Consider the following 144,179-nt stretch of genomic DNA (forward strand, 5'->3'; position numbering starts at 1 on the left):
AGCGGTTTGTCAATAAAAATATACTGATACGCAGATTAACCACAAGCATTATTCATGGTTGGCGCTGGACAGGTTGAGAGAGCAGTTAATAAAGCATACAGTATCCTGGGCTTTATTAAAAGGGGCAGAGAGTACAAGAGCATGGAAGTAAGTTGCACTTGGACAAGACACTAGTTCGACCTCAGCTGGAGCATTGTGTCCAGTTCTGGGAGCCGCACTTGAGGAAAGAAATGAAAGAATTGGACAGAGTGAGGGAAAGATTCAGGAGAATGGTTCCACGGGTGAAGGACCTCAGTTATGATGATAGATTGGAGAAGTTGGGATTGTTTTCCTTGGAGGAGAGAAGGCTGAGAGGTGATTTGATAGAGGGATTCAAAATCATGAGGTGTCGGGACAGAACAGATAGAGAGAAACTGCTCCCACTCGTGAAAGGATGGAGAATGAGAGGGCACAGATTTAAACTAATTGGAAAAAGAAGTAAAAGTGACATGAGGAAAAAATTGTTTCACACAGCGAGTGGTTAATGTCTGGAGTGCAGGCCCAGAGAGTATGATGAGGGCACGTTCAATCGGGGCATTCAAAAGGGACTTATGAAAAAGGAAGAATGTGCAGAGTTACGGGAAGAAGGCGGGGGAATGGGACTAAGTGAATTGCTCATTCGGAGGGCCAGTTCTGACACGATGGGCCGAATGGCCTCCTGTACTGTACCAATTCTCTGATTCTGTGATGAGGAATGTCGATGATAAGTGGCAGTAACTTGATTGCTAACCAGATGATCAAAATTGGGTAAAATTTGTGATAAACACAACAATGGTCAGTTTAAACGGTACAGGGTGATATTCTAAGACAATAAGATGTATCTATCCATCGGAACTTTGATAGTTCTGTCTTTCAGCAGAACCAAGCCATCTATTTATCACTTTAAGAGCTGCTTGCAAGCTGAAAGATAGAGATGCAGACTCACACAGACAATACCAGCACAGCTGAAGAGATTTTTCTTTTAACTTGTTGAGTTATTTTGATCAGGAATGCGATGCCTGAAAGGATGGAGGAAGCAGATTCAGCAGTAACTTGGAAAGGAGATTGGGAAATATATTTGAACAGGAAATATCTGCCTCCCATTGAGGAAAGAGCAGGAGAGTGGGATGAAATAAGTAGATCTTCCGAAGTGATGGCACAGGAACGATGGGCCGAATTGCCTCCTCTGTCCTGTATGATTGTCCAATTCTTTGCAGATTATTTCATCTGCTTTGGAAAGTACTGAAGTGTGGAACTGGATTTTGAGCTGTCTCTCTGGGAGCACTGAGAAACTATTGGATTATTTCAACACTCTGAAAGTTGATGGAAAACTCTGCAAAGTTTCATCAATGAACAGCTGTCTTTATGAGCTCTGCTTCCTTGAGTTTTCCTCTCTAACACTCACAGTATAAGAGGGTGGTATGTTTTTGACGCAGCCCTGCTCCTGTTTGAATCACTGTGATCACTAGCAGCACAGTAATACACCGCCCTGTCAGTCTGATCCACCCTCAGTATTTTCAGGCTGCAGGTTTTAAGATCAGGTCTGATGGCTTTAAATCTCTCCTTGAAACCCTCTTCAGGCGTTGAATCAGAGGTACCAACCGAGGTCACTATGAGCTGCAACCCTGCTCCGCTGTGCTGGCGATACCAGTACATGTAACTGTCGTCGGTGTCATTCTGGAAACAGTGCATTTCCGCCGTTTTCCCCTCTGCGACCGTCAGCCGGTTCCCCCACTGGGTAATGAGAGCGCTCCTGGACCGGGCTGTGGAGGAACAAGAGAAACAGATTGGGTCAAAGAGAACAGACACAATGAGGAGAGAGAGAGAGATTTAATGGTGAACCTCCCGATGCACACCACAGTCGATCAGCTCGCTGACGCCCCAGCACAGGGGTCATGTGCTGATTCCCAGAATCGCTGGGCACAACTGCAGTGGCGCTAAATAGCGACACTTGTCCTCAACAGTAAAACCAAACCAGTAAATCTCTAACTGATTGGAGCCCTTTGATATCAACAGGAATTGTGTCTCAAAGCTGATTAACTGGGGCCTGAATTTCCCTCCAAGTAGGAGCAGTAACCTGGGAGCAGCAGAAACAGTAGATGGAGGTAAACAGTACACAGCATGATGCAGGAATGTGAACCCTTCTTTCAACCTTCCAGCTTGGTCCAGCTCTCACACACACTGCAGTCCTATTGGTGCACAGCCTGCTTTTGTGATGCAGTGTGGAAGTGACTCCATTGCAATGTCAACCAATAGAACTTCCCTTGTGTATCCAACAAAGAAGGTGGTTCTTTCACCTGTGTGGGTGCAGGAATTAGAATTACACAGGATTGACTTGCAAAGTCCCATCTATTGCAGGGTTTGGGGATGTTCATAAAGATTGAAATGATTGACATATATACCAACTTGATTGTATTTTTCGAGGAGGTGACTTGATGTGTAGATGAGGGGGAAGTAGTTGATGTCGTCTACATGGAATTCAGTAAGGCTTTTGATAAAGCCCCACAAGAGAGATTGGTTAAGAAGCTAAGAGCACATGGGATCCAGGGCAATTTGGTAAATTGGATTCAAAATTGGCTTATTGGCAGGAGGCAGAGGGTAAAGGTCGAGGGTTGTTTTTGCGAGTGGGACCCTGGGTGGTTGATGGTCGGCGCAGACTCGGTGGGCCGAAGGGCCTGTTTCGGTGCTGTAACTCTAATCTAATCTAATCTAATCTAATAATCTGTGACCAATGGTGTACCACAGGGATCTGTGCTGGGCCCTTGCTGTTTCTGGTGCAAATTAATGATTTTGATGTGAATATAGCAGGTATTAAATATAAGTTCGCAGACAACATGAAAATTGTTGACGTTGTAAATAGTGAAGAGGGAAGCCTTAGATTTCAGGACGATATGGATGTACAGTTCTGGGCACCACACTATAGGAAAGATGTGATTGCACTGGAGAGGGTCTAGAGGAGATTCACCAGGATGTTGCATGGGATGGAACATTTCAGCTATGATGAGAGACTGAAAAGGCTAGGGTTGTTTTATACCCAGCAGAGGAGGCTGAGGGGGGACCTGATTGAGGTATACAAAATTGTGAGGTGCACTGATAGGTCAGATAGGAAGATTTTTTTCCCTTTATAGGAGGGGCAATAACCAGGGCATAGATTTAAGGTAAGAGGCAGGAGGTTTAGAGGGAATTTGAGGAAAAAAAATTTCAACCAGAGGGTGGTTGGAATCTGGAACGCTCTGCTAAAAGAGGTGGTAGAGGCAGGAAGCATCACAACATTTAAGAAATATTTAGATGAGCACTTGAAACGCCATAGCATACAAGACTACGGGCCAAATGCTGGAAAATGGGGCGAGAATATTTAGGTGCTTGATGGCCGGCACTATTCGGTGGATGGGTCAATTCACTGCTGCATTGCTTGCTCAGTCTTTTCAGAAGCAAGTGGGACTCAGGCTGCGGTGGAGCTCCATCCCCACCTCCTGGCTGTAACGTGTAACTACAGGCACCTGCGATTTGCACATTGCAATTGATAAAATAGGCATTATGAAGACATGCTTTGCAATTGCTCCATCTTCCTCATTTTTATCCATTGCTTCAGCTGGTGACGCTGGTGACATCGTATTAGATAGAATTTACAGCACATATTCAGGCTCGTCGGCCCGATGGGCCCATGTTTCAGACTAGTCTGGGGCAGATGGCGGTGTAGTTGTCATGTCACTGAGCTGGTAATCCAGAGGCCGGGGGGTGGTGGTGGGGGTGGGGGGAGGCGGATTCTCCAGGGGACATGCGTTCGAATCCCACCAGGTCAGATGGCAGCATTTAAATTCTGAATCTAAGGAATTCTGGAAAATCATAGCCAGCGCCTCCACTATCTATGCAGCTATCTCTTTTAGAAATCAAGTATGTAATCCATCTGTTCCAGGGGACTTGTCAGATTTTAAGCCCTGAAGTTTCTCCAAGACTTTTTCTCAATTGATATGAATATCCTTAATTTCCTCACTCTTCTTAGCCCCCACATTACTGTCTATTTCTGGTATGGAACTTGTGTCTTCTACTGTGAAGACAGGCACAAAATATTAGTTCAATGCCCCTGCCATTTCCCCATTCCCCATGATAATTATTCCTGTCTTTACCTCTAAGGGACCAACGTCAACTTTAGCTACTCTCTTGCTTTTTATGTAAAAGCTCCTACCATCTGTTTTTATATTGCTGGTTAGTTTATTCTCATATTTTATTCCAACATCCGATGAAAGAACAGAAACAATGTCTTCATCCAGCCCTATCAGTATGACGTGCTATTTCCTGCTGCCGAATGTTTTTATCCAGCATCCATTTACATAAATCTTGTTGTGGGGAGTTAGAACATGGGAGTTCTGCGATTCGAACGGTCACTGAACAGATGCAGATCCGCATCCGATCACCCAGGGCTGCTCTTCACCGAATGCTGGGTTAAATGCATCTGTTTGAAGGGAGACATGTGAGGGTTTTTGTCAAGGCAGCCAATGACTCTGAACCGCTGTGTCCCATCAGCAGCTGCACAGAAATACACCGCCTCGTCTTTGGCGTTCACACTCTCGATCGTCAGAGTGGATTTCTTATTTTCCAGAGTCCTCGTGATTGCAAATCCGCTCTTAAATCCATCTTCATATTGAGGTTCACCTGCTGCTAATGTAAACCCGATTAACAGGAATCCTCTGCCGGGGGACTGACGATACCAGTACATGTAGTTGCGAACTGCTCCTTCCTGCAGACAGTTCATTTCCACGGGTCCAGGTTGTTTAACAGCCAGTGACTGAGGCCATTGATGTATCACATCACCCCGGCAAACACCTAGAAAGAGAAATTAGAGGGAATGAACTGGTATCGATGGAGTTACAATTGCGACGATGGACGTCGGTGTTGCACCGAATTAACGATGGAAATTCGGTCTGTGTCCTAATTTCCTGCAAGCATCTGGATCTGTAACAACTGTAAAATAGAATTGTGGAATCCACAAGCTTGCAAGTGGGTGCAAACATTAAAGAGTTAACATCATATTAATGGCACTTGTCTTCCCGAACTGGGGGACAGATGAATGAGTTCACTTTCTGATATGAAATAATCGATTACTGATTTAACAAGTCACCGCCGCTCAGTTTTATTAAGATCATTAATCATCCCTTTCAATTATCAAATGTAGAAGAGTGATTGGGACAGAATGTTAACCTATTCAGCGCCAGAAGGGAAATAGCAAAGAGGATGAAACTGAAAGGCATGTTTGCGGTGGATCTGAGAGACTTTCTGCAGGTTACTCTGGGTTTTAAGGGAGGGAGAGAGATGAGGTGTTGGCAGAGCGGATCGTCATAAGAGGAAGTTATCTCAAGGCAATGATCCCCGCCCCTACCTTGAAGTTGTCCCCCATTCTTTTGCTTGCTTCTTTATGCCACCGTTTCCCTCTTTATTCTCTCCCCTTGCCTCCCCCCTCGTCACTTTCTGCTCCGCTGTAAATATCCTCATTCCTATCTCTTTGTGAGCTTGCTTTCACACCGAAGCCAGGTGATCTCTGAAGGTATCGAGGTGTTGGAGAAGGGGATTTGTCCCAATCCTTTCCCTCAGACAGCATAACGGCTCCCCACACTCCTCCTTCCACCATTTCAGCTCTGCCCTTTAAACCCCCTTTTCACCCCTCTTCTCATGTACTTGTTAATATATGGAGGCAGCAGTGAAGAGAGAGGCGAGACAATCATTGACATGGCATTATTGATAACTCAAAATGAGTTGAACTCTTCTACATTTGCAGAGAGTAGGTCGACTAATCGATGTGAATGGTATGTCATTTATTTAACGTCATGAAGTAAAGAATAGAGGCAGGTAGGTTAGTGGATGATAGATCGATAGACAGGTTGCAGACAGGTGGATGAGTGAAATGTATGTACAGATGCAGACAGACAGTTGTGTGTTTAGATAGACAGATTGATAAAGAGACATGCAAGGAGACAGACAGACTCACAGGCAGACAGAGAGACAGATCACTCTGCCACAGTTAATTCCTGTCTCCTTTGGGTTTTTTGTTGAACTGCTGTATTTCTCTGAGTCACTGTGTAAACTCCAGGCACAGTAATACACGGCTGAGTGATTCTCCCACAGGCCGGAGGACTCCAGGTAAAAGTGAGTGCTGTCAGGTCTCCTGGCGGTGAAACCGTCCACCTCACCGGAGGGGGTGACCATGTCGATGTAGTTAGAATAGAAAAGGTCCTGAGGCTCACTGTCAGGGTGCCATCGGTACCAGTAGAAATACGAGTCAGCTGCTGCTTCAGTGCAAATGCACTCGTTGCTGACTGGAGATCCTGGGGAATGGGATATAGAAGGGGGAATCTGTTGGATCAGCACGGCTCCAACATCTGTAAAACACAAAGTGAGCAGAGAGGTGTTAAGAATGATACCCCATGAAGGGGCAAAGGAATGGAGAGGTGGGAGTATGTGTGAGAGAGAGACAGAGAGAGAGAGATTCGTGTTATAAAGACAGAAAAATAGAGAGGGAGAAAGAGTGAGTGAGAGAAAATGAGACATGCAGAAAGAGAGAGAGAGAGCATGACAGAAAGTTAAAGGTAAAACCAAGGGTAATCGATAGGACAAAGAAAGGTAAAGAGTGAGAGAAAGAGAGAGAGAGAGAGAGAAGAAAGCAGACAAGGACAGAGAGAGTGAGAAACGGACAAAAGGAGAGTCAGACTAGAAAAAGAAAGAAAAAAGAGGATAGGGAGAGAGAAAGTGTGACAAAGAGAGGAAGAAAAAGAGAGAGATAGACCGAATGATATATAAACCGATGCAGAGAGAATCTACACAGCCAAACGGTGTTAATAAACCTCGGAGGGGGTTAAACCCCAAAGGGGACATTCGGGGAAGGATCAGTGAGGATCACTGACATCTCCCAGTTCAGTTCCACCTTACCCCTTAACACCAGCAACACAACCCAGAGGTGAGACACAGTCATCTCTGGAGGGAGACAGATCCATGTGTTCATTGTGTGAAATCACTGAGCTGTTTTATTGCGGAATCTCTCAATGTTCTGAGTGGGATTTACTGTCCCCTCCTCCCCACTGTTAAATGGTCGGATGGGAGGAGCAAATCTCTTTGTACTTGTTCATTGTCTCCCACAAGGGGACTGAACTTATCTGGGGCGGGGTTAAACCAGGACCTGAGTAATCGGCCGGGCTGTGTCCTCCCATTGATGGCGGGGTCTGGAGTTACTTTAACACTGCTGCAACTCAGAGGATCCCTCTGAGATAGCAGTGATGTGAGGGGAGGAAAGGGGAGTTACACTGTTTGTCTGTCATCCTGATCTAACCAGTGAATGGGAGATTTTACTCTGCACCTTATTGCTCGGTGATGGGTTTGCCTCTGTACCTAATCAATGCGTGATAGGCTTAATGCTGTATCGAATCGGTATGTGATGGGATTGACTTTGTGGAAACTTCCTCTGTAAATCTACCCTATCAATCAGTTCCACCATCTTATAGTATTCTCAGTGTGTCTCTCTGCTTCCCCCTGTCACATTAGCCCAGTCTGAGCCCAGCCTGTTGTGAGGGTTTTTGTTTTAGGAAATTTAGGAAATTGGGTCTTTGACCGAATTTCCTACGAGAACCTGGATCTATAAAACTGTAAAATAAACTAATGGAATCTACATGCTTGCAAGTGGGTGGAATAATTAAAGTGTTAACATCTTATTAGTAACACTTGGGCACCCAAACTAGGGAACAGGTTAAAGACTTCACTATCTGATATTAAATGATTGATTGCTGATTTCACAGTTTTATTGAGATCATTAATCAGTTGATCAAATGTAGAAGAGTGATTGGGACAGAATTTTAACCTACTCAGCGCCAGAAGGAAAATAGCAAAGGTGATGAAGTTGAAAGGGATGTTTGGTGCGGATCTGAGACACTTTCTGCTGGTTACTCTGGTTTAAGGGTAAGAGGCAGTTGTAGTACCCCTAGTGCAGAACGTCATTGAGATGGTCCCCGCCCCTACTTTTTAAGTTGTCCCCCATTCTTTTGTTTGCTTCCTTCCGCCCCTTTCCACTTGTTTCTTCTCTCCATTCCCCCCCCCCCCCTTGCACCCCACTTTCTACTCTGCTGCAAATATCTTCACAAGCCTTTGTGAGCTTGCTTTCATGCCGAGGCGAGGGGAATTCTGAAGGTAGCGAGGTGTTGGAGAGGGTAGGTGAAAAAAACAAGGGGCGGTGCAACGATAGCTGCTTTGGGTGACTCCAGAGGTTATGGTGCAGAACAGGCGATTATTCACATCCTTTTGCAAATTAAAATCAGTAGTGGAGGAAAAGAAGGTGGATAGTTCGATGGCCTCGGAGGCGGCTCATATAACATCACTGTAAAGTGGAAATCGAACTGCGTTTAGCCTTTAAAGTGAAAAGATTGCAGAAGCAGAGGAATTGACTCATTGATCAGCGGCGCCAAAGCCTGTGGTGGCGCGAAATATAGTGGAGCCACTGCGCCGACCAGTGGCAGCATGGCGCAACTGCAACAAGCTGTGTTTGTTACTTTCCCAGTGAAACCCATGCTGTGGGCTTCTTCAAGTCACTTCCCGAAATTCATCCTCCTTCTCAGTGTTTCATCCTCTCCTGCAGAGGATTATTACCCGCAGAATTAACGATACAAATTCAGTCTTTGTCCTAATTTCCTTCCAGTATCTGAACAGATGTAAAGCAGAATAGTGAAATCTACATGAGTAGAAGTGGGTGTAGATATTATATGGTTAACAGTATATTCTTCACAATTTTGTTGCCAAAAAAGGTTGAACAGATTAATGAGTTCACTATCTTATATTCAATAATTGATTGCTGATTTCACAAGTCACCGCCGCACAGTCTTGTTGAGCTCATTAAGCAGTTGATCAAATGTAAAACAGTAATTGTGCCAGAATTTAAACATACTCAGCGACAGAAGGAAAATAGTAAACGTCGATGAAATTGAATGGCATGTTTGCGGCGGATCTAAGACACTTTCTGCTGGTTGCTCTGGATTTAAGGGAGCGAAGCTGAGGGAGGAATCATTAATGGGATTAGCATCCATGAAAGTTGATAAATCACCAGGGCAGGATGAAATGAATCCTAGGCTGCAAAAAGAAGCAAGAGAAGATATAGCAGAGGATCTGACCATCTTTTTGCAGTCCTCACTGATTACAGGTGTGGTGCCGGAGGATTGGAGAATTGTTAACGTTGTGTCTCCGTCTAAAAAGGGAGAGAAGGATAGACTGACTAATTACAGGCCAGTCAGTCTGACCTCAGCAGTGAGCAAATTATTGCAATCTATTCTGGGAGACAGGATAAACTGTCACTTAGAAAGGCACAGATTAATCCAGGATAGTCAGCATAGATTTGTTAAGGGATGAACTTGTTTGATCAATTCGATCGAATTTTTTGAAGAAGTAACAAGGAAGATAGATGAGGGTAGTGCAGTTGACGTGGTCTACCTGGATTTTAGCAAGGCTTTTGAAAAGGCTGCACATGGCAGACTGGTTAAAAAAAACAAAATCCCATGGGATCCAGGGAAATGCAGCAAGGTGGATACAAAATTGGCTCAGTGGCAGGAAACAAAGGGTAATTGTTGATGGTTGTTTTAGCGACTGGAGGGCTGTTTGCAGTGGCGTTGCACAGGGCTCAGTATTGGGTTCCCTGCTTTTTGTGGTATTTATTAACGATTTGGATGTAAATGTAGGGGGGCATAATCCAAATGTATGTAGACAACACAAGGATTAGCCGTGTGGTAGATCGCATGGAGGATTGGTGTAGGCTGCAGGAAGATATTGATGGTCTTGTCAGATGGGCAGAAGAGTGGCAAATGGAATCCAACTTGGAGAGGTGTGAGGTGATGCATTTGGGGTGGTCAAACAAGGCAAAGGAATACACGATTAATGGGAAAATACTGAGAAGTGCAGAGGAAGTGAGGGACCTTGGAGTGAATGTCTACAGATCACTGAAGGTAGCAGGACAGGTCGATAAGGTGGTTAAGAAGGCATATGGAATCCGTTCCTTTATTAGCTGAGGTACAGAATACAAGAGCAGGGAGGTTATGCTGGAACTGTATCACTCATTGGTTGGGCCACAACTTGAGTACTGTGTGCAGTTCTGGTCACCTCATTGCAGAAAGAATGTAATTGCACTAGAGAGGGTACAGAGGGGATTTACGAGGATGTTGCCAGAACTGGAAAATGGAGCTATGCGGAAAGATTGGATAGGCTGGGGTTGTTCTCCTTGGAACAGAGAAAGCTGAGGGGAGGTCTGTTTGAAATGTGCAAAATATTGAAGGGGCCTGGATAGAGTGGAGGTGAAGGGTCTATTCATCTTGGCAGAGAGATCAGTGACGAGGGGGAAGAGATATAATGTGATTGGTAGAAGAATTAGAGGGGAGATAAGGAAAGCCTTAGAGGGTAGTGGGTGTCAGGTACTCACTGCCTGAAAGGGTAGTTGAGGCAGACACTCTCAACTCATTCAAAGGAGTCTGGATATGCACCTCAAGTGCTGTAATCTGCAGGGCTATGGACCAAATGCTGGAAGGTGTGATATGAATAGGTGGATTGTTTTTCGGCCGCCACCGACACGATGGGCCAAGTGGCCTCTTGCTGTTCCTTAAACTTTCTATGATTCTATTGGAGTGATAGAGTGTGTGTGAAAGTGCCAAGGAATGAGCGAGAGACATAGTGCGAGATAGAATCAGAGAGGATGATATGGTGAAAAACAGATAGAGTAAAAGAGAGGCAGTGATAGAGATAGATGGAGAAAGGGAGAAAAAGATCTCTGTCTGTTTATCTATATAGCTATCTATCTATCTCTGTAGCTATCTGTCTATCTTTATCTCTATCTATCCAGCTGCATGGCTGTGTGTCTGTCTGTCTATCTGTGTCAATTTGTCTTTCTATCTGTATGAATCCATCTGTCTGTCTTCATATCTACCTATCTTTTGTCTGTCTGTCTTCATATCGACCTATCTGCATATCTGTCTGTCTAACAATCTATTTGACTATTTGTCCATCTATCTGTCTACCTATCTGTCTGTCTATCTATCAATCTGTCTACACATCTGTATTTCTATCTATCTATCTGCCTGACTGTCTGTCTATCTATCTATCTATCTATCTATCTATCTATCTATCTATCTATCTATCTATCTATCTATCTATCTATCTAATGTCTGCCTGTCTGCCTTCCTAGCTATCTATCTGCCTGTCTATGCTGCCTATGGCATGGTACTGTACACCAGTTGGCTTCCGTGTTTTAAGTACACTGCTATCTGAAATTACCTAGCAAACCCTTCAGTTATCTACAAGGCAACACACACCTTCTCCAGGGCAATGAGTGATGTTGAATAACTACTGGCCTTCTCAGAGGGACCCAGCTCCCCAGAATGAATTTTAAAAAATCAAAGCAAGAGAAGAAGTTGCAGAGGATCTGACTATCATTTTCCAGTTCTTAATTGGCTGTTAACTGTTTTGGGGCGTCTTGAAGTCCTGGAAGACCTGATATAATTGTTTTTTCTTATTCGTTCATGGGACGTGAATTTCTTTCGCAAGACCAGCAATTGTTTGCCCTTGAGAAGGTGGTGATGAGCTGCTTTCTTGAAACACTGCAGTCCATGTAGGGTAGGTACACCCACAGTGCTGTTAGGAAGGGAGTTCCATGATTTTTACCCAGTGACAGTGAAGAAACGGCGATATAGTTCCAAGTCAGGATGGTGTGTTGCTTGGAGGGGAACTTGCAGGTGGTGGTGTTCCCATGAGTCTACTGCCCTTGTCCATCTGGTGGTAGAGTTGGTGGGCTTGGAAGGTGCTGTCTAAGGACACTCGATGCGTTGCTGTAGTGCATCTTGGAGATGGAACACACTGCTGCCACTGTGGTGAAGGGAGTGAGTGTTGAAGGTGGTAGATGGGGTACTGAACAACCGGGCTGCTTTGTCCTGGATGGTGTTGAGCTTCCTGAGTGTTGTTGGAGCTGCATCCATCCAGGTAGGTGGAGAGTATTCCATCACATTCCTGACTTGTGCCTTGTAGATGATTGATACTCTATCCATCACTTCACAATGGTGATGTAAACTATCTGTCTTATTTACATCATTAATTAACCTTTTAATTAATCAAGTATAGGACAGAGACTGTGACTCAGTTTTAACATACTCAGTGCCAGAAATTAAACAGTGTAGACGAGGACTTTGAAATTTTGCAGGGGATCTGAGACACATCTCTCTCTTTCCTTCTCTCTCTTCCTCATACCTTCTGTCATTCCCTGTCATTCAGCCCTTGATGAAGGTTCTGGAATCCGGGAATCACCAGCTTGGAAAACGGCCGGTGAGGCAGGGAGAGACATTAACCATTGTCACTGCTCCTGTATGTCAGTCAGTTGTTTTGTTCACCCTGTTGGTTTTTGTACTGGCACGAAGGCAGTCTGCAGTGCTGTGCTCCCTGGCTGCACAGTAATACACCGCCGCATCCGCAGCCTTAACCTTGAGGACCCTCAGGCTGCATCGTTTGTCCTCGGGCCTTAAAATCTTCACCTCCTCTTCAAATTTTCCTTCGTACGTGGGTGAGCTTCCAGTGTAAGAATAGCCCATTAGGGTGAGCTCCTGCCCGGCATACTGCCGATACCACAGCATAACGCTCTTACTACTGTCATTCTGGTAACAGTTTAATTCTGCTGGTTCGCCTCCCTTCACTGCCACCAGAGTTGGCCAATGGTGTATCACCTCTGCTAGAGTTCTGCCTTGAGAAATAAGGAGAATAGTTTAAAAAGTTTAGAACATATTGTGACATATGATAACCAACTATTACTATACAAATAGATAATTAGATAATACTAGATAACTATATAGGCAGACAATATATAGTTAAATGATATATTTGTAGATATATAGATAATAAACAGATAGATATAGAGATTGAAAAATAATGTAGCAAGTGATACGAGACAGACAAATTAACCCAGAATTTGGGCAAACTTATCGGTTAAAGATAGCTGTAGTAGCTTCACGATATATAAGTAAATTTTATTGTCAAAAAATTCATGAAGCCAATATTATTTACAGGTAAAGTAAAGTATGTAGTTTAAGAAATGACAGAAAATCGACTGCAATGATGTTTTATCAATCTAGTTTGATAGAAGTTAGCAGTGAATGAAAACACAGCATGTATTTTAGCACAGGTATCTTTATGAAGGATGAATACCTACATGGAAGAAGAGAGCAGACGATTAGGAAGAGTTTGACTAACTGCATCCTGCAGACTGGGGGCTGAATCTGTTCATTAACTAATATCAGGCGGCTGAAGATAAAGCAGAGAGTGGAAATGACAGCACTGGAAGCAGGGTTTCCTTCTGACCCCTCACTTCTGGGTATGACAGAATAATAACACCCCCTGGTCGGAAGGAGCTTGAATAAGGAACTGCTTCCCGCCTGTATCTGGCTCTCGTTGCTTGTGTCTGATTGGTGTTGTATAGGGTAGCTCTTTCGAACAGCTGGGCCAGGCTCGATGGGCTGAATGGCCTCGGCTCTGCTGTATGATTTTATAAATATATAAGACACATCAAGTTGCTTCTTTGTATTAGGCAGATAAAGATTTATTTCCCCTGGGCTAAACGACAATTCAAGGGTTATGTTTTACATTGGGGTGAAATGTTAGATACTTTGAAAAGCGACAATGTCATGAAGAAGTGGGTTAACTGTTTTAACCAGATGCTCAAACCGCCGTCAGGAGGCAGGTGTTCTAGTGAGAGACCTATCTGGGGAGGTGTCTCACTTTTGCATTGCATGAATCATTGGGGACATGTACAACAGGGAGCTATGTGTAACTCTTGTCACATACCACAGACAGCTCATTCAACAGGACCATGAACCCATTTACCCCACCTCGGAATCTGTTCTTTACAGGTAGAGGCTGCCTTAACGAGAAGGATCTGAGCACATTGCTGCAGCATTGTTAATAATTCATAATGTATTGATGTACTCTGTGTCGAAGGAGAGCAAGAAGATGAAACTGTGAGAGACAGAGATGACAAATATATATATATGATCGAGATAAATAGATAGATAAATGGTGCAAATAACCATAAATGGACAGCTAGATCGATAAATAGATAGATACAGATGGATAGATAGATAGATAGATAGATAGATAGATAGATAGATAGATACAGATGGATTGATAGATACAGATAGATAGATAGAGACAGAGAGACAGACAGACAGACAGGCAAACACAAAGATAGATAGACACAGATAGATTTATAGATAGATTGATAGACACATAGATAGATAGAAAGATAGATAGACATAGATAGATACAGATCGATAGACAGATAGACAGATAGATAGATGCAGAGACGCACAAAGAGACACAGAAACTCGCAGATAGTCCGAGAGACAGAAAGACACTGAGATAGACAGACAGGTTTATCTCCCACAAGTGCTTTCCTCCTCCTTTAGAGTTTTTGCTGAACTCCGGCGCCTTTCTGAGTCACTGTGCTGACTCCAGGCACAGTAATACACGGCTGATTGATTCGCCCACAGGCTGGAGGACTCCAGGTGAAAATGGGTGTTGTCGGGTCTCCTGGCGGTGAAACCGTCCACCTCACCGGAGGGAATGACCGTTCCGGCAGAGGTGGAATAGAAAAGGTTCTCGGGTTTATGGTCCAGATACCACCAGTACCGGTAGAATGCGGAGCCAGCTACTGCTTCTGTGTAAATACACTGGATATTGACTGGACAGCCTGGGGAATGGGATATGGAAGCGGGAGACTGTTGGTTCAGCACGGCCCCTACATCTGTAAAACAGAGAGAGAGAGAGAGAGAGAGAGAGAGAGAGAGAGAGAAAGATAGAGATACACCCAGGGACAAGATTTAAATTGGACATCGGCCACGATGAGGGGACAGGCACGATGGGCCGAACGATCTCCTGTGTGCCCGAAATGTCCCGTGTTTCATTATAAAAAGGGAGAGGTGGGAGAGGGAGAGATGCACAGAGAGAGAGAGAGAGACTCAGAGAAAGACATAGAATGATATAGAGTGAGAGAAAAGGAGAGAAGCAGAGACAGAGAGAGAGAGTAAGAGAGAGAGGGAAGCACACAGACAGAGGGAGAAAAACAGCAACAATCTATACATGGACAACAGACGTGAAGGAGCTCAGAGGACAGGGAGAGAGAGAAAGAGAGACAGAGAGAAAGGGAGAGTGGGAGGGACAGACATAGAGGTACATATATCGTTAGACAGAGAGAAAGAGATATGTAAATAAATATTGATAGATAGAGATTCTATATAGATAGGTAGTGAAATAGGCAGATATACAGATAATTGGATAACATAGATAGACAGATAGATACAGTGATGCATCGAGAGACAGATAAATGGACGGAGAGATAGATAGATATGAAGATAGATATGCAGATTCATAGATAGATAGATTCAGAGAAAGGGAGATACAGAGAGATAGATGGTGCAATAGACATTCTGATAAATCCAGAGGTGTAATGAACAACAATACTGTCATGTATGGGGTAAATATCACTCTAACACGTGCTTTTATAGTTTAGCTGCCAGTCTTAAAAATAAAGTACTGTTGTTCTGAAGGATTCACTATCAAACCATTTGTACAAAATGAATACATTTTATTTACCTTCCAAGCACTAATCTGCGCACAGGATACAGATGTCCACTCCCCTTTGTGTGAAGAAGTACTTCCTGACATCACTCCTGAATAGCCTGGCTCGAATTTTGGGTTTAGACCACCTTGTTCTACCCCCGTGCCCCGCCCCCAACTAGAGGAAGCAGTTTATCTCCATCTCGCCGATCAACCCATTCAATCATTTTAAACACCTCAGTCAAATCACCATTTAATCTTCTCTACCCGAGGGAATAAAGAACAAGCAATGTAAACATGTTGGGTGCTGCATTTCCTTCACACTTGATTAACTGATCAAAGATATTTTCAGAAACTCCGAACACAGGAAATCTTTCATAGAATCAGAGACTGGTTACAGTACAGAAGGAGTCCATTCCGCCCATCGAGTCCATGCCAGCTCTCTGCAAGATCAACCCAGCTAGTGCAACTCCTCCTATCTCTCCTGTCAATTCAATTTGTCGCCATAACCACCTGCAAATTCCTCTGCGCTGTTTCCTTCGCATGCTCTTGTGGAAGGACTTTGTCAGCACAACACAGCAACAGAATCGCATTGTACAGAGAGACACAGAGACAGGGAAGGCACCGTTAGTATGTGTGGTTATCAGAGTGCAGCTGTAAATGTTTCAACATGTTCACGGATGCAGCAAGAAAAAAAAACAGCCTGTTCTGTGGGTTTGCCCTGCACACATTTGTATTTTTCCACTCCTGGGCCTGAGGCAAAACAGTAGGTTAAAGGGTAAGGTAGCAAAGTGTTATGTTCCTGGGCTATTAATGTAAAGGCCTGGGCTAATAACCTGGAGATGTGAATTCAAATCCCAGCATGCTGGATTATTTCAATTCCCTTCATTAGATAAAGCTGGAATTGATGAAAAGCTGCTCTCAGTCATAACCTACAGTATTGGACAAAAAACTCATCGTCACTGAGATAAAGAAACCTGCCATCCTTATCCGGTCTGGCCTAAGAGGTGACTCCAGTCCCACAACAATATGGTTGATTCTTAAAAGGCCCTCTGCATTGGCCGGGCAAGACAGTCGGTCGTACAAAAGCTGTGACGGGAACAGACAGCAATGGGGGTGGGCTCATCGCCATCTTCTCAAGGACGGTGAGGTGGTGGGCACTGAATACTGCATAACAGTGCCACAACCACATCCTGTGAATGAAAGCAGATAGAGAGATTGAGAAATATAATTGAATAGAGACCTCAACACGGGTGTGTGTACACTGCATGGCCTGTCCTCACCCCCAGACACATCATCTGGTCTGTTTCAATCTTTCCCCTCACTGCTCTGTAGCTAACCCCAGCCTCCTCCATGCAAGCGATACATGCACAGTTACTTGGCTGAGCTCCCATCCAGCAACCCTCATTAACACTCCCCAGCAACCCTCCATCCTAAACTCCCACAAAATGCTCATGTGCCGGCTGTGTTATTTCCACCTACTTCACCAATCCCTTTCAAGACCCCTAAATGTTGGTGTTGTTCTCCTGCTGAAGATGTTGTTGAATTTGTTGGTGTCTTCTTCCGACTGAAGTTGTTGGTGAACTTCTTGGTGCCTTCTTCTGACTGAAGTTGTTGTTGAATTAGTTGGTGCCTTCTTCTGACTGAAGTTGTTGTTGAATTTGTTGGTGCTTTCTTCCGACTGAAGTTGTTGTTGGATTTTTGGTGTTTTTCTCTCCTGCTGAAGTTATTGTTGGATTTGTTGGGTTTTGTTTTACTGCAGCTGAAGTTGTTGTTGTATTTGTTGGTGTTTTTCTCCTGCTGAAGTTATTGTTGAATTTGTTGGTGTTTTTCTACTGCTGAAGTTGTTGTTGAATTGTGGGGCTTTTTAACTGTTGCTGAAGTTGTTGTTGTATTCGTTGATGTTTTTTCCTGCTGATGTTGTTGTTGAATCTGTTGGTGTTCTTTACTGCCTGCTGACTTTGTTGTTGAATTTTTTGGTGTTTTTCTCCTGCTGAAGTTGTTGTTGTATTCATTGATATTTTTTTCCCTGCTGTAGTTGTTGTTGAATTTGTTCGTGTTCTTTAATCCCTGCTGACTTTGTTGTTGAATTTGTGTGTTTTTCTCCTGCTGAAGTTGTTGTTGTAATCGTTGATTTTTTTTTTCCTGCTGAAGTTGTTGAATTTGTTGGTGCTTTTCACCTGTTGAAGTTGTTGTTGAATTTGTTTGTGTTTTTCTTGAATTTGTTGCTGTTTTACTCCTGCGATGCAGTGTTAGAGGGGGCCAATTTGCTACCAATAATATTGTCCTCCTCGGCACAGATGCCACCGGATGTAAGGAACTATGCATAATGATCCAACAACAAAGCATGTGCTTAGACTACACAGGTCAATGTGTTGAACAAATGAGAAACATTTCATTGGCTAGTATTGGGTTTTGTTTTGGTGACATCCTGGGACTGTGCAGAGAACAACCTCTGATGTCCAGAAGGGCAGAACTGCACAGTCAGAGGGGGCAATCCTCAGCAATGATTATCCTCCAATCAAAATTGCTCCGACAATAACCACAGATGATCTGGACATTATTGCCTGTTTGATGGATCTTGCTTTGTAGAAACTGGCTGCCACTGTTCCTATCTTGCAGCAGTGGCTGCACTTTGAAGAAGTACTAGCAACGAATATGGGATTAGTAAAGCACTCGGGTTCTTGGGCTTTATAAATGGAAGCATGGAGCACAAGCGCTGGGAAGCTATGATGAACATTTCCAAAGCTCTGGTTAGGCTGTAACTGGAAGTTTGCGTTCAGTTCTGGTCACCACACTTCAGGAAGGATGTGAGTGTCCATGACAGGGTGCAGAGGAGATTTTACCAGAATGGTTCCAGTGATGTTACATGGTTATTTTGGAGAATCTGGGGTTGTTTACCTTGGTGCAAAGGCAATTGAGGGGAGATCTGATAGAGGAAACAAGATTGTGACAGTGTTAGTTAAGGTAGACAGAGTAAACCTGTTCCCATTAGTGGATGGTGCAAGGACTATTGGTCACAGATTGATGATTCTGGACAATAGATACTGGGGTATTTGAGGAAGAACCTCTATACACAGTGAGTGGTAATAACCGGGAATTCACTGCCTACCAGGGTGATGGAAGTGGAGACAATGAATGATTTCAAAAGGAAATTGAATGGATACCTGAAGGAGATAATCTTGCTGGGCCGCAGGGATAGAGAGGGGGAATGGGACTGACTGGATTGCATGGACTCGATGGGAAGAATGGCCTCCTTCTGTACCATACAGGCTGTATGACTTTCTGGCTAACTGGCTGTAAAGTGTTTTCAGATGACATGGTGTTGCAAAGGTCACCAATAGGGATACACAGGGGCTCGATGGTTTGCTGAGCTTTCCAGACGATGCTGCTCACAGGTGGGTGTTTTAGGGGCAGGTTGGGAGAGTGAGGATGTTTTTGTCTCACTCTGCCGCAGGGTTGTATCGCTGTGCCCATACTCGCTGCACAGTAGTAGGTCGCAGTGTCTGTCGGCTGGGGGTCGAACAGCTGCAGGGAGAATCGGTTGCTTGCAGCGTCGTGTTGCACAGTGAACCGCTTCTCAAAGCCTGGCCCACAGCTGCCGTGCTCATTGCACATCCACTTTACTGCCTTCCCCTCCTGCCTGTACCAGTGCATGGTGTAGCTGCCCATGCTGGCTCCCTTCAAGCTGCAGCCAAGGGCGAGGGGCTTCCCCGGTCGAATAGAAGCCGCGGCTGGAGTCTGGATCACAGTGGGTGCAGACTGAACCCCTGGAACACATTCCATAAAAGAAAGTAATTCAGAATCATGGAAGGAAAATGGTAGCATAAATCATAAAATCTAACAGAATAGAAAGAGGCCGTTCTGCCCATCGTATCTGCTGTTTGAAAGAGCTGTCGAGTTAGTCTCACTTGCCCCCGCTCCTACCCCATTGCCCTCCCAATTTCCCCGCTCCAAGCCCTGATCCAATAGCCATTTGGGAGATTACTATTGAATCTACTTCCTCCTGCTGAAGGGATACCACTTACACCAAATCCAATGTCCAAGCAATAAGCTGACCAAGATTGAGATGTTTTTAGCTGAGACTGCCATCGCCCTTCTCAGAAGCAGAGAGGCAGCCCTTACTGAGCAACAAGCCAGCGCCTGGTAAATGGAAATGCCACCGGTTGTGATTCAGAGAGTGGAACGATTGGCCGCCCATCCTGTACCTCGACCACGCCTGTCAGCAGAGTGAACAAATGAGGAGCACTTCCCTCGGCAACATTGCTGTTATTTATGCAGATTGCTGCAAGCCCCTTAGCCCGACTTTCCCTCTTCCCTTCCCAACATTCCCACCTTTCCTTCGATGGAATATTGCCTTATTTTTTGATTGGCCAGGAACGTGCTGACCATGCGAAAGTTAGGTAGGAAAACAAATTGTGAGGAGGGCACAAAGAGTCTGCAGAGGGTTATAGATAGGTTAAGTGAGTTGGGCAAAAAATTGGCAGATGGAGTATACTGTGGGCAAATGTGAGATTGCCCAATTTGGCAGGAAGAATGGGAATTCAGAATATTATTTAAATAGAGAGAGACTGCAGGACTCCACAGTACAGAGGGATCTGGGTGTCCTGGTACGTGAATCACAAAAAGTCAGCATGTAGGTACAGCGCGTGATTAGGAAGGCAAATGAAATGTTGTTGTTTATTGCAAGGGGAATCGAATTCAAAAGTAGGGAAGTGTTGCTACAGCTGTACAGGGCCTTAGTTAGACCACATCTGGAGTAATGTGGACTGTTTTGGTCTGCATAATTGTCTTATGAGGAAATGTTGAGCAGTTTGAGCCGATGCCCACTGGAGTTCAGAAGAATGAGAGGTGATCTTATCGAAACATGTCATATTTTAAGGGGGATTGACAGCGTGGAAGCCGAGAGGATGTTTCCCCCTGGTGGGCGAATCTAGAACTAGGCAGCATAATTTCAAAATAAGTGATTGGCAGATGGAGTATAATGTGGGGAAGAATGAGGTTCTTCACTTTGGTTGAAAGAATATAGTTTTTTATAAGGCGTCAATCTTCTCAATGTTGATGTTCAGAGAGGCTTGGGTTTCTCAGTACATGAGACTCAGTAAGTTCACATGCAGGTGCAGCAAGAAATTCGCAAGGCAAATGGCCTGTTGGCCTTTATTGCAAGTGGGATTGGAGTACAGGAATAAGGAAGTCTTGTTACAATTGGCCAGCGCTTTGGTAAGATCACACCTGCTTTACTGTACACAGTTTTGGTCTCCACATCCGAGGAAGGCTACACTTGCCTTGGTGGCAGTACAGCGAAGGGTCACTCCATTGGTTCCTGGGATGAAAGGTTTGTCCTATGATGAGAGAGCCTGTAGTCTATGGAGTTTAGAAGAATGAAAGGTGATCTCAGTGAAACATGCAAGATTCTGAAGGGGCTTGACTGGGTAGACACTGAGAAGTTGTTTCCCCTGGCTGGGGAATCTATTTCAGCCTCAGGATAAGGGGCCAAGCATTTAGGACTGAGATAAGGAGAGGTTTCTTCACTCAAAGGGTGGTAAATCTTTGGAATTCCCTACCCCCGGGGGTGGTGGATGCTCCATCATTGAATATATTTAAGGCTGGGATAGACAGATATGTGGTCACTCAGGGACTGAAGGGATATGGGGAGCGGGTGGAAAAGTGGAGTTGAGTTAGAGGATCTGTCATGATGGTATTGAATGACAGAGCAGGATCGACGGGCCGAATGGTCTACTCCTGCTCCGATTTCTCATGTTATTCTGAAATCTAGTCATTTGATTCATGATGATTCCATTAACACAATCTAAAAACCCGTTAACTTTAACTGCAGGCTCTTTACATCAGTCTTCACCCTTCACTGATCAGACCAGAATAATTCTCTGCTGGCCTCTTTCAGTGTCTTCCCTGCAATTGGATTCATTTCTGGCCCCATCAACGTACATAACACAACATCTGCCTAAATTTAATGCCAGTTGCCATTGTGTGGCCTAATCCCCTGCCACAGGTAAATCACTTTGGATTCCACAGGACCCCTCTACTGTCTTAACTCGTGCAAAGATTTTAGTGACATCTGCAAACATTCTTTTATTATTTCATTGGATGTGGGAGTCACTGGCCAGGCCAGCAATTATTTCCCATCCCTAATCGCCCTTGAGAAGGTGGTGGTGAGCTGCCTTCTTGAACCACTGCAGTCCATGTGAGGTGGGTACACCCACTGTGCTGTTAGGAAGGGAGTTCCAGGATTTTGACCCAGCGACAGTGAAGGTGTGGCCGATACAGTTCCAAGTCAGGATGGTGTGTGACTTGGAGGGGAACTTGCAGGTGGTGGTGTTCCCATGCGTTTGCTGCACTTGTCCTTCTAGATTGAGGTCGCGGGTTTGGAAGGTGCTGTCGAAGGAGCCTTGGTGCGTTACTGCAGTGCATTGCGTAGCTGGTACACACTGCTGCCACTGTACGTTGGTGGTGGAGGGAGTGAATATTTAAGGTGGTGTTTGTTTAGTTAGATTCCCCCAGCTGCTGTGCTGGGATTTGAACTCTTGTGCTCTGGATCATTCGGCCGAAGCCTCAGGATTACTAGTCCCAGTAACATAACAGTAATGCTACCGTACCCCCAGAGACTGGGGTAAGGTGTATTACACAATTCCCAAGTTTTTGCCGTGTTTCCTTGCATTCTAGGTACACTGTGTGTATCCTTGTGAGCCCCGCAGTAGTAAGTGCTGTTGTCTTGGACTCGGGAGCTTTTCCAGGACAGAGTGAAAGTGTTGGCCTGAGTCTTGTGCTGGGTTTCAATCCTTTTCCTGTAGTTCGATGCAGAAAGTACACTCTATCTGATCAATTCCAGGCAGTCACCAAACTGCAATTACCAGTCCAAACAACACTCAGTCATGTTGCCCTGCCCAATGCGTCTGTGGAACGTGGGTTCCTCCACGGGAACCAGAGCATTGACCACTGGGGACTGGAGAACCATCTAACATCTAACAAGATTCTTCACACAGGATGGCAGATCAATGGGGAGAGAATGATACAGGGTTACAGGGAGGGACAGAGGCAAAAGAGGAAGAGAGGGAATAAGAAGGAGACAAATTATTCTTCTAGAGTCACGCTGCTACATTCATACTTATATTTGCTCCACAGGTTAAGCCCAATTATAAATCAGATTTATTACATTGATAAAACTATAAATGCACCAAACTCGGAAGGATGAATACAAACCAATTCAGTCTGCATCTGAGAAAAAAGAAAATTGGTAATGTTTAATGATGATACTCTGTCAGAATAATCCTAACTGCTGTTCACATCAAGGAACAGTAAATTATTTCAATTTGGTTGACGAGGAGATTATGTATAGCAATGCATAAAGTAACTATTACGAACATTAATTTCATCAACAATGGGACTAAATGGGGACAGTGGTGTTTCCTGTCTTAAAGCTGGAAAGCAGGAATATGGAAAGCAGATCTCAAACTACATTGAGATTCTTTTCAGAGGAGGAGGCTCGTTATAAGCAGTGTGATCAAACCGCCCCTGCTGCTGTGGAAACTGCAGATAGGTCAAATAACCAGTGTCACTGGCGTTGTATTCCTTGCAGAGCACCCTCTGACCACATCATACCAACAAAACCTTAGAGGGGAACAGAGCCGGACAGGCAGAGGCCATCCCGGGGAACCCCACATAGGGAGAAATAAAGAGAGAATGAGAGAGAGAGAACAACTGAGAGGGAGCAAGGGAGAGGTAGAGTGAGGCAAAGGCAGAGAGAGACAGACAGACTGATCAACACAGCCACTGAGAGATGGAATGATTCAGGGAAAATTAGTTGGAAAGAGAGAGAGAGATTGAGAGAACTAGTGACAGATGGAGAGATTGAGGCAATAGGAGGTGCAGAGACAGACAGGGAGAGACAGAGACAGAGCGACACAGAGACAGTAAATGAGAGGAGATAGGCAGAATTAATTAGAGACAGAGAGACAGAATGAGACTGAGTGCGTGTGAGAGAGGAATAGAGACAGACAGCAAGAGTAAGCGAGGAAATGAGAGGCGAGAAAGAGAGGGGAAGGAAAGAAGAGAGTGAGATAAAGAGAGAGAATGAGAATGGGTGTGTGTGTGAGAGACAGAAAAAGCATCAGAGCTGAGAGGAAATGAGAGAAGGAAAGAGAGACAGGGATAAAGAAAGAGAATGAGAGTGAGTGTGTGTGAGAGAGGAAAGATAACAAGACCAACAGAGACAGAGAAACAGACATGACGAGAGAGAGTAAGGAAACAATTTTACAGAACAATGTAAACGATGTTTTTTATAATCAATATTGGTGAAGTCTGATGTGTTTCCTGGTGCTTGCTCGCCCACTGCTGTCCCCCTGGAGGAGAAAACCCCCCAAAAATACAAAAACAACTGCAGCAGAAAAAAACACTAACAAATTCAACAATAACTTCAACAGTAAAAATAAAAGCACCAATGAAAAGGGCGGTACAGTGGCCCAGTTGTTACCACCGCAGCCTCACAGCTCCAGCGACCCAGGTTCAATTCTGGGTACTGCCTGTGTGGAGTTTGCAAGTTCTTCCTGTGTCTGCGTACTTTCCTCTGGGTGCTCCGGTTTCCTCCCACATGCCATTATAAATTGCCCGTGGTATAGGTAGGTGGGAGGGAAATACAGGGACAGGTGGGGATGTGGTAGGAATATGGAATGAGTGTAGGATTAGTATAAATGGGTGGTTGGTGGTCGGCACTGACTTGTCGACTCAAGCAAGTGATTCAGGTTTGCACAACGCCTCCCTCCCTGATGGGGAACCCACGCCCCTCTCTCTACCATTGGCTGCCAGTAGTTGCTGTTGCAAATGTTGGTATCATTCTGCTGCTGAGGTTGTTGTTGTATTTGCTGGTGTTTTCCTCCGGCTGAGGTTGTTGAATTTGTTGGTGTTTGAATCTCCTGCTGATCTGTTGTTGAATTTGTTGGCCTTGTTCTCCTGCTGAGGTAGTTGTTGTGTTGGTTGGTGTTTTCCCTGCTGAGGTTTTTGTTGTACTTGTTGTTTTCTTCCCTGCTTAAATTGTTGTTCAATTCGGTTTTTGCATGCTGAGGTTGTTGTTGTATTTTTGGTGTTTTTCTTTCCCTGCTGAGGTTATTTTCTCTTTTTTAATTCATTCATGGGATTTTGGGCGATGCTGGTTGAGGTCAGCATTTATTGTCCATCCCTAATTGCCCCTTCAGAAGGTGGTGGTGAGCTGCCTTCTTGAACCACTGCAGTCCATGTAGTGTAGGTACACCCACAGTGCTGTTAGGAAGGGAGTTTCAGGATTTTGACCCACAGTTAGTGAAGGAACAGCCGATATAGTTCCAAGTCACGATGGTGTGTGACTTGGAGGAGAACCTGCAAGTGGTGGTGTTCCCATGCATCTGCTGCCCTTGTCCTTCGAGGTGGTAGAGGTTGCGGGTTTGGAAGGTGTTGACGGAGGGAGCCTTGGAAATTGCTGCAGTGCATCTTGCAGATGGTACACACTGCTGACACTGAGCATCAGTGGTGGAGGGAGTGAATGTTTGTAGATGGGGTGCCAATCAAGCGGGCTGCTTTGTCCTGGACGGTGTCGAGCTTCTTGAGTGTTGTTGGAGCTGCACCCATCCAGGCAAATGGACAGTATTCCATCACACTCCTGACTTGTGCCTTGTAGATGGTTAACAGGCTTTGGGGAGTCAGGAGGTGAGTTACTGGCTGCAGGATTCCTAGCCTCTGACCTGCTCTTGTAGCCACAGTATTTATATGGCTACTCCAGTTCAGATTCTGTTCAATGGCAATCCCCAGGATGTTGATAGTGGGGGATTCAGCGATGGTAATGCCATTGAATGTCAAAGGGAGATGGTTATATTCTCTCTTGTTGTAGATGGTCAATGCGTGGCACTTGTGTGGCACGAATGTTACTTGCCACTTATCAGCCCAAGCCTGGATGTTGTCCAGGTCTTGCTACATCTGAACACAGGCTGCTTCAGAATCTGAGCTGTCACGAATGATGCTGAACATTGTGAAGTCATCAGTGAACATCCCCACTCTGACCTAATGATTGAAGGGAATTTCATTTATGAAGCCGTTGGAGATGGTGGAACAGGACGTACCCGGGGATGGCGATAGCGAGGTCTGTGACATTGTCTGTAAGGCATGATTCCCTGAGTATGACTATGTCAGGTTGTTGCTTGACAGCTCTCCCAACCTTGGCACAAGGCCCGAAATGTTGGTAAGGAGGACCGTGCAGATTCAACATGTTGTTGCATCTGCTGCTGTGTTTCACCTGCTGAAGTTGTCTTTGTTGCTTTTCTCCTCCTGACGCACTTCTTGAATTCTGTTGGTGTTTTTTTCTCCTCCTGACATTGGTTGGTGAGCTTTTTTTTGCCAACGTTGCTTCTGAATTTGTTGGTGTTTTCCCTCGCTGAGGCTGTTGTTGCATTTGTTGATGCTTTTCGTGCTGAGGTTTTTGTTGCATTTGTTGTATTGCCCAGAGGAGGTTACAGAGATAAGGAGGGTTGTTGGGCTGGAGGAGGTTACAGTGATAGGGAGTATTGTAGGGGCTGGAGGAGGTTACAGTGATAGGGAGTATTGTAGGGGCTGGAGGAAGTGACAGAGAGAGGGAGGGATGTAGGGCTCGAGGAAGTTTCAGAGATAGAGAGCATTGTCGGGGCTGGAGGAGGTTACAGAAATAGGGAAGCTTGTCGGGGGCTGGAGGGGGTTACAGAGACAGGGATAATTGTCACTGTTCATCGAGTGTACTCAGTGTTAACCCCAGTATCATTCTGGTGAATCTCAGCTGTATCTGGTCTAAGGCAAACAGCTGCTTGTTGAGGAAGGTGCCCAGACTGTGTGCAATATTCCAGATGTAGTCGAACCAGAGCCTCCTACAACTGTGGCATTACCTCCAAACCCTTTGTATTGTAGCTTCTTCCATTAATCACACGTTCCATAATGCATGACTGGATGCACGCATACACCAAACACACACTCCCAACTCTCTCTCCCCCACCCCCTCTCTCTCCTCAGTTTGTTTGACTATGTTGTTAGTTGTGCATCTTTGTCCTTCAGCTGATCGTATCTGTGCCTCTGATATGAAGAGTCTATTGTTCTCAGTCCTTGACAAACACAATAGCTTCCTGCTTTGTAAAAGTTGACATTATCCTAGTTGACACACGGCACAACATTCAAATCTGTTAGTCCCAGGGAATGCAAATATCAAAGCCGGCTCAGAAGTGTTAATGAGTCCATTGTGGGACTGAATGAATATCTGACAACCTGGCATGGACTCAGGGGCACTGACAGAATCAGCAATCCAGAGAGAATGGAAACTGTGGAAACTATCAAGGACTAGGCGTTGGACATGGGCTGGTTGGAACTGAGATGCACATTCAGACGCCCCTTTTCACAGGCAGTGTAACATTGAGTAACAATGTGCTGCAAGGTGATTGTGATTACTGAGGGGACAGTGACATTGTGATTCTGTCACAGGAATATTATCTGGAGCCCTGGACTGACTGCACTGCCCAATGTGCTAATGATCTAACAGAGAAATGTGGGGACAGACGAATCCCACCCCATCAGAAACAAATCCTCGAATAGTCCAACAGAGGGAGGCCATTCGGCCCATCGAGGGTTTGTCATCTCTTTCGAAAATCAACCCAGTTAATCCAACTCCCCACACTTTCACACATAATTCCCTCATTTAATTCCCCTTCAAGTATTGAGCCAATTCCCTTTTTGAATAATACCATTGAATTTCCACCACCCTATCAGACATTGCCCTCCAAATCCAAACCACTCATGATATTAAAAAACATTTATCCTCATGTCACCTCTGGTACCTTTGCCCATCACATTAAAGCTGTGCCCTCTGGTGATCTATCGAATCTCCCCTTAACCTTCTCTACTCTAAGGAGAACTCCCCTTTCTAGCCCAGTCTTTTTACTTGACTGAAATTCCTCACCAACTGAACCATCCGAGAAATTTTCTTCTGCATCCTCTCCAAAGCCTACAGGCTTTCCCAAAGTGTGGTGCCCAGAATTGGGCACAATGTTCCAACAGGGACCGAACTGGTGTTTTATACAGGTTTGGCATGACTCCCGGACTTTTGTACTCGACCTCTCTATTTCCAAAGCCCAGACTGGAATATGATTTATTAATCGCTTTCTCAACCTCCTCTGCCACCTTTAAATATTCCTGCACAAGCACCCCCAGGTCTCTCTGTTCTTGCACCACTTCACAAATTGTTTTGTTTCATCTCTCCTCATTCTTGCAGTCAAAATCAAACATATCAAAGACTAATCCCACCCATATCTGGGACAAATTACCTGCTTATTATTATTCGGTCAGTCATTGACAATGGTCTGCCAGTAACTCTATAAAGTTTACATACAACACTTTTCCTTCCAAAAAACAACATCCTCGGTGGTTCTTGTATTGGAGTTTATACCTGAAGCCCACTGCTATCTCAATGTTGGCAGTTGAGGAGCAGTCAGTGACTGAGACATTAACATCTGGTCAGGGACCCCTCACAATATCCCATGTCCTGAATCCTCAAACACTCTCTCACTGAGAAATTTATGTCCTCCTCATTCTGGTTTGTATGTGTTACTAACGCTGTATCTGTGCTATTTCGGAGATGGTATCACTGTCGCTGATGTGAGGATTTCATTGTTCTCATTCTGTGACTATATTCTGAAAAACAGAATCATTTACTTTAACCCCAACGACCTCAGGGATGAAAATGGATGTCTGATCATTTGTCTCTCTGGAACATCTTGTTTCTCTGCCCCCTCTCATCATCCCCCCAATACTGACCCACTACTGATAAGAGAGGCATGTCTCCTGTGAATATTCTCTCCCTAATACTTAGTGTCTATGAAATATCAAATATACACAGCCAACTGGCAAATACTAACTTTAATATTCAGAGTCCCAGCCCCAGGCTCCAATCTCCCTACACCCTCCCTGTTGGGTAACTGAAGACAAGTTATGTTGCAACAGCAAAGCTCCGTGGGTTAGCATGGGCCCAGGAGAAATATTAATGTTGTTTATTATGGCAGATAGTTTCACCAAAAGGCCTTCGTTTGCATAGATTATGTCATGTCATTCATCATTACTAAATGTTAATATTTCAGCCAACCAGCACTGCAGTCAATCCGCCGTGGTGTATATAGGGGTTGGAGCTGTCACTGAGACTGACACTGTTCACAGCAGAGTGGACCCAAGACTGAGGAGCAAGCAGCTGGAACTGAACCGACAACATCTCTCACCCAGCGACATCTACTTTGGAGACTTTGGTAAGCAGTCGGGTATGGGAGGACTGTTAGAAAAAGCAAAGGAGTTTGTCACTTGCTAGGTGTTGACCCAGGGGGTGTGTGTCCTGCTTCTCCTGAAACAACATCATCTTGAGTCATAACCTTAGTCAGAAATTCAAAGAGGTTTGTTTCAGGGATGCAGGAGACAGACCTGGAGGAGAGAGTCAGGAACACATGTGGTTTATTCATAAAAGCTTTGGAGAGTGGAAAGGGTGAAGGATTGGAGTCAAGTTCCTGATGTTTAACAAGAACATGTAGCTGAGCTCACCTCTGTCTGTCAGAGCCCCAGTGAGAGAGAGATAATTAGATGGAGCTCACCTATCTAAAACAGATATACTGACGAACTCCTCGGCAACTCCCTATTTAATATTCCCTCCAATTCCCTACTCGGTAATCTCTCTCAAATGTTTGTCTTGTGTTTCCCTTTCCAGAATCTCACCAGTAAGATGTGGACTCTGCTGATCATTCTGAGTTACCTGAGTGAGTAACTTTCATAAAGTTCACCCCCAGTACAACCAGAACAAGCTGTGTTTATTCAAACCGTTACACAGAATAATCTCCCAAGATGTTCCACAGTAATCTGATTGAAGAAATGTCTGACAGGGCAGGGAAGGAGATGATTGGAGGGCTGACTGTTAGTTTAAAAGAACAGACAGAGGTGGAGAGGCAGAAAGGTTTAGGAGGCTGGACATCTTGAAGCCACATCAGGCAATGTTGGAGGAAAGGGAGTGGAGGGAAGTTATACAGGAGGCTTGGGTCAGAGAAACAGAGAGTTGGTGAAGATTACAGAAATGAGCTGGTAGATGTCGGGAGAGGTCATGAAAGAATTTGAACAAGAAGATGAAAATTGTAGGCCAAAGGCATTTGCAGCTGTGAAACAATGTGGGTCAGAGAGCATAGGGGTGATATGTGACTTCAACTTTCAGCAAGATAACATACAGCAGCATAACATACATAACATACAGTGTTGGGGGAGTCCTGACCTCTGGAAAGTGGAAGCTGGGAGGCTGGCCAGGAGAGGATTAGAAGATTTGATTCTCTAGAAGGTTGAGGGTTTTAGGTAGAAGATTGGCTGAGGCAAAATCAGTGATGGTGGATATTAAGGAAGGTGAAATTGACAGCCTTTGTGGTGAAGAGGCTACAGGGAAGGAAGCTGGACTCAGTCAGCAGCAGGGCCGTGTGCTGATGAGAAATAAGAGGGGGACACGGATAGATCCTTGGGATACCCTCGTGTGGGTCGGGAAGACACTGCAGGAGATTCTCTGGCTGAGACGGGATTGCGTTGAGTGGAAGCAGGCGAGAGGAGTCCTACCCAGCTGGACAAGGAAGGAGAGGTGTTGGCGGAGGGTAATGTATTGGACTGTGTCAAAGACTGTTGACAGTTCGAGTAGGATGATCAGGAACAGACCACGGACACAGAGGATATCATTTGCCTCTTTTATAAGGATTTTATTCAGGAGCTGTGACAGGGGTGGAAACCAGCTTGAAAAGCTTCAAAATGGAATTTACATTTAAGTGCTTCAATTCCTATCGTTTATACTTTTGATCATTTCAAATGTCTGCATTTCTAATCAATCTTCAATATTTGCATTAGTAATTAATATTATTACTTTTCCTATTTTTGGAATCTATTTTCACCTCAAGAGAATTGAGGTAGATTGTAATCCTTGGGATGCCCTGAAATTATTGTTCTTTATTTACACAAATAAGCTGATAATACTGTATATATTCCAGTTATATTTATATATTTCTCTCCAATATTTAGCGAAATGTGTTTGCTCGATAAATTTAATATTTACTTTTATAGATTTATACATTTAGGTTTCATTCAATTTTTAGCTTCGATTTCTTGTTTTAATTTAATTATGATTCAATTAAGTTCTTTATTCCTTAATGTTTATATTTCTTGTACATACTCTCAGTATTCTTATCATCGTGTTTATAAAATGTGGTATTAAATGCTATTTTAATTCAGCCTCCAACTTGTTTATAGGCTCAATATTAAAATGTTCATTATTCATGAATATATCATTGAATGGTTTGTTCAATGAACACCATAAGCAGAACGTTATTCTTGATCTAATTCCACTTGGGAACTGAGATCGTAGAATCGTACAGGACATAAAGAGGCCATTCGGCCCTTCGTGCCTGTACTGGCTCTGACAAAGAGCTGCCCAATTGTTCCCAATAGCTCCAGCTGTTTTTCCATAGCCCCGCAGATGTTTCCTTTTCAAATATCTATCCAATTCCATTTTCAAAGTTACTGCGACATCTGCTTCAAACAGTATTTCTTTTATTCTTTCATGGGATGTGGGCATCACTGATCAGGCCATCATTTGCTGCCCATCCCCAATTGCCCTTGATGGCTGAATGTCTTGCTAGGCGATTTCAGAGGGCAGTTAAGGCGATCACATTGCTGTGGGTCTGGAGTCACATGTAGGCCAGACCGGGTAAGGATGGCAGATTTCCTTCCCTAAAGGGCATTAGGGAACCAGATGGGTTTTTACGGCAATCGATGATGGTTGCATGGCACCATTACCGAGACAAGCTTTCAATTCCCGATTTTTTTATGAAGCAATTGAATTTAAATTCCAGAAGCTGCCGTGGTAGCGTTTGAACTCGTTTCCCCAGGGCATTAGCCTGAGCCTCTGGATTACTAGTTCAGTGATATCACTGCAATGCCCCCATCTCCATTTTTTCCAGACCGTGTCAACTCTCTGCACAAAATAGTTTGTACTCGCTGGTTCGTTTGTCAATCCCCTTAAACCTTATGCATTGGAAACAATTTCTCCCCAACGACTCTATCAAAACTCCTCATAATATTGATCGCCTCCAACAGGCCCCCACTTCAACTTCCCTGTTCTGACCCCAACCTCTGTCGTCCATCCACATCCCTGAATTCCCACATCCCGAATTCCAAACCAGTCCATCTCCAACCCTCCCTCTCTAGATCATGGATATCTTTCTGAAAGTGTGGTGCACAGAATTGGACGCAATATTCCATTTTTTGAGAAGATGACTAGATGTGTAGATGAGGGTAAAACAGTTGATGTAGTCTACATGGACTTCAGTAAGGTTTTTTATAAGGTCCCGCAGGAGAGATTGGTCAAGAAGATAAGAGCCCATGGGATCCAGGGCAATTTGGCAAATTGGATCAAAAATTGGCTTAGTGGCAGGAGGCCTTTATTATCCAACGCACAGACTATAAGAGCAGGGAGGTTATGATGGAAGCTGTATAAAACGCTAGTTCAGCCACAGCTGGAGTACTGTGTACAGTTCTGGTCACCACACTACAGGAAGGATGTGATTGTACTGGAGAGGGTGCAGAGGAGATTCACCAGGATGTTGCCTGGGCTGGAGCATTTCAGCTATGAAGAGAGACTGAAAAGGCTAGGGTTGTTTCCCTTGGAGGAGAGAAGGCGAAGGGGGAACATGATTGAGATACATAAACTAATGAGGGCATTGATAGGTTAGATAGGAAGAAACTTTTTCCCTTCGTGGAGGGGTCAATAACCAGGGGGCACAGATTTATGGTGAGGGGCAGGAAGTTTCGAGGGGATGTGAGCAAAGACTTTTTCACCCTGAGGGTGGGTGGAATCTGGAACGCACTGCCTGAAGAGGTGGTAGAGCAGGAACCCTCAAAACATTTAAGAAGTATTTAGATGAGCCCTGGAAACGCCATAGCATACAAGACTACGGGCCAAGTGCTGGAGAATGCGATCAGAATAAATAGGTGATTGATGGCCGGCATGCACACGGTGGGCCGAAGGGCATGTTTTCGTGTGGTATAACTCTATGATTCCATGACTCCAGCTGAGGGCTAACCAGTGAATTATAAAGGTTCAGCATAACTTCCTTGCTTTTGTATTCCACTCCTCTGTTACTTAAAATCAAGGATCCTGTTTGCTTTTTAATAAGGTTCTCACTTTCTCCTGCCAATTCAGTGACCTGTGTCCATTCCACCCCAGGTCTCTTTCATCCTGAAATCTTTTTAAAATGATACAACTTCATTTCAATTAACTCTCCTCCTCATTCCTTCCAAAATGCATCACTTCACACTGATCTGCACGAAGCTCCATCTGTCCTTTGCTGAACCATTATAACGGCTGCTCAAGTCCTCGAGAAGTCTGTCACATTGGCAAAAAAACATGAAATCTCTCACTGAGCAACGAACATCTCCCACTGTCAGTATTCAGTATTCACCTGGGGAGTGAGATACCTCATGATATCTCGCACTGACCATTGAGTGTCTCTCACTGTCTTTAATCAGTGTTCACCTGGGGACTGAAATACCCCATGATATCTCACACTGACCACCGAGTGTCTCTCACTGTCTGTACTCAGTGTTCACCTGGCGACTGAGGTACCCCGTGATATCTCACACTGACGATCGAGCGCCTCTCACTGTCTGTACTCAGTGTACACCAGGGGACTGAGATACACCCGATATCTCACACTGACCATCGAGTGTCTCTCACTGTCTGCAGTCAGCGTTCACCTGGGGACTCAGATAGTCCTGATTTCTCACACTGACCATCGAGTGTCTCTCACTGTCTGTACTCAGTGTTCACCTGGAGATTGAGATACCCCATGACATATCACAATGCCCATCGAGTGTCTCTCACTGCCTGAACTCAGTTTTAACCAGGGGACAGAGACACCCCATGATATCTCACACTGACAATCGTGTGTCTCTCACTGTCTGTACTCAGTGTTCACCTGGAGATTGAGATACCCCATGACACCTCACACTGACCATCAAGTGTCTCTGACTGCGTTTAATCAGTGTCCACCTGGGGAGTGAGATATCCCATGATATCTCACACTGCCCATTGAGTGCCGCTCACTGTCTTTATTCAGTGTTCATCTGGGGACTGAGATACCCCGTGAACTCTCACACTGACCATCGAATGTCTCTCATTGTCTGTACTTAGTGTTCGCCTGGAGATTGAGTTACCCCATGATATCTCACACTGACCATCGAATGTCTCTCACTGTCTGTACTCAGTGTTCACCTGGGGACTGAGATACCATAGGATTTCTCACACTGACCATCGAACATCTCTCACTGTCTGTACTCAGTGCTAACCTGGAGATTGAGTTACCCCATGATATCCCACACTGACCATCGAGTGCCTCCCACTGTCTGTAACCAGTGTTCACCAGTGGACTGATATACCCCATGATATCTCACACTGACCATCGAGTGTCCCTCACTCTCTGTACTCAGTGTTCACCTGGGGACTGAGATATCCCTGATTTCACACACTGACAATTGAGTGTCTCTCACTATCTGTACTCAGTGTTCACCCGGGGACTGAGATACCCCATGATATATCGCACTGACCATCGAGTGTCTCTCACTGTCTTTGCTCACTGCTTATCTGGGGACTGAGATACCCCATGATATCTCACACTGACCATCGAATGTCTCTCACTGTCTGTTCTCAGTGTTCATCTGGGGACTGAAATATCCCGTGATCCACTGTCCACTGGAGGAGTACCGGATGATTGGAGGGTGGCAAATGTTGTTCCCTTGTTCAAGAAAGGGAATAGGGATAACCCTGGGAATTATTGACCAGTCAGTCTTCCATCGGTCATGGACAATCATTGGAGAGGATTCTGAGAGACAGGATTTATGATTATTTGGAAAAGCATGGTTTGATTAGAGACAGTCAGCATGGCTTTGTGAGGGGCAGGTCATGCCTCACCAGCCTTATTGAACTCTTTGAAGATGTGACAAAACACACTGATGAAGGAAGAGTAGTGGATGTGGTGTATATGGATTTTAGCAAGGCGTTTGTTAAGGTTTCCCATGGGAGGCTCATTCGGAAAGTAAGGAGGTATGGGATTCAGGGAATGTTGGCTCTCTGGATACAAAATTGGCTGGCCCATCGAAGTCAGAGTGTAGTAGTAGATGGAAAGTATTCAGCATGGAGCTCGCTGACCAGTGGTGTTCCACAAGGATCTGTTCTGGGACCTCTGCTCTTTGTGATTTTTATAAATGACTTGGATGAGGAAGTGGAAGGCTGGGTTAGCAAGTTTGCCGATGACACGAAGGTTGCTGGAGTTGTGGATAGTGTGGAAGGCTGTTGTAGGTTGCAACGGGACATTGACAGGATGCAGAGCTGGGCTGAGAAGTGGCAGATGGAGTTCAACATGGAAAAGTGTGAAGTGATTCATTTTGGAAGCTCGAATTTGAATGCAGAATACAGGCTTAAAGACAGGATGCTTGGTAGTGTGGAGGAACAGAGGGATCTTGGTGTCCATGTCCATAGATAGCTCAAAGTTGCCACCCAAGTTGATGTAGTTGTTAAGAAGGCGTATGGTGTGTTGGCTTTCATTAACAGGGGGATTGAGTTTAAGAGCCACGAGGTTATGCTGCAGCTATATAAGGCCCTGGTTCGACCACACTTGGAAAATTGTATTCCGTTCTGGTTGCCTCATTAGAGGAAGGATGTGGATGCTTTAGAGAGGGTGCAGAGGAGATTTACCAGGATGCTGCCTGGACTGGAGGGCATGTCCTACGAAGAAAGATTGAGGGATCTAGGGCTTTTCTCGTTGGAGCGAAGAAGGATGAGAGTTGACTTGATAGAGGGGTAGAAGATGATGCGAGGCATAGATAGACGGATAGTCAAAGACATTTTCCCAGGGTGGAAAGGGCTATCACCAGGGGGCATAATTTTAAGGTCATTGGAGGAGGTTTTGTAGATGTCAGAGGTGGGATCTTTACACAGATAGTGGTGGGTGCGTGGAATGCACTGCCAGCGGTGGTAGTAGAAGCAGATACATTAGGGGCATTTAAGCGACTCTTGGATAGGTACATCGATGATAGTAGAATGAAGAGTGGGCAGTTAGTTTGATCTTAGAGTAGGTTAAATGTTCGGCACAACAACGTGGGCCTAAGGGCCTGTACTGTGCTGTACTGTTCTATGTTCTATGTTCTTACGATATCTCACACAGACCATCGAACATCTCTCACTGTCTGGACTGAGAGTTCACCAGGAGACTGTGATAGCCCATGACCTCTCACACTGCCCGTCGAGTGTCTCTCATTATCTGTATTCAGTGTTCACCCGTGGACTGAGATACCCCATGATATCTCACATTGACCATCGAGTGTCTCTCACTGTCTGTGCTCAGTGTTCACCTGGGGACTGAGATACCCCATGATATCTCACACTGACCATCGACTGTCTCTCACTGTCTGTCATCAGTGTTCACCTGGGAACTGAAAGTCGCCATGATATCTCACGCTGTCCATCGAGTGTCACTCACTGTCTGCAATCAGTGTTAACCTGGGGTATAAGATACCCCTGATATCTCACATTGACCATCGAGTGTCTCTCACTGTCTGTCCTCAGTGTTCACCTGGGACTGAGATACCTCATGATATCTCACATTGACCATCGTGTGTCTCTCTCTCAGTCTGCACTGAGTGTTAAACAGGGGTCTGAGAAACACCTGATATCTCACACTGACCATCGAGTGTCTCTCACTGTCTGTAATCAGTGTTAACCTGGGGTCTGAGAGACACCATGACATCTCACACTGACAATCGACTGTCTCTTAATGTCTGTACTCAGTGTTCACCAGTGGACTGAGATACCCCATGATATCACACACTGACCATCGAGTGTCTCTCACTGTCTGTACTCATTGTTCACCAAGGGACTGAGATACCCCATGATATCTCACACTGACCATCGAGTGTCCCTCACTGTCTGTACTCAGTGTTCAACTGGAGACTGAGATACCCCATGATCTCTCACACTGACCATCGAGTGTCTCTCATTATCTGTTTTCAGTGTTCACCCGGGAATGAAATACCCCATGATCTCTTACACTGACCATCGAATGTCCCACACTGTCTGTACTCAGTGTTAACCTGGGGACTGAGACAGCCCATGATATCTCACACTGACCATCGAACATCTCTCACTGTCTGTACTCAGTGTTCACCTGAAGACTGAGATAGCCCATGATCTCTCAGACAGCCCATCGAGTGTCTCTCATTATCTGTATTCAATGTTCACCCGTGGACTGAGATACCCCTTAATAGCTCACACTGACCAACGAGTTTCTCTCACTATCTGTACTCAGTGTTCACTTGGGGACTTAGAGACCCCATGATATCTCATGCTGACCATCGACTGTCTCTCTCTGTCTGCACTGAGTGTTAAACTGGGATCTGAGATACCCCATGATATCTCACAGTGCCCATCGAGTGTCTCTTAATGTCTGCACTCAGTGTTCACCAGTGGACTGAGATACCCCATGATATCTCTCACTGACCATAGAGTGCTAATCACTGTCTGTACTCATTGTTCTCCTGGAGACTGAAATACCCCATGATATCTCACACTGGCCATCGACTGTCTCTCACTGTCTGTAATCAGTGTTCACCTGGGGACTGAGAGTGCCCATGATATCTCACGCTGTTCATCGAGTGTCTCTCACTGTCTTTAATCAGTGTTCACCTGGGAACTGAAATACCCCATGATATCTCACACTGACCACCGAGTGTCTCTCACTGTCTGTACTCAGTGTTCACCTGGCGACTGAGATACCCCGTGATATCTCACACTGACGATCGAGCGCCTCTCACTGTCTGTACTCAGTGTACACCAGGGGACTGAGATACACCCGATATCTCACACTGACCATCGAGTGTCTCTCACTGTCTGCAGTCAGCGTTCACCTGGGGACTCAGATAGTCCTGATTTCTCACACTGACCATCGAGTGTCTCTCACTGTCTGTACTCAGTGTTCACCTGGAGATTGAGATACCCCATGACATATCACAATGCCCATCGAGTGTCTCTCACTGCCTGAACTCAGTTTTAACCAGGGGACAGAGACACCCCATGATATCTCACACTGACAATCGTGTGTCTCTCACTGTCTGTACTCAGTGTTCACCTGGAGATTGAGATACCCCATGACACCTCACACTGACCATCAAGTGTCTCTGACTGCGTTTAATCAGTGTCCACCTGGGGAGTGAGATACCCCATGATATCTCACACTGCCCATTGAGTGCCGCTCACTGTCTTTATTCAGTGTTCATCTGGGGACTGAGATACCCCGTGAACTCTCACACTGACCATCGAATGTCTCTCATTGTCTGTACTTAGTGTTCGCCTGGAGATTGAGTTACCCCATGATATCTCACACTGACCATCGAATGTCTCTCACTGTCTGTACTCAGTGTTCACCTGGGGACTGAGATACCATAGGATTTCTCACACTGACCATCGAACATCTCTCACTGTCTGTACTCAGTGCTAACCTGGAGATTGAGTTACCCCATGATATCCCACACTGACCATCGAGTGCCTCCCACTGTCTGTAACCAGTGTTCACCAGTGGACTGATATACCCCATGATATCTCACACTGACCATCGAGTGTCCCTCACTCTCTGTACTCAGTGTTCACCTGGGGACTGAGATATCCCTGATTTCACACACTGACAATTGAGTGTCTCTCACTATCTGTACTCAGTGTTCACCCGGGGACTGAGATACCCCATGATATATCGCACTGACCATCGAGTGTCTCTCACTGTCTTTGCTCACTGCTTATCTGGGGACTGAGATACCCCATGATATCTCACACTGACCATCGAATGTCTCTCACTGTCTGTTCTCAGTGTTCATCTGGGGACTGAAATATCCCGTGATCCACTGTCCACTGGAGGAGTACCGGATGATTGGAGGGTGGCAAATGTTGTTCCCTTGTTCAAGAAAGGGAATAGGGATAACCCTGGGAATTATTGACCAGTCAGTCTTCCATCGGTCATGGACAATCATTGGAGAGGATTCTGAGAGACAGGATTTATGATTATTTGGAAAAGCATGGTTTGATTAGAGACAGTCAGCATGGCTTTGTGAGGGGCAGGTCATGCCTCACCAGCCTTATTGAACTCTTTGAAGATGTGACAAAACACACTGATGAAGGAAGAGTAGTGGATGTGGTGTATATGGATTTTAGCAAGGCGTTTGTTAAGGTTTCCCATGGGAGGCTCATTCGGAAAGTAAGGAGGTATGGGATTCAGGGAATGTTGGCTCTCTGGATACAAAATTGGCTGGCCCATCGAAGTCAGAGTGTAGTAGTAGATGGAAAGTATTCAGCATGGAGCTCGCTGACCAGTGGTGTTCCACAAGGATCTGTTCTGGGACCTCTGCTCTTTGTGATTTTTATAAATGACTTGGATGAGGAAGTGGAAGGCTGGGTTAGCAAGTTTGCCGATGACACGAAGGTTGCTGGAGTTGTGGATAGTGTGGAAGGCTGTTGTAGGTTGCAACGGGACATTGACAGGATGCAGAGCTGGGCTGAGAAGTGGCAGATGGAGTTCAACATGGAAAAGTGTGAAGTGATTCATTTTGGAAGCTCGAATTTGAATGCAGAATACAGGCTTAAAGACAGGATGCTTGGTAGTGTGGAGGAACAGAGGGATCTTGGTGTCCATGTCCATAGATAGCTCAAAGTTGCCACCCAAGTTGATGTAGTTGTTAAGAAGGCGTATGGTGTGTTGGCTTTCATTAACAGGGGGATTGAGTTTAAGAGCCACGAGGTTATGCTGCAGCTATATAAGGCCCTGGTTCGACCACACTTGGAAAATTGTATTCCGTTCTGGTTGCCTCATTAGAGGAAGGATGTGGATGCTTTAGAGAGGGTGCAGAGGAGATTTACCAGGATGCTGCCTGGACTGGAGGGCATGTCCTACGAAGAAAGATTGAGGGATCTAGGGCTTTTCTCGTTGGAGCGAAGAAGGATGAGAGTTGACTTGATAGAGGGGTAGAAGATGATGCGAGGCATAGATAGACGGATAGTCAAAGACATTTTCCCAGGGTGGAAAGGGCTACCACCAGGGGGCATAATTTTAAGGTCATTGGAGGAGGTTTTGTAGATGTCAGAGGTGGGATCTTTACACAGATAGTGGTGGGTGCGTGGAATGCACTGCCAGCGGTGGTAGTAGAAGCAGATACATTAGGGGCATTTAAGCGACTCTTGGATAGGTACATCGATGATAGTAGAATGAAGAGTGGGCAGTTAGTTTGATCTTAGAGTAGGTTAAATGTTCGGCACAACAACGTGGGCCTAAGGGCCTGTACTGTGCTGTACTGTTCTATGTTCTATGTTCTTACGATATCTCACACAGACCATCGAACATCTCTCACTGTCTGGACTGAGAGTTCACCAGGAGACTGTGATAGCCCATGACCTCTCACACTGCCCGTCGAGTGTCTCTCATTATCTGTATTCAGTGTTCACCCGTGGACTGAGATACCCCATGATATCTCACATTGACCATCGAGTGTCTCTCACTGTCTGTGCTCAGTGTTCACCTGGGGACTGAGATACCCCATGATATCTCACACTGACCATCGACTGTCTCTCACTGTCTGTCATCAGTGTTCACCTGGGAACTGAAAGTCGCCATGATATCTCACGCTGTCCATCGAGTGTCACTCACTGTCTGCAATCAGTGTTAACCTGGGGTATAAGATACCCCTGATATCTCACATTGACCATCGAGTGTCTCTCACTGTCTGTCCTCAGTGTTCACCTGGGACTGAGATACCTCATGATATCTCACATTGACCATCGTGTGTCTCTCTCTCAGTCTGCACTGAGTGTTAAACAGGGGTCTGAGAAACACCTGATATCTCACACTGACCATCGAGTGTCTCTCACTGTCTGTAATCAGTGTTAACCTGGGGTCTGAGAGACACCATGACATCTCACACTGACAATCGACTGTCTCTTAATGTCTGTACTCAGTGTTAACCTGGGGTCTGAGACACCCCATGATACCTCACACTGACCATCGACTGTCTCTTAATGTCTGTACTCAGTGTTCACCAGTGGACTGAGATACCCCATGATATCACACACTGACCATCGAGTGTCTCTCACTGTCTGTACTCATTGTTCACCAGGGGACTGAGATACCCCATGATATCTCACACTGACCATCGAGTGTCCCTCACTGTCTGTACTCAGTGTTCAACTGGAGACTGAGATACCCCATGATCTCTCACACTGACCATCGAGTGTCTCTCATTATCTGTTTTCAGTGTTCACCCGGGAATGAAATACCCCATGATCTCTCACACTGACCATCGAATGTCCCACACTGTCTGTACTCAGTGTTAACCTGGGGACTGAGACAGCCCATGATATCTCACACTGACCATCGAACATCTCTCACTGTCTGTACTCAGTGTTCACCTGAAGACTGAGATAGCCCATGATCTCTCAGACAGCCCATCGAGTGTCTCTCATTATCTGTATTCAATGTTCACCCGTGGACTGAGATACCCCTTAATAGCTCACACTGACCAACGAGTTTCTCTCACTATCTGTACTCAGTGTTCACTTGGGGACTTAGAGACCCCATGATATCTCATGCTGACCATCGACTGTCTCTCTCTGTCTGCACTGAGTGTTAAACTGGGATCTGAGATACCCCATGATATCTCTCACTGACCATAGAGTGCTAATCACTGTCTGTACTCATTGTTCTCCTGGAGACTGAAATACCCCATGATATCTCACACTGGCCATCGACTGTCTCTCACTGTCTGTAATCAGTGTTCACCTGGGGACTGAGAGTGCCCATGATATCTCACGCTGTTCATCGAGTGTCACTCACTGTCTGCAATCAGTGTTAACCTGGGACTGAGATACCTCATGATATCTCATATTGACCATCGTGTGTCTCTCACCGTCTGTGCTCAGTGTTCATCTGGGGACTGAGATACCCCTGATATATCAGTTTGAAAATCGAGTGTCTCTCACAGTCTGTACTCAGTGTTCACACGGTGACTGAGATACCCTGTGATATCTCACACTGACCATCCAACATCGTCTACTGTCCGTACTCAGTGTTCACCTTGGGACTGAGATAGCAAATGATATCTCACACTGACCATCGAGTGTCTCTCACTGTCTGTACTCAGTGTTCACCTGGGGAATGAGATGCCCCATTATATCTCACACTGACCATCGAGTGTCTCTCACTGTCTGTACTCAGTGTTCTCTTGTAGACTGAGATACCCTTTGATATCTCACTCAGACCATCGAACATATCTCGCTTTCTGTATACAGTGTTCACCTGGGGACTGAGATTCCCCATATTATCCCACACTGACCATCGACTGTGTCTCACTGTCTGTACTCAGTGTTCACCAGTGGACTGAGATACCGCATGATATCTCACACTGACCAGTGAACATCTCTCACTGTCTGTACTCAGTGTTTCCCTGGAGACTGAGATACCCCCTGATATCTCACACTGACCATCGAGTGCCTCTCATTGTCTGTACTCAGTGTTCACCTGGGGACTGAGATGCCCCATGATCTCTCAGACTGCCCATCGAGTGTCTCTCATTATCTGTATTCAGTGTTCACCCGTGGACTGAGATACCCCACGATACCTCACACTGACCATCGAGTTCCTCTCACTGTCTGTACTCAGTGTTCACCTGGGGACAGAGGTACCTCATGATATCTCATACTGACCATCGAGTTCCTCTCACTGTCTGTGCTCAGTGTTCACTTGGGGACTGATAGACCCCATGATATCTGGCGCTGACCATCAACTTTCTCTCACTGTCTGCACTCAGTGTTCACCTGGGGACTGAGATACCCCATGATATCTCAAACTGATCATCGAACATCTCTCACTGTCTGTATTCAGTGTTCTGCAGTGGACTGACATACCCCATGATATCTCACATTGACCATGGACTGTCTCTCTCTGTCTGTACTCAGTGTACACCTGGAGACTGAAATCGCCCATGATCTCTCTCACTGCCCATCCAGTGTCTCTCATTATCTGCATTCAAGGTTCACCCGTGGACTGAGATACCCCGTGATAACTCACACTGAGCATCGACTGTCTCTCACTGTCTGTACTCAGCGTTCACCTGGGAATGAGATACCACATGATATCTCACATTGACAATCGTGTGTCTCTCACTGACTGTCCTCAGTGATCACCTGGGGACTGAGATACCCCTAATATATCACATTGAAAATCGAGTGTTTCTCAATGTCTGTACTCAGTGTTCACCTCTAGACTGAGATTCCCCATGATATCTCATACTGACTATCGAGTGTCTCTCACTGTCTGTACTCAGTGTTCACCTGGGGACTGAGCGTCCTCATGATATCTCACGTCGTCCATCGAGTGTCCCTCACTGTCTGCAATCAGTGTTAACCTGGGGAATGAGATACCCCTGATATCCCACTTTGACCATCGTGTGTCTCTCACTGCCTGTGCTCAGTGTTCACCTGGTGACTGAGATACCCCTGATATCTCACACTGACCATCGAGTGTGTCTCACTGTCTGTACTCAGTGTCAACCTGGGACTGAGACACCCAGTGATATCTCACACCGACCTTCGAGTGTCTCTCACTGTCAGTACTCAGTGTTCACGCGGGGAATGAGATACCCCCTGATATCTCACACTGACCATCGAGTGTCTCTCACTTTCTGTACTCAGTGTTCCCTTGTAGACTGAGATACAGCTTGATATGCAACGCAGACCATCGAACATTTCTCACTGTCTGTGCACTGTGTGCACCTGGGGACTGAGATACCCCATGATATCTCATACTGACCATCGACTGTCTCTCACTGTTTGTGCACAGTGTTCACCAGTGGATTGAGATACCCCATGATATCTCACATTGACCATTGAACATTTCTCACTGTCTGTAATCAGTGTTCACCGGGGACTGAGATACCACATGATATCTCACATTGACAATCGTGTGTCTCTCACTGTCTGTGCTCAGTGTTCACCTGGTGACTGAGATACTCCGTGATATCTCACACTGACATTCGAACTTCTCTCACTCTCCGTACTCAGTGTTCCCTTGTAGACTGAGATACACCTTGATATGCAACGCAGACCATCGAACATTTCTCACTGTCTGTAATCAGTGTTCACCTGGGGACTGAGATACCCCTGATATCTCACACTGACCGTCGAGTGTCTCTCATTGTCTGTACTCAGTGTTCACCAGGGAATGAGATACCACATGATATCTCACATTGACAATCGTGTGTCTCTCACTGTCTGTGCTCAGTGTTCACCTGGTGACTGAGATACTCCGTGATATCTCACACTGTCCATCGAGTGTCTCTCACTGTCTGTAATCAGTGTTCACCTGGGGACTGAGATACCCCTGATATCTCACACTCACCGTCGAGTGTCTCTCACTGTCTGTACTCAGTGTTCACCTGGTGACTGAGATACTCCGTGATATCTCACACTGACCATCGAGTGTCTCTCACTCTCCGTACTCAGTGTTCCCCTCGGAACTGAGATAACCCATGATATCTCAAAATACCCAACGAGTGCCTCTCACTGCCTGTAATCAGTGTTCACCTGGGACTGAGATGCCCCATGATATCTCATACTGACCATCGAGTGACTCTCACTGTCTTTACTTCGTGTTCAGCCGTGGACTGAGATACCGCATGATATCTCACAATGACCATCGAATGTCTCTCACTGTCTGTACTCAGAGTTCACCTGCGGACTGAAATACCCCATGATATCTCTCACATACAATCGAGTGACTCTCACTGTCTTTACTTCGTGTTCAGCCGTGGACTGAGATACCCCATGATATCTCACACTGACCATCGAGTGTCTCTCACTGTCAGTACTCAGTTTTCACCCGGGGACTGAGATACCCCATGATATCGCACACAGATCATCGAACATATCGCACTGTCTGTAATCAGTGTTCACCTGCGGACTGAGATACTCCATGATATCTCACTCTGACCATAGAATGCCTCTCACTGTCTGTACTCAGTGTTAACCTAGAGACTGAGATACACCATGATATCTCACACTGACCATCGATTGTCTCTCACTGTCTGTACTCAGTGTTGCCTTGTGGACTGAGATCCCCGTGATATCTCACACAGACCATCGACTGTCTCTCACTGTCTGTAATCAGTGTTCACCTGGGGACTGAGAGTCCCCATGATATTTCACGTTGTCCATCGAGTGTCACTCACAGTCTGCAATCGGTGTTAACCTGGGGTCTGAGATACCCCTGCTATCTCACATTGACCATCGAGTGTCTCTCACTGTCTGTACTCAGTGTTCACCGGGGACTGAAATACCCATGATATCTCACGCTGACCATCGAGTGTCTCTCACTGTCTGAACTCAGTGTTCTCTTGTGGACTGCGATTCCCCTTGATATCTCGGACAGACCATCGAACATATCTCACTGTCTGTACACAGAGTTCCCCTGGGGACTGAGCTACCCCATGATATCTCAGACTGACCATCGATTGTCTCTCACTGTCTGTACTCAGTGTTTACCAGTGGACTGAGATACCCCATGATATCTCACACTGACCATTGAACATCTCCCACTGTCTGTACTCAGTGTTCACCCGGGGACTGTGATACCCCATGATATCTCAGACTGACCATCGAGTGTCTCTCAATGTCTGTACTCAGTGTTCTCTTGGGGACTGAGATACCCATGATGTCTCACACTGACCATCGAACATCTCTCACTGTCTGTACTCAGTGCTTACACGATAACTGAGATACACCATGATATCTCACACTGACCATCGAGTGTCTCTCACTGTCTGTACTCAGTGTTCTCTTGTCCACTGAGATACCCCGTGACATCTCACACAGACAATCGAACATATCTCACTGTCTTTACTCAGTGTTCACCTGCGGACTGAGATGCCCCATGATATCACACCCTAACCATAGAGTGCCTCTCACTGTCCGTACTCATTGTTCACTTGGGGACTGAGATACCCCGTGATATCTCACACTGACCATCGAGTGTCTCTCACTGTCTGTACTCAGTGTTAACACGGGAACTGAGATGCCCCATGATATCACACACTGACCATCGCGTGTCTCTCACTGTCTGTACTCAGTGTTCACCTCGAGACTGAGGTACCCCGGGATATCTCACACAGACCATCGAGTGTCTCTCACTGTCTGTATTCAGTGTTCACCTGGGGATTGAGGTACCCCATGATGTCTGACACTGCCCATCGAGTGTCTCTCACTGTCTGTAGTCAGTGTTCTCTTGTCCACTGAGATAACCCTTGATATCTCTCACTGACCATAGATTGCCTCTCAGTGTCTGTACTCAGTGTTAAACTGGGGAATGAGATACCCCATGATATCTCACACTGCCCATCGAATATATCTCAATGTCTGTACTCTGTGTTGTCTTGGGGACTGAGATACCGCGTGATATCTTACACTGACATTCGAACATCTCTCACTCACTGTACTCAGTGTTCACCTGGGGATTGAGGTACCCCATGATGTCTGACACTGCCCAATGAGTGCCGCTCACTGTCTGTAATCAGTGTTCACCTGGGACTGAGATACCCCATGATATCTCACACTGACCATCCAGTGTCTCTCGCTGTCTGTACTCAGTGTTCACCTGGGACTGAGATACCCCATGATATCTCACACTGACCATCGAGTGTCTCTCGCTGTCTGTACTCAGTGTTCACCCGGGGACTGAGATACCCCATGATATCTCACACTGACCATCGAGTGTCTCTCACTGTCTGTACTCAGTGTTCACTCAGAGACTCAGATAAACCATGATATCTCACACTGACCTTCGAGTGTCTCTCACTGTCTGTAATCAGAGTTCACCTGGGGACTGAGAGACTTCATGATATCTCACGCTGACAATCGATTATCTCTCACTGTCTGTGCTCAGTGTTCACCTTGGGACTGAGATACCCCTGATATCTCACAATGACCATCCAACATCGTCCACTGTCCATACTCAGTGTTCACCCGGACACTGAGATCGCAAATGATTTCTCACACTGCCCACAGTGTCTCTCACTGTCTGTACTCAGTGTTCACCCGTGGACTGGGATCCCCCGTGATATCTCACACAGACCATCGAGTGTCACTCAATGTCTGTACTCATTGTTCTCTTGGGGACTGACATACCCCATGATATCTCACACAGCCCAACGAGTGCCTCTCACTGTCTGTATTCAGTGTTCTCCTGCGACTGAGATACTCCATAATATCTCACACTGACCATCGAGTGTCCCTCACTGTCTATACTCAGTGTTCACTCGGAGTCGCTGATACCCATGATATCTTACACTGACCATTGAGTGTCTCTCACTGTCTGTAATCAGTGCTCACCTGGGGACTGAGAGACCCCATGATATCTCACGCTGACCATCGATTATCTCTCAATGTCTGTGCTCAGTGTTCACCTGGGGACTGAGATACTCCTGACATCTCACTCTGATCGTCAAGTGGTTCTCACTGTCTGTACTCAGTGTTCACCTGGGGACTGAGATACCCCAGATATTTCACACTGACCATCGAGTGCCTCTCACTCTCTGTACTCTGTGTTCACACGGGGACTGAGATACCCCGTGATATCTCACACTGACCTTCGAGTGTCTCTCACTGTCAGTACTCAGTGTTCACCCGGGGACTCAGATACCCCATGATATCTCACTCTGACCATAGACTGTCTCTCACTGCCAGTACTCATTCTTCACCTGGAGACTGAGATACCCCATGATATCTCACACTGACCATCGACTGTCTCTCACTGTCTGTACTCAGTGTTCACCCAGGCACTGAGATACCACAGGATATCTCACACTGACCATCGAGTGTCTCTCACTGTTTGTACTCAGTGTTCACCTGGGGACTGAGATACCCCTGATATCTCACACTGACCATCGAGTGTCTCTCACTGTCTGTACTCAGTGTTCACCTGGGGACTGAGATACCCCTGATATCTCACACTGACCATCGAGTGTCTCTCACTGTCTCTACTCAGTGTTCACCCGGGAATTGAGGTACCACATGTTATCTCACACTGAACATTTGCAGCTTTGCAACAAAAACAAGAAATGCTGGATTCACTCAGCAGGTCTGGCAGCATCTGTGGAAAGAGAAGCAGAGTTAACGTTTCGGGTCAGTGACCCTTCTTCGGGTCACTGACCCGAAACGTTAACTCTGCTTCTCTTTCCACAGATGCTGCCAGAGCTGCTGAGTGAATCCAGCATTTCTTGTTTTTGTTTCAGATTTCCAGCATCCGCAGTGTTTTGCTTTTCTATGCAGCTTTGCTGCTGGGATGAAGTTAAACTGAGATATTTGCTGCTTCCTGTTACCTGAGAGCTTATGGTTAAGCTAGAATAGAGAGGACTGTCTTTGAGCAGTGAGTGGAGGGGGGAGGTTGAGCTGGGAACCTGGTTTAGAGAAGTTGGAAATTTTCCAGCTTTAATCTGGGAGATTTTCTGTCAGGGTAGGAGTGTGAAACTGAGTTTATTGGTATTTTGGTTGGGTACAAGCCGCTGTGTAACATTACCTGTACTTTTTATTAACTTTCAACATCTTTCTGTCACTCAGTCACAGACTCCGCAAACACTGACCCGTGTGTAAATCACACAGTCCTGGACCAGCCCTGGAGGAGCATCGATTGTACTGAGACTGAGTGCTCCGGGCAGAAGAAGTGTGATACAAATCTTGTTCAAGGGTGGTACAGATTTAAAAGGTAACTCTGAGAAGGGTGGTAAACAACAAGAGTAGAGCGGGGCTTAAAAACAGAGCGGGGCGGGTGAGGATTCACTCAGAAAGAGTGGCAGTCAATAAGGTCCGATTACTGATGAGAGAAATGAGTGACGTGGGGAGTGCAGCCAGACCCAAGGCCATGGCTCCACGGGTGACCCAGCTGTTTCGGGATTACAGCGAAGACTGGAAGAGCAACAGTGATAGGAGATGCCATCGTTGGGGGAATTGGCAAGCATTTCGGCTGCAGGTGTGAATCCAGGATGTTGTTTTATCTTCCTGGTGCCAGGGTCAAAGATGTCACTGAGCGGTGACAGAGCCCCCTGAGAGGGAAGGGTGAACAGCTAGCAGTCGTGGTCTGCATTGGCACCAATGAAATAGCTAGGAAGTGGGATGTGGTCCTGCAGTCAATATTCAGGGAGCTGGGTACGATATGAGCGAGAAGGACCTCAAAATTAGTCATCTCTTGATTACTCCCAGTACCATACACAAGTGAGTTTAGAAATAGGAGGATAGTGCAGATGAATGTGTGGCTGGAAAGATGGTGCAGGATGGAGGGCTTTAGATCCCTAGACACTGGGACCTGCTCTGGGGGAGATGGGAAGTGTACAGCAGGTATGAATTGCACCTAAATAGAGCTGGGACTGATTTCCTTGCAGGCCGATTTGCTCGTGCTATCGGCGACGGTTTAAACTCGCTTGGCAGGGGTATGGGAACCAGGAGGAATTATCAGAGAGGAATACCACAGTGCACAGAATACTGAGAGAGATATATAGCCATAGAGTAGGGAATAGTTAGTTATTAGGTGGGGTCAGAGTGAGGGAGAAAGTAACAAAGTCTAAATCAGTGTTAATTTGACTGTATGTGAATGCACAGAATGTGGTTAATAAGATTGGCATGTTACAGGCGCAGTCTGACTTGTGGAAATATGATGCTGTAGCTGTAACAGAGTCCTGGCTCTAAGAGGACAGAACGAAATGTTAAATATTCCTGGGTACAAGGTGTTGAAGATAGATATGAGATGAAGAAAAGGGGCAGGAGTGGCAGTATTGATTAAGGAGAGTATTGCGGTGTTGGAGAGAGAGGATGTCTCAAGGGGTCAAGGACAGAATCTATTTGGCTAGAGGTACAGAACAAAAAAAGGTGCAATTACGTTGCTCAGTGTAGTGTATGGGCTACCAATTAGTGGAAAGGAACTAATTTTCAAGGAAATTGCAGAGAGGTTCAAGGATTATCGAATAGTTATCATGGGGGACTTTCATTATCTGGAATATTGGCTGGGACAATAGTCGCATAAAAGGCAGTGAGGGGCAAGAGTTCCTAGAGTGTGTTCTGGAAAATGTTCTTCAACACTATGTTTCCAGTCCAAGGACCGGCGAGGCACTGCTGGACCTGGTTCTTGGGAATGAGGTGGACCAAGTAGATCAAATATCAGTAGGACAACATTTAGGGGACAGAGATCATTGTTTCATCATGTTTAGTTTGGCTGTGGAAAAGGACAAAGAACAATCTAGACTGAAACTAATTACTAGGGGGAAGACAACTTAAATTCGATAAGCATGAAGCTGGGGCAAATAAACTGGAATCAAAGGTTGGCAGGAAAACCGGTTGCTGAACAATTAGCTACTTTCCAAGAAGAGATAGTTCGGGCACAGTCAAGGTATGTTCCCTCGAAGGGGATCGATACGGTAAAAAAATCGAGAGCTCTCTGGGTGACGAAAGTGATAGAGATGACGATGAAGAAGAAAAAGCGTGCTTCTGATGGATGTCAGGCAGATAACACAATGGAGAACCAGGCTGAATATGGAAGGCTCAGAGGGGAAGTGAAAAATAAAATGGAGAAGCAAGAATGGAGTATGAAAAGAGACTGGAAGCGAACACAAAAGGGAATTCCAAAGTCTTCCATATGCATATAAATAGTAAACGGTTGGTAAAAAGAGGAGTAGGGCCGTAGAAAGGGGTTTTAAACATGGAGGAAGGGAGAATAGCTGAGGTATTAAATAAATACTTTGCACCTGTTGCTACCAAGGAAGAAGATGTTACCCAGGCCATAGTGAAACAGGAGGTAATTTTTAAAAATAGAATCATTCAGACTTGATGAGCAGGAGATATTAGATAGGGTTTCTGCACTTAAAGCTGATAAAGCACCAGGACAGGATGGGATGGATCCAAGGATCCTGAGGGAAGTGAGGGTGGAAATTCCGAAGGCACTGGCCACAACCTTTCAGTCTTCCTAAGACTCAGGAGTGTTGCCAGAGGACTGGATAATTGCAAATATTGTATCCTTGTTCAAAAAAGGGTGTAAAGATAAGCCCAGCAACTACATGCCAGTCAGTTTAACTTCTATCAAAAATAATTCGGGACGCAATTAATAGTCACATGGACAAATGCAGGTTAATTCCGGAAAGCCAGCACAAACTTGTTCAGGAAACATTATGTTTAACTAATATTCTGGAGCTTTTTTGAAGATGTAACACAAAGGGTTGATGAGGGCAATGCTGTTGATGTAGTGCACATGGACTTTCAAAAGGCATTTGATACAGTGCCACGCAGCAGACTTGTGAGCCAACTTGTAGCTCATGGAATAAAAGGGACGGTAGCAACATGGATAAAGAGTTGGTTGCATGGCCAAAAACAGAGAGTAGTGGTTAATGGATAAAAACAATATACTGCAGATGCTGGAAATCTGAACTAAAAACAGAAAGTGCTGGAAATACTCAGCAGGTCTGGCAGCATCTGTGGAGAGACAAGCAAAGTTAACGTTTCAGGTCAGTGACCGTTCATCAGAACTGGCAAAGGTGACAAAAGAATTCGGTTTTAAGCAAGTGAAGGGCGGGGCGGGGGATGACGGGGATAAGAACAAAAAGGAAGGTGTGTGATAGGACAGAGGGCAGGAGAGGTTAAACAACAAAGCTGTCATGGGACATAGGCAAAGAGTGTGTTAATGTTTGTGGTGAAATACAAAGCATTAGTCCAGAGAGAGTGGCAGAATAATGAGCAGCTCTGTCTACATAAAAAACAGGCATATGATGGAAGGTCACTGACTATTACTGAGTCTTGGTTGAGGGAAGGGCATGATTGGCAACTAAATATCCCAGGATATCGATGCTTCAGGCGGGATAGAGAGGGAGATAAAAGGGGTGGAGGAGTTGCATTACTGGTCAAAGAGGATGTCAGCTGTGCTGAAGGAGGGCACCATGGAGGACTCGAGCAGTGAGGCAATATGGGCAGAACTCAGAAATAGGAAGGGTGCGGTAACAATGTTGGGGCTGTGCTCCAGGCCTTCCAACAGCGAGCGTGAGATAGAGGTACAAATATGTAAACAGATTATGGAAAGATGTCGGAGCAACAGGGTGGTTGTGATGGGAGATTTTAATTTTCCCTACATTGACTGGGATTCACTTAGTGTTAGAATTCTAGATGGAGCAGAATTTGTAAGAAGCATCCAGGAGGGTTGTCTAGAGCAGTATGTAAATAGTCCAACTCGGGAAGGGGCCATACTGGACCTGGTGTTGGGGAATGAGCCCGGCCAGGTGGTTGAAGTTTCAGTAGGGGACTACTTTGGGATTAGTGATCACAATTCCGTAAGTTTTAGAATACTCATGGACAAAGACGAGAGTGGTCCAAAAGGAAGAGTGCTAAATTGGGGGAAGGCCAACTATACCAAAATTCGGCAGGAGCTGGGGAATGTAGATTGGGAGCAGCTGTTTGAAGGTAAATCCACACTTGATATGTGGGAGTCTTTTAAAGGGAGGTTGATTAGCGTGCAGGAGAGACATGTTCCTGTGAAAATGAGGGATAGAAATGGCAAGATTAGGGAACCATGGATGACAGGTGAAATTGTGAGACTAGCTAAGAGGAAAAAGGAAGCATCCATAAGGTCTAGGAGGCTGAAGAAAGACGAAGCTTTGAAAGAATATCGGGAATGTAGGACCAATCTGAAACGAGGAATTAAGAGGGCTAAAAGGGGTCATGAAATATCTTTAGCAAGCAGGGTTAAGGAAAATCCCAAAGCCTTTTATTCATATATAAGGAGCAAGAGGGTAACTAGAGAAAGGATTGGTCCACTCAAGGACAAAGCAGGAAAGTTATGCGTGGAGTCAGAGAAAATGGGTGAGATTCTAAACGAGTACTTTGCATCGGTATTCACCGAGGAGAGGGACATGACAGATGTTGATGTTAGGGACAGATGTTTAATTACTCTAGGTCAAGTTGGTATAAGGAGGGTGGAAGTGTTGGGTATTCTAAAAGGCATTAAGGTGGACAAGTCCCCAGGTCCGTATAGGATCTATCCCAGGTTAGTGAGGGAAGCGAGAGAGGAAATAGCTGGGGCCTTAACAGATATCTTTGCAGCATCCTTAAACACAGGTGAGGTCCCAGAGGACAGGGGAACTGCTAATGTTGTCCCCTTGTTTAAGAAGGGTAGCAGGGATAATCCAGGTAATTATAGGCCGGTGAGCCTGAAGTCAGTGGTAGGGAAGCTGCTGGAGAAGATACTGAGGGATAGGATCTATTCCCATCTGGAAGAAAATGGGCTTATCAGTGATAGGCAACATGGTTTTGTGCAGGGAAGATCATGTCTTACCAACTTAATAGAATTCTTTGAGGAAGTGACAAAGTTGATTGATGAGGGAAGGGCTGTCGATGTCATATACATGGACTTCAGTAAGGCGTTTGATAAGGTTCCCCATGGTAGGCTGATGGAGAACGTGACGTCGCATGGGGTCCAGGGTGTACTAGCTAGATGGATAAAGAACTGGCTGGGCAACAGGAGACAGAGAGTAGCAGTGGAAGGGAGTTTCTCAAAATGGAGACGTGTGACCAGTGGTGTTCCACAGGGATCCGTGCTGGGACCACTGTTGTTTGTGATATACATAAATGATTTGGAGGAAAGTATAGGTGGTCTGATTAGCAAGTTTGCAGACGACACTAAGATTGGTGGAGTAGCAGATAGTGAAGGGGACTGTCAGAGAATACAGCAGAATATAGATAGATTGGAGAGTTGGGCAGAGAAATGGCAGATGGAGTTCAATCAGGGCAAATGCGAGGTGATGCATTTTGGAAGATCCATTTCAAGAGTGAACTATACAGTAAATGGAAAAGTCCTGGGGAAAATTGATGTACAGAGAGATTTGGGTGTTCAGGTCCATTGGTCCCTGAAGGTGGCAACGCAGGTCAATAGAGTGGTCAAGAAGGCATACGGCATGCTTTCCTTCATCGGACAGGGTATTGAGTACAAGGATTGGCAGGTCATGTTACAGTTGTATAAGACTTTGGTTCGGCCACATTTGGAATACTGCGTGCAGATCTGGTCGCCACATTACCAAAAGGATGTAGATGCTTTGGAGAGGGTGCAGAGGAGGTTCACCAGGATGTTGCCTGGTATAGAGGGCGCAAGCTATGAAGAGAGGTTGAGTAGATTAGGATTATTTTCATTTGAAAGACGGAGGTTGAGGGGGGACCTGATTGAGGTGTACAAAAGCATGAGAGGTATAGACAGGATGGATAGCAAGAAGCTTTTTCCCAGCGTGGGGGACTCAATTACTAGGGGTCACGAGTTCAAAGTGAGAGAGGAAAAGTTTAGGAAGGAAAATGCGTGGAACGTTCTTTACGCAGAGAGTGGTGGGTGCCTGGAATGCGTTGCCAGCGGAGGTGGTAGACGCGGGCACGATAGCATCTTTAAAGATGTATCTAGACAGATACATGAATGGGCAGGAAGCAAAGAGATACAGACCCTTAGAAAATAGGCGACATGTTTAGATGGAGGATCTGGATTGGCGCAGGCTTGGAGGGCCGATGGGCCTGTTCCTGTGCTGTACTTTTATTTGTTCTTTGTTCTTTGACCTGAAACATTAACTCTGCTTTCTCTCCACAGATGCTGCCAGATCTACTGAGTATTTCCTGCATTTTCTATTATGATTAGTGATTAATGATTGTTTTTCAGGCTGGAGGAAGGTTTGTCGTGAAGTTCCCCAGGGATCAGTATTGGACCCTTGCTTTCCTTGCTATATACTAAAGACTTAGACCTTGGTGTGCAGGGCACCATTTCAATATTTGTGGGTGATACGAAACTTGGAAGGATCGTGAAATATGAGGAGGATAGTGTAGAACTTCAAAAGGGCATAGATAGGTGGAATGGGGGACAAGTGGCACATGAAGTTCAATGCAGCGAAGATTCATTTTAGTAGGAGAAACATGGAGATACAATGAAAAATGAAGGGTACAATTCTAAAGGGGGTGCATAAGCAGAGGGACCTGGGTGTATATGTGCATAAATCAATGAAGTTGGCGAGACAGGTTGAGAGCGTGGTTAAATAAAGCCTGCAGAATCCTGGGCTTTATGAACAGGGGCTTAGAGTACAAGAGCAAGGAGGTTAAGTTGAACATGCATAAGACACTAGTTTGGTCTCAGCTGGAATATTGCGTCCAATTCTGGGCACCGCAATTTGGGAAAGACGCGGGGGCATTGGAGAGAGTATGGAAAAAATTCACAAGAATGGTTCCAGGGATGAGAAACTTCAGTTATGAAGATAGATTGGAGAAGTTAGGACTTTTGCCCTGAGGGAAAAGAAGGCTGAGGGGTGATTTGGTGGAGGCACTCAAAATCATGAGGGGTCTGGACAGAGTAGATACAGTGAAACTGTTCCCACTCGTGAAAGGATCGAGAACGAGAGGGCACAGATTTAAAGTATTTGGTAAGAGACAAAAAACCTTTTCACGTAGCGAGTGGTTAAGGTCTGGAATGGGCTACCTGGGAAGTGGTGGAGGCAGGTTCAATTGAAGTATTCAAAAGGGAATTAGACAGTTATATGGAAAGGAAGAATGTGCAGGGTTACGGGGAGAAGGCGGGATGGAACAGAACAAATTGTTCATTCAGAGAGCCTGTGCGGACACGATAGGCCGAATGGCCTCCTTCTGCATTGTAACGATTCTGTGATTCTGTGATTACAGGTGTAATTTCAGGTGAAATGATCAATAGGGAGGAGTAAGTGATTTGCCCCAGTTTCTGGTACTCTCTGCCGCTACCAGTCTCTCTAACAGTTAATAATTACCATCCGTTCAGGGACTGACTCTGTGATTGTTGTTGCAGTTCTGGTGGATGGAAGATTCCAGAGACTGTTGTTCCAGCGCGCCAGTGCTCCACATATGGCACAGGCTGGTTACAGGGTATTGTCAGATTTTATCATATCAGATTTACATTCACTGTCCAGCACTGCTCACATCGGTTACATTCTTCAATATTTATAAACTCTCATTTCAGGTTCCCATCCCAGTGTGGGACAAGGGGAAGTAATGGGGACCATTTGTTTTAACTGGAATGAAAATCGCTGCCATTGGACACAGGAGATAAGCATCAAAAACTGCAGCAGTTATTTCGTTTATGAGCTGAAGCCTCCACCCGGCTGTGACGCTGCTTATTGTACAGGTAGATTGCTGTTTCTATATGGCCCAGTTGGGTGATTCTAGTATGTCCCGTGTCACCCACAGAAATAAGACTGTTGACTTGCTCTCCTTATTGTAAGGGACACAGTGAATAAAGGATCTGTAGCACAATGTGAACTTTTCACTGAAGCTCTCGGGAACTGAATCAGATGATGCTGTCTGGAGAGAGGGCTGGAATGTCTCGGGATTTTTCCGTCAGGATTGTACTTTAGGTTCTCAGATGAGTGTCGGACATAGCAGCAGGGTCCTGATGGACTGGAGCTGGAGCAGGAACAGGGAGAGATCTTTGCACACCAAACTCCCATGGATCGTGAGGGTTCCAGGGTGCAGGGCTGTACCTGTATGCTCCCTTTCCCGTGCCCATTGATCGTGAGAAGAGTACGAAAACATGAATAGGGAAAGCAGGAGTGTGAGATATAATAGAGCATTTCAGAGAGAAAGTGAAAGAGAGGAAGGGAATTCAAATTAAGAGAGATGGAACGAGTACAAGAGGGTAGTCTTGACTCAAGGGAACATTATGGCCAGGAAGAATCTTAATCCAGCGCAGGACCCAGTGAAAAGCTGTTTAAATTTATACAAGCTCTCCCTAAGTTTGAGGAAAGGGAAGTAGAGGCATTTTTTTTTAAATAGCCAAACGAATGAAATGGCCAAAGGAAAGCTGGATACTGCTTGTGCAAAACAGGTTAATGGGCAGAGCTCATGAGCTTTATGCCATGTTTCCTGAAGAGGCTTCTGCAGGTTATGAGATGACAAAAAATGCTATTCTCGATGCGTCTGAGTTAGTCCCTGGAGCTTCCTGACAGAAGTTTTGTTACCTCCAGAGATTGGCTGGGCAGACTTATATAAAATTTTATAGGGCAAAGAAAATTAATTTGTATCATTGGATACGGGCAGTAAAGATAGAAGCCACGTATGAGAACCTAAGTGAACTAATTCTCCTGGAAGAATTTAATGTTCACTCACTCCAGTCGTGAGAACTCATGTAGATAACCTGAAAGTTTTAAAAGCCAGGCAAACAGTGGAAAGTGCTGATGATTTTCAGCTTGTGAATAAGCTAATACCCTTTGTCTGTCAGCACCACAGACCCGAGAAGCATAGAGGGTGCAAGAGTGAAAGGGAGGAAGTATTCGGGGACAAGAAGGAACAGCTGGTAACGCCCCAGGATCCCCTCTTCAGGCCAGAAAGGAAGGTGCTGAGGGTAGGAGTGAAGTCCACAAGCCGAAGTGTTATCATTGCCACAGGGTGGGACAGCTTCGCTTAGAATGCTGGAAGTTGCGATGTAAACCCAAAGGACTTGTTGGGGTAAACAAAGCTAATGCAGAGACAGGGGCTCGGACTGAGAGTACAGCAGAGCAGGCTGTAGCTTTAACGGCAGCTGTAAAAAGCAGATGCAAAAAAAAGTGAGTGTGGGGGTTGAGAATAGGTACCTGGAAGTTATTATAAATACTTGTCTGAAGGAAAAGCAACTCTATACCCCTCAAGTGAGGAAGGCAAACCTATCGTTATACTTCGGGTTACAGGAGCAACCCAAACTCTTTTGCTGGGGGATGGTATAACCTTTCCACCAGAGAGCGCACTGAATGCTAAAGCTTTAGTTAATGGTATTGGCGGGGAGCATATACCCTTCCGTTGTATCATGTGCACCTGGGGTGCAAGCTAATGTTGGGGAAGGTAACTGTCGTACTTGTCCATAGATTGCTGGGAGACGGAATTGACCTACCCCTGGGGAATGGTTTGGCCGGAGAAGGAATATCAGCTTCTTCCATAGTCAAAGGGAAACCATGTGAAGTTAGAGAAACATATCAATTACAGGAACAAGTTCTAGGAATATTTCCTGCGTGAGTAGTAACCCGAGCAAGTTCCATTGTCGGAGATAACATTGGCACCACAAACAGATAGCTGGGTATCTGAAACTTTCCTTGGGGATTTAGATAATTCAACTGAGATGTTTAACAAATCATCTATAAAGGCAGCACAGCAAGCTGATCCAGAGTTACATGGAATAACAGAGTCGGCTCTGACAGAATCAGAGACAAAATGAGTTCCAGAAGGCTATTATGCTGAAGACAGGGTTCTTAGGAGGAAATGGAGACCACCTCATGGACTTGTGGAAAACTGGAAGGTTGTTCAAAAGGTAGTGGTGCCACCTAAATATCGCCAGGAATTATTAGGGTTGGCAAAAGACATTTTACGAGCATGACACATGGCATCTGCAAGACCAAATCACAAAAAAGGCAACATTACTACTGGTCAGGCCTTGAAAAGGACGTAAGACAGTTTTTTAGGACATGCCAGACGTGACAAATGGTGGGAAAACTGTAACCTATCATAAAACCGACACTCCTAATTCCCCTATCAGTTATTGAGTAGGGTATTGGTAGATTTTGTAGGGCCATTGCCAAAAACAAAATCAGGACAGCAATATATACTTACTATCATGGATATGGCTACTCAATCCAAGAGGCCATTCCCTTGAGGACAATTACTCCTAAAGTAGTAGTAGGAAAGTTAACCCAATTCTTTACGAGATATGGATTACAACTTGAAGTTCAATCGAATCAAGGTTCTAATTTCATGTCGAAGATATTTCAAGAAGTCATGGTTAATTTGGACATCAAACAGTTAAAATCTTCAGCATATCACCCACAGACACAGGGAGCTCCAGAAAGGTACCATCAAACTCTCCAAACAATAATTCGAGCATACTGTCATGAATTCGCCATGATTTGGATTACTTTAATTTGCCAGGAGAGATTCACCAAATGGGTCTACAGATTTCAGCCTTTTCGAATTGGTTTATGGACATGAAATAAGAGATCCTCTAAAACACATCAAAGACAGGTTCTCAGAGTGAAGGGATGAATCTTCAATACTAGACCATGTATCTGTGTTCTGGGAAAAGCTCACAGATCTTGCAATGTGGCTCAGGAACACCTTAAAGCATCCCAAGCCAATACGACAAAACGTTTAGATCCGAAATTTTCAACCCAGGGCTGAAATATTAATATTATTACCATTGCAGGGCGAAGTATTAAAAGCTCGGTTCAGTGATCTGTATAAAGTGGTCAAAATAATAATTAAGGTAAATTACTTGATTGACATCCGTGACCACCAGAAAAAGGGCTTGTGTCATATCAATATATGAAAACAAAATTATCACAGGGAGGAGGATAAACCAGTTGTCATCCTAGGCCCCCACCTGCTATAAATGAGGCACATTAATGTTGTCATGAACATTGATTTTAAACTGTTACTGGAGTGAAGAAAGGACTTGTTCAGCAGATCGGCCGTGCCTGGAAAAGACATTTGCATATTAACAGGTGGTGATTGGAAGGACAAAGGGCCATTCCCTAACACATTCAACCCACAATGGACCTTGATCACCAGGTATTGTGTGTAAGAGGAGCATTCCAGAGACTGCTGCAATCCAAGACGTGGTCAGATCAATTAATCACATGACTAACCCGCTGGGCAACCGGGATTTTTCTGAATTATCCAGCCAGTTTGAACTCAGCGAGCATGTCCGTTTGCCACTGGTGTGAGAAGATCGCTCCTGGCTGGCTTGCCACAGCCTCTCCTGTCTGCCTGCTCCCATCTCTTTCTCACAGAACTCCAAATCCACTGAAGATGCATGAACGACAAGAGAGAAAAGTCTCCTACAGCGAACAAGGTTTAAGAAGAATACTTGGCCCCAACAAAAAGCAAGACCTGCCAACAATCAAGGACTCTACAGTGAGCTCGCAGAACCATAACACAAAAAACTTCTTCAGATTTTGCCTCAAACTTTTCCACTTTATTCACTCTCTTTCTGTCTCTCTCTGCATGTGGGTATTGCATGTGTGTGTTAGTATGGGCGCGTCCAGTATCCCATGGCATTAACCGAATTAGAGGTTAAGTTTCAGTTTAATACAATTTCACTTTTCTTCTTTAAAGCTGAGAAAACCTGTTGTGCTGGTTTATTTGCCTTATAATTGGAAAGCAGTGAAAAATTATTCACCAAGGGGGAGCTGGAAACATAGTGTTTTTTAAAAAGTAAACCTGTTACAGAAAGTCAAGGTGAAGGTTAATAGGGAACCCTAGACCTCTATCTCCTGTCAGAGTACAGATATGTCAGGTAATGGGGAATGTTGAGAAGGAAAAGAATAGAGACGATGAGGCAGAAGGAGGCCTCGAGAATTCTCAGATTGAACCTCCTACTATCCGGTTAGATAATACAGAATGTCTACGAAAATTGGACAACATGCTTTCGTACTTACATGCAGAACAACGAGGCTACTCACAACATTTAAAAGAGTCTGTAGGGATAAGCCAGGATATATAACCTTAGCCACAGATGATGTGGATGCTCATCAGTTCCTTTAAAACAGTATCCATACTGCGTAAGTCCAGGCAAACAGGCCCAAGTGAAAACAGCAATCCAATACATGTTGGAGAACAACTTACTTGAATCTAGTCAAAGCAGCTGGAGTTCACCAATGGTATTAGTGCCGAAACCTAATGGGTCGATCAGACTTTGCATAGACTACAGAAAAGTCAGTGCAGTAACAAAGGCAGACTTCTACCCAATCCTAACTTCGAAGACTGTATTGACAGAATGGGCAGTGCCATATTTCTTATAAAGATAGATCAGTTAAAGGGATACTACCAAGTTCCTTTGACACCTCGAGCAAAAGAAATGTCAGCTTTTGTCACACCAGATGGTGTTTATCAGTGCTGAGTAATGCCATTACAGTAACCATACAGTAACCCTAGGAAGGAACACTTAAAACGCTGTTTAAAAAATTAAAAGCCGCTGATTTGGTGGTAAGTCTGGCAAAAAGTGAATTCGCAAAGTATGAGTGACCGACCTTGGACATATAGTAGTTGTGCTGCCAAGAACTGCAAATGTGCAAGCATTAGTGGAGTTCCCTATCCCTAAAACTAAGCGTGAAATCATGAGGTTTTTGGGTATATATGACCCAGGAAAAGAGGAGTTGTTACTATCTGTGGAGGAAGACTATTTTGATGAAAGGAAGCCATTGCATTCAAAAGGTGGTAGATTCCTATTGCCTCTAGTCTCTGGAGATCCCAGCTATTCACAATATATATTAATTATATAGATGAGGGAATTAAATGCTCTATATCCAAGTTTGCAGATGACACAGAGCTGGGTGGGAGTACGAGCTGTGAGGATGATGCAAAGAAGCTCCAGTGTGATTTGGACAGGTTGAGTCAGTGGGCAAATAATGGCAGATGCAGTATAATGTGGATAAATGTGAGGTTATCCACTTTGGTGTCAAAAACAGAAATGCAGATTATTATCTGAACGGTGATAGACTGGGAAAGGGGGAGGTGCAGCGAGACCTGGGTGTCCTAGTGCACCAGTCGCTGAAAGTAAGCATGCAGGTGCAGCAGGCAGTTAAGAAGACAAATGGTATGTTGGCCTTCACAGCGAGAGGATTCGTGTACAGGAGCAAGGATGTATTGCTGCAGTTGTACAGTGCCATGGTGAGACCACATCCGGAGTATTTTATCCAGTTTTGGTCTCCTTATCTTGGGAAGGATGTTCTTGCTATAAGGGAGTGCAGCGAAGGTTCACCAGAATGATTCCTGGGATGGCAGGACTGACGTAGAAAGAGAGATTAGGTCGATTAGGCTTGTATTCACTAGAGTTTAGAAGAACGAGAGGGAGTATCAATAGAAGCCTACAAAATTCTAACAGGACTGTACAGACTAGATGCAGGAAGGATGTTCCCAATGGCGGGGGGAGTCCAGGACCAGGGGTCACAGTCTAAGGATAAAGGGCAAACCCATTTAGGAATGAGATGTGGAGGGTGGTGACCTGAGGAATTCTCTGCCACAGAAAGCAGTTGAGGCCAAATCATTAAATATATTCAAAAAAGAGCTAGATCTAGTACTTCGGGCTAAAGGAATCAAGGAATATGGGGAGAAAGCGGGAACAGACTACTGAGTTTGGATAATCAGCCATGATCGTATTAAATGGCGGTGCAGCCTCGAAGGGCTGAATGGACTACTCCTGCTCCAGCTTTCTATATTTCTATGATGAATCCCTGCCTCAAGAGCGATTCCTGATGCACCCTGTGTTTTGGGAGATCCTGAAATCGCAAGAAAGAATCCATTGCTGGACTGATACTTCAAAACCCAAGTGCACGTGTTGCTGCACCCTTTTCTGAAAGACCTGTGTGACGCCTGCTGCAGACAAATTGCTTTGAACGCCTATCCATCATAGACTGCTCAACAAACTCGCCTGGAGAGACTTCGAGTGGCATCTGGCTATTTGACTCTGGGACAGCTCACCATACTGGAAGCATCCTATCAGAATGGAATAAACTCAATCACTTTATTTTCTCCCTTTTATTCTGAAGAAACAGCTGTAAATCTCCCCAGTTAACTTTTTGAATGTATGTGTGTGTGCATGAATGTTAGGAAGAATGAGAAGTTGGTGGCAAAAACAGAAAGGCAGATTATTATCTGAACGGTGATAGGTTGGGAAAGGGGAGGTGCAGTGAGACACGGGTGTCCTTTCACATGCAATTATCTCATTATTGTTTAAGACTTGGTATATTAATAAATAGTTGATTTGTATTCATTCAAGAAACCTGGTTTGGTGTGTTTTATTCTGGGGGACAAATAGCGTGTTTAATTTGGCTACTTTCTGGCTGGTGGGAAGTTTTAACAATATGTTGTGACCTGTGGAGTAGCAGGACTAAATTAACAGTGCATTACCACCGCCTTGGTCAAAACAAGACTAAATTAAAGGAAGTCCAAAGTAATGGAAGGGATTTTTGTGGCCTGAACAATATGGAGAGAGAGGAGGTAAAAGTGCTGAATCTCCTCTGCTTGCATGGAATTCTGCATTCAGAAAGGGGAAGGCTGTTGACAGAGACTGAGATGTGAAGCAGGGAGTCTCGGAGGGAATGGGCCCTTTGGAATGCAGAAACGGGAGGGGGGATGTGTTTGGTGCCATCAAGTTGGAGGTTACTGAATTGGGGGAGGATGTTCCATTGATTAAGAAGGCTGGTGGGGTGAAAGGTGTGGATAAATGGGTCCCGATCGTGTTTGATCTTTTGACTGGACACTCGATATAGCCTTGCACCATCTGATATTTTGTAATTTATTCTCACCTGCACTCGATCCTATCACAGACCTTTCCTTTGGTTCTTCTTCACATCCTTCCCACTTTCACCTGCTCAAAACCTATTACATTTCAAACGTTTCCCAGTTCAGATGTAATATCACATATTAACATTAAACATCTTTCTGTCACTCAGTCACAGACTCCGCACTCACTGACCCGTGTGTACATCACACAGTCCTGGACCAGCCCTGGAGGAGCATCGATTCTACTGAAACTCAGTGGAAGTGTGATGATGGTCTTCACTTCGGATGGTACAGATTTAAAAGGTAATGTAAAGGAACAAGTTCAGGATAAACTAGTCAATAAGAGAGGAGTGAGGAATTGTCCCCAGTTTCTGGTATTCTCTACCGGTACCAGTCTCTCGAACAGTTAATAATTACCGTCAGGTCAGTGGCTGACTCTGTGATTGTTGTTTCAGTTCTGGTGGATGGAAGATTCCAGAAACTAGCGTACCAGTGTATCACTGCTCCACAGCAAGCCCAGGCTGGTTACAAGGTATTGTTAGGCTTTATAATATTAGATTTATATTCACTGTCCAGCACTGTTCACATCAGTTACATTCTTCAATATTTATAAACTCTCATTTCAGGTTCCCATCCCAGTGTGGGACAGGGGGTCGTAACGAGGACGGTTTGTTTTAACTGGGGTGGAAATCACTGCTACTGGACCCATGAGATTAGGATCAAAAACTGCAGCAGTTACTTCGTTTATGAGTTGAAGTCGTTATTTTACTGCATTGCTTATTGTACTGGTACGTTGCTGCTTCTATGTCATCCAGAGGGCGATTCTGGGATGTCCCGTGTCACCCACAGAAATGAGACAGTTTACTTTCCCCTTTACTCATTGTAAGGGACACAGTGAATAAAGGATCTGAAACACAAAGTGTACTTCACTGAAACTCTAGGGAACTGAACCAAACTCTGCTGTCCCTGTCTAGCATGCACTCTGATCCCTGCAGTGTTCATGGCTCACGTCAGGTCCCCACTGCAGTGCTGGGCACCTCACACTCCCTCTCCAGGAAGCAATGTTCACGAGGAGTAGGATTGGATCGTCGAGGGTTTGATAAAGATGAAAATTTGGCACTGTCTGGACTCGAGTACTAAACACATGAGCTCTTCGGGTTTTCTCCACTCTGCCCTCTTCCTTTATTACAGATCCAGAGACTGTCGCAACTGAGGAACCCGAGGAACAATCAACTCGAGAATCCGCTAGAGGATCATCGTCTACCCCAGCGGTGTCTGGAACATCAGGTATCCCCCTTGTGGGGTCCATTCGAAACAAAGTCTTCACACAATGTGACTCCATAACGGATCAGTCCTGGGAATCATCCATTCTCTTACTGAGGGAGTGGGATGCAGTGAATGAGGGGAGAGGGACGCCGTGACTGAGATGAGTGGGATGTCGTGACAGAGGCAATTAATACAGAGTGACTGAGGGAGGTGGGATGTATTGACGGAGGGGAGTGGGATGTTGAGACTGAGGGAGATGGAATGTAGAGACGGAGGGGAGAGTGGTGCAGTGACTGAGAGAAGTGGAATGTGGTGACTGAGGGGAGAGCGACATTGCGACTGAGGGATGTGGTATGTATTGACTGAGAGGCGAGACATTTTATTTGTTATTTCGAGACGCAGCACTGAAACAGGCCCTTCGGCCCACCAAGTCTGTGCTGACCAACAACCCATTTTATACTAATCCTACATTAGCCCCATATTCCCTACCACATCCCCATCATTTTCCGACCACCTGCTTACACTCGGGGCAATTTACAATGGCCAATTTGCCTATCAACCTGCAAGTCTTAGGCTGTGGGAGGAAACTGCAGCACCCAGCGGAAACCCACGTGGTCCCGGGGTGAACTTGCAAACTCCACACAGACAGTACCCAGAACTGAGCCCGGGTTGATGGACTTGTGAGTCTGCGGTGCTAACCACTGTGCCACAGTGCCGCCCCATGTATTGACTGAGGGATGTAGTGACTGAAGGGAGTGGGATGTAGTGACTGAGGGTAGTAGGATTCAGTGACTGAGCAGAGTGGGATTCAGTGACTGAGGGAAGTGGGCTACAGTGAGTGATGGGAGTGTGATACAGTGACTGAGGGGAGTGTGATGCAGTGACTGAGGGGACTGTGATACAGTGAATGAGGGGAGTGTGATACAGTGATATCGCGAACAGGATGGAAGATTATGGTTTTATAAAGACTGCTATCTGACATTCTCCTGACACAAGTACCATCCAGTTAACCTGTTGTGAGTTTCACCATGTCTCACTCTTCAATGTCTCCCTCCCTTTATTACAGAATCCGTGATGTCCAAAACTCAGGAATCCGAGGAACAATCGACTGCAGAATCCACTGAGGGTCCATCCTCTATCCCAGCGGGCTCTGGAAGCTCAGGTATCTGCCTTGTGGGGTTATCATCGCAGAATCATGGAATCTTAGACTGGTTACAGCACAGAAAGAAGCCAATCAGCCACTCGTCACCGTGCCAGCTCTCTGCCAGAGCAACTCCTGCCATTTCCCCGTCGCCCTGCAGATTGTTTCTCCTCTGATAATTATCCAATTCCCTTTTGAAAGCCTCAATTGAACCTGCCTCAAGCACACTCTCAGGCAGTGCATTCCAGACCCTAACCACTCGCTGTGTGGAAAGGTTTTCCTGTCTCCGTTGCTACTTTTACCACTCACCTAAAACCGGTGTCCTCTGGTTCTGGATCCTCCCACCAATGGGAACAGTTTCTCCCTGTCTACTCTGTCCACATCCCTCGTGATTTTGAACACCTTGATCAAATCTCCTCTTAATCTTCGCTTCTCCAGGGAGAACAGCCCCAGCTTCTCTGATCAATCCATGTAACTGACGTCCCTCATCCCGGGAACCATTCTCGTAAATCATTTCCGCACCCTCTCGAATAGCTTAACATCCTTCTGAACGTATGAACCGCTCTCTCGACCTGTCTTGCAGCCTTCAATGATTTGTGCACATGTACCCCCAAGGCCCTCTGCCCCTGCACTTCCTTTGGAATTGTATCCTTCATTTTATATTGCCTCTGGTTCGGCCGACCAAGATGAATCACCTCTCAATTTTCTGCGTTAAATTTCATCTGCCACTGTCTGCCCATCCCCCCAGCCTGTCTATGACCTCCTGACGTCCATCACTATCCTCCTCACAGTTCACAATACTTCCATGCTTTGTGTCTTCTACAGATTTTGAAATTGTGGCCTGTCCGCCCCAGTCTATGTCATTAATATACATCAAGAGAAACAGGTGTCCGCATAATATTAGAGAACAAAATACAGATGCACAGAGAATTAGGAGGGACAGATAACACTGGAAAAGAAAAGACCAACATATTGGGCGGGGATGTAAGACAGTGTAAGAGGGATGGTGATAAGCTGCAAATTCAGATTAGTGTGTGTGTACATGAATGTGCAGAGAGTGGTAAATAAGGTTGGTGAGCTGCAGACGCAGATAGCCATGTGGAAATATGTTGTTGTGGCAATAACAGAGTCCTGGCTCTAAGAGGGGCAGGACTGGGTAGTGAATATTCCTGACTACAAGCTGTTCAGGAAAGAAAGGGAAGGAAGGAATGGAGGAGGGGTATCAGTATTGATTAAGGGGAACATTACAATGCTGGAAAGAGATGATGTCGGAGACGAACCAAGGATAGAATCCATCAGATTAGAGTGAAACAACGAAAGAAATACCATGACATTGCTGGGTATATTCTATAGGCCAACAACTAGTGGGAAAGATATAGAGGAACAGATTTACATAGAGCAACCAAGAGGTGCAAGAGTTAAAGTGTAGATATATCTTTGGGCTTTAATTATCTGAATATAGACTGGGATAGTAATAGTGTAAAGGACAGAGAGGGACAAGAGTTTCTAGAGTGTGTCCAGGACAATTCCCGACGTCAGTTTGTTTCCAGTCCAACGAGGAAGGAGGCATTGCTGGATCTGGTTCTGGGAAATGAGGTTGGACAAGTGAATTAAGGGTCAGTCGGGAACATTTAGGGGGCAGTGACCATCATATCATGTGGTTTAGGTTGACAATGGAAAAGGACAAAGAGAAATCCGGATGAAAGATAATTCATTGAGGGAGAACCAATCTCAATAGAATGAGAACAGATCTGGCTCAAATAAACTGGGATCATATTATAGACGCACACACTGTGACGCCTGAAGTGCTCAGTCTCAGAGACCCATCCAGTCTCTTACTGGAGTGTGGGGCAATGATAGAGGGCAGTGGGATATAGTGACTGAGGGCAGTGGGATGTATTGACTGAGGGGAGTGTGATGTATTTACTGAGGGGAGTGGGATTCAGTGACTGAGGGGAGAGTGATGTAGTGACTGAGGGCAGTGGGACATAGTGACTGAGGGGAGTGGGATGTATTGACTGAGGGGAGTGGGATTCAGTGACTGAGGGGAGAGTGATGTAGTGACTGAGGGCATTGGGACATAGTGACTGAGGGGAGTGGGATGTAGTGACTGAGGGGAGACGGATGTAGTGACTGAGGGGAGAGGGATGCAGTTACCGAGGGGAGTGGGATATAGTGACTGAGGGCAGTGGAACATAGCGACTGAAGGCAGTGGGATATAGTGACTGAAGGGAGATGGATGCAGTGACTGAGGGCAGTGGGATGTAGTGACTGAGGGGGGTGGGACGTAGTAACTGAGGGAAGTGCGATTTAGTGACTCAGGGGAGTACAATTTAGTGACTGAAGGGAGTGGGATGTATTGACTGAGTGGAGTGGGATGTGGTAACTGAGGGGAGTGGGATGCAGGGACTGAGGGGAGTGTGATACAGTGACTGAGGGAAGTGTGATACAGTGACTGAGGGGAGTGTGATACAGAGACTGAGGAGAATGTGATACAGAGACTGAGGAGAATGTGATACAGTGACTGAGGGGAGTGTGATACAGAGACTGAGGAGAATGTGATACAGTGACTGTGGGGAGTGGAATACAGTGACTGAGGGCAGAGGGACATAGTGACTGAAGGGAGTGGGTTGCAGTGACTGAGGCCAGTGGGATGTAGTCACTGAGGTGGGTGGGACGGAGTGACTGAGGGCAGTGGGATTTATTGACTTAGGGGAGTGGGATTTAGTGACTGAGGAGAGTGGGCAGTAGTGACTGAGGGGAGAGGGATGTAGTGACTGAGGGAGACGGACATAGTGACTGAGGGGAGTGGGTTGTAATGACTGAGGGGAGTGGCATCCAGTGACTGAGAGGAGAGGGATGCAGTGACCGAGGGGAGTGGGATGTTGTCACTGAGGGGAGTGAGACGTAGTGAATGAGGGCAGTGGGATATAGTGACTGAGGGGAGAGGGATGTAGTGACTGAAGGGAGTGGGATGTATTGACTGAGCGGAGTGGGATACAGTGACTGAGGAGAGTGGGATACAGTGACTGAGGAGAGTGGGATAGAGTGAAGGAAGGGAGTGTGAAACAGAGACTGAGGGGAGTGTGATACAGTGACTGAAGGGAGTGTGACACAGTGACTGAGGGGAATGTGATACAGTGACTGAAGGGAGTGTGATACAGTAATGTGGTGAACAGGATGGACGATTTTGGTTTTATAAAGACTGGTATCTGACATTCTCCTGACACTAGTACCATCCTGCTGACCTGTTGTGTTTTTCTCCATGTCTCACTCTGCAATGTCTGCCTCCCTTTATTACAGAACCCGTGACTTCCCAATCTCAGGAATACGAGGAACAATCGACTGCAGAATCCACTGAGGGTCCATCCTCTATCCCAGCGGGCTCTGGAAGCTCAGGTACCTGCCTTGTGGGGTGATCATCGCAGGATCATGGAATCATAAACTGGTTACAGCACAGAAAGAGGCCGTTCTGCCCATCGTCACTGTGCCAGCTCTCTGCCTGAGCAACTCACCTACTCCCACTCCTGCCATTTCCCCATCTCCCTGCAGATTGTTTCTCCGATGATAATTATCCAATTCCCTTTTGAAAGCCTCAATTAAACCTGCCTCCAGCACACTCTCAGACAGTGCATTCCAGATCCTAACCACTCGCTGTGTGAAAAGGTTTTCCTGTCTCTGTTGCTACTTCTGCCACTCACTTAAAGCTGGTGTCCTCTGGTTCTGGATCCTCACACCAATGGGAACAATTCCTCCCTGTCTACTCTGTCCAGATCCCTCGTGATTTTGAACACCTCGATCAAATCTCCTCTTAATCTTCTCTTCTCCAGGAACAAGAGCCCCAGATTCTCCATTTATCCATGTAACTGACGTCCCTCATCCTGGGAACCATTCTCGTAAATCATTTCCGCACCCTCTCGAATACCTTCACATCCTTCCGAATGTATTAACCGCTCTCTGGACCTGTCTTGCCACCTTCAATGATTTGTGCACACGTACGCCCAGGTCCCTCTGCCCCTGCACCCCCTTTACAATTGTATCCTTTATTTTCTATTGCCTCTCCTCGTTCGTCCGACCAAAATGAATCACTTTACAATTCTCTGCGTTAAGTTTCATCTGCCACTGTCTGCCAATCCCACCAGCCTGTCTATAACCTCCTGACGTCTATCACTATCCTCCTCACAGTTGACAATACTTCCAGGTTTTGTGTCATCTGCAAATTATGAAATTGTGGCATGTACGCCCCAGTCTATGTCATTAATATACATCAGGGAAAACAGGGGTCCGAGCAATATTACAGAGCAAAACACAGATGCACAGAGAATTAGGAGGGACAGATAACACTGGAGTAGAAAAGAGTAACGTATTAGCCAGGGACAGTGTAAGAGGGAAGGTGATGAGCTGTAAATTCAGTTCAATGTGTGTGTATATGAGAATGCAATGAGAGTGGTAAAAAAGGTTGTTGAGCTGCAGGCGCAGATAGCCATGTGGAAATATGATGTTGTGGCAATAACAGAGTCCTGGCTCTAAGAGGGGCAGGACCTGGTAGTGAATATTCCTGACTACAATGTGCTCAGGAAAGGGAGGGATGGAAGGAAAGGAGGAGGGGTATCAGTATTGATAAAGAGGAACATTACAGTGCTGGAAAGAGATGATGTCGGAGAGGAACCAAGGATAGAATCCATCAGATTAGAATGAAACAAGGAAAGAAATACCATTACCTTTCTGGGTGTATTCTATAGGCCAACAAGTAGTGGGAAAGATATAGAGGAACAGATTTGCATGGAGCAACCAAGAAGTGCAAGAGTTAAAGTGTAGATATATCGTTGGGCTTTAGTTATCTGAATATAGACTGGGATAGTAATAGTGTAAAGGGCAGAGAGGGACAAGAATTTCTAGAGTGTGTCCAGAAGGATTCCCTCCGTCAGTTTGTTTCCAGTCCAACGAGGAAGGAGGCATTGCTGGATCTGGTTCTGGGAAATGTGGTTGGATAAGTGAATTATGGGTCAGTCGGGGAACATTTAGGGGACAGTGACCATCATATCATGTGGTTTAGGTTGGCAATGGAAAAGGACAATGAGAAATCCGGAGGAAAGATAATTCATTGAGGGAGAACCAATCTCAGTAGAGTGAGAACAGATCTGACCCAAATAAACTGGAATCATATTATAGACACACATAGTGTGATACCTGACGTGCTCAGTCTCAGTGACCCATCCAGTCTCTTACTGATGGAGTGTGGGGAAATGACAGAGGGCAGTGGGATATAATGACCGAGGGGAGTGGGATGTACTGTCTGAGGGGTGAGGGATGTAATGACTGAGGGGAGAGGGATATAGTGACTGTGGGCAGTGGGATATAGTGAGTGAGGGGAGAGGGATGCAGTGACTGAGGGGAATGGGACATCGTGACTGAGGGGAGTTGGATATAGTGACTGTGGGCAGTGGGACATAGTGATTGAGGGTACTGTGATAAAGTGACTGAGGGGAGTATGATACAGTCACTGAGGGGAGTGGGATGCAGCGACTGAGGGTTGTGTGATAGTGTGACTGTGGGGAGTGGGATACAGTGACTGAGAGGAGTGTGATACAGTGACTGAGAGTGTGATGCAGTGACTGAGGGGCGTGTGATGCAGTGACTGAGGGGAGTGTAATACAGCGACTGAGGAGAGTCTGAGACAGCGACTGAGGGGAGTGAGATACAGCGACTGGCGTGTGCGTGATACAGTGACTGAGGTGAGTGTGATACAGTGACTGAGGGGAGTGTGACGCAGCAATATATTGAACAGGATGGAAGATAATGGTTTTATATAGATTGTTATCTGTCATTCTCCTGACACGAGCACCATCCTGTTGACCTGTTGTGTTTTTCTCCATGTCTCACTTGGCAATGTCTCCCTCCCTTTATTACAGAACCCGTGACTTCCCAAACTCAGGAATCCGAGGAACAATCGACTCGAGAATCTACTGAGGTTTCATCCTCCACCCCAGCGGGCTCTGGAAGCTCAGGTACCTGTCTTGTGGGGTCATCATCGCAGAATCATGGAATCAGAGACTGGTTACAGCACAGAAAGAGCCCGTTGAGCCCATCGTCACTGTGACAGCTCCATGCCTGTGCAACTCACCTACTCCCACTCCTGCTATTTCCCCGTCGCACTGCAGATTGTTTCGCCAATGACAATTTTCCAATTCCCTTTTGAAAGCCTCAATTGAACCTACCTCCAGCACACTCTCAGGCAGTGCATTTCAGATCCTAACCACACGCTGTGTGAAAAGGTTTTACTGTCTCTGTTGTAATTTTTACCACTCACCTAAAACCGGTGCCCTCTAGTTCTGGATCCTCCCACCAATGGGACATAGGGGTGTGGGGCATAGTTACTGGGGGAGAGGGATGTAGTGACTGAGGGGAGAAGGTTGCACTGACCGAGGTGAGTGGGATATAGTGACTGAGGGCAGTGGGACATTGTGACTGAGGGCAGTGGGATATAGTGAGTGAGGGGAGAGGGATGTAGTGACTGAGGGGAGAAGGTTGCACTGACCGAGGTGAGTGGGATATAGTGACTGAGGGCAGTGGGACATTGTGACTGAGGGCAGTGGGATATAGTGAGTGAGGGGAGAGGGATGTAGTGACTGAGGGGAGTGGGACATAGTGACTTAGGGTAGTGGGATATAGTGAGTGAGGGGAGTGGGACATAGTGACTGAGGGGAGTGGGACATAGTGACTGAGGGGAGTGGGATGTAGTTACTGAGGGCAGCTGGACATAGTGATTGAGGGCAGTGGGATGTCGTGACTGAGGGGAGTGAGACATAGTGAATGAGGGGAGTGGGATATAGTGAGTGAGGGGAGAGGGATATAGTGAGTGAGGGGAGAGTGATATAGTGACTGAGGGGAGTGGGACATAATGACTGAGGGGAGTGGGATGTAGTTACTGAGGGCAGTAGGACATAGTGATTGAGGGCAGTGGGAAATAGTCATCGAGGTGTGCGGAACATAGTGACTGAGGGCAGTGGGACATAATGAATGAGGACAGTGGGACATATTGTCTGAGGGCAGAGGGATATAGTCATTGTGGGGAGTGGGATATAGTCATTGGGGGCAGTGGGACATAGTGACTGAGGGCAGTGGAACATAGTGACTTAGGTCAGTGGGATATAGTCATTGAGGGGAGTGGGACATAGTCATTGAGGGCAGTGGGACATAGTCACTGAGGTGAGTGTGATATAGTGACTGATGGGATAGGTATGCAGTGATTGAGGGCAGTGGGATATAGTGACTGAGGGCAGTGGTATGTATTCACTGCACGGAGTGGGATGTGGTAGCTGCGGAGAGTGGGATGCAGTGACTGAGGTGAGTGGGATACAGTGACTGAGGGGAGTGGGATACAGCGACTGAGGGTAGTATGATACAGTGACTGAGGGGAGTGTGATACAGTGTCTGAGGGGAGTATGATACAGTCACTGGGGGAGTGTGATGCAGAGACTGAGGGTAGTGTGATCCAGTGACAGAGGGAGTGTGAAACAGTGACAGAGGGGAGTGTGATGCAGTGACTGAGGGGAGTGTGATGGAGACTGAGGGGAGCGTGACGCCGTGACTGAGGGGAGTGTGACATAGTAATGTAGTGAACAGGATGGAAGATAATGGTTTTATAAAGATTGTTATCTGTCATTCTCCTCACACGAGCACCATCCTGTTGACCTGATGTGTTTTTCTCCATGTCTCACTTTGCAATGTCTCCCTCCATTTATAACAGAACCCGTGACTTCCAAAACTCAGGAATCCGAGGAACAATCGACCAGAGAATCTACTGAGGTTTCATCCTCCACCCCAGCGGGCTCTGGAAGCTCAGGTACCTGTCTTGTGGGGTCATCATCGCAGAATCATGGTATCAGAGACTGGTTACAGCACAGGAAGAGGCCATTGAGCCCATCGTCACCGTGACAGCTCTATGCCTGTGCAACTCACCTACTGCCACTCGGGCCATTTCCCCGTCGCACTGCAGATTTTTTCTGCCATGACAATTTTCCAATTCTCTTTTGAAAGCCTCAATTAAACCTGCCTCCAGCACACTCTCAGGCAGTGCATTTCAGATCCTAACCACACGCTGTGTGAAAAGATTTTCCTGTCTCTGTTGTGACTTTTACCACGAACCTAAAACCGGTGCCCTCTAGTTCTGGATCCTCGCACCAATGGGACTGAGGGGAGTGGGACATAGTTACTGAGGGGAGAGGGATGCATTGACTGAGGGGAGAAGGTTGCACTGACCGAGGGCAGTGGGATATAGTGACTGAGGGAAGTGGGACATAGTGACTGAGGGCAGTGGGATATAGTGAGTGAGGGGAGAGTGATGTAGTGACTGAGGGGAGTGGGACATAGTGACTGAGGGGAGTGGGATGTAGTGACTGAGGGAAGTTGGACATAGTGATTGAGGGCAGTGGGATGTAGTGACTGAGGGGAGTGAGACATAGTGAATGAGGGGAGAGGGATATAGTGACTGTGGGGAGTGGGACAAAGTGACTGAGGGGTGTGGGATATAGTTATTGAGGGCAGTAGGACATAGTGATTGAGCGCAGTGGGATATAGTCAGTGAGGGGCGAGGGATATAGTGACTGAGGGGAGTGGGACATAGTGACTGAGGACAGTGGGACATAGTGACTGAGGGCAGTGGGATATAGTCATTGAGGGCAGTGGGATATAGTCATTGAGGGCAGTGGGACACAGTGACTGAGGGCAATGGTACATAGTGACTGAGGGCAGAGGGACATAGTGACTGAGGTGAGTGGGACATAGTCACTGAGGTGAGTGGGATATAGTCATTGAGGACAGTGGGACATAGTGACTGAGGGCAGTGGGATACAGTGAGTGAGGGGAGAGGGATATAGTGACTGTGGGGAGTGGGACAAAGTGACTGAGGGGAGTTGGATTTAGTTACTGAGGGCAGTAGGACATAGTGATTGCGCGCAGTGGGATATAGTCATTGAGGGCAGTAGGACATAGTGACTGAAGGCAGTGGGATATAGTGACTGAGGGCTGTGGGACATAGTGATTGAGGGGAGTGGGACATAGTCACTGAGGTGAGTGGGATATAGTGACTGAGGGCTGGGGGACATAGTGATTGAGGGGAGTGGGACATAGTCACTGAGGTGAGTGTGATACAGTGACTGAGGGGAATGTGATACAGTGACTGAGGGGAGTGTGATACAATGACAGAGGAAGTGTGATACAGTGACAGAGTGGAGTCTGACACAGTGAGTGAGGGGAGTGTGATACAGTGACTGAGGGGAGTGTGATGCAGTACAGAGGGAAGTGTGATACTGTGACTGAGCGAGTGTGACACAGTGACTGAGGGGAGTGTGATACAGTGTCTGAGGGGAGTGTGATACAGTGTCTGAGGGGAGTGCGATACAGTGACTGAGGGGAATGTGATACATGACTGAGGGGAGTGTGATACAGAGTCTGAGGGGAGTATGAAACAGTGACTGAGGGGAGTGTGATGGAGTGACTCAAGGACTGTGATACAGTGTCTGAGGGGAGTAGGATACGGTCACTGAGGGGAGTGGGATGCAGCGACTGAGTGTACTGTGACACCGTGACTGAGGGGAGTATGATACAGTCACTGAGGGGAGTGGAATGCAGCGAATGAGGGTAGTGTGATCGAGTGACTGTGGGGAGTGGAATACATTGACTGAGAGGAATGTGATATAGTGACTGAGGGAAGTGTGATACAGTGACTGAGAGAGTGTGATGCAGTGACTGAGGGGAGTGTGATGCAGTGACTGAGGTGAGTGTGATACAGTGACTGAGGTGAGTGGGATACAGTGAGTGAGGGGAGTATGATATTGTGACTGAGGTGAGTGTGATGCAGTGACCGCTGGGAGTGTGATGCAGTGACTGCTGGGAGTGTGATACAGTGACTGAGGGGAGTGTGACGCAGTAATGTAGTGAACAGGATGGAAGATAATGGTTTTATAAAGATTGTTATCTGTCATTCTCCTGACACGAGCACCATCCTGTTGACCTGATGTGTTTTTCTCCATGTCTCACTTTGCAATATCTCCCTCCCTTCAATACAGAACCCGTGACTTCCCAAACGCAGGAATCCGAGGAACAATCAACTAGAGAATCTACTGAGGTTTCATCCTCCACCCCAGCGGGCTCTGGAAGCTCAGGTACCTGTCATGTGGGGTCATCATCGCAGAATCATGGTATCAGAGACTGGTTACAGCACAGGAAGAGGCCATTGAGCCCATCGTCACCTTGACAGCTCTATGCCTGTGCAACTCATCTACTCCCACTCCTGCAATTTCCCCGTCGCACTGCAGATTATTTCTCCAATGACAATTTTCCAATTCCCTTTTGAAAGCCTCAATTGAACCTGCCTCCAGCACACTCTCAGGCAGTGCATTTCAGATCCTAACCACACGCTGTGTGAAAAGATTTTCCTGTCTCTGTTGTGACTTTTACCACGAACCTAAAACCGGTGCCCTCTAGTTCTGGATCCTCGCACCAATGGGACTCAGGGGAGTGGGACATAGTTACTGAGGGGAGAGGGATGCATTGACTGAGGGGAGAAGGTTGCACTGACCGAGGGCAGTGGGATATAGTGACTGAGGGAAGTGGGACATAGTGACTGAGGGCAGTGGGATATAGTGAGTGAGGGGAGAGTGATGTAGTGACTGAGGGGAGTGGGACATAGTGACTGAGGGGAGTGGGATGTAGTGACTGAGGGAAGTTGGACATAGTGATTGAGGGCAGTGGGATGTAGTGACTGAGGGGAGTGAGACATAGTGAATGAGGGGAGAGGGATATAGTGACTGTGGGGAGTGGGACAAAGTGACTGAGGGGTGTGGGATATAGTTATTGAGGGCAGTAGGACATAGTGATTGAGCACAGTGGGATATAGTCAGTGAGGGGCGAGGGATATAGTGACTGAGGGGAGTGGGACATAGTGACTGAGGGGAGCGGGACATAGTGACTGAGGACAGTGGGACATAGTGACTGAGGGCAGTGGGATATAGTGACTGAGGGGATTGGGATATAGTCATTCAGGGCAGTGGGACACAGTGACTGAGGGCAATGGTACATAGTGACTGAGGGCAGAGGGACATAGTGACTGAGGACAGTGGGACATAGTGACTGAGGGCAGTGGGCTATAGTGACTGAGGGGATTGGGATATAGTCATTCAGGGCAGTGGGACACAGTGACTGAGGGCAATGGTACATAGTGACTGAGGGCAGAGGGACATAGTGACTGAGGACAGTGGGACACAGTGACTGAGGGCAATGGTACATAGTGACTGAGGGCAGAGGGACATAGTGACTGAGGACAGTGGGACATAGTGACTGAGGGCAGTGGGCTATAGTGACTGAGGGGATTGGGATATAGTCATTCAGGGCAGTGGGACACAGTGACTGAGGGCAATGGTACATAGTGACTGAGGGCAGAGGGACATAGTGACTGAGGACAGTGGGACACAGTGACTGAGGGCAATGGTACATAGTGACTGAGGGCAGAGGGACATAGTGACTGAGGACAGTGGGACATAGTGACTAAGGGCAGAGGGACATAGTGACTGAGGTGAGTGGGACATAGTCACTGAGGTGAGTGGGATATAGTCATTGAGGACAGTGGGACATAGTGACTGAGGGCAGTGGGATACAGTGAGTGAGGGGAGAGGGATATAGTGACTGTGGGGAGTGGGACAAAGTGACTGAGGGGAGTTGGATTTAGTTACTGAGGGCAGTAGGACATAGTGATTGCGCGCAGTGGGATATAGTCATTGAGGGGCGAGGGATATAGTGACTGAGGGGAGTGGGATATAGTCATTAAGGGCAGTGGGACACAGTGACTGAGGGCAATGGTACATAGTGACTGAGGGCAGTGGGACATCGTGACTGAGGTGAGTGGGACATAGTCACTGAGGCGAGTGGGATATAGTCATTGAGGACAGTGGGACATAGTGACTGAGGGCAATGGTACATAGTGACTGAGGGAAGTGTGATATAGTGACTGAGGGCATTAGGACATAGTGACTGAGGGGAGTGGGATATAGTCATTGAGGGCAGTGGGACATAGTGACTGAAGGCAGTGGGATATAGTGATTGAGGGCACTGGGATGTAGTAACTGAGCGGAGTGGGACGTAGTGACTGAGGTCCGTGGGATATAGTGACTTAGGGCAGTGGGATGTATTGACTTTGCGGAGTGGGATGTGGTAACTGCGGAGAGTGGGATGTAGTGACTGAGGTGAGTGGGATACAGTGACTGAGGGGAGTGGGATACAGAGACTGAGGGTAGTATGATACAGTGTCTGAGGGGAGTGGGATACAGCAACTGAGGGGAGTGTGATACAGTCACTGAGGGTAGTGTGATACAGTGTCTGAGGGGAGTATGAAACAGTCACTGAGGGGAGTGTGATGCAGCGACTGAGGGTAGTGTGATACAGTGTCTGAGGGGAACTTGATACAGTGACTGAGGGTAGTGTGATGCAGTGACAGAGGGAGTGTGATACAGTGACAGAGGGGAGTGTGATACAGTGAGTGAGGGGAGTGTGATACAGTGACTGAGGGGAATGTGATACAGTGACTGAGGGGAGTGTGATACAATGACAGAGGAAGTGTGATACAGTGACAGAGTGGAGTCTGGCACAGTGAGTGAGGGGAGTGTGATACAGTGACTGAGGGGAGTGTGATGCAGTACAGAGGGAAGTGTGATACTGTGACTGAGCGAGTGTGACACAGTGACTGAGGGGAGTGTGATACAGTGTCTGAGGGGAGTGTGATACAGTGACAGAGGGGAGTGTGATACAGTGAGTGAGGGGAGTGTGATGCAGTGACTGAGGGGAATGTGATACAGTGTCTGAGGGGAGTGTGATACAGTGACAGAGGGGAGTGTGATACAGTGAGTGAGGGGAGTGTGATGCAGTGACTGAGGGGAATGTGATACAGTGACTGAGGGGAGTGTGACACAATGACAGAGGAAGTGTGATACAGTGACAGAGTGGAGTCTGACACAGTGACTGAGGGGAGTGTGATACAGTGTCTGAGGGGAGTGTGATACAGTGACAGAGGGGAGTGTGATACAGTGAGTGAGGGGAATGTGATGCAGTGACTGAGGGGAGTGTGACACAATGACAGAGGAAGTGTGATACAGTGACAGAGGGGAGTGTGATACAGTGAGTGAGGGGAGTGTGATACAGTGACTGAGGGGAATGTGATGCAGTGACTGAGGGGAGTGTGACACAATGACAGAGGAAGTGTGATACAGTGACAGAGTGGAGTCTGACACAGTGAGTGAGGGGAGTGTGATACAGTGACTGAGGGGAGTGTGATGCAGTGTCTGAGGGGAGTGCGATACTGTGACTGAGCGAGTGTGACACAGTGACTGAGGGGAGTGTGATACAGTGTCTGAGGGGAGTGTGATACAGTGACTGAGGGGAGTGCGATACAGTGACTGAGGGGAATGTGATACATGACTGAGGGGAGTGTGATACAGAGTCTGAGGGGAGTGTGATACAGTCACTGAGGGGAGTGTGATGCAGCGACTGAGGGAAGTGTGATACTGTGACTGAGCGAGTGTGACACAGTGAGTGAGGGGAGTGTAATACAGTGACTAAAGGGAGTGTGATGCAGTGACAGAGGGAAGTGTGATACAGTGACAGAGTGGAGTCTGACACATTTAGTGAGGGGAGTGTGATACAGTGACTGAGGAAGTGTGATACAGTGACAGAGTGGAGTGTGACACATTTAGTGAGGGGAGTGTGATACAGTGACTAAGGGGAGTGTGATGCAGTGACAGAGGGAAGTGTGATACAGCGACTGAGGGGAGTGTGATACAGCGACTGAGGGGAATATGATACAGCGACTGAGGGGAGTGTGATACAGTGACTGAGGGGAATGTGATACATGACTGAGGGGAGTGTGATACAGAGTCTGAGGGGAGTATGAAACAGTCACTGAGGGGAGTGTGATGCAGCGACTGAGTTTACTGTGACACCGTGACTGAGGGGAGTATGATACAGTCACTGAGGGGAGTGGGATGCAGCGAATGAGGGTAGTGTGATCGAGTGACTGTGGGGAGTGGAATACATTGACTGAGAGGAATGTGATATAGTGACTGAGGGAAGTGTGATACAGTGACTGAGAGAGTGTGATGCAGTGACTGAGGGGAGTGTGATGCAGTGACTGAGGTGAGTGTGATACAGTGACTGAGGTGAGTGGGATACAGTGAGTGAGGGGAGTATGATATAGTGACTGAGGTGAGTGTGATGCAGTGACCGCTGGGAGTGTGATGCAGTGACTGCTGGGAGTGTGATACAGTGACTGAGGGGAGTGTGACGCAGTAATGTAGTGAACAGGATGGAAGATAATGGTTTTATAAAGATTGTTATCTGTCATTCTCCTGACACGAGCACCATCCTGTTGACCTGATGTGTTTTTCTCCATGTCTTGCTTTGCAATGTCTCCCTCCCTTTAATACAGAACCCGTGACTTCCCAAACTCAGGAATCCGAGGAACAATCGACTAGAGAATCTACTGAGGTTTCATCCTCCACCCCAGCGGGCTCTGGAAGCTCAGGTACCTGTCATGTGGGGTCATCATCGCAGAATCATGGTATAAGTGACTGGTTACAGCACAGGAAGAGGCCATTGAGCCCATCGTCACCTTGACAGCTCTATGCCTGTGCAACTCATCTACACCCACTCCTGCAATTTCCCCATCATCCTGCAGATTGTTTCTCCGATGATAATTATCCAATTCCCTTTTGAAGGCCTCAATTGAACCTGCCTCCAGCACACTCTCAGGCAGTGCATTTCAGATCCTAACCACTCGCTGTGTGAAAAGATTTTCCTGTCTCTGTTGTGACTTACATCACTCACCTAAAACCGGTGCCCTCTAGTTCTGGATCCTCCCACCAATGGAACTGAGGGGAGTGGGACATAGTTACTGAGGGGAGAGTGATGCAGTGACTGAGGGGAGAAGGTTGCACTGACCGAGGGGAGTGGGATATAGTGACTGAGGGCAGTGGGACATAGTGACTGAGGGTAGTGTGATACAATGACAGAGGAAGTGTGATACAGTGACTGAGAGAGTGTGATACAGTGACTGAGAGAGTGTGACACAGTGACAGAGGGAAGTGGGATACAGTGACTGAATGTGTGGGATACAGTGACTGAGGGGATTGTGATACTGTGACAGCGGGGAGTGTGATACAGTGACTGAGAGAGTGTGATACGGTGACTGGGGTAGAGTGATACAGTGACTCCGGGAGTGTGATACACTGTCTGAGGAGAGTGGGATGCAGTGACTGAGGGGAGTGTGATGCAGTGTCTGAGGGGTGTAGGATAAAGTGAACTGAAGGGAGTGTGATCCAGTGACTGGAGGAGTGTGATACAGTGACTGAGGGGAGTGTGATACAGTGTCTGAGGGTAGTATGATACAGTCACTGAGGGGAGTGCGATGCAGCGACTGAGGGTAGTGTGATACAGTGTCTGAGGGGGATGTGATACAGTGACAGAGGGTAGAGTGATACAATGACAGAGGAAGAGTGATACAGTGACAGAGGGGAGTGTGATACAGTGGGTGAGGGGAGTGTGATGCAGTGACTAAGGGGAGCATTATACAGTGACTGAGGGGAGTGTGATACAGTGACTCCGGGAGTGTGATACAGTGATTGAGGGGAGTGCGATAAAGATACGGAGGGGAGTGTTATACACTGACTGAGGGGATTGGGATACAGTGACTGAAGGGAGTGTGATACAGTGACTGGAGGAGTGTGACACAGTGACTGAGGGGAGTGTGATACAGTGTCTGAGGGTAGTATGATACAGTCACTGAGGGGAGTGCGATGCAGCGACTGAGGGTAGTGTGATACAGTGTCTGAGGGAGATGTGATACAGTGACAGAGGGTAGAGTGATACAATGACAGAGGAAGTGTGATACAGTGACAGAGGGGAGTGTGATACAGTGGGTGAGGGGAGTGTGATGCAGTGACTGAGGGGAGCATTATACAGTGACTGAGGGGAGTGTGATACAGTGACTCCGGGAGTGTGATACAGTGATTGAGGGGAGTACGATAAAGTTACGGAGGGGAGTGTTATACACTGACTGAGGGGATTGGGATACAGTGACTGAAGGGAGTGTGATCCAGTGACTGAGGGGAGTGTGATACAGTGTCTGAGGGTAGTATGATACAGTCACTGAGGGGAGTGCGATGCAGCGACTGAGGGTAGTGTGATACAGTGTCTGAGGGGGATGTGATACAGTGACAGAGGGTAGAGTGATACAATGACAGAGGAAGAGTGATACAGTGACAGAGGGGAGTGTGATACAGTGGGTGAGGGGAGTGTGATGCAGTGACTGAGGGGAGCATTATACAGTGACTGAGGGGAGTGTGATACAGTGACTCCGGGAGTGTGATACAGTGATTGAGGGGAGTACGATAAAGTTACGGAGGGGAGTGTTATACACTGACTGAGGGGATTGGGATACAGTGACTGAAGGGAGTGTGATCCAGTGACTGGAGGAGTGTGATACAGTGACTGAGGGGAGTGTGATACAGTGTCTGAGGGTAGGATGATACAGTCACTGAGGGGAGTGCGATGCAGCGACTGAGGGTAGTGTGATGCAGTGTCTGAGGGGGATGTGATACAGTGACTCCGGGAGTGTGTTACAGTGATTGAGGGGAGTGCGATAAAGTTACGGAGTGGAGTGTTATACACTAACTGAGGGGATTGGGATACAGTGACTGAAGGGAGTGTGATCCAGTGACTGAGGGCTGTGGGATGCAGTGACTGAGGGGAGTAGGATACAGACACTGAGGGGAGTGGGATGCAGCGACTGAGGGTAGTGTGATACAGTGACTGAGGGGAGTGTGATACAGTCACTGAGGAGAGGGGAATGCAGCGACTGAGGGGAGTGGGGTACAGTGACTGAAGGGAGTGTGATACAGTGACTGAGGGGTGTGGGATGCAGTGACTGAGGGGAGTAGGAATCAGTCACTGAGGGGAGTGGGATGCAGCCACTGAGGGTAGTGTGTTACAGTGACTGAGGGGAGTATGATACAGTCACTGAGGAGAGTGGAATGCAGCGACTGAGGGGAGTGTGATAGAGTGACTGAGGGGAGCATTATACAGTGGCTGAGAGAGTGTGATACGGTGACTGGGGGAGAGTGATACAGTGACTGTGGGGAGTGTGATACACTGTCTGAGGAGAGTGGGATGCAGTGACTGAGGGGAGTGTGATGCAGTGTCTGAGGGTAGTGTGATACAGTGTCTGAGGGGGATGTGATACAGTGACAGAGGGGAGAGTGATACAATGACAGAGGAAGAGTGATACAGTGACAGAGGGGAGTGTGATACAGTGGGTGAGGGGAGTGTGATGCAGTGACTGAGGGGAGCATTATACAGTGTCTGAGGGGGATGTGATACAGTGACAGAGGGGAGAGTGATACAATGACAGAGGAAGAGTGATACAGTGACAGAGGGGAGTGTGATACAGTGGGTGAGGGGAGTGTGATACAGTGACTAAGGGGAGCATTATACAGTGACTGAGGGGAATGTGATACAGTGACTCAGGGAGTGTGATACAGTGATTGAGTGGAGTGCGATAAAGTTATGGAGGGTAGTGTTATACACTGTCTGAGGGGTTTGGGATACAGTGACCGAAGGGAGTGTGATTCAGAGACTGAGGGGTGTGGGATGCAGTGACTGAGGGTAGTATGATACAGTCACTGAGTGGAGTGGGATGCAGCGACTGAGGGTAGTGTGATGCAGTGACTGAGGGGAGCATTATACAGTGACTGAGGGGAGTGTGATACAGTGACTCCGGGAGTGTGATACAGTGATTGAGGGGAGTGCGATAAAGTTACGGAGTGGAGTGTTATACACTAACTGAGGGGATTGGGATACAGTGACTGAAGGGAGTGTGATCCAGTGACTGGAGGAGTGTGATACAGTGACTGAGGGGAGTGTGATACAGTGTCTGAGGGTAGTATGATACAGTCACTGAGGGGAGTGCGATGCAGCGACTGAGGGTAGTGTGATGCAGTGTCTGAGGGGGATGTGATACAGTGACAGAGGGTAGTGTGATGCAGTGACTGAGGGGAGTATGATACAGTCACTGAGGAGAGGGGAATGCAGCGACTGAGGGGAGTGGGATACAGTGACTGAAGGGAGTGTGATACAGTGACTGAGGGGTGTGGGATGCAGTGACTGAGGGGAGTGGGATCAGCGACTGAGCATAGTGTGATGCAGTGACTGAGGGGAGTATGATCCAGTCACTGAGGAGAGTGGAATTCAGTGGCTGAGGGGAGTGTGATAGAGTGACTGAGGGGAGTGGGATACAGTGACTGAGGTGAGCGTGATACAGTGAAAGAGGGAAGTGGGATACAGTGACTGAGAGAGTGTGATACAGTGACTGAGAGAGTGTGATACAGTGACAGAGGGAAGTGGGATACAGTGACTGAATGTGTGGGATACAGTGACTGAGGGGTGTGTGATACTGCAACAGCGGGGAGTGCGATACAGTGACTGATAGAGTGTGATACAGTGACTGGGGGAGAGTGATACAGTGACTGAGGGGAGTGTGATACACTGACTGAGAGAGTGTGATACAGTGACTGAGGGAAGTGGGATACAGTGACTGAATGTGTGGGATACAGTGACTGATAGAGTGTGATACAGTGACTGGGGGAGTGTGATACTGCGACAGCGGGGAGTGTGATACATTGACTGAGGGGAGTGTGATACACTGACTGAGAGAGTGTGATACAGTGACAGAGGGAAGTGGGATACAGTGACTGAATGTGTGGGATACAGTGACTGATAGAGTGTGATACAGTGACTGGGGGAGTGTGATACATTGACTGAGGGGAGTGTGATACTCTGTCTGAGTAGAGTGGGATGCAGTGACTGAAGCGAATATAATGCAGTGACTGAGTGGAGTGTGATACATTGAATGAGGGGAGTGTGAGACTCTGTCTGAGGGGAGTGGGATACAGTGAACTGAAGGGAGTGTGATACTGTGACTGGGGGAGTGTGATACAGTGACTGAGGAGAGTGTGATACACTGTCTGAGGGGAGTGGAGTGCAGTGACTGAAGGGAATATAATGCAGTGACTGAGGGGAGTGTGATACAGTGCCTGAGGGGCGTGTGTTGCAGTGACTGAGGGGAGTGTGATACAGCGACTGAGGAGAGTGTGATACAGTGACTGAGGGGAATGTGATAAAGTGACTGAGGTGAGTGTAATGCAGTGACTGAGGGGATTGTGATACAGTGAGCTGAAGGGAGTGCGAGACAGCGACTGAGGAGAGTGTGATACAGCGACTGACGGGAGAGGGATACAGCGACTGAGGGGAGTGTGATGCAGTGACTGAGGGGAATGTGATAAAGTGACTGAGGTGAGTGTAATGCAGTGACTGAGGGGACTGTGATAGAGACTGAGGGCAGCATGATGCTCAAACTCAGGAATCCGAGGAACAATTGACTAGAGAATCTACTGAGGTTTCATCCACTACCCACCGGGCTCTGGAAGCTAAGGTATCTGCTTTGTGGGGTTATCATCGCAGAATCATGGAATCAAAGACTGGTTACGGCACAGAAAGTTTCTGTTCAGCCCATCTTCACTGAGCCAGCTCTCTGGCAGTGCAACTCACCTACTCCCACTCCTGCCATTTTCCTGTCGCCCTGCAGATTTTTTCTGCCAGGACAATTATCCAATTCCCTTTTGAAAGCCTCAATTAAACCTGCCTCCAGCACACTCTCATGCAGGTCATTTCAGATCCTAACCACTCACTGTGTGAAAAGGTTTCCCTGCCTCTGTTGTGACTTTTACCACTCACCTAAAATCGTTGCTCTCTAGTTCTGGATCCTCCCACCAAGAGGAACAGTTTTTCCCTGACTACTCTGTCCAGTTCCCTCTTGATTATGAACATCTTGCTCAAATCTCGTCTTAATCGTCTCTTCTCCACGGAGAACAGCCCCAGCTTCTCCGATCTATTCATGTCACTGACGTCCCTCATCCCGGGAACCATTCCGGTAAATCTTCTCTGCACCCTCTTGAATACCTTAACATCCTTCCTAAGTATTAACCGCTCTCTCGACCTGTCTTGCCACCTTCAATGATTTGTGCACATGTCCCCCCCAGGTCCCTCTGCCCCTGCACCTCCTTTAGAATTGTAGCCTTTATTTTATATTGCCTCTCGTTCATCCGACCAAAATGAATCACTTCACAATTCTCTGTGATAAATTTCATTTGCCAGTGTCTGCCCATCCCACCAGCCTGTCTATGACCTCCTGACGTCTATCACTGTCCTCCTCACAGTTCACAATACTTCCAGGTTTTTTGTCATCTGCAGATTTTGAAAGTGTGCCCTGTACGCCCCAGTCTATGTCATTAATATACATCAGGAAAAACAGTGGTCTGAGCAATATTAGAGAGCAAAGCACAGATGCACAGAGAATTAGGAGGGACAGATAACACTGGAGTCGATAAGAGTATCGTATTAGACGGGGGCAGTGGAAGAGGAAAGGAGATAAGCTGTCAATTCAGTTTAATGTGTGTGTATATGGATGCACGGACAGTGGTAAATAAGGTTGTTGAGCTTCAGGCGCAGATAGCCACGTGGAAATATGATGTTGTGGCAATTACAGGGTCCTGGCTCGAAGATGGGCAGGACTGGGTAGTGAATATTCCTGACTACAAGGTGTTCAGGAAAGAGAGGGGAGGAAGGAAAGGAGGAGGGGTATCAGTATTGATTAAGGGGAACATTACAGTGCTGTTTTCTTTTCTCTCTCTTGTTCTCACTCATTCCAGATCTCCCTTACTCTTTTCTGTCTCACTCCTGTCGCCTTCCCTCCTTTTCTCTCATTCCTGCTCTCTGTTGTTCTCTGACTCCACTTTCCCCCTGTCGTTTCACTGATCACTTTGATAATCTCCTGAATTTTCTCTGTTAGTTTTTTTTCCTTGTCGGAGTAGTAACTGATTCTGCAGCCGATGATGTCTGGTGTCTCCCCTCGGTAAAGGCTGGTATACATTGATTCAGTGTGTAGAGTGAGTGAGATTACATACGAGAGGAGGTTCTGTGTTAAAACACTTCTGTCCACTCATCCAGCGTTCTGAATCCCAGTGAAATTCCTCTTGTCTTTATTTGATCCTCTCAGACTCGGGGATTCCGTCTACTCCCGAGGAACCTCCCGACTCCCAGCCTGTTTCTGATGACGGTGGAAAAATTTCAGATTCTCCACATTTCAGGAATATTAAATCCCTCCTCCTGTCTCAGTCTGGCACAAATATATCAGGACCGAGGGCCTCCAAACAGCTGTGTGATCGTTCTGTGTAGGGAAACCCATCGTTCTCAATCTCTCTCTCTGCCTTGTCTGTGCTGTCAGACAAGAGTTGCAGTCACTTGTGTTCAGTCTGAGTGGAATCATTGGGAAACACAGAAACGTAAACGTTCAGAAATTCCTTCAGAAATATCTTTGAGCTTCTATCTCACATCCCTCTCTCTGTAACTCTCAGTTTTATCTCTCTCTCTATGTTTCTCCTTTATCTTCCTTTCACACGCATATATAAATATATTTCATTTCTGTATCCGCCTCTCTCCTATGTGGTTCTCAGTTTCTCCAGCTCCCTCTTTCGCCTCACTCTGTCTCCCACTCTCTCTGATGTTCTGTCTGCCTGTCTGTCTCTCTGACTCCCACTTTCTCTCTCTCTGTCTCTCTCACAGATGCTCTTTGTCTGTCTCTCTGTCTTTGTCTTTGTTAGAGGGACAGAGAGCATCAGAGAGAGAGAGAGAGTGAGAGTGATCGACAGAGACAGAGAAAAGGGCAGTGAGACCGGAGTAAACACGGAATGCAAATGATCTTGGGAGATGGAACAAGAAGGCAACACTTTCAACACACCATTAACATATTGTTTGCCTTTGCTCCGTGACCTTTTGGTCAGCTATGTGGCCTGGTCCAATCTGCACCTTCTCCTTTGTTATCTCTTGCCCAACCCCCACCTCACTTGTTTATAATCTGTGACTTTTCTAATATTTGTCAGTTCCGAAGAAGGGTCACTGACCCGAAACGTTAACTCTGCTTCTCTTTCCACAGATGCTGCCAGACCTGCTGAGTGAATCCAGCATTTCTTGTTTTTGTTGTCTGGGTGTGGTCAACCTGTTGATGTTGTGACTGTTGTGTTTAGGTACCAAATACAAGAGGATTAATGTGAAGATCACGTCAATGACTGATCTGGATGAAGAATCTGCAAAGAGAATCGTTGTGGAGAGGGTGAGAGACTGCACTGTACTGAGGAGAAACACGGGAGACAACAGATCCTCCCTCTCACTGTCTGTATTCACTGAATGGGAACTCCAGGTCATTATTTAAACAGCTCTAATTCCCCCTCTGCTTATCTTCTGGTCCCCCAGATCAGGCTTGTGAGGGGTTGAATGGGCTTCCTCCTGAGCCTGTGTGAAAGGCTCGAGAGCGGGTGAGGGTGCTGAATGGCCTTCTCCTGTTCCTGTGTAAGAACTCGAAAGAGGGGCTGAATGGCCTCCTCCTGTTCCTGTGTAACAGACTCGAGGGGATGAATGGCCTCCTCATTTTACGGTAACCTCTCTCTGATCTTCCCTCTCACTCTCCCCATTCTCTCTTTATGTCCTTTCTATCTCTGTCTCTTTCTCTGCCTCGCTCACCCAATCTGTATTTCTCTTTCTGTGTCTTGCTTTCTGTCTCTGTCTGTCCCTCACTGCATCTCTGACGACCTCTCGCTCTCACGCCCTCTGTTTCTCTACCTCTGTCTCAATCCCTGTAGCTCTCCCACCCTCCCTCTGCATCTCTCCCTCTGTCTGAGTATCTTTGCCTCACCCTGTCTCTCACTGTCTTGTCCCCACCCTCTCTCCCGATCTCTGTCTGTATGCTCTCTGTCTATTTCTATTCACTCCTCCCCTTGCAGTAATACTCATCGTTTCTCCTCTCTGCGATGCAGATGAAGCACATGTTCCAGGATCAGTGTCCACACACGAAGCTCGAATTGGATCCAGAAGACGTTCAGTGCTCGGCTAGTGAGCCTGTGGGAGTGTGAAGGAGTTTGGACATGTCAACAAGCATCCGACACGTGTGATCCAGTCTCTGTGTGTTTTACATCCTCACTCAATCACTGTACCATCTTATCTTCACCTTGTTTAACTCAAGGAAATTGTCAGCAAAGGGTTAATCTCCGACTAGAAGTATGCTAATGTTAAACTGTAATTGGTGTGTCTTTATACTGCAGGGGTGTGGGAGCTTTAAGCTATTGCTTTGTTAAATAGAGAAGTACGATCCCATTTGTATACAGTGACCACTGGTCAGCTGAACCCAGACAAACCTGACAGCTCTGGCCAGTTTCAGGATGAAGTGATCTCAGGTTTAATGAGGGAGTTTCTTTAAAGATCTACCATTGAGTAGAGGTCCCGAAGTTTCATGGAGCTGTCAGCACTGAGAATTGGGGCAAGGAAAACAGTTCGTCCTTGTCCAAGGAGAACCTCAGGGTAGATAACATCTTTTAAATTGAGGGTTCATGCAGAATGGGGGATCGGTTAATGCTGAACTTTGCAGAATCAAAATATATTGAAAAGGAAAGCTTTCAGAGAGTGCAAAGCATTTATGTGTGGCATATGTCAAATGTTTAATAACAAAGGAAGGGAGTTGTACTGAGCTCAGGAACCTAATGTCGACAACACTCCATCTCAATAACACCTCTGTGAATGCTTCCATTGTCTCTGCTCTGCCACACTGCTTGTCTAACATCCAATACTGGATGAGCAGATATTTTCTCCTACTAAATATTGGGAAGACTGAAGCCATTGTCTGTGATCCCCGACACAAATGTCATTCTTGGACCACCGACACCATCTCTGGTACCTGTCTGAAACTGATCAAGACAGTTTTTAGCCTTTGTTGTTGTGTTTGACCCCGAGATGAGTTTTCGACCACATATCCACACCATCACCAAGACTGTCCATTTTGCACCTCCATACCATCTCTCGACTCCGCCCCTGCTTCAGCTCATCTGCTGCTGGAACCCTCATCAGTGCCTCTGTTACCTCGAGCCTGGACTATTCCAATACTCTCCTGGCCAACCGCACATCTTTCACACTTCCTGATCTTATCCTCATACAAACATTTGCTGCCTGTGTCTTCACTCACTCCGAACCCTGTTCAAACATAACCCCTGGAACTATTGCCATTCACTGACTCCCTGCTCCTCTCCAATTTCCCAATATTAACATCCTGATTAGTCTGTTGAACTGTTGTGAAATGACTCATTGGTCACAACTCTCCAGTGTAACAATGTAAAACGTCTGCAATAAGTGAACATGGCTGCGTATCTTCCATTGATGGACATTCAAACAAGGAGAGCTGCAGCATGGAAAGGCCTTTTATCGTGTTTGACTCCCTGACCACCCAGTGTGATTGTAAATCTGATTGTAAACTGTGTGTTTACAGTTTTATTGCATTCTCTGTCTGCTCAATATATCTGTGAACGCTAAACCTGACCGTCTCAAGAAGCTGATTGATTTTGCTGGAATGGCTTTCCCATCTGATCATGGAAATCCAGTGTTTTTTTGTTCTGGGAGGGAACACTCACTGTTAAATGATTGCTAAGGGCTGAGATCAGAAGGGATGTGACTGTACGTGGTGGGACTGCCCAGCATTCCCCAAACCTTGTGCTACTCCATTCTATTCTGGTCTGTGCTTCCACCCTGGATAATCCAGCTCATTCAAGGCCTGACAGAGGAAAATGAGAAATCCTGACCTTTCAAAAGGCATTTGATACAGTTCCACACATCAGACTTGTGAGCAAACATGTAGCTCTTGGAATACATAGGACGGTAGCAACATGGATTACGAAATTGGCTGAGTGACAGGAAACAGAGAATAGTGGTTAATGGATGTTTTTCGGGCTGGAGGAAGGTTTGTAGTGGACTTCCCCAGCGATCAGTGTTGGGACCCTTGCTTTTCCTGATATATATTAATGTCCTAGACCTCGGAGTACAGGGCACAATTTCAAAATTTGCAGATGAGACGAAACTTGGAAGCATTGTGAACTGTGAGGAGGATAGTGTAGAACTTCAAAAGGACATAGACAAGTTGGTGGAATGGGCGGACAAGTGACAGATGAGGTTCAATGTGGAGAAATTTGAAGTGATTAATTTTGGTAGCAAGAACATGGAGAGACAATATCGAATCGAGGTTACAATTCTAAAGGGGGTGAAGGAGCAGAGAGACCTGTGTGTATCTGTGCATCAGTCATTGAAGATGGCAGGACTGGTTGAGAGAGTGGTTGATAAAGCATACAGTATCCTGGGCTTTATTAATAGGGGCATAGATTACAAGAGCAAGGAAGTTATGTTGAACCCGTATAAGACACTAGTTTGTCCTCAGCTGGAGTATTGCCTCCAATTCTAGGTGTTGCACTTGAGAAAAGATGTGAGGGCATTTGAGAGAGTACAGACGAGATTCACAAGAATGGTTCCAGGGATGAGGAATTTCAGTTATGAAGATAGATTGGAGAAGTTAGGACTGTTTTCCTTGGAGAAGAGAAGGCTGGGAGGTGATTTGAGAGAGCTATTCAAAATCATGAGGGGCCTGGACAGAGTAGACACTGTTCCCACTCGTGAAATTATCGAGAACGAGAGGGCACCGATTTAAAGTATTTGGTAAGAGAAGCAAAAGTGACATGGGGAAACAAGTTTTCATGCAGCGAGTGGTTAAGGTCTGGAATGCGCTGCCTGGGAACATGGTGGAGGCAGATTCAACTGAAACATTTAAAATAAAATTAGACAGTTACATGAAATGGAAGAATTTGCAGGGTTACAGGAAGAGGCCGGGGGAGTGGAACTGAGGGAGTTGCACTTTCAGAGAGCCGGTGCAGACACGATGGGCCGAATGGCCTCCTTCTGCGTGGTCACAATTCTGTGATTCTTTGATTATTATGAGGAATGTTTGAAGAGGTTGGGCAGATACTCATTGGAGTTTAGAAAAATGAGCCACGTAAGATTCTGAGGGGGCTTGACTGGGTAGATGCTGAGTGGATGTTCCTTCTCGTTTGGGAATCTAGAACGAGGCGTAACAATTTCAGAATAAGGGGGTCTTGCATTTAAGACGGAGATGCGGAGGATATTTTTCTCTCAGAGGATTGTGAGTCTGTGGAACTCTGTTCTCTGGAGAGCAACGGAGGCTGGGTCATTGAATATATTCAAGCCTGAGTTTGACAGATTTTGATTCTACAAGGGTGTCATGGTTATGGAGGGCAGAAAGGAAAGTGGAGTTAAAGCTGCAATCAGATCAGTCATGAACTTATAGAATGGCTGAGCAGGCTCGAGGGGCCGAAAGGCCTACTCCTTGCTCCCATTTCTTATAACCTTACTGACTGCCCAATTCAATATCAGGGTCGTTAAAGTCTCAAATCATCACATAATTTTTTTCACCCCTCAGTTATTTCTTTACAGCTCTGCTCCTCTATGTCCTTCCTGCTCTATGGCAGCTGATAAAATACCTGCAAAGTAAAAATGTTTTTCCGAAGATGCTCACAGTCGGAGAACAGTGGACTGTTCATATCAGAGGCACAGACAAGATCTCCCACAGGCCACAGGTACACATTCAGCAACATATGCAAACAACAATGAGCAAAGCCAGAGAGCTGGGAGAAGGCTTTTGTAGGCAGGACACGCGACATTGTGAGGCCCCTGAGCAGATATCAATGTCCCTGCTGCTGTGCCCCTGACATTGGGACTGAAATGAATTTGCATTTACAGTCAAGCATTGCCCAGATTACATTGCAGAAAGATGAATGAATTCTGCCCACTTGAGGGAGTTATTGAGAGATCCCTCGCCCACGACTGACACATTGCACCAATGGGAAAATACTGCAGATGCTGGAACTCTGAAACACAAACAGAAGATTGAGTAGGTCTGGCAGCATTTGTGGAGAGAGAAACAGAGTTAACGTTTCAGCTTGGTCAGCCTTCTTCAGAACGGCAATGGTGAGAGATAGTACAAATGTTAATAAAGTACAGAGGCAGGGAAAGGGACAAAACAGCAATTTATAATACTGTCGCACCTTTAATGTAATAAAACCTGCCAAGGCTCTTCACAGGAGCATTATAAACACAGTATGAAACTGAGTGACATAAGGAAAGATTCGGTCAGACAATCAAAATCTCAGTCAAAGAGGTAAGTTTTAAGGAGAATTTTAAATTGAAAAGTGAGGTGGAGAGGCGGAGAGGTGTAGCGACGCAATTCCAGAGCTTAGGCCGCAGGCAACTGAAGGTGTGACCACCAATGGTTGAACAATTAAGGTCGGGGATGCTTAAAGGGCCAGAATTAGAGGAGTGCAGAGATTCCGGAAGGTTGTAGAGGCTGGAGGACGTTACAGCGATAGGGAGGGCTGTAGGTGCTGATGAAGGTTACAGAGAGAGGGATGGCTGTCGGAGCTGGTGGATGTTACAGAGATAGGGAGGGTTGTAGGAGCTGGTGGAGGTTACAGAGATAGGGAGGGATGTAGGAGCTGGTGGAGGTTAAAGAGATAGGGAGTGCTGTTGGAGCTGGTGGAGGTTACAGAGATAGGGAGTGCTGTAGGAGCTGTTGGATATTACAGAGATAGGGAGGGTTGCAGAGACTGGTGGAGATTACAGAGATAGGGAGGGTTGTTGGAGATGGTGGAGGTTACAGAGATAGGGAGGGTTGTAGAGACTGGTGGAGGTTACAGAGATAGGGAGGGTTGTAGGAGCTGGAGGAGGTTAACGCGATAGGGAGTGTTGTAGAGACTGGTGGAGGTTACAGAGATAGGGAGAGCTGTACGAGCTGGTGGATGTTACAGAGATAGGGAGGGTTGTTGGAGCTGGAGGAGGTTAACGCGATAGGGAGTGTTGCAGAGACTGGTGGAGGTTACAGAGATAGGGAGAGCTGTACGAGCTGGTGGAGGTTACAGAGATAGGGAGGGTTGTAGAGACTGGTGGAGGTTACAGAGATAGGGAGAGTTGTAGAGACTGGTGGTGATTACAGAGATAAGGAGGATTGTTGGAGCTGGTGGAGGTTACAGAGATAGGGAGGGCTGTCGGAGCTGGAGGAGGTTAACGCGATTGGAAGGGTTGTAGAGACTGGTGGAGGCTACAGAGATAGGGAGGATTGTTGGAGCTGGTGGAGGTTACAGAGATTGGGAGGGCTGTTGGAGCTGGAGGAGGTTAACGCGATAGGGAGGGTTGTAGAGACTGGTGCAGGTTACAGAGATAGGGAGGGCTGTAGGAGCTGGTGGATGTTACAGAGATAGGGAGGGCTGTAGGAGCTGAGGAGGTTAACGCAATAGGGAGGATTGTAGAGACTGGTGCAGGTTACAGAGATAGGGAGGGCTGTAGAAGGTCAACGCGATAGGGAGGGGAAGGGCCATGGGGATTTCAGGACAAGGACGAGAAACTTAAAATGTGGATGTTGCTTGACTGGGAGACAATGTAGGGCAGTGAGAGCAGGAGTGACAGGGGATCAGGACTTGGAGCAACTTAAGACACAGGCAGAAGAGTTTTAGATGACCTCAGGTTTACAGAAATTGGGTGAGCATCAGGACTGCCTTGACATTGTCAAGTCTAGAGCTGACAATGTCTTGAATGAGGGTTTCAGCCACATTTCAGCTGAAATTGGGGCGCGTTCGGGTGATCTTACAGAGGTGGAAATGTGCAGCGTTAGTGATGGTGCCTACATGAGGTCAGAAGCGCATCTCGGCGTCAAATGTGGCACCAGGATTTCGAACAGACTGGCTTAAACTCAGACCGCTGCCGGGGAGAGAGGTAGAGTCAGTAGTTAAGGAATGGAGTTTGGAGCGGAAACTGAAAACAGTAGCTTCAGTTATGAGGGCAGTACTGAGGGAGTGCTGCACTGTCGTAGGGTCAGTACTGAGAGAGTGCTGTACTGTCAGAGGGTCAATACTGAGGGAGTGCTGCACTGTCAGAGGGTCTGTACTGAGGGAGTGCTGCACTGTTGGAAGGTCAGTACTGAGGGAGCGCTTCACTCACAGAGGGTCAGTACTGAGGGAGTGCTGCACTGTTAGAGGGTCAGGACTGAGGGTGTGCGGCACTGTCGGAGGGTCAGTACTGAGTGAGTGCTGCACTGTGACAGGGCCAGTACTGAGGGAGTGCTGCACTGACAGAGGGTCAGTACTGAGTGAGTGCTGCACTGTCAGAGGGGAAAACTGAGGGAGTGCTGCACTGTCGGAGGGTCAGTACGGAGGGAGTGCTGCACTGTCCGAGGGTCAGTACTGAGTGAGTGCTGCACTGTCAGAGGGGCTAACTGAGGGAGTGCAGCACTGTGCGAGGGTCAGAACTGAGGGAGTGCTGCACTGTCAGAGGGACAAACTGAGGGAGTGCTGCACTGTTAGAGGGTCAGTACTGAGTGAGTGCAGTACTGTCAGAGGGTCAGTACTGAGGGAGTGCTGCACTGTCAGTGGATCAGTACTGAGGGAGTGCTGCACTGTGAGAGGAGCAGTACTGAGTGAGTGCTGCACTGTCAAGGGTCAGTACTGAGTGAGTGCTGTACTGTCAGAGGGTCAGTACTGAGGGAGTGCTGCACTGTCAGAGGGTCAGTACTGAGGGAGTGCTGCACTGTTATTGGGGCAGTACTGATTGAGTGCTGCACTGTCAGAGGGTCAGTACTGAGGGAGTGCTGCCCTGTCAGAGGAGCAGTACTGAGTTAGTGCTGCACTGTCAGAGGGTCAGTACTGAGTGAGTGCTGTACTGTCAGAGGGTCAGTACTGAGGGAGTGCTGCACTGTGAGAGGAGCAGTACTGAGTGAGTGCTGCACTGTCAAGGGTCAGTACTGAGGGAGTGCTGCCCTATCAGAGGAGCAGTACTGAGTGAGTGCTGCACTGTCAGAGGGTCAGTACTGAGGGAGTGCTGCACTGTGAGAGGGTCAGTACTGAGTGAGTGCTGCACTGTCAAGGGTCAGTACTGAGTGAGTGCTGCACTGTCAAGGGTCAGTACTGAGTGAGTGCTGCACTGTCAAGGGTCAGTAGTGAGTGAGTGCTGCACTGTCAGAGGGGAAAACTGAGGGAGTGCTGCACTGTCGGAGGGTCAGTACGGAGGGAGTGCTGCACTGTCCGAGGGTCAGTACTGAGTGAGTGCTGCACTGTCAGAGGGGCTAACTGAGGGAGTGCAGCACTGTGCGAGGGTCAGAACTGAGGGAGTGCTGCACTGTCAGAGGGACAAACTGAGGGAGTGCTGCACTGTTAGAGGGTCAGTACTGAGTGAGTGCAGTACTGTCAGAGGGTCAGTACTGAGGGAGTGCTGCACTGTCAGTGGATCAGTACTGAGGGAGTGCTGCACTGTGAGAGGAGCAGTACTGAGTGAGTGCTGCACTGTCAAGGGTCAGTACTGAGTGAGTGCTGTACTGTCAGAGGGTCAGTACTGAGGGAGTGCTGCACTGTCAGAGGGTCAGTACTGAGGGAGTGCTGCACTGTTATTGGGGCAGTACTGATTGAGTGCTGCACTGTCAGAGGGTCAGTACTGAGGGAGTGCTGCCCTGTCAGAGGAGCAGTACTGAGTTAGTGCTGCACTGTCAGAGGGTCAGTACTGAGTGAGTGCTGTACTGTCAGAGGGTCAGTACTGAGGGAGTGCTGCACTGTGAGAGGAGCAGTACTGAGTGAGTGCTGCACTGTCAAGGGTCAGTACTGAGGGAGTGCTGCCCTATCAGAGGAGCAGTACTGAGTGAGTGCTGCACTGTCAGAGGGTCAGTACTGAGGGAGTGCTGCACTGTGAGAGGGTCAGTACTGAGTGAGTGCTGCACTGTCAAGGGTCAGTACTGAGTGAGTGCTGCACTGTCAAGGGTCAGTACTGAGTGAGTGCTGCACTGTCAAGGGTCAGTAGTGAGTGAGTGCTGCACTGTTATTGGGTCAGTACTGAGTGAGTGCTGCACTGTCAAGGGTCAGTACTGAGGGAGTGCTGCACTGTCAGAGGGTCAGTACTGAGGGAGTGCTGCACTGTCAGAGGATCAGTACTGAGGGAGTGCTGCACTGTTATTGGGGCAGTACTGAGTGAGTGCTGCACAGTTAGAGGGTCAGTACTGAGGGAGTGCTGCCCTGTTAGAGGAGCAGTACTGAGTGAGTGCTGCACTGTCAGAGGGGCAGTACTGAGTGAGTGCTGCACTGTCAGAGCGGCAGTACTGAGGGAGTGCTGCCCTGTCAGAGGAGCAGTACTGAGTGAGTGCTGCACTGTCAGAGCGGCAGTACTGAGTGAGTGTTGCACTGTCAGGAGCCCTCTTTCAGATGTGACGTTAAACAGAGACTCCACCCTGCACAGTGGCGCAGTGGTTAGCACCGCAGCCTCACAGCTCCAGGGACCCGGGTTCGATTCCGGGTACTGCCTGTGTGGAGTTTGCAAGTTCTCCCTGTGTCTGCGTGCGTTTTCTCCGGGTGCTCCGGTTTCCTCCCACAAGCCAAAAGACTTGCAGGTTGATAGGTAAATTGGCCATTATAAATTGTCACTAGTATAGGTAGGTGGTAGGGAAATATATGGATAGGTGGGGATGTTTGTTGGGAATATGGGATTAGTGCAGGATGAGTATAAAATGGGCGGTTGATGTTCGGCACAGACTCGGTGGGCCGAAGGGCCTGTTTCAGTGCTGTATATCTAATATAAATAATATTAAAAAATCCTCTTACTCCCGTGGATATAAACAGTCCCATTGGACTATTTTGAATAACAGCAGGGGAGTTCTCCTTGGTGTCCTGGCCAATAATTATCCCTCAATTAACGTCACTAATACAGATTACCTGGTCATTATCACATTGCTGTTTGTGGGAGCTTGCTGTGGACAAATCAGCTGCCATGATTCTTACATTACAACAGTGACTGCACTGCAGCAAAACAAGCATTTCATTGGCTGTGACGCACTTTGGCAGGTGGTCGTGAGGGACGATATAAAATAGCCTGTCAATAACTCCCTCTTTCTATTTGATATTGAAAGTCCAAGTGAATCGCTGTTTCACCTGGAAGGAGAGTTTGGGGTCCTGGACGGTTGCTGACATATTGAAGCAATTTATCATGAGAATGATCTGTCTGGGACACTCAGTGTCCATTTATGATCTAATATACACAGCCTATTGCTCAATACTGACACATTACTGATATGGGAGGTATTTATCCTGTGAATATTTTATGTCAGATACTCAGTGTCCATTAATCTGAGAGGATACAGAGCACATTGCCCCAATATGATCCAGTACTGATGTCGTGCTAGTCAGATGAGTCTCACAGACTGAGGACAATGGACTGTTTAGATCAGAGGCACAGATAGGATCTCCCGAAAAGGCACCGGTACATATTCAGGTACATAGGCAAACAAGAGGGAAGACAGCCAGAGAGAGAGAGAGAGAGGGGGAGAGAGCTGTGAGAGTCGCTGTGCAACCAGGAAACGTGACATTGTGAAGCCTCTGCCCAGCTATCAATGGACCAGAGACTGACTGCTGGTCACACCCTAACATTGGGACAGTGATGGGACTGCGATGGGCTCTGTATTTAAATTTCAAGTCAAACATTGGCAAGGGTGTATTTCTCGAAGCATTAATCTGTATATCTGAGGGAGTTATTGATAGGCTATTGTCAAATACTGACCCATTACTGATATGGCTGGGATTAATATCAGAACCATAGCTAGGGGCTGATGGATTCAAACATGGAATTCTGGGAAAGCTGGGCACAGCTTGTTCCAGGATTTCGGAGAGGAAAGGGAGGTTGGAGATGGGACAGTATTTTGTAAGGACAGAGGAGTCAAGGGTTGCTTCTTTTGAAGGAGTCATCGAGTCATTTACGGCACTGAAGAAGGCCATTCGGAACATCGGGTCCATGCTGGCTCTCCACGGTGCTGTGCAATCAGTGCACTCCCCTGGCTCGATCCCTGTAGCCCTGTAAGTCTATTTCTCTCAGGTGGCTATCCGACTATCTCTTGAAGTCATTGATCATCTCCGCTTCCACCATCCTGTGGGCAGTGAGTTCCAGGTCATTAACACCCTTAGTGCAAATAAAATTCTTCCTTATATTCCCTGCATCTCTTACCCAAACCTTCAACCTCCTTATTGTACCATTAGTTAATGGGAACCAGTTTTCCTTGTCTGAGTTATCTGTACCCAATGCCTTTATTTATGAAGCCCAAGATCCCACATGCTTTCCTAACCAAGCTCTCACTATGTCCTGCCACCTTCAAAGATGTGTGCACATACACCCCTAGGTCCCTCTGTCCCTGCACACTCTTTAGAACTGTGCCATTAAGTATATATTGTCTCTCCCTATTCCTTCTGCTAAAATGCATCACCTCACACTTGTCAGAATGAAATTCCATTGGTCACCTTTCTGCCCATTCTGCTCGTCTATCTATGACCTGATCCAGGCAGTTCATATCATCTTCACTGTTTGCTGCACCTCCAGGTTTGGTGTGGAGAGCAAATTTTGAGATTCTGCTCTGTATTTCAAGATCCAAGTCATTTATATATAGCAGAAAAAGCAGTGGTCCCAGCACTGACCCATGGGGGAACACCAGTGACGACCACCCCTCAGTCAAAAAAGCAACCATTTACTACGATTCGTTGTTTCCTGTCCTGACGGCACTTTTTCACCCAATTGAACACTGACCCTCTCATCCATGAGCCTCAGTTGTGTTAACCAGCCTTTTCTGTGGTAAATTGTCAAGCGCTTTCTTAAAATCCACATAAACAACATCCACCACATTCACTCCATCGACCTTCTCTGTTGCTTCATCAAAGAATTTAATTAGATTAGTCAATAATGTTCTGCCTTTTGAAAATCCATGCTGGCTACCCTTAATTAAACTCGAACCTCTCTAACCGTCTATTGATTTTTCTCTGATTATTGTTTCTAGAACCAAACTCATCAGTGATGTTAAACTAAGTGGCCTGTAGTTGCTCGGACTGTCCTTACACCCTTTCTTGAATATGGGTTTGCCACTCTGTCGTCTCTGGCACCTCCCCCATAACCAGGGAAGATATAAAGATTACGGCAAGCCCTTCTTCTATCTCTTCCCCCCAATTCCTTTCGCAACCTGGGATACAAGTTATCTGAACCAGGTGACTTATCCACCCAAAGCATAGCCAGCCTTTTTAGTACCAGCTCTCAATTGTTATCCTATCCATTGCCTCTACTCTCTCTGCTTCGACAGATAATTTTCAGCCTCCAGTTCCTTCGGGAACACTGTTACAAAGTTCTCATTAAGTATATTAGCTTTGCCCTGTGCCTCAAAGCACATATTACTCTCTCCGTCCTTACTTGACCCCTCTTTACCTCTTACTACTCACTTACTATTTACGTGCTGGTAGAAGATCTTTGAGCCCCTTTTATGAATCTCCCTCTCCGCTTTCCACATTGAGGCTGAAATGGGCTTTGTTTGCAACGATTACATCATCCAGGTCTGATCAGATACTCGGAGCTTTTGTGAACAAATTCCCATCAACCTCAACAAGTTGTGCTATTTCCCCATTTGTCAGTGTTTTACCCCCTTCTGATGTTGTTCAATTTGTTAGTGTTTTTCCCCTGCTGAAGTTGTTGCTGTATTTATTGTCTTTTTTTCACTGAAGTTGTTGTTGAACTTGTTGGTGTCTTTCCCCAGCTGAAGTTGCTGCTGCATTGCTTGATGTACTTCTCTGAAGTTGTTGGTGAAGTTGTAGGTGTTTCCCCTGCTGACGTTGTGAGAATATTAGTTGTTTTTTTAACTCCCCCCTTCCCCTAAAGTTGCTGGATTTGTTGGTGATTGCTTCCTGAAGTAGTTGTTGGATTTGTTGGTGTAATTTTCCTGTTGAAGTTGTTGTGATGTTTGTTTTTAATTCTCCTGAAGAAGTTGTTGAATTTGTTGGTGTCTTTCTGCTCCTGAAGTTGTTGTATTTGTTGTTCTTTTCCCCCATCCTGAAGTAGTTGTTGAATTCCCCTGTTCCTCCTGAACATGTTACACTCACCACCCCTCATGACTCAGCTTACACTATAACTGTATCCCTGAGTGAAATCTCTCTAATGCGCAGGTAATATCTGCTTCCAGCGTCTCCTTGGGACCCTGTTCCACAGAGCGACCTCCTGCTCATTGAAATAACCTTTCTGCAGGTTCGTTTCCAGGTCAAATAATTAAAACATTAAGTAACTATTACAACAAAGAGTATTGTCCCTTTTCCCTCAAGGGGGCTGGAATAGAAAGCACTGGATGTTGTGTTACTGTTGTATGCAGCTCGGATTAGACCCCTTCTGGAGAAACCATGTTCAGTTCTGTGCATCAAAACTCAGGAAGGATGTCTCAGCCTTGGAAGTAATGACACCAGGTCTCAAAGGGTTAAATTAGCTTCACAGTTTGCATGGCCTAATGTCATATTCTCTTAAGTATAGGAGATTAAAGGGTGATCTCATTGAAATATTTAGGATGATTAAAGGATTCGATGGTGTTAATGGACAGAAACAATTTCCTCTGCTGGGGGAGTCCAGGGCAAGGTGGGGTGGGGCTGTTCAGGAGTGATGTCAGGAAACGCTGGTTCACACAGCTGGTAGTGGAAATCTGGAATTCTCTCCCTCAAAAGTTCTGCAGATGGGGGTGTGAGAGGGGTTAATCAGACATTACAAAGCAGAGCTTGCTAGATTGATGTTAGGTGAGGGTATTAAATGATATGGAACCCAGATGGGCAAATGGAAATAAGTTGTAGATGATCGATGATCTCCCTGAATGGCGGAACAAGCTTGAATGGGCCGAATGGCCCATTCCTGCTGCCAGGATTTCTCATTTTCCTCTGTCAGGATTTGAGTGAGCTGGATTATCCAGGGTGGAAGCACTGACCAGAAAAGAATGGAGCAGCACGAGGTTTGGGGAATGCTGGGCAGACCCACCATGCACATCCCTTCTGATCCCATCCCTCAGCAATCATTTAAGAGTGAGTGTTCCCTCCCAGAACAAAAACACTGGATTTCCATGATCAGATGGGAAAGTCATTCCAGCAAAATCAAAACCTTCTTGAGACGGTCATGTTCAGCGTTCATAGATGTGTTGAGCAGACAGAGACTGCAATAAAACTTTAAAGACACAGTTTACAATCAGATTTACAATCACACCGGGTGGTCAGGGAGTCAAACACGTTAAAAACACGTTAAACACGGAAAAACACCAAAAAATTCAGCAACAACCTCAACAGGAAAAACACCAACAAATTCAACAATAACTTCAGGAGGAAAACAACAACATCGAGAAAAAACACCAATAGATTCAACATCAAATTTAGCAGGAGACAAACAGGAAAAAATACAAAAACAACTGCACCTGAAAAATAACCCACGAACAAGCTCAGCAATAACTTCAACAGGAGAAAAATAAAGTACGAATAAAATCAACAACAACTTCAACAGGAGAAAAACACCAACAAAGTCAACAACAACTTTAGCAGGAGAAAAACACCAACAAATTCAACAACAACCTCAAGAGGAAAAGCACCAGCAAATTCAACAAGAAAAACACCAACAAATTCAACAACAACTTCAGCAGGAGTAAACAACAACAAATTCAAAACAACAACCTCAACAGGGAAAACACCATCAAATTCAACAACAACTTCAACAGGAAAAACATCAACAAATTCAGCAACAACTTCAGCAGGAGAAAAACACCAACAATTTCAATAACAACCTCAACAGGAAAAACACCAAAAAATTCAACAACAACCTCAACAGGAAAAAAAGCAACAAATGCAACAACAACTTCAACAGGAAAAACACCAACAAAGTCAACAACAACTTCAGCTGGAGAAAAAAACAACAAATTCAACAACAACCTCAGCAGGCTCTGCACGTTGTCTGTTCGTGGGATCTTGCCTTGTAGAAACTGGCTGCCACACTTCCTGCATTACAGCAGTGGCTGTACTTCGAAACAGTCGCAAAGAATATGGGAATAGCAAAACATATGAGATTAGCAAAACTGTGAGATCTTGGGCTTCATAAATAGCGGCAGAGCCTACAAAATATGGGAAGTTATGCTGAATCTTTATAAAGCTCGAGTTAGGCCACAACTGGACAATTGCATCCAGTTCTGGTCACCACACTTTAGGAAGGAGGTGAGTTTCCTTGAGAGGGTGCAGAGGAGATTTACCAGAATGGTTCCAGGGATGGGGGATTTTAGTTACAAGGTTAGGTTGGAAAACCTGGAGAAAATGAGATTGAGTGGAGACCTGATAGAGGTGTGCAAGATTGTGACAGGTTTAGATGAGGATCACAAAGAAAAGCTGCTCCTCACCCAGGAGTCAGTTCCCCAGCTCCACTGACTAGTCCCACAGTGTTGGTGTTCCTGCTCCTCGCTCCAGCTGCAGGGAATTTACAGCACAGAAACAGACCATTCGGCCAGACACGTCCATGTAGGCCTTTTTGGTCCACACGAACATCGTTCCACGCCCTCTTCATCTCGCCCCCAGCCGCATCTCCTTCTGTTCCTCTCTCCCTCATGTCCTATGCAGCTTCCCCATCCCCCCAAGCTTAAATACATCTTGCCTATTCCCCTCAGCCTGTGGTAATGAGTTCCACATTCTCCCCACTCTCTGGGTGAAGATGTTTCTCCCGAATTCCAAATTGGATTTATTGGTGACTGTCTTATATTGATGAACCCTCCCCCTTTTTCTGGTCTCACCTGCAAATGGAAAAAATCTTCTCCACAATAATGTGATCAAAACCCCTTTCATAATCTTAAAGAGCTCTATCAGGTCACTCCTCAGCCTTCTCTTTTCTAGGGAAAAGAGCCCCAGTCTGTTCAGTCTTTTCCTGATCATTATAACCTCTCAGTTCTGATATCATCCTTGAACATCTTTCTGTGTCTTCTTCATGTCGAAGACATGTTCACACTGCAGTAGATAAACCCAACAGGATACAGAGCTGCAGGCTTTTATCTGAAACAGGTGTTTCTGTTGGTGTTTTTGTTGAACTGCTCCGTCTCTCTGAGTCACTGTGCAGACTCCAGGCACAGAAATACAGGGCCGAGCGATTCTCCTGCAGGCTGGAGGACTCCAGGTTGAACTGGGAACCAGTCGGTCGTTTGGCAGTGAAACCCTCCACCGTCCCCTCTGAGTTCACACTTGGTGTAACTGCGGAGTAAAACATCAGCCGCAGCTCCTTCCCCAGGTCCTGTCTGTACCAGAACATGTAACCGCTACTCTGGCCCTCCACACGGCACTCCAGTCCCACTCCCTCCCCAGGAAATCTGGAGACGGCGGTGGGAGTCTGGCGGACCCTCGCTGAGATCGCGCCTGAAGGAAGAGACCGGGAGAGAAGAAGGTCAGTGAACAGGGACAATCTGGGATGTGAAGAATGAAGGAAGGAGAGAAAGATAGAGAGAAAGAAAATAAGAAAGAGAGTTGTTAACACAAACAATGTGGGTGTGGGGTGGAGGTGAGAAAGATCCCTTACTTTGAAATAAGACCATGAGACTCAGTAACAGATACATCTTCCACTGGAAGCTTATCCTGCAATTGGGAAATCAGTGGAAAGAAGAGAGTTGAGTCTTGTGAGAAGCCACATGAAGACTCAAGCAAGTGATTCAGGTTTGTCCAACACCTTCCTCCCTGATGAGGTACCCACGCCCCTCTTTCTACCATTGGCTGCCAGTAGTTGCTGTTGCATTTGTTGGTATAGATCTGCTGCTGAAGTTGTTGTTGTATTTGTTGTTGTATTTGCTGGTGCTTTTCTCCGACTGAGGTTGTTGAATTTGTTAGTGTTTGAATCTTCTGCTGATCTGTTGTTGAATTTGTTGGTGTTTGAATCTTCATCAGGTGGCAGGACTATATCTCCAACACAGAAGTCCTTGAAGCGGCCAACATCCCCAGCTTATACACACTACTGAGTCAGCGGCGCTTGAGATGGCTTGGCCATGTGAGCCGCATGGAAGATGGCAGGATCCCCAAAGACACATTGTACAGCGAGCTCGCCACTGGTATCAGACCCACCGGCCGTCCATGTCTCCGTTATAAAGACGTCTGCAAACGCGACATGAAATCGTGTGACATTGATCACAAGTCGTGGGAGTCAGTTGCCAGCATTCGCCAGAGCTGGCGGGCAGCCATAAAGACAGGGCTAAATTGTGGCGAGTTGAAGAGACTTTGTAGTTGGCAGGAAAAAAGACAGAGGCGCAAGGGGAGAGCCAACTGTGCAACAGCCCCAAGAAACAAATTTCTCTGCAGCACCTGTGGAAGAGCCTGTCACTCCAGAATTGGCCTTTATAGCCACTCCAGGCGCTGCTTCACAAACCACTGACCACCTCCAGGCGCGTATCCATTGTCTCTCGAGATAAGGAGGCCCAAAAGAAGAATCTCCTGCTGATCTGTTGTTGAATTTGTTGGCGTTGTTTTCCTTTTGAGGTCGTTGTTGTGTTTGTTGGTGTTTTCCCTGCTGAGGTTTTTGTTGTACTTGTTTCCTTCCCTGCTTCAGTTGTTGTTCAATTTAGTTTTTGCATGTTGTTGTATTTTTTGGAGTTTTTCCCCCCTGCTGAGGTTATTTTCTCTTTTTTAATTCATTCATGAGATTTTGGTTGTGGCCAGCATTTATTGTCCATCCCTAATCGTCTAATTGAGAAGGTGGTGCTGAGCTGCCTTCTTGAACCGCTGCAGTCATGTGGGGTAGGTTGACCCACAGTGCTGTTAGGAAGAGAGTTTCAGGATTTTGACCCAGTGACAGTGAAGAATTTTCACAATGACTGGACTTCAGTGCGGTGAAGAACTTAACGCTATAACTCCCGTTTAGCAGAAGGGGGTGAAATAAAACTGTCTTGGCCCCGAAACAAGGCAGCAGGTTGACGGGTCGCATTGGGTCATAGAATCATGCAGGTCAAATCCAGGCCGTTCAGCCCATCGATCCTGGCCTGGCAGCTCGAAAGAGCGACTTCCTCCCATCTTTCTTCGTCTTACCCTATCAACAGATTCTTCTATTCCTTTCTCACTCATGTATTTATTCAGCTCCCCTTTAACTGCATCGTCTCTATTCGACCTCAACCCATTCCATTTGGTCTGTAATTCCACATTCTCTCCGCTCCCTGGGTTAAAGAACCTCCTCCTGAATTCCCAATTGGATTTATTAAGGACTACCTTACATTTATGATCCCTTATTTTCATCTTCCCTGTCCAATTGCTCCCACTCCCTGTTCTTTCTGAATAACCCTGCACTTGATCTTGCAGCTTGTCTGCCTCCTTCCCGACATGACAACAGTGACTGCACGTCAAAATGTATTTGACTGGTTGAGGCTTGAGTGAAGCAGAGAACTGTCGGGCCGAATGGCGCGGATCTTTGCATTAACTTCCATCTAGTTCTGTGCCACAAGCGCCAACACGAGTCGAGTAGGAGAATATAACTAATGACTGAAACAGGTTCAGTATCTGACAATGAAACGCCTGCAGAATCAGTGCTTGCAGTTGCACCTGGAGCCACTAGGTGCCAGTGTTACTCCACTGTAGCCGCTGCCCAGAACATGCTCAGACAGAGTGAGCTTTACCCACAGCAGCTCCACATGTCAACTTGGCTGCTTCTGAAATGTTTCACTTCTCAACTATTTCACAGACACACAAAAAAAAACAGTTGGACTTCATCATGTTTGGTCTTTAATAGTGACCAGAGCACCCCGGATTCCCCTGAGGCCTCCTCAGCTCAGCCCATGAAATGACCTGTCAACATGTCAACATGTGGGAGCCAATGAACCATCAGGAATTTGCACCCCCTCCCTCCCCCCAATGGGAACATGAAACAGTGGGGAGGAGGAGACAGTAAATGTCACTCAGAACATTGAGATTTTCTGCAATAAACCAGCTCAGTGATTTCACACAATGAACAAATGGATCTGTCTCCCTCCAGAGATGACTGTGTCTCACCTCTGGGTTGTGTTACTGGTGTTAAGGGGTAAGGTGGACCTCGACTGGGAGATGTCAGTCATCTTCACTGCTCTTTCCCTGTGTGACCCCATTGGGGGTTTACCCCCTTACAAGGCACCGTCACTGTGATTGTTAATTTAGCTGCTCTCTTTCTCTTTTTGTATCCCTTTCTCTATCTCACTTTCTCTCTGTCTAACAATATATGTTCCTCTATGTCTGTCCCTCCCACTCTCCCTGTCTCTCTGTCTCTCTTGCTCTCTCTCCCTGTCCTCTTAGCTCCTTCATGTCTGTTGCCGATGTCTAGAATGTTGCTGTTTTTCTCCCTCTGTCTGTGCTTCCCTCTCTCTCTCTCTCTCTCTCTGTCTCTGCTTCTCTCCTTTTCTCTCACTCTTTTTCACTCTATGTCTTTCTCTCTCTTTGCAGCTCCCCGTCTCCCACCTCTCCCTTCTTACTAAGAAACACGGGGCATTTAGGGCACACAGCAGGTCATTCAGCCCATCGTGCCTCTCCCCTCTTCGTGGCCGATGTCAATTTAAACATTGTCCCTGGGTTTATCTCTCTCTCTCTCTCTCTCTCTGTTTTACAGATGTGGGGGCCGTGTTGATGCAACAGATTCCCGCTTCCATATCCTATTCCCCAGGCTCTCCAGTCAGTATCCAGTGTATTTACACAAAGGCAGATGCTGGCTCCGATGTCCACTGGTACCCGTGGCATCCGGACCGTGAGCCCGAGAACCTTTTCTATTCCACCTCTGCCGGAACAGTCATTCCCTCCAGAGAGGTTGGCGGTTTCACCGCCAGGAGACCCAGCAACACCCATTTTTACCTGGAGTCCACCAGCCTGTGGGTGAATCAATCAGCCGTGTATTACTGTGCCTGGAGTCTGCACAGTGACTCAGAAAGGTGCCAGATTTCAGCAAAAACTCTAAAGGGGAGGAAAGCACTTGTGGGAGATGAACCCGTCTGTCTATCTCAGTGTCTTTCTGTCTCTCTGACTATCTGCAGGTTTCTGTGTCGCTTTGTGCGTCTCTGCATCTATCTATCTATCTATCTATCTATCTATCTATCTATCTATCTATCTATCTATCTATCTATCTATCTATCTATCTATCTATCTATCTATCCATGTGTCTGTCTGTCTATTTTTCTATCTATCTGTCTATCAAACTGTCTCTCTCTCTATCTATCTATCTATCTATCTATCTATCTATCTAACTATCTATCTATCTATCTTTCTATCTATCTATCTATCTATCTATCTGTCTATTTATCTATCTATCTATCTATCTATCTATCTATCTATCTATCTATCTATCTATCTGTCCATCTGTCTATCTATCTCGCTGTCCATTTTTGGTTATTTGCACTATTTATCTATCTATTTACCTTGATTATATATATATTTGTCCTCGATTTATCTCTCTGTCTCTCACCTCTCTAAATATGCATACACCATATATCTGACGTTTATCATCTATCTAAAACCATTATTTGCACCATACCAGTTTAATTATTGATAGATCATGATTTGTATTTTACTGATAGTTTCATCTTCTTGCTCTCCTTCGACTCAGAGTACATCAATACATTATGAATTATTAAAAATGCTGCAGCAATGTGCTCAGATCCTTCTCGTTAAGGCAGCCTCTACCTGTAAAGAACAGATTCCGAGGTGGGGTAAATGGGCTCATGGTCCTGTTGAATGATCTGTCTGTGGTATGTGACAAGAGTTACACATAGCTCCCTATTGTACATGTCCACGATGATTCATTCAATGCAAAAGTGAGACACCTCCCCAGAGAGGTCTCTCACTGGAACACCTGCCTCCTGACGGCGGTTTGAGCATCTGTTCAAAACAGTTAACCCACTTCTTCATGACACTGTCGCTTTTCAAAGTATCTAAGATTTCACCCCAATGTAAAACATAACCCTTGAATTGTCGTTTAGCACAGGGGAAAATAAATTTTGATCTGCCTAATACAAACAAGCAACTTGATGTGTCTTATATATTTATAAAATCATACAGCAGAGCCGAGGCCGTTCAGCCTATCGAGCCTGGCCCGTCTGTTCGAAAGAGCTACCCTATACAACACCAATCAGACACAAGCAACGAGAGCCAGATACAGACGGGAAGCAGTTCCTTATTCAAGCTCCTTCCGACCAGTGGGTGTTATTATTCTGTCATACCCAGAAGTGAGGGGTCAGAAGGAAACCCTGATTCCAGTGCTGTCATTTCCGCTCTCTGCTTTATCTTCAGCCGCCTGATATTGGTTCATGAACAGATTCAGCCCTCAGTCTGCAGGATGCAGTTAGTCAAACTCTTCCTAATCGTCTGTTCTCTTCTTCCATGTAGGTATTCATTGTTCATAAAGATACCTGTGCTAAAATACATGCTGTGTTTTCATTCACTGCTAAGTTCTATCAAACTAGATTGATACAACATCATTGCAGTCGATTTTCTGTCATTTCTTAAACTACATACTTTACTTTCACTGTAAATAATATTTACTTAATGAAATTATTGACTGAATGAAAGTTACTTATATATTCGTGACGCTACTATACCTATCTTTAACCGATAAGTTTTCCCTAATTCTGGGTTAATTTGTCTCTCTCATTTCACTTGCTACATTATTTTTCAATCTCTATATCTATCTGTTTATTATCTATATATCTACAAATATATCATTTAACTATATATTGTCTGCCTATATCGTTATCTAGTATTATCTACTTATCTATCTGGACAGTTATAGTTGGTTATCATATGTCACAATATGTTCCAAACTTTTTTAACTATTCTCCTTGTTTCTCAAGGCAAAACTCTAGCAGAGGTGATACACCAGTGGCCAACTCTGGTGGCAGTGAAGGGAGGCGAACCAGCAGAATTAAACTGTTACCAGAATGACAGTAGTAAGAACGTTATGCTGTGGTATCGGCAGTATGCCGGGCAGGGGCTCACCCTAATGGGCTATTCTTTCACTGGAAGCTCACCCACGTACGAAGGAAAATTTGAAGAGGAGGTGAAGATTATAAGGCCCGAGGACAAACGATGCAGCCTGAGTGTCCTCAAGGTTAAGGCTGCGGATGCGGCGGTGTATTACTGTGCAGCCAGGGAGCACAGCGCTGCAGACTGCCTTAGTGCCAGTACAAAAACCAACAGGGTGAACAACACAACTGACTGACATACAGGAGCAGTGACAATGGTTAATGTCTCTCCCTGCCTCACCGGCCGTTTTCCAAGCTGGTGATTCCCGGATTCCTGAACCTTCATCAAGGGCTGAATGACTGGGAATAGCAGAAGGGACGAGGAAGAGAGAGAAGGAAAGAAAGAGATGTGCCTCAGATCCCCTGCAAAATTTCAAAGTCCTCGTCCACACTGTTTAATTTCTGGCACTGTGTATGTTAAAACTGAGTCACAGTCGCTGTCTCATACTTGATTAAATAATAGGTTAATTAATGATCTAAATAAGACAGATAGTTAACATCGCCATTGTGAAGTGATGGATAGAGTATCAATCATCTACAAGGCACAAGTCAGGAGTGTGATGGAATACTCTCCACTTGCCTGGATGGGTGCAGCTCCAACAACACTCAGGGAGCTCAACACCATCCAGGAAAAAGCAGTCCTCTTGATCAGCAACCCATCTACCACCTTCAACACTCATTCCCTTCACCACAGTGACAGCAGTGTGTACCATCGACAAGATGCACTGCAGCAAAGCATCGAGTGTCCTTAGACAGCACCTTCCAAACCAACCAACTCTACCAACTAGAAGGACAAGGGCAGCAAATACATGGGGGCACCACCACCTGCAAGTTCCCCTCCAAGTCACACACCATCCTGACTTGGAACTATATCGCCGTTTCTTCACTGACACTGGGTCAAAATCCTGGAACTCCCTTCCCAACAGCACTGTGGGTGTACCTACCCCCCATGGTTCAAGAAGGCAGCTCACCACCACCTTCTCAAGGGTAATGAATGTTGTGAAATAATTGCTGGCCTTGTGAAAAAACTCACGTCCCATGAACGAATAAGAAAAAAAAATTATAAAAGGTCTTCCAGGACTTCACAGACGCCCCAAAACAGTTAACAGCCAATTAAGAACTGGAAAATGATAGTCTGATCCTCTGCTACTTCTTCCCTTGCTTTGATTTTTTTTTATTCATTCTGGGGACCTGGGTCCCTCTGAGAAGGCCAGTAGTTATTCAACATCACTCATTGCCCTGGAGAAGGTGTGTGTTGCCTTGTAGGTAACTGAAGGGTTTGCTAGGTCATTTCAGAGAGCAGTGTACTTAAAACACGGAAGCCAACTGGTGTACAGCACCATGTCATAGGCAGCATAGACAGGCAGATAGATAGCTAGGAAGGCAGACAGGCAGACATTAGATAGATAGATAGATAGATAGATAGATAGATAGATAGATAGATAAATAGATAGATAGATAGATAGATAGATAGACAGACAGATAGATAGAAAGACAGATGTGTAGACAGATTGATAGATAGACAGACAGATAGGTAGACAAATAGTCAAATAGATTGTTAGACAGACAGACAGATATGCAGATAGGTAGATATGAAGACAGACAGACAAAAGATAGGTAGATATGAAGACAGGCAGACGGATTCATACAGATAGAGAGACAAATTGACACAGATAGACAGACAGACACACAGCCATGCAGATGGATAGATAGAGAGAAAGTTAGACAGATAGCTACAGAGATAGATAGATAGCTGTATAGATAAACAGACAGAGATCTTTTTCTCCCTTTCTCCATCTATCTCTATCACTGCCTCTCTTTTACTCTATCTGTTTTTCACCATATCATCCTCTCTGACTCTGTCTCGCACTATGTCTCTCACTCATTCCTTGGCACTTTCACACACACTCTATCACTCCAATAGAATCATAGAAAGTTTAAGGAACAGCAAGAGGCCACTTGGCCCATCGTGTCTGTGGCGGCTGAAAAACAATCCACCTATTCATATCACACTTTCCAGCATTTGGTCCATAGCCCTGCAGATTACCGCACTTGAGGTGCATATCCAGACTCCTTTGAATGAGTTGAGAGTGTCTGCCTCAACTACCCTTTCAGGCAGCGAGTACCTGACCCCCACTACCCTCTAAGGTTTTCCTTATCTCCCCTCTAATTCTTCTACCAATCACATTAAATCTCTTCCCCCTCGTCACTGATCTCTCTGCCAAGATGAATAGACCCTTCACCTCCACTCTATCCAGGCCCCTTCAATATTTTGCACATTTCAAACAGACCTCCCCTCAGCTTTCTCTGTTCCAAGGAGAACAACCCCAGCCTATCCAATCTTTCCGCATAGCTGCATTTTCCAGTTCTGGCAACATCCTCGTAAATCCCCTCTGTACCCTCTCTAGTGCAATTACATTCTTTCTGCAATGAGGTGACCAGAACTGCACACAGTACTCAAGTTGTGGCCTAACCAATGATGTATACAGTTCCAGCATAACCTCCCTGTTCTTGTATTCTATACCTCAGCTAAGAAAGGAACGGATTCCATATGCCTTCTTAACCACCTTATCGACCTGTTCTGCTACCTTCAGGGATCTGTGGACATTCACTCCAAGGTCCCTCACTTCCTCTACACTTCTCAGTATTTTCCCATTAATCGTATGTTCCTTTGCCTTGTTCGACCTCCCCAAATGCATCACCTCACACCTCTCCAAGTTGGATTCCATTTGCCACTCTTCTGCCCATCTGACAAGACCATCAATATCTTCCTGCAGCCTACAGCTATCCACCTCGCGATCTACCACACGGCTAATCCTTGTGTTATCTACATACATTTGGATTATGCCCCCCTACATTTACATCCAAATCGTTAATAAAAACCACAAAAATCAGGGAACCCAGTGCTGAGCCCTGTGCAACGCCACTGGGAACAGCCCTCCAGTCGCTAAAACACCCATCAACAATTACCCTTTGTTTCCTGCCACTAAGCCAATTTTGTATCCACCTTGCTGCATTTCCCTTGATCCCATGGGATTTTGTTTTTTTTGAACCAGTCTGCCATGTGCAGCCTTTTCAAAAGCCTTGCTAAAATCCAGGTAGACCACGTCAACTGCACTACTCTCGTCTATCTTCCTTGTTACTTCTTCAAAAAATTCGATCAAGTAGATCAAACAAGATCGTCCCTTAACATATCTATGCTGACTATCCTTGATTAACCCATGCCTTTCTAAGTGACAGTTTATCCTGTCTCCCAGAATAGATTGCCATAATTTGCTCATTACTGAGGTCAGACTTACTGGCCTGTAAGTAGTCAGTCTATCCTTCCCTCCCTTTTTAAACGGAGGCACAACATTAACAATTCTCCAATCCTCCGGCGCCACATCTGTAATCAATGAGGACTGCAAAAAGATGCTCTGTTATTTCTTCTCTTGCTTCTTTTCACAGCATTGGGTTCATTGCATCCGGCCCTGGTGATTTATCAACTTTCAAGGATGCTAATCCCATTAATGTTTCCTCCCTCAGCTTCGCTCCCTTAAACCCAGAGCAATCAGCAGAAAGTGTCTTAGATCCGCCGCAAACATGCCATTCAATTTCATCGACGTTTGCTATTTTCCTTCTGTCGCTGAGTATGTTTAAATTCTGTCACAATCACTGTTTTACATTTGATCAACTGATTAATGAGCTCAACACGACTGTGCGGCGGTGACTTGTGAAATCAGCAATCAATTATTGAATATAAGATAGTGAACTCATTAATCTGTTCCCCCTTTTTTGGCAACAAAAGTGTTAAGAATATACTGTTAACCATATAACATCTACACCCACTTTTACTCATGTAGATTTCACTATTCTGCTTTACATCTGTACAGATACTGGGAGGAAATTAGGACAAAGACTGAATTTGTATCGTTAATTCTGCGGGTAATAATCCTCTGCAGGAGAGGATGAAACACTGAGAAGGAGGATGAATTTCGGGAAGTGACTTGAAGAAGCCCACAGCATGGGTTTCACTCGGAAAGGAACAAACACAGCTTGTTGCAGTTGCACCATGCTGCCACTGGTCGGCGCAGTGGCTCCACTATATTTCGCGCCACCACAGGCTTTGGCGCCGCTGATCAATGAGTCAATTCCTCTGCTTCTGCAATCTTTTCACTTTAAAGGCTAAATGCAGTTAGATTGCCACTTTACAGTGATGTTATATGAGCCGCCTCCGCTGCCATCGAACTATGTATCTTCTCTTCCTCCACTACTGATTTTAATTTGCAAAAGGATGTTAATAATCCCCTGTTGTGCGCCATAAGCTCTGGAGTCACTCAAAGCAGCTATCGTTGCACCGCTCCTTGTTTTTTTCACCTACCCTCTCCAACACCTCGCTACCTTCAAAATTTCCCTCGATTCAGCATGAAAGCAAGCTCACAAAGGGAAGAGAGTGAAGATATTGGCAGCAGAGTAGAAAGTGGGGAGGAAGGAGGGAAATGGAGAGAAGAAACAAGTGGAAAGGGGCGGAAGGAAGCAAACAAAAGAATGGGGGACAACTTAAAGGTAGGGGCGGGGATCATTGCCTTGAGATAACTTCCTCTGATGACGATCCGCTCTGCCTACACCTCATCTCTCTCCCTCCCTTAAAACCCAGAGTAACCAGCAGAAAGTCTCTCAGATCCACAGCAAACATGTCTTTCAGTTTCATCGTCTTTGCTATTTCCCTTCTGGCGCTGAGTAGGTTAAAATTCTGTCCCAATCAATCTTCTACATTTGTTTAACTGAAAGGGATGATTAATAATCTCTATAAAACTGAGCGGCGGTGACTTGTGAAATCAGTAATCGATTATTTCATATCAGACAGTGAACTCATTCATCTGTCCCCTAGTTCGGGAAGACAAGTGTTATTAATATGATGTTAACTCTTTAATGTTTGCACCCACTTGCAAACTTGTGGATTCCACGATTCTATTTTACAGTTGTAAAGATCCAGGTGCTTGCAGGAAATTAGGACACAGACCGAATTTCCGTCGTTAATTTGGTGCAACACCGACGTCCATCGTCTCAATTGTAACTCCATCGATACTAGTTCATTCCCTCTAATTTCTCTTTCTAGGTGTTTGCCGGGGTGATGTGATACATCAATGGCCTCAGTCACTGGCTGTTAAACAACCAGGACCCGTGGAAATGAACTGTCTGCAGAAAGGAACAGTTCGCAACTACATGTACTGGTATCGTCAGTCCCCCGGCAGAGGATTCCTGTTAATCGGGTTTACATTAGCAGCAGGTGAACCTCAGTATGAAGATGGATTTAAGAGCGGGTTTGTTATTACCAGGACTCTGAACAATAAGAAATCCACTCTGACGATCGAGAGTGTGAACGCCACGGACGAGGCGGTGTATTTCTGTGCAGCTGGTGATGGGACACAGCGGTTCAGAGTCATTGGCCGCCTTGACAAAAACCCTCGCACGTCTCCCTTCAAACGGGTGCATTTAACCCAGCATTCGGTGAAGAGCAGCCCTGGCTGATCGGATGCGGATCTGCATCTGTTCAGTGCCCGTTCGAGTGGCAGAACGCCCATGTTCTAACTCCCCACAACCTCCAGACAGGCAACACACACTGTCTGTGCCCACACCTGAATAATGGTTCATAGAACGGCTCTTCAACACGTACCTCTGTCAGACCACACCTGGAGCACTGTGCACAATTCTCAGTTCTATATGCCTGTGTAGACGACATCTGAAGTGCTGGGGACAGTTCTTACATCCAAATACCTTACCTAGTGCGCATTTGGAGCCCTGTGTACAGTTCTGGTTTCCATCGACCTTGATTGGACCAAATCTGCAGTGCTGTGCAGAGTGCTGGTCTCCATATTACACAGAGAGATACGAGCAGAAGTACAAAAACGATTTACAAGAATGATACCGGAGCACAAAAGGTTATAACTATGAGGAAAGATTGAAAAGTCTGGGATTCTTTTCCCCAGTCAAGAGAAGGCTGAGGGGTGACCTGATAGAGGTGCTCAAGATTATGAAAGAATATGACAGGGCAGAGAAGATGTCTGTATTTGTGAGGAAGGTAATGAATACATCATACTCACTAATTACTCCCAGAAATGAATTTACACAGAGTGGTAAGAATGTGGAATTCACTAACACACAGAAATAAATGATGTGTATAACCAGATATATATAAATGGATGCTGGATAAAAACATTAGGGAGAAGGAAATAGCACGTCATACTGATAGGGCTGGTTGAAGACATTGTTCATGTTCTTTCATCGGATGTGGGAATAAAATGTGAGAATAAGCTAACCAGCAATATAAAAACAGATGGTCGGAGCTTTTACATAAAAAGCAAGAGAGTAGCTGAAGCTGACGAAGTTGGTTCCTTCGAGGTAAAGGCAGGTGAAATCATCATGAGGAATGGGGAAATAGCAGGGAAATTGAACTAATATTTTGTGCTTGTCTTCACAGTTGAAGACACAAGTTCCATCCCAGAAATAGGCAGTTATCTGGGGCTTAAAAAGAGTGAGGAAATTAAGGATATTCATATCAATTGAGAAAAACTTTTGGAGAAACCTGAGGGATTAAAATCTGACAAGTCCCCTGGAACAGATGGATTATATACCAGAGTTCTAAAAGAGATAGCTGCAGAGAGAGTGTGGGCGCTGGTTATGATTTGCCAGAATTCCTTAGATTCAGGAATGGTCCCATCGGAATGAAAGTTAACAAATGTTCCACGGCTTTTCAAGAAAAGAGGCAGTGAGAAATCTCAGGATAAGGGATCAGTCATTCCGGACTGAGATGAGGAGAAATGACTTCACTCAAAGGTTTGTGAAACTTTGGATTTCTCTACCCCAGAGTGTTGTGGATGCTCCTTCACTGAATACATTTAAGGCTGGAATTTTTGATCCCTCAGGAAATGAAGGGATATGGGGAGCAGGCAGGAAAGTGGAATTGAAGCCCAAGATCAGCCATGATTGTATTGAATGACGGAGCAGGCTCGATGGGATATATTGTCTTCACCCGCTCCAATTTCTTGTGTTCTGTGGGTCTCAAGTCACTTGTAGGCCAGACCAGGTAAGGACGGTGGATTTCCTTCCCTAAAAGAAATGAGTGAGCCAGCTGGGTGTCAGGGCCCCTTAACAGAGACAAGCTTTCAATTGCAGATTTTCTGATGAAATGATTGTATTTATTCATTAATTGAATTTAAATTCCACCATCTGACCTGGTAAGATTCTAACGCATGTCCCGTAGAGATTCACCCCGGCCTAATTCGATGTCACCAGCGTCAGCAGCCGAAGCAATGGATAAAAAATGGGAAGACGGAGCAATTACAAAGCATGTCTTCATAATGCCTATTTTATCAATTGCACTGTGCAAATCTCAGGTGCCTGTAGTTACACATTACAGCCACGAGATGGGGATGGAGCTCCACCGCAGTCTGAGTCCCACTTGCTTCTGAAAAGACTGAGCGAGCAAAGCAGCAGTGACTTGACCAATCTACCAAATAGTCAATTCCACTAACTCTGAAACAGATTAAAATCATAACCATTCCACCCAAAATAGACAACTGGATTTCCCCAAGTCTGCTCGTTCATAGTGACTGGTTTGATAAAACACTTGTGATATACTAAAACAAATGATCTGAAGGAAGTAAAGAGGGGAAGCAAAGTTAGAAAACAGTGAAAGAAAAATGGAGAAGGAGGAATTTCATATAAAGAAACACATTCAGGGATGTGCACATCACTGACAATGTCAGTATTCATTATCTATGCCGAATTGCCCTTAACTGAATGACTTGCTCGCCCATTTCAGAGGCAGTTAACAGTGAACTACATTGCTATCAGGTGATGCATTTTGGCAGCAGGGAGACAGAGAGGAAATACAGACTTAATGACACAGGCCTGAAGAGTGTTCAAGGGCAGAGGGACCTGGGGGTTAATGTGCATAGATCTTTGAAGGTGGCAGGACATATTGAGAGAGAGGTTCACGAAGCTTATGGGATCTTGGGATTCATGAACAGAGGTATAAAGTACAAAAGCAGGGTGGTTATGCTCAACATATATGAGGTTCTGGTTAGGCCCCAACTTGAGTACTGAGCCCGGTTCTGGTCACCACACTTTCGGAAGGATGTAGGGTCCTTGAGAGGGTGCAGAGGAGATTTACCGGGATGGTTCCAGGGATGAGAGATTTTAGCTACATGGTTAGTTTGGTGAAGCTGGGGTTGTTCTCCTTGGAGCAAAGGAAATTGAGGGGAGATTTCACAGAAGTGTACAAAATGAAGAGAGGTTTAGATAAAGTAGACAAAGAAAAACTGTTCCCATTAGCTGATTGTACAAAGACTAGGGGACGAAGAGGATAGGAACAAAACAGAGAATAAAAGCTGAGAAAAACTGAAATCCGATAGGGAGTTGAGGAGAATTCTTTACCCAAAATACAGAATTCAATGCCAGCAGAAACTGCTAAGACAAAGGCAAGAACAGGAAGGGGCCATTCAGGCCCTCAATTCTGTACCACCATTCAATGAGACCATGGCTGATCTGTGATCTAACTCCATATTCCCACCTTTGCCCCATATCCCTTAATATTTATTTTGGATCACAAAAACCTATCCATCTCCGATTTCAAATTAACAATTGATTCAGCATCAATTTCCGTGAGCAGAAGAGAGTTCAAACCTCTCCACCCATTGTGCGTAAAAGTGTTTCCTAATTTCACTCCTGAAAAGTCTGGCTCTAATTTTTAGTCTTGGCCTCTTAGTCCTAGATTCCCAAACCAGCGGAAATAGTTTCTCTCTATCTACTCCCAAAGACTAAATAAATACGACTTCAAACTGGAGACCTCCAGCCTGCGGGAGAATCACTCGGCCGTGTATTTCTGTGCCTGGAGAGATCACAGTGACTCAGAGAGATGGAGCCGTTCAACAAAAACACCAAAGGCAGCAGGAAACATCTGTTACAGATAAAATTGCTCGGTACCTTGACCTACTGTTCCCTTATTCAGAGTGACAGTGTTTATTACAATAAAAAGAGTTGAGTTATGATTGTAGTGACACACTAGATTTACAGGTACTGCCGAGGGTGCAGAGAACGATTAATAAGGATGTCACGAGATTTCAGAATGTAACTATCAGGAATCAATGACAATAATCTGGGTATTCATACACTGACCCTGTGTTGACCTTCTCCACAGGGACAGCAGAGGGGGATCCAGGACCATAGACCGGACAATGGCTTTGAGAAGGATTTAGTGAGAAAACTAATAGAGCAGGAGATCATGCAGATCCAGCTTGATATACATCAACAGGACAAGGACACCCACTCCTTTAGAGAGAGAAAGAGAGTGTATGTGTGTGAAAGAGAGAGCGAGATCCAGTGAGAGAGAGGAAAAACGACAGGTAGAGTTAAAGAGACTGAGACAGAGAGGGAGACAGAGATAGAGGCAAAGACAGTGAGACAGCAAGAGACACATAATGAGAGAGAGAGAGAGACACTGAGAGAGAGACGGAGAGAAAGAGAGACTGAGCTAAAGAGCCTGCGACAGATAGGAAGATAGATCAAGAGAGAGACAGAGACAGGGAAATAAACTGAAGAGATAACAAGAGTAAGAGAGAGGGAGAGTCAGAGAGAAGGAGGGAATGGGAGACATAACCTTAGATACATGAGGAGACAGAGAGTCAGAGAGAAAAAGTGAGCGAAGATAGACTGAGATAGAATGGGAGAGAGAGTCTGAGAAAGGAAGAGAGTGGGAGACATAAACCTAGACACATGAGGGGAGAGAGAGAGAGAGACAGAGAGAGAGTGCAAGAGAGCGGAAGGTAAACTGAGATAGAGATAGATAGAGAGAGAGAGAGAGAAGCAGAATGGCAGCCAATTCAATTCTGATTTGTTGAACTGGGTGAATGGGCGTCTCCAACATTGTATCACATCCTAATGCTCTTCATGTTCCTCCCAATGATTTGAAAAGAGTGGATTTGGACCGTTACAAGACTCGAAGCTCCTGATCTCACTCCTGTGTCTATTAAGAGAACAGGTTATAGTGAAAGATGTATCAGTTACTGGGTCTGATAATCCTGTTTCATTGTAAGTGAGTGTGAAATGCAAAAACTATCGTTAATAACTTTCCTCTCTTCTCCCTGTCTCCCTTTCATTCCCAGAAGTTTCCTGTTTACTGATCTGCTCTTCTCTCCATCTCTCTCCCAGATGTGAACTCACAGACTATCCACCAGACTCCCGCCGCTGTCTCCAGATTGCGTGGAGAGGCAGTGGAACTGAGGTGCACAGTGGAGGGCACCAGTACTGCTAGAATGTACTGGTACAGACAATACCCGGGGAAGGAGCCGCTGTTGATTGTTTACTCCACTACTGCTAACTATGTGGATCCAGAGGGGATGGTGGGCGGTTTCACCGCCGAGAGACCAACTGACTCCCAGTTCAACCTGGAGTCCTCCAGCCTGCGGGAGAATCACTCGGCCGTGTATTTCTGTGCCTGGAGTCCTCACAGTGACTCAGAGAGATGGAGCAGTTCAACAAAAACCCCAAAGGCAACAGGAAACACCTGTTTCAGATAAACCCAGACGGTGCTGCATCCTGCTGGATGTTTTTGTCATTGGGAACATGTTTTTCACAAGAAGACAGGGCGGATTTAAAGAGAAAGAGATTAGATTTAGAGACAGTGGAAAATTGCGAGATAGAATTTCGAGGAATGAAACCGATACTGAGAAGTTATAGCGATCAAAGTAGTCTGAACCAGAGAAGAGAAGACTGAAGGATAAACCTTTAGTGTTCTTAGAGAGATTCTGAAAGGGTTTAATGTGTGAAGTGCAGATTAGGTACATAGATAGATAGATAGATAGATAGATAGATAGATAGATAGATAGATAGATAGATAGATAGATAGATAGATAGATAGATAGATAGATAGATAGATAGATAGATAGATAGGTAGATAGATAGATAGATAGATAGATAGATAGATAGATAGATAGATAGATAGATAGGTAGGCAGATAGATAGGTAGATACATAGGTTGGTAGATAGATAGATAGATAGATAGATAGATAGATAGATAGATAGATAGATAGATAGATAGATAGATAGATAGATAGATAGATAGATAGACAGTAAGGTAGATAGATAGATAGATAGATAGATAGATAGATAGATAGATAGATAGGTAGATAAGTAGGAAGATAGACAGATAACTAGATAGATAAATGGGTAGATAGATAGGTAGATAGGAAGGTAGATCGATCGGAAGAGAGATAGATAGGTAAATAGATATACAGACACTGTTGTGGTTTATTCACTGACAGTGTTGTCTTTCTCCACAGGGACAGCAGAGGGCGGTGTAGGACCGTGATAAGTATCAGATTATTGATGATGTTTCAATCGGGACTTTGAAACTTGTCCATGAACCGCTCCTGATAATTAAATAACTACATCCCGTTTACAGTCTGGTGAACTGAACACAAGGTACCGCAGATGCTGGATGGTTTAGGTTCTGGGCGCTAAGTCACTATATTGGTGCTCGTTGCCTTTCTGGGTTATAAATAAATAAGGATGGAAATGTTAATCAGATCAGACAGCCTCTGTGGAGGGAGAAAAAAACATTCGCATATCAGGTCGTAGATCTTTCAGCAGAACTGGAAGGATTTAGAGATCTATTAACTTTTAAGCAGCACAAAGTCAGAGAGACGGGCAATGGGAGAAATGCAGGAGAGATTGAATAACAAAACTGAGGCTGGTGCAAGACAAAGGGGAAGTTAATGGGTCAAGTAAAGAACAAAAGATGGGTCTAGAAGAGGCAGAACTGGCAGAAACACAATCATTACCAACAAGCCTCTGTCCAAATAAACCGGAGCAGTGGTTATGATCAGAAATGGTTAAACTCGCAGTTGAGTTCAGAAAGCTGTAAAGTGTCCAATTGAAAGATGAGGTGCTGTTCTTCGAGTTTCTGTTGAGCTTCATTGGAGCAGAGAAGGAGTTCGAGGAAAGAGAGGTCATGGTGGGAGTGGGAATGAGAATTAAAAATGTCCACTAACCGGAATCTCAGGGTCACACTTGCAGCCTGAATGCAGGATGTTCCACAATGCTGTCACCCTGTTGCTGTATTTGGCCTCTGCAACTAGTCCCACTCCCCCTGCCCTTTCTACATAACACTGCACATTTTCCCTTCAGATAATTATCCAAATTTCCTTTTGAAAGCCACGATTGAACATGCGTCCCCCGCACTCTCAGATAGTGCATTCCAGATCCTCACCACTCACTGCGTCAAAACGTTTCCTCAGTTCACCTTTGGATCTTTTGCCAATTACCTTCAATAAGTGCCCTCTGGTTACCAATACATCCGCCCATGAAACACAGAGACAGAGAGGGTGAATCAGGGAGACATAGAGAGGAAAAACTCAACATAAATGAACGGGACAGAGGGAGACAGAGAGAGAAAAATACACACACACACACACACAGATACAGTGAGAAAGAGATTGAAAGAGTGGGAAACATAAAGCTCGATACATGCAGAGAGAGAGAGAGTGAGGAACAAAGAGTAAGAAAGACAGAGGAAGGCGGATTGAGATAGATAGAGAGAGAGACATTGACAACCTACTCCACTCTGACTTGTTGACGTGGGTGTCACCATCTCTGCATCACTTCCTAATGCTCTTCCTTTTCCTCCCAATGATTTGTAAAGAGTGGGTTGGTTATTGACAACACTGATCACTCCTGCTCTCTCCCCTTTGCTGATTCAGAGGGCAGCTTAAAGTAAAAAATGTATCTGTTACTGACTCTGATCACCCTGTTTCACCGTAAGGCATTTTATTGAAACAATAATTATACTTAACATTTCTTTCGTTTTATTTTTCTTTGATTTTCTCTCTCTCTCCTCTTTCTCCCCACTGGACTGAATGTTACTGTTTACTGATCTCCTCCTCTCCCTGTCTCTTTCCCAGATGTGAACTCACAGACTATCCACCAGACTCCCTCCGCTGTCTCCAAATTTCCTGGGGAGCAGGTGAAGCTGAAATGCACCGTGGAAACGACCAGTGACCCTTACATGTACTGGTACAGACAATACCCGGGGAAGGAGACGCAGTTTATGTTTTACTCCACGGGTGCCAATCTCGTATCTCCAGAAGAGGTGGATGGTTTTACCGCCGAGAGACCAAGTAACTCGGAGTTCAACCTGGAGTCCTCCAGCCTGCGGGAAAATCACTCGGCCGTGTATTTCTGTGCCTGGAGTCTTCACAGTGACTCAGAGAGATGGAGCAGTTCAACAAAAACCCCAAAGGCAGCAGGAAACACCTGTGGAGGATAAAGGTGCTCGGTGCTGCCGCTTGGTTTTTGTGCAGGGCGATTGTTTTTGTGATGATAAGAAGACAAGTGAGAATAAAAGTGAGATAATAGATGTACAGGCACTGACGAAGAGACAATAAACGGACCTCATCTGTGCGGTAAAACTTTCGATCTCTCTCTGAATGATTAACAAGGATAACACCAGATCTGAGGTTGTAACTATCAGGAAAGATCAACAATAAAACGACTTGAGTTCTTCTGCACTGACACTGAGTTTTCTTCCTCTATAGGGTTAACAGAGGGCGCTCCAGGACCATTAATACACAATGGACGAGAAAACATTTAATCGGAAAACAGAAAGAGGCAGAGGTCATGCAGCCCTCGAGCTTCATAGACAGTGACAGGAGAAGGACATTCATCACCTTAAAGAGGGATACGCACACACACACACACACACACACAGCGAGAGAGACAAAGAGAGGGAGACAGAGTGTGTGAGAGAGGGTGAGAACAAGATTGAGAGGAAAACTGACAGAGACAAAGGGACTGAGACAGAGAGACGGAGACAGAGCGATTGAGACTGAGAGGAGGAGAGAGAGGAGAGGGAGGAGGACAGAGAGGGGGGCCAAGAAAGAACCAGAGAGAAAACAAAAAAAAAAGACAGAGGAAGAGACTGAAACAGATTGGGAAACAGACACACACATACACACACACTCACAAAGACTGAGACAGGGACAGAAAGACAGAGAGCAGTAAAACAGAGGGGGTCAGTGATCTAAAGACAGAGCGAGTGAAAAATACACGCACACACATGCACTGCTATGTATCCGTGTCTATTCATTTTCCAGCTCATTGAATAAGAATATCCCGTGATCTCAGGATAGTAACTGTCAGGAAAGAATAACAATAAAAGGACTGGGGCTGTTATAGATTGACACTGTGTATATTTTCACCACAGGGACAGCTGAGGACGCTCTAGGACCATGTGATGAACAATGGCTTTGAGAAGGAGTTCATAGGATAACTCAAACAGTGGGAGATCATACAGACCTCCAGGTTGATATACATGACCAGGAGAAGGACACCCACCTCCTTAGAGAGAGAGAGAAAGAAAGAGAGAGAGACTGAGAGAGAAATTGGGACATTTACAACCAACTCGATTCTCATTTGTTGATGTGGGAAATGAACGTCACCATCTCTGCATCACTTCCTAATGCTCTCCCTGTTCCTCCCAATGAGTTGTAAAGAGTGGGTTGGTTATTGACAACACTAATCACTCCTGCTCTCTCCCCTTTGCTGATTCAGAGGGCAGCTTAAAGTAAAAGATGTATCTGTTGCTGACTCTGATCACCCTGTTTCACCGTAAGGGATTTTATTGAAACTATAATTCTACTTAACATTTCTTTAGGTTATGTTTTTACTTCTTTCTCTCGTTCTCTCTCCCCACTGGACTGAAGTTCCCTGTTTACTGATCTCCTCCTCTCCCTGTCTCTTTCCCAGATGTGAACTCACAGACTATCCACCAACTCCCGCCGTTGTCTCCAAATTTCCTGTGGAGCAGATGAAGCTGAAATGCACCGTGGATGGCACCAGGAACCCTTACATGTACTGGTACAGACAATACCCGGGGACGGAGCCGCAGCTGATGATTTACTCCCTAACTGTACAAAGGGTGAACTCAGAGGGGACACTGGATGGTTTCACCGCCGAGAGACCGACTGACTCCGAGTTCAAACTGGAGTCCTCCGGCCTGCGGGAGAATCACTCGGCCGTGTATTTCTGTGCCTGGAGTCTTCACAGTAACTCAGAAGGTTGGAGCAGTTCAACAAAAACCCCAAAGGCAGCAGGAAACACCTGTTTCAGATAAAACCAGGCTGTGCTGCGTCCTGTTGGTTGTTTTTGGCATTGGAAAAGTGTTTTTCACAAGAAGACAGGGCGGATTTAAACAGAAAGTGAGAGGTTAGAAATAGAAGCACAGGGGAATTGTGAAATAGACTTTACAGGAATGATATCGGAACAAAGATAGTTTGAACATCTTTGCTCCAGAAAGGAGAAGACTGAAGGGTGAACATTCATAGTTCTTAGAAAGATTATGAAAGGGTTTAATGTGTGAAGTGAAGATCAGATAGGTAGGGAGATAGGTCGATAGAAAGCTGGTCGGCAGACAGACAAAGTTGTGTTTTATTCACTGACAGTGTTGTCTTTATCCACAGCGACAGCAGAGGGCGGTGTAGGACCGTGATAAGTATCAGATTATTGATGATGTTTCAATAGGGACTTTGAAACTTGTCTATGAACCTCTCCTGATAATTACAAAACTACATCCCGGTTACAGTCTGGTGAACTGAACACAAGGTACCGCAGATGCTGGATGGTTTAGGTTCTGGGCGCTCTGTCACTGTATTGGAGCTCATTGTGTTTCTGGGTTATAAATAAATAAGGATGGAAATACTAATCAGGTCAGACAGCCTCTGTGGAGAGAGACAAAACATATCAGGTCGTAGACCTTTCAACAGAACTGGAAGGATTTAGTGATCTATCAGCTTTGCAGCAGCAGAAAGCCAGGGAGAGGGAGAATGGGAGGAATGCAGGAGAGATTTAATAACTAAACTGAGGCTGGTGCAAGACAAAGGGGAAGTTAATGGGTCAAGTAAAGAACAAGAGATGGGTCGAGAGGAGATGGAAATGGCAGAAACGCAATCATCACCAACAAACCTCTGCCCATAGAAACTGGAGCAGTTGTTATGATCGGAAATTGTTTAACTCATTGTTGAGCCCTGAAAGCTGTAAAGAATCCAATTGAAAGATGATGTGCTTTTCTTCGAGTTTCTGTGGAGCTTCACTGGAGCAGAGAAGGAGGTCGAGGACAGAGAGGTCAGGGTGGGAGTGGGAATGAGAATTAAAAGTATCCGCTAACCGGAATCTCAGGGTCACACTTGCAGCCTGAATGCAGGATGTTCCACAATGCTGTCACCCTGTTGCTGTACTTGGTCTCTGTAGCTAGTCCCACTCCTCCTGCCCTTTCTACATAACACTGCACATTTTCCCTTCAGATAATTATCCAAATTTCCCATTGAAAGCCACGATTGAATCTGCCTCCCCCGCACTCTCAGGTAGTGCATTCCAGATCCTCACCACTCACTGCGTCAAAACGTTTCCTCAGTTCACCTTTGGATCGTTTGCCAATTACCTTCAATAAGTGCCCTCTGGTTACCAATACATCCGCCCATGAAACACAGAGACAGAGAGGGTGAATCAGGGAGACATAGAGAGGAAAAACTCAACGTAAAAGAACGGGACAGAGGGAGACAGAGAGAGAAATACACACACACACAGATACAGAGAGAGAAAGAGATTGAAAGAGTGGGAGACATAAAGCTCGATACATGCAGAGAGAGAGAGTGAGGAACAATGATTAAGAAAGAGAGAGGAAGGCGGATTGAGATCGATAGAGAGAGACATTGACAAACTACTCCACTCTGACTTGTTTACCTGGGCGTCACCATCTCTGCATCACTTCCTAATGCTCTTCCTTTTCCTCCCAATGATTTGTAAAGAGTGGGTTGGCTATTGACAACACTCATCACTCCTGCTCTCTCCCCTTTGCTGATTCAGAAGGCAGCTTAAAGTAAAAGATGTATCTGTTACTGACTCTGATCTCCCTGTTTCACCGTAAGGCGTTTTATTAAAACAATAATTCTACTTAACATTTCTTTCGTTTTATTTTTCTTTGATTTTCTCTCTCTCCCCTTTCTCCCCACTGGACTGAATGTCCCTGTTTATTGATCTCCTCCTCTCCCTGTCTCTTTCCCAGATGTGAACTCACAGACTATGCACCAGACTCCCGCCGCTGTCTCCAAATTTTCTGGGGAGCAGGTGAAGCTGAAATGCACCGTGCAGGGCACAAGTAACCCTGACATGTTTTGGTACAGACAATACCCGGGGAAGGAGCCGCAGCTGATGTTTTGCTCCCGAAGTGTACAAAGTGTGAACTCAGAGGGGACGGTGGAGGGTTTCACCGCCGAGAGACCGAGTAACTCCGAGTTCCACCTGGAGTCCTCCAGCCTGTGGGAGAATCACTCGGCCGTGTATTTCTGTGCCTGGAGACATCACAGTGACCCAGAGAGATGGAGCAGTTCAACAAAAACCCCAAAGGCAGCAGGAAACACCTGTTTCAGATAAAACCAGGCGGTGCTGCATCCTGTAGGGTGATTTCATCATTGGGTACATGTTCTTCACAAGAAGTCAGCGCAGATTTAAAGAGAAAGTGACAGGTTAGATTTCGAAGCACCGGGGAATTGCGAACTGGACTTTACGGGAACACAGAGTTTAAAGCGAACATGATAGTTTGAATATCGGGGTCTCTTTGCTCCAGAAAAGGGAAGACTGAAGGGTAAACCTTCAGCGGTCTTAGAGAGATTGTTAAAGATTTTAATATGTGAAGTGAAGATCAGAAACAACAGCGAGAGAGACAGAGATTGATAGAGAGATCGAGAGAGAGAGAGATACAGAGAGAGATAAAGAGAGAGACAAAGATATATATATATATATGGAGAGAGATAGATAGATAGATAGATAGATAGATAGATAGATACATATATAGATGGAGAGGCATTGAGAGATAGATAGAGAGAGAGATAAAGAGAGAGAAAGAGAGACGGATAGAGAGAGATAGGGAAATAAATTGAGATGGATAGATAGATAGAGAGAGACATAGAGAGATTGATAGATAGAGAGATAGATAGAGAGAGGGAGAAAGAGAGACACGGATAGAGAGAGGGAGAGAGAGAGACAGAGACAGTGAGAGAGATAAAGAGAAGTAGAGAGAGAGATAGAGAGAGGGAGAAAGATAGAGAGAGATGGATGGATTGATGAATGGATATTGAAGGTGTGGTTTTATGTCACTGCGTTTTCTTTCTCCAAAGGGACAGTAGAGTGCGCTGTTGGACCATGATAAACATCAGAGTCTGGAACACACTTTAACAGTGACCTGGGAACACAAGGAGTTCATTCATCACCTCGAAAACATTCCGACCTTCACTGAGATCATGAAATAAAGACAAGAAATCCTGGAACCACTCAGCGGGTCTGGCAGCATCTGTGGAAAGAGAAGCAGAGTTAACGCTTCGGGTCAGTGACCCTTCTTTCGGGTCAGTAATCCTTTATTTCACTGAGATCATGACTGAACGATAACTTCCCATCGCTCTCTCTCTCCAACCCTCTCTCTCCCTCTCTCCATCCCTGTCTTTCTCCATCCCTCTCTCTCCCTCTCTCTCCAACCCTCTCGCTCCCACTCTCCATCCTCTCTCTTCCTGTCTCCATCCCTCTCTCTCCCTCTCTCTCCCCATCCTTCTCTCACCCTCTCTCCATCACTCTCTCTCCATCTCTCTCCATCCCTCTCTCTCCTACACTCTCCATCCCTCTCTCTGCTCCTCTCCATCCCTCTCTCTTCCTATCTCCATCACTCTCTCTCCCTCTCTCTCCATCCCACTCTCTCACTCTCGCTACCAAGCTGGTGTAAAATGAGAGAATGCCAATTAACATCCCTGTCTTTTACAGGGGCAGTGACTGTCTCTCTATCTAGCTCGTTATGTTTCTACCTACATGACTTTCCCTCGATCTCTCTATATCTCTACCTCTCTCTATATCTATCTGTCAACCTGACTGACTCTCTATCTATCTATCTCTCTACCTGATTATCTAGCTCTCTGTCTCTGTATGTATCAAACTCTATCTTTCGGTGATTACAGTTTGAATGAACTAATTAAACATACTGCAGTAATGTAATGAATGACCATCTTTTCATAGATTTTCTATACATTGACCAGTAGATGATGTGGTTTGTCATCAATTACGTATCAAAATCCTCTCTGATCTTCAATATCTGTATCACATCCACCATTAACCTTCGCTGCTCGAAGGAGAGAAACCCCCAGCTTCTCCAGTCTCCCCACAGTAACTGAAGTCCCTCATCCCTGGTAACAGATGGTTAATCTCTTTCTAACCTTCACTACACAGAGGCGAACAACTCCCCAATTCACAGGAACTAACTCAGCTCAGAACCATTAAACATCTGAGCGCTGTTTCACACTGTTCAAAGGTGAGACCCCTCTCCAGATACCTTCATCTCTGGGACACCTGCCTCCTGACAGCTAGTTCATAAGCTGCTGAAACCTGTTTAGCCACTTTCATCTTAGACTCGAGTCACATTTGATGTGTTTTTCAAAGAAATTAGCAGTTCAGACCAGTGAACAATTTAACCCTTTAACTCCCATTCACCACGCTGGTTCGGCAGCAGAGCAGTTATGTTACTGGACTCGAAATCCAGAGGCATGGACTAATGATCTCCAGACTTGAGTTCAATTCCCACTGGGGCAGAAATGCAATTTAAATTCAATTAATTAAATAAATAAAAATCTATCAGAGACACTATGAGTAATCATGAACATGGAGTGTCGTAAAAACCCAACGTCTTCATTGATTACCTTCAGGGAAGGAAATCTGCCATTCTTACCCGGTCTGGCCGATATCTGATTGCAGACCCACAGCAATGTGGTTGACTATTAACTGCCCTCTGATATGGCCTAGCAGGTATTCCCGAAGATGGTTCACTACCACCTTCTCAGAGGCAATAAGGGATGGGCACACTCTCTGGGTATAGAGGGTTGTTTCCCTGAATTCTACTCTATCAAAGCGCTTTCTGAAATGTGAACACCTCTATTCAATCTCCCCCTATCCTCCTGTGTTGTATCATTCTACAACATTGCTAACCAATGTAATGGGGTGGAGCAGAGTGTCGCAGTAAGTGACTGCCAATCACAATGACAACCGGATGCTGGGTATTTAATTGGATACAATATAGAAACCGCCTGCAAGTGTGTTGTTGAAAACTCCACACGTTCACACATCGAGTTAGTATCGAATGAAGAAATCATGTTGCATAAAGTTCTCTGTCTAATCTTGATGGCTGCACTCTTCCCACGTAAGTCAAAGTCAGAAACTGTGTCGAATAATGTATTGTAAAGTCAGCGGTGATTCTGTTCCATAACACTGCTGTGTCAGAGTCTCACTCCAGAACACTTGAGCTCAAAGTCAAAACTAACACCCCAGGTGTCAGGGCTGTGGAAGTGCTGGACTGTCACAGAGGCAGTACTGAAGGTGTGCTGCACTGTCGCAGAGGCAGTACTGAGGGAGTGCTGCACTGTCGCAGAGGCAGTACTGAGGGAGTGCAGCACTGTCACAGAGGCAGTACTGAGGGAGTGCTGCACTGTTGCAGAGGCAGTACTGAGGGAGTGCCGCACTGTCGCAGAGGCAGTACTGAGGGAGTAACTACATTGGTTGCAAGGCCCTTTCTGATGCCCTGAGGTCCTGAACAGCGATATATTAATGTAAGCCCTCTCTTTCGTGTAATGCAGCCCCTGCTCCAATCCATTATTGACTGAAATAATAATCTAATCGATGTTCCGTCCCACAGGAATACTCGCCTCCTATGTGGAACAGTCACCCTCTATCCTATCGATTTCCGCAGGAGAGTCGACAACACTCAGATGCACGCTGACCAATACTGCCTATTCCTATATGTACTGGTTCAGACAACAACCAGACAGGGCACTGGAAGCTCTGTTCTATTCTGCTGGAACAGGGTCTGTCACCAATTACACATCCGAGTCATTTAAGGCAGACAGAGCCAGCAATACACTGTTTACTTTGGCACTGAGAGACGCCGCTCCATCTCACACCGCTGTCTATTTCTGCGCTTGTAGTATCGCACAGTGTTTGAGAAAGCGGATCCGCAGCTGCAAAAACCTGCAGCGGATGAACGGGAGTTCAGTGCTCATCTTCAACTGGCAGGGGGCAGCAGTAGATTGAAGCTCATTGTTCAGATCTATCTGTCCACCTGATTGTTTATCTCTCTGTCTCTCTATCTATCTATCACTTTACCTGGTTATCTATCTCTCTGCCTCTCTATCTATCTAACTCGATCTTTAGGTAATTACAGTTTGTGTGAACGAATTAAACATACTGCAGTAATGTAATGAATGACCATCTTTTCATAGATTTTCTATATATTGACCAGTAGATGATGTGGTTTGTCATCAATTATCTATAAAAATCCTCTATGATCTTCAATATCTGTATCACATCTACCGTTAACCTTCTCTGCTCCAAGGAGCGAAACCCCCAGCTTCTCCATTCTCTCCACAGTAACTGAAGTCCCTCATCCCTGGTACCAGTCTTGTTAATCTCCCTCTAACCTTCACTACACAGAGGTGAACAACTCCCCAATGCACAGAAACTATCTCAGCTCAGAACCCTGAACCATCTGAGCGCTGTTTCACACTGTTCAAAGGCGAAACCCCTCTCCAGATAACTTCATCTCTGGGACACTTGCCTCCTGACAGCGAGTTCAGAAGCTGCTGAAAACTCTTTACCCACTTTCACCTCAGACTCGAGTCACATTTAATCTGTTCTTCAAAGAAACCAGCAGTTCAGACCAGTGAACAATTTAACCATTTAACTCCCATTCACCACGGAGGTTCGGCAGCAGAGCAGTTATGTTACTGGGCTAGTAATCCAGAGGCCTGGACTAATGATCCCCAGACTTGAGTTCAATTCCCACCGGGGCAGAAATGCAATTTAAATTCAATTAATTAAATAAATAAAAATTTGTCATGGAAAGTATGAGTAATCCTGAACATGGAGTGTCTTAGAAACCCAACGTCTTCATTGATTACCTTCAGGGAAGGAAATCCGCCATTCCTACCAGGTCTGGCCTATATGTGACTGCAGACCCACAGCAATGTAGTTGACTGTTAACTGCCCTCTGATATGGCCTAGCAGGTATTCCCGAAGATGGTTCACCATCACCTTCTCAGGGGCAATAAGGGATGGGCACACTCTCTGGGTATAGAGGGGTGTTTCCCTGAATTGTACTCTATCAATGCCCTTTCTGAAATGGGAACACCTCTATTCAATCTCCCCCTATCCTCCTGTGTTGTATCATTCTACAACATTGCTATGCAAAGTAATGGGGTGGAGCAGAGTGTCGCAGTAAGTGACTGCCAATCACAATGACAACCGGATGCTGGGTATTTAATTGAACACAATATAGAAACCGCCTGCAAGAGTGTTGTTGAAAACTCCACACGTTCACACATCGAGTTAGTATCGAATGAAGAAATCATGTTGCATGAAGTTCTCTGTCTAATCTTGATGCCTGCCCTGTTCCCACGTAAGTCAAAGTCAGAAACAGTGTCGAATAATGTATTGTAATGTCAGCGGTGATTCTGTCCGTAACACTGCTGTGTCAGAGTCTCACTCCAGAACACTTGAGCTCAAAGTCAAAAGTAACACCCCAGGTGTCAGGGCTGAGGGAGTGCTGCACTGTCACAGAGGCAGGACTGAGGGAGTGCTGCACTGTCGCAGAGGCAGTACTGAGGGAGTGCTGCACTGTTGCAGAGGCAGTACTGAGGGAGTGCCGCACTTTCGCAGAGGCAGTAATGAGGGAGTAACTACATTGGTTGCAAAGCCGTTTCTGATGCCCTGAGGTCCTGAACGGCGATATATTAATGTAAGCCCTCTCTTTCTTGTAATGCAGCCCCTGCTCCAATCCATTATTGACTGAAATAATAATCTAATCGATGTTCCGTCCCACAGGAATACTCGCCTCCTATGTGGAACAGTCAACCTCTATCCTATCGATTTCCGCAGGAGAGTCGACAACACTCAGATGCACGCTGAAGAATACTGGCTATCCTGCAATGTACTGGTACAGACAACAACCAGACAGGGCACTGGAAGCTCTGTTCTATTCTGTTGGAACAGGATCTGTCACCAATTACACGTCCGAGTCATTTAAGGCAGACAGAGCCAGCGATACACTGTTTACTTTGGCACTGAGAGACGCCGCTCCATCTCACACCGCTGTCTATTTCTGCGCTTGTAGTATCGCACAGTGTTTGAGAAAGCGGATCAGCAGCTGCAAAAACCTGCAGCGGATGAACGGGAGTTCAGTGCTCATCTTCAACTGGCAGGGGGCAGCAGTAGATTGAAGCTTTCTGTTCATATCTATTTGTCCACCTGATTGTTTATCTCTCTGTCTCTCTATCTATCTATCTCTCTACCTGGTTATCTATCTCTCTGTCTCTCTATCTATCTAACTCTATCTTTAGGTAATTACAGTTTGTATGAACTAATTAAACATACTGCAGTAATGTAATGAATGACCATCTTTTCATAGATTTTCTATATATTGACCAGTAGAAGATGTGGTTAGTCATCAATTATCTATCAAAATCCTCTATGATCTTCAATATCTGTATCACATCTACCATTAACCTTCTCTGCTCTAAGGGCAGAAATCCCCAGCTTCTCCAGTCTCTCCACAGTAACTGAAGTCCCTCATCCCTGATACCAGTCTGGTTAATCTCCCTCTAAACTTCACTACACAGAGGCGAACAACCCCCTCATGCACAGGAACTAACTCAGCGCAGAACCATTAACCATCTGAGCGCTGTTTCACAGTGTTCAAAGTGAGACCCCTCTCCAGTTCAGAAGCTGCTGAAAACTCTTTACCCACTTTCATCTTCGACTCGAGTCACATTTGATGTGTTCTTCAAAGAAACTCGCAGTTCAGACCAGTGAACAATTTAACCCTTTAACCGCCATTCAGCAAGGAGGTACGGTAGCAGAGCAGTTATGTTACTGGACTAGTAATCCAGAGGCCTGGACTAATGATCCCCAGACTTGAGTTCAATTCTCACCAGGGCAGAAATTGAATTTAAATTTAATTAAGTAAATAAATAAAATCTGTAATGGAAAGTAAGAGCAATTCTGAACATGGAGTGTCGTAAAAACCCAACGTATTCATTGATGACCTTCAGGGAAGGAAATCTGCCATTCTTACCCGGTCTGGCCTATATGTGACTGCAGACCCACAGCAATGTGGTTGACTATTAACTGCCCTCTGATATGGCCCAGCAGGTAATTCCGAAGATGGTTCACCACCACCTTCTCAGGGGCAATAAGGGATGGGCACACTCTCTGGGTATAGAGTGTTGCTTCCCTGAATTCTACTCCATCAAAGCCCTTTCTGAAATGTATTCAATCTCCCCCTATCCTCCTAAGTTGTATCATTCTGCAACATTGCTATACAATGTAATGGGGTGGAGCAGAGTGTCGCAGTAAGTGACTGCCAATAACAATGACAACCGGATGCTGGGTATTTAATTGGATACAATATAGAAACCGCCTGCAAGTGTGTTGTTGAAAACTCCACATGTTCACACATCGAGTTGGTATCGAATGAAGAAATCATGTTGCATGAAGTTCTCTGTCTAACCTTGATGGCTGCATTCTTCCCACGTAAGTCAAAGTCAGAAACTGTGTCGAATAATGTACTGTAATGTTAGCGGTGATTCTGTCTGGAACACGCCTGTGTCAGAGTCTCACTCCAGAACACTTCAGCTCAAAATCAAGGCTGAACACCCCGGGTGTCATGACTGAGGGAATGTTGCACTGTCACAGAGGCAGTACTGAGGTAGTGCTGCACTGTCGCACAGGCAGTACTGAGGGAGTGCTGCACTGTCGCAGAGGCAGTACTGAGGGAGTGCTGCACTGTCGCAGAGGCAGTACTGATTGAGTAACTACATTGATTGCAAAGCCCTTTCTGAGGTCCTGAACGGCGCTATGTTAATGTAAGTCCTTTTTTCTTGCAATGCAGTCCCTCCTCTAATCCGCTATTGACTGAAATAATAATTTAATCGATGTTCCATTCCACAGGAATACTCGCCTCTTGTGTGGAACAGTCTCCCTCGATCCTATCGATTGCAGCAGGAGAGTCGACAACACTCAGATTCACGCTGACCAATACTGGCTGGACCTTAATGTACTGGTACAGTCAACAACCAGACAGGGAACTGGAATCTCTGTTCTATTCTGCTACAGAAGTGACTGTTACCAATTACACGTCCGAGTCATTTATGGCAGTCAGATTCAGCGATACACTGTTTTCTTTGGCACTGAGAAACGCTGCTACATCTCACACCGCTGTCTATTTCTGCACTTGCAGTATCGCACAGTATTTGAGAAAGCGGATCCGCAGCTGCATCAACCTGCAGCAGATGAACGGGATTTCAGTGCTCATCATCCACCGGCAGGTGGCATCAGTGGTTTGAGTCTCACTGCTCATTTTCCACCAGCAGGGGGCAGCAGTAGATTGAATGTCAGAGTTCATAACTGTCTGTCAACCTGCCTGTCTGTCTCTCTATCTATCTATCTCTCTACCTGGTTATCTATCTCTCTGTCTCTCTATCTATCTATCTCTCCACCTGGTTACCTATCTGTCTGTCTCTGTAACTATCTAACTATATCTTTAGGTGATTACAGTTTGTATGAACTAATTAAACATACTGCAGTGATGTGATGAATGACCATCTTTGCATAGATTTTCTATATATTGGCCAGTAGATGATGTGATGTGTTATCAATTATCTATCAAAATCCTCTATGATCTTCAATATCTGTATCATATCTACCATTAACCTTCTCTGCTCCAAGGAGAGAAACCCCCAGCTTCTCCAGTCTCTCCACAGTAACTGAAGTCCCTCATCCCTGGTACCAGTCTTGTTAATCTCCCTCTAACCTTCACTACACAGAGGTGGACAACTCCCCAATGCACAGAAACTAACACAGCTCAGAACCCTTAACCATCTGAGTGCTGTTCCACACTGTTCAAAGGCGAAACCCCTCTGCAGATCACTTCATCTCTGGGACACCTGCCTCCTGACAGCGAGTTCAGAAGCTGCTGAAAACTCTTTACCCACTTTCACCTCAGACTCGAGTCACATTTAATGTGTTCTTCAAAGAAACTAGCAGTTCAGACCAGTGGACAATTTAACCATTTAACTCCCATTCACCACGGAGGTTCGGCAGCAGGGCAGTTATGTTACTGGGCTAGTAATCCAGAGGCCTGGACTAATGATTCCCAGACTTGAGTTCAAATCCCACCGGGGCAGAAATATAATTTAAATTCAATTAATTAAATAAATAAAAATCTGTCATGGAAAGTATGAGTAATCCTGAACATGGAGTGTCTTAAAAACCCAACGTCTTCATTGATGACCTTCAGGGAAGGAAATCCGCCACTCCTACCCGGTCTGGCCTATATGTGACTGCAGACCCACAGCAATGAGGTTGACTGTTAACTGCCCTCTGATATGGCCCAGCAGGTATTTCCGAAGATGGTTCACCATCACCTTCTCAGGGGCAATAAGGGATGGGCACACTCTCTGGGTATAGAGGGTTGCTTCCCTGAATTCTACTCTATCAAATCCCTTTCTGAAATGAGAACACCTCTATTCAATCTCCCCCTATCCTCCTGTGTTGTATCATTCTACAACATTGCTATACAATGTAATGGGGTGGAGCAGAGTGTCGCAGCAAGTGACTGCCAATCACAATGACAACCGGATGCTGGGTATTTAATTGGATACAATATAGAAACCGCCTGCAAGTGTGTTGTTGAAAACTCCACACGTTCACACATCGAGTTAGTATCGAATGAAGAAATCATGTTGCACGAAGTTCTCTGTCTAATCTTGATGCCTGCCCTGTTCCCACGTAAGTCAAAGTCAGAAACAGAGTCGAATAATGTATTGTAATGTTAGGGGTGATTCTGTCCGGAACACTCCTGTGTCTGAGTCTCACTCCAGAACACTTGAGCTCAAAGTCAAGGCTGGCAAACCACGTGTCAGGACTGAGGGAGTGCTGCACTGTCGCAGAGGCAGTACTGAGGGAGTGCTGCACTTTCACAGAAGCAGTACTGAGGGAGTGCTGCACTGTCACAGAGGCAGTACTGAGGGAGTGCTGCACTGTCGCAGAGGCAGTACAGAGTGAGTTCTGCACTGTCGCAGAGGCAGTACTGAGGGACTGCTGCACTGTCGCAGAGGCAGTACTGAGGGAGTGCTGCACTGTCGAATAGGCAGTACTGACGGAGTAACTGCATTTGTTGCAAAGCACTTTCTGATGTCCGGAGGTCCTGAACGGCGCTATATTAATGTAAGCCCTTTCTTTCTTGCAATGCAGCTCCTGCTCCAATCCATTATTGACTGAAATAATAATCTAATCGATGTTCCATTCCACAGGAATACTCTCCTCCTATGTGGAACAGTCACCCTCTATCCTATCGATTGCAGCAGGAGAGTCGACAACACTCAGATGCACGCTGACCAATACTGACTATTCCTATATGTACTGGTACAGACAACAACCAGACAGGGCACTGGAAGCTCTGTTCTATTCTGCTGGAACAGGGTCTGTTACCAATTACACGTCCGAGTCATTTAAGGCAGTCAGAGCCAGCAATACACTGTTTACTTTTGCACTGAGAGACGCCGCTCCATCTCACACCGCTGTCTATTTCTGCGCTTGTAGTGTCGCACAGTGTTTGAGAAAGCGGATCAGCAGCTGCAAAAACCTGTCGTGGATGAACGGGAGTTCAGTGCTCACCTTCCACTGGCAGGGGGCAGCAGTGGATTGAATCTCAGTGCTCATCTTCCACCGGCAGGGGGCAGCAGTAGATTGAATTCAGCGCTCACCATCCACCGGCAGGGGGCAGCAGTGGATTGAATCTCGGTGCTCATCTTCCACCGGCAGGGGGCAGCAGTAGATTGAATCTCAGTGCTCATCTTCCACCAGCAGGGGGCAGCAGTGGATTGAATCTCTGTGCTCATCTTCCACCGACAGGGGGCGGCAGTACATTGAATCTCAGTGCTCATCTTCCACCGACAGGGGGCGGCAGTACATTGAATCTCAGTGCTTATCTTCGACCGGCAGGGGGCAGCAGTAGACTGGCTGCTCAATTTCTGCAACCAGGTCATGGAATCATCTTGGTTAACAGCAGAGAAGGAGACCATTCGGCCCATCTTCCCCGTACTGGCTTATTTGAAAGAACTGTCCAGTTATTGCTCTTCCCCCCACCCCCCCCCCGCTACTTCCCCATAGCCCTGCACATTGTTTCCATTCACGTGTACAATCCATTGCCTTTTGAACGTTCTTGTTCAAACTGCTTCCAACACCCTTTCAGACAGTGCTCGCCACATCATAACAACTCGCTGCTTAAATAAATCATCACTTCTCCCCCCCTCTCCCCATTAATTCATCTGCCAGTTATATTTAATCAATGTCTCTGGGTTGCCTTCTGCCTATAGAAACAGTTTCTGTCATTTACATATTTTAAAAAATTCTTTGATGGGATGTGTGCATCGCTGACCGGGCCAGCATCTGCTATCCATCCCAAATTGCCCTTGAGAAGGTGGTGGTGAGCTGCCTTCTTGAACCGCTGCAGTCCATGTCGGGTAGTTACAATCACAGTCCCGTAAGGAAGGGAGTTCCAGGATTTTGACCCAGTAACAGTGAAGGAACGGCGATATAGTTCCAAGTCAGGATGGTGTGTGACTTGGAGGGGAACCTGCAGGTGGTGGTGTTCCCATGCATCTGCTGTCCTTGTCCTTCTAGGTGATAGAGGTAGCGTGTTTGGAAGGTGTTGTCGAAGGAGCCTTTGGGAGTTGCTGCAGTGCATTTTGTATATAGTCCACAGTGCTACCACAGTGTGTCGGTGGTGGAGGGAGTGAATGTTTGTAGATGGGGTGCCAATCAAGCGGGCTGTTTTGTTCTGGATGGTGTCGAGCTTCTTGAGTGTTGTTGGAGCTGCACTCATCCCGGTAAGTGGAGATTATTCCATCACACTTCTGACTTGTGCCTTGAAGATGGTGGAAAAGCTTTGTAGAATCAGGAGATGAGGTACTCAAGACTCAACGTGCTATCTGAGTGGGTAAAACTCTCCTCTCTGAGTTAGAAGGTGCCACTCCACAGACTGGAGCCAATAAAAAGGCTGACACTTCAGTGCCTGGAACGCGTTGCCAGCGGAGGTGGCAGATGCGAACACGATATCGTCTTTTAAGATGTGTCTAGACAGATACATGAATGGGCAGGAAGCAAAGAGATACAGACCCTTAGAAAATAGGCAACATGTTTAGGTAGAGGATCTGGATCGGCGCAGGCTTGGAGGGCCGAAGGGCCTGTTCCTGTGCTGTAATTTTCTTTTTTCTTTGTTCTTTCTTTGCCAACAAACTGCAGGTAAGTCAAAACAAATCCACCGACCAAAAATTTCGGACTGAAATGCATGTTTCATACTATTTTTTCTGATTAAGCAGAATTAACGCACACAATTTTGAATGCAACACAAACGAAATAAATTGATGCTAAACCCTTTAGTAAAAGCCTGGTTTGGCCTCAACTGGTGTAGCGTGTCCACTTCTTTACATGACATTGTCGGGAGGATGGAGAGGGTGCAAAGGAGATTTAGAAGGAGGTGACAGGGCATGAGGGGTTTCAGCTATGTGGAGATGTGGGAGAAGCTGTTCATTGGAAAAGACAAGGTTACCAAAAGTCCCAGAGCCCAATCCAGAAGGTTAGGGGTGCGATGATGGACCACACCACTGCTCATTCAATCCAAAAAACATTGAAATGTTTCCCATTTCATCCATGATCTTCCCACTTCATGTAAAATGCATCTATGGAATAGTTAAGTTGTCACCCCCACTCTTGGTCTAACCTTTAACACTTCCATTGTTACCGAGTCCTGATGGATATTTAAGAAAGATAGTGAACATTTACTCTTGTAACATCTCAGCTTTTCTGAAATGACCCTCCCAGCAATGCACACATCCCATCACTGAATACATTCAGATACAATTGGAAGTGAACACGCTTGATAATGATGGTGGAGTGAGCATCTTTTCATGGTTATGAGGCTGCTGAGGGTGAGGCTGACACAGATAATGGCTGTCGGGAGGAGGGTGGTAATGTGTCCTCAGATGGTAATGATGAGTGTGAGGATGGTGTCAGGATGAATGTGGTTATGATCAGGGGAGTACTGAAGGTATTGATGATACCAACACACCCGCCCATTTAATCACCTCTCCACCACAGAAGATAGTTTACATCACATTTACTCCCTTCCTTTCTGCAACTTTCAAAGACATGAAACAGAACTGCAGGCCCAGAAACCGATGAGCTGGGGCTCAAACATTGGTCCCTCCCCAGAAATGACGAGTCCTCGGGGAGCCCATGAACAAAGAAAGAAAGCTTGGCTCCGCCTAGGAAAATGTTGAAGATGATGGAGACGGAAGCTGTAAATTCCAGTCAGTTCCCAGAACTTTGAGATACTCTACAATAAAAGTGCTCAGTCATTTCATTTAAAACCACACGGATCCTTCACCCTCCAGAGATGGCTGTGTCTCAGCTCTGGGTTGTGTTGTTGGTGTTAACGGGTAAGGAGGTGTCTGAACTGTGAGGTTACAATGATGTAGATGTGTCTCGGATTCTCAGTCTCTGTCTGTCTTTGTCTCTCTCCTTCTCCCTCTGTATTTCTTTCTCTGTTGATAACGATATAGACATTGTCCCTGGGTTAATCTCTCTCTTTCTCTCTCTCTCTCCCTCTCTGTTTTGCAGATGTGGGGGCCGTGTTGATCCAACAGACTCCCGCTTCCATATCCCATTCCCCAGGCTCTCCAGTCAGGATCGAGTGTATTTACACTGAAGCAACAGCTAGCTCTGTTTTCAACTGGTACCGATGGCATCTGGACCGTGAGCCCGAGAACCTTTTCTATTCCTACCCCGCCAGAACGGTCACCCCCTGCGGAGAGGTGGACGGTCTCACCGCCAGGAGACCCAACAACACCCATTTTTACCTTGAGTCTCCAGCCTGTGGGTGAATCAATCAGCCGTGTATTACTGTGCCTGGAGACTGCACAGTGACTCAGAAAGGCGCCGGAGTTCAGTAAAAACTCTAAACATTGACAGAGCTCACTTGTGGGAGAGAGGCCTGTCTATCTGGGCTGTCATTCTATCACTCTGACTATCTGTCAGTTTCTATGTCTACTGTTGAATGAACTGGCTCTTTGACAGAGTTGTCTAACTAGTTCCCATTCACTGACCAGTTCTCCATTACATTAATAAATCTCCCCTTCATCTACTTCTCCAATTGACATGTGAAAGTTACTATTGGATCGTCTTCCACCGCCATTTCAGTCAGTGTCCTCCACATGATAACAATTCACTGAGGAGAAAGATTCCACTCATCTCCCACTCTGGTTCCTTTCCCAATTACCTTCAATTCTTGGTCCCTGGTTTATCGACCCTCCTGACAGACGATACCACCCTCTTGATACAGTTTCTCTATCAAGACACTTCTCACCACGTCTTTCAAATCTCCCCTTACCCTCATTACTCTAATGGACACAAGTCCATACAAATAGGAAATGGTTGATCTTGGAACCTTTAATCATGTCTCTGATGATTCATACAGTGCAAAGGCGAGAAACCTCTCCAGATCCGTCTCTGACTGGAACACCTGAATACAGACGGCAGCTTCAGCATCTGTTCAAAACTGTTAACCCACTTGTCTCTCAGTCTTTCGGTATCTTTTGAAGAATTTTCACAATGACTGGAGTTCAGTGCGGTGAAGAACTTAACCCTATAACTCCCGTTTAGCAGAACGCGGGGGTGGGGGGGTGGGGGGTGGGGGTGGGTGGGGGGGGGGCGTTGTGGGGAATGAAACTGTCTTGGCTCTGAAACAAGACAGCAGGTTGACGGGTCTTATTGGATCATAGAATCATGCAGGATAAATCCAGGCCATTCAGCCCATCGATCCTGGCCTGGCTGTTCGAAAGAGCGACCTCCTCCCATCTCTCTTCATCTTCCCCTGTCAACAGATTCTTCACTTACTTTCTCACTCATGTATTTATTCAGCTCCCCTTTAACTGCATCGTCTCTATTCGACCTCAACCCATTCCATTTGGTCTCTAATTCCACATTCTCACCGCTCCCTGGGTTAAAGAACCTCCTTCTGAATTCCCAATTGGATTTATTAAGGACTACCTTACATTTATGATCCCTGGTTTTCATCTTCCCTGTCCAATTACTCCCACTCCCTGTTCTTTCTGAATAACCCTGCACTTGATCTTGCAGCTTGTCTGCCTCCTTCCCGACATTACAACAGTGACTGCACTTCAAAATGTATTTGACTGGTTGAGGCTTGAGTAAAGCAGAGAGCTGTCGGCCCGAATGGCACGGATCTGTGCATTTACTTCCATCTATGTTCTTTGCCACAAGCGCCAACACGAGTCGAGTTGGGGAATGGAACCAATGACTGAAATAATTTCAGGGTCTGACACTGAAAGGCCTGCAGAATCAGTGCTTGCAGTTGCAGCTGGAGCCACTAGGTGCCAGTGTTACTCCACTGTCGCCGCTGCCGAGAACATGCCCAGACAGAGTGAGCTTTACCCACAGCAGCTCCACAGGTCAACTTGGCTGCTTCTGAAATGTTTCGCTTCTCAACTATTTCACACAAAATATTCTGGCAATGGAAAAAAACTCAATGATTTGATATAAGGTAGATGAGCTTTTAATCTGATCGTTTTAGGGGCATTAAGTGATATTAATATCATTCCAACCTTGGAATATTTGCACCCAAAAGCCAATTTGTAGATTTCCAGGTTCTATCTTACAATTGCATTGTCCCAGGTGTTTGTAGGAAACTAGGAGAGAGCCTGAATTTCCATCTATCGTGCCAAGTGTAAAGTAACATTTTCCCCCCATGCTCCCTGTTTCCAGGTGGAGTAACGGGAGAACTGGTGCTCACTTCATGTGATCAAGTGAGAGACAGTTTTCAGAACAGAAGGCTTCACACTGACATGTTGTGATATCCTCACCCCGCCGGTGGAGGGGCTGTATTAATCAGGTCTGTTCATTGAGGAGGTGAAATTCAGTATGTTGAGGTTTTAAGAGCAGGTTTGCTTTTGCAGAACATTGCAAAATAATAAATTAACCTGTAAGCTGGAGAGAGTTCACCTTCTTAGGCAGTTCCCCAGGGTTGAGGATCACTTGCTTCCACTCCGCTTCAATGGGTTCTGAGATGACTGATGAGTCCAGTGCATGATTTGCAGATTCTGACACATGAGGGGCAGGTGGTGCTTGTAGGATCAGGTAGGTGAGTACTTTGCAGGTTTGTGCGCTCCCTCTGATGCCTCCGATACAGAGACGGTTTACAGTGGTAACGTGAGATTCGATCTACAGGTAGTGGAGAAGGGGCAAAGAAAGATTCATAAGTATGGTACCAGATCTGAAATTGTAACGGTGAGGAAAGAAAAGGAATGGAACTAGTCGGGTTTTCATGAACAGACACAGTGTTTTCTTGCTCCACAGTAGCAAGCAGAGGGTATTCTAGGACCATGTAATCCAAAATGGACTGAAAAATGATTTACTGGGAAAACAGAAACAGGAGGATGTGATCGAGCCCTGGAGCTTCAGGGACATGAACATGAGAAGGACATTCAACTCCTTAGAGAGTGAGAGAGAGAGACTCAGAGAGAGCGAGAGAGAGACAGAGAGAGAGAGAGAGACAAAGGGAGAGAGAGAGAGAGAGACTCAGAGAGAGAGAGAGACAGAGAGAGAGACAAAGGGAGAGAGAGAGAGAGAGAGAGAGACAAAGGGAGAGAGAGAGAGAGACAAAGGGAGAGAGAGAGACTCAGAGAGAGAGAGAGAGAGAGAGACAGAGGGAGAGAGAGAGAGAGAGACAAAGGGAGAGAGAGAGACTCAGAGAGAGACAGAGAGAGACAGAGTGAAAGAGGGAGACAGAGACAGAGGGAGAATGAGACAAAGGGTGAGAGAGAGAGAGACAGAGACAGAGAGACAGAAACAGAGAGAGAGAGCTAGTGACAGAGAGGGAGTGAACGAGATTGGGTGATTAAAACGACAGTGAGAAACAGAGGGAGGCAGAGGGAGAGAGAGATGATGAAAGCAAGAAGGAGAAAGGGAGAGGGACACCAAGCGAGCGAGAGCGACGACATAGAGAGAAAGAGACTGAGATAGATTAGGCGAGAGTGCGAGAGAGTGAAAGAGAGAGAGAGAGAGTACGAGACAGGGAGAAAGAAAGCCAGAGAGAGAAAAGCAATGAGGGACAGAGAACTGAACACACACAGAGTTAGAGCGACCCACTCTCACACACGTAGACAGCTCTATATCCGTGACCATTCACCTTCCAGCTCATTGAGTCTTCTCTCTGCTGTGGAATGGGTTAGCTGCAGTCTGAACACAGTGGGTCAAGTTCCCCAGCCACATGCGAGTCTGTGATCCTCTCTGATGGTTATGGGCCCAGTAATGAGCACAGACCAGGCTGCAGAATAGATCAGCAGCCCAGTGTGACCCAGATATTGTTCCACCTACATCCCTCGGGCCAGTGTTGCAGAAAACGTTTGCCAGGAGTCCCACCTGACTATTTGAGAATCAACATCTGGCTGTTTTTCTGAATTCGTTCATGGGATGTGGGCCTCGCTGGCCAGGCCAGCATTTATTGCCCATCCCTAATTGCCCTTGAACTGAGTGGCTTGCTAGGCCATTGCAGAGGGAATTAAAAGCCAGCCACATTGTGTGGATCTGGAGTCACATGCAGGCCAGACCAGGTGATGGCGGCAGATTTCCTTCCA

The 144,179-nt window shown here is 46.0% G+C and overlaps 1 protein-coding gene across 1 annotated transcript; it reads left to right on the plus strand.

The window, feature by feature from the left end:
- Positions 1–28,758: 28,758 nt before the first annotated feature.
- Positions 28,759–92,230, plus strand: LOC137366904 (uncharacterized). The gene is made up of 15 exons (XM_068028461.1): positions 28,759–28,916; positions 29,366–29,414; positions 48,371–48,515; positions 55,620–55,696; positions 55,791–55,955; positions 63,244–63,376; positions 63,529–63,605; positions 63,700–63,861; positions 64,265–64,360; positions 65,406–65,465; positions 75,551–75,646; positions 85,337–85,512; positions 86,638–86,812; positions 87,665–87,750; positions 91,991–92,230. The coding sequence occupies exons 2-15, from the start codon at positions 29,381–29,383 to the stop codon at positions 92,228–92,230; spliced, it is 1,722 nt and encodes a 573-aa protein (XP_067884562.1). The 5' UTR covers positions 28,759–28,916; positions 29,366–29,380.
- The last annotated feature ends 51,949 nt before the right edge of the window (positions 92,231–144,179 follow it).

The sequence above is a fragment of the Heterodontus francisci genome, unplaced genomic scaffold (assembly GCF_036365525.1).
Source record: "Heterodontus francisci isolate sHetFra1 unplaced genomic scaffold, sHetFra1.hap1 HAP1_SCAFFOLD_500, whole genome shotgun sequence".
Classification (NCBI taxonomy): Eukaryota; Metazoa; Chordata; class Chondrichthyes; order Heterodontiformes; family Heterodontidae; genus Heterodontus; species Heterodontus francisci.

Coding starts and splice junctions, on each gene's coding strand:
- LOC137366904 (XM_068028461.1), top strand. CDS start 29,381: ATGTGGACTCTGCTGATCATTCTGAGTTACCTGA. Junction 64,361..65,405: donor AGCGGTGTCTGGAACATCAG/GTATCCCCCTTG, acceptor CCTTTATTACAG/AATCCGTGATGTCCAAAACT. Junction 85,513..86,637: donor TCATCCCGGGAACCATTCCG/GTAAATCTTCTC, acceptor TGATCCTCTCAG/ACTCGGGGATTCCGTCTACT.